The 121,896-nt window shown below is 37.0% G+C and overlaps 4 protein-coding genes and 1 long non-coding RNA gene across 10 annotated transcripts; 3 read left to right on the top strand and 2 right to left on the bottom strand.

The window, feature by feature from the left end:
• Nucleotides 1-1,431: 1,431 nt before the first annotated feature.
• On the top strand, nt 1,432-60,725 carry LOC126965041 (lipase 3-like). Of its 5 annotated transcripts, none has more exons than XM_050808473.1 (5): nt 1,432-1,578; nt 6,236-6,437; nt 6,815-7,185; nt 59,437-59,595; nt 60,278-60,725. In XM_050808473.1, the coding sequence occupies exons 1-5, from the start codon at nt 1,432-1,434 to the stop codon at nt 60,665-60,667; spliced, it is 1,269 nt and encodes a 422-aa protein (XP_050664430.1). In that variant the 3' UTR covers nt 60,668-60,725. The 5 variants fall into 5 exon arrangements, with proteins under 5 accessions (XP_050664430.1, XP_050664432.1, XP_050664433.1 ...); XM_050808475.1 differs by lacking the exon at nt 59,437-59,595 and adding an exon at nt 7,278-7,436; XM_050808476.1 differs by lacking the exons at nt 59,437-59,595; nt 60,278-60,725 and adding exons at nt 7,278-7,436; nt 40,630-41,077.
• On the bottom strand, nt 14,206-19,320 carry LOC126965163 (uncharacterized). Its single transcript, XR_007729485.1, has 3 exons — nt 19,232-19,320; nt 18,912-19,073; nt 14,206-14,481 (listed from the first exon to the last, which is right to left on the bottom strand). It is a non-coding gene; the product is annotated as an uncharacterized LOC126965163 (long non-coding RNA).
• On the bottom strand, nt 25,200-29,491 carry LOC126965043 (lipase 3-like). Its single transcript, XM_050808479.1, has 5 exons — nt 29,329-29,491; nt 27,331-27,532; nt 26,581-26,951; nt 26,330-26,488; nt 25,200-25,647 (listed from the first exon to the last, which is right to left on the bottom strand). The coding sequence occupies exons 1-5, from the start codon at nt 29,473-29,475 to the stop codon at nt 25,258-25,260; spliced, it is 1,269 nt and encodes a 422-aa protein (XP_050664436.1). The 5' UTR covers nt 29,476-29,491; the 3' UTR covers nt 25,200-25,257.
• On the top strand, nt 32,401-81,863 carry LOC126965042 (lipase 3-like). 2 transcript variants are annotated; one of them, XM_050808478.1, is made up of 5 exons: nt 32,401-32,499; nt 79,525-79,726; nt 80,112-80,482; nt 80,575-80,733; nt 81,416-81,863. In XM_050808478.1, exons 2-5 carry the CDS (start codon nt 79,600-79,602, stop codon nt 81,803-81,805), a joined length of 1,047 nt encoding a protein of 348 aa, XP_050664435.1. In that variant the 5' UTR covers nt 32,401-32,499; nt 79,525-79,599; the 3' UTR covers nt 81,806-81,863. The 2 variants fall into 2 exon arrangements, with proteins under 2 accessions (XP_050664435.1, XP_050664434.1); XM_050808477.1 differs by lacking the exon at nt 32,401-32,499 and adding an exon at nt 67,678-67,840.
• A 19,249-nt stretch (nt 81,864-101,112) lies between these two features.
• LOC126965044 (lipase 3-like) lies at nt 101,113-104,932 on the top strand. Its single transcript, XM_050808480.1, has 5 exons — nt 101,113-101,287; nt 102,145-102,346; nt 102,432-102,799; nt 102,883-103,041; nt 104,500-104,932. The coding sequence occupies exons 1-5, from the start codon at nt 101,141-101,143 to the stop codon at nt 104,884-104,886; spliced, it is 1,263 nt and encodes a 420-aa protein (XP_050664437.1). The 5' UTR covers nt 101,113-101,140; the 3' UTR covers nt 104,887-104,932.
• The last annotated feature ends 16,964 nt before the right edge of the window (nt 104,933-121,896 follow it).

Raw genomic sequence — 121,896 nt, 5'->3', positions numbered from 1 at the left:
CGGTCTGCCGCTGTTCCTCTTGTGGGCGGCGGTACATTCAACGCGTCACACCGCACCGAACACTAAGTCACTTCTAGCTTCTTCTTCTTCACCTGGAACACTTGGCACTTTTCACACTTCTTTTCTTCTTCTTCTTCCTTAACACTTTCGAGTCAGAACGAGAACTGCCGTAGGCCACGCTTAGTACGGCTTATATACCCCCGGATCTGTTCTATTTTCAAAATGATTCCCCCATTCCATCTTTAAATTTAAATTGTACTAGAAATTTCTTTTAACTATTGTTATCCTGCTTACACATTTTCCATCCTCTTTACTCTGTTCGATTTGATCTTGAACTTTCTAGAAATTTCCATTAACTTTACAAAACCCAAAAAATCCATACACTCGTAGGTGTATCGAACCCGGGTCTACAGCGTCTAAAGTAAACACTTTTCCGCTGAGCTACGAGTATTGCTGACGGAACTGTTGAAATTAACAATGTCTCGAAGTTTGACACTCTCGTCATTTTCATTGCTGCGCGATATTAAATTTGACATTCTCGTCATATACGTCGAAGCGTTGCTACGCAACAATATCAATTAACGGACTGAGTTAATTATACACTTTACTTATGCGAGCGATTGTGAAATTGGCGCCAAAGACTGTTCTAGTGCGTGGAGGCACGATCATTCACGATTCACGATTAAATAAATAAAGCTCGCTGTGTTCACTGAGTTTATTTGAGATTGCCTCAATATGAGGGCCCTATTGGAGTTTTCCACCTCATACTATTCCAAGGGACGAAGTAGAATCTAAAAGTTTTAAGGGTTGATTTTATGGTTTCTTTCGAGGCTGCAAATGGCGTATCATCAATGTAGATGAGGAATAAGAAAGGTCCTAGGAATAAACCCTGAGGCAATCCCATCCGCATTACAGCTCCTGATGAATGTTCATTAGTAATTACTACTTTCTGGGTTCTATTAGATGAGTGTGACGTAATAAGATCAAGTAATAATAATTTAGTTTTTAGTTTACGGACAATGGAACAATAGTCTACGCAATCAAATGTTATCGAAAGATCACAAAATATTCCTAAAGCGTTATCTGATTTCTCCCAAGTATTAAATATGTGTCGACCTTTCGGTAAACCAAATTGTTTGGGATGTTAGATATGTTTGCCAGAGAAATGGTTTAAAATTTGATTTAATATTATATTTCATTTTTTTTGTAGGTACAATAGAAACTGGTCTATAATTTGTTAGTATTATTAATCCTTATTATTATTATTAAGTCTTTCGGATAATATTCACATTTATATGAATTTTATCATTGAATAGCATAATTATGATTTATATCCGCTTTATCTGATATCAATTAATTTTATAAGACTTATCTGATGTTAATTAATTATATAAGACTGAATTATTTTCGAGAAATGCAACCATTTCTAAAATGCTGTCTGCTCTTTTGGTTCTATTTTGTGTAGCAGTTACGCATGCGGGTAGATCGCCGAACGCTGATTATGTTGAAGAGTTGATAAGAAACAACAAATTTGGACGAATTTCGGACAGCGTTGTAGAAGATGCGTTACTGGATGTTGTAAGTAGCATAGATCAAGTTTATCTATGTACTCCTTATAGATCTGTAGCCTCATCTGTAATTATTTTTTTATGTAATTTTTATTACCTTATCAAATCAAAAACGTCTTATGACAGACCGACCACAATTCTATGATTTTTTTTAATTTTGTGCATCTTTATAATAATATGTCCTTTTATAACACAAGAGCCGCGAAAAATCCGCAAGCCGTATAAGATTGCATGATCTTGGTGAAAATTATAAATCAGATGACTAATGAATATAATATTCTAGGCACGACTTCGTCATCCTATTAGATAGGTCATTGGTACATCTTCTTTTGAGGTAAGTTAGACAACTTTTGTTCCGTTATGCTACGATCCTGATTTTACTTGCCAGAATATCTCAAGTTTCCCATTGGGAAGATAAGTAATGCACATCTTACAATTCATATGCACATCCATAGTTACTACAAAAACAAATTCCTCAAGACGGCGGTAAAATCCAAGATAACAATTTATACCTACATGTCAGTGAGCGATTTTCGGTATTAAGTGTGCAAGCAAGGTCATACAAGGTAGGCACGGAAAGAGTCCATGAAAATCAAACCATAGCGGTTGTTGAGAATGAAGAGTAATCGAGAAACCAATCAAGACATCGGCAAGCACCATACAAAACACATACGAAATCATAATAAAGCTTAATTTTTTGCTCGGCCGACCGTAGCGCGTACAAATACGCGCTGCCCATGTTCAGAGGTGTTCGCAACGGCTATAAATATTTTATACGCTATAATATATTAGTACACTTCGTTATGACATATGATGCGTTTGATTATCGTTGCTATTCCTTACAGAATGTTGATGTATCGTGCGCTGTTCAGTATTATTCTATACATTATTGTTCTGTGAGCTTTTAAAAGTGCTTACTAATAATGTACCTACTTATTAAAAAAATTGAATTTCCTTCGTACTTTTTATACATGCTTAGGACTGTCTGACTGAAATTATGATTTATAATAAAATATAAATATCTATTATTTATTGATTTTATTTATGCAGTTTAAATTTAATCTTCTAGTTCGTTATTCTACTCAGTAAATACTAAATTGTCAGGCGTAGGTACTTAAAAGTGCATTGATTTTATGTACAATAGTTATTTGAAACTATTTATACAGAAAATACTCAACCTATTTCTATTTACACTATACTGATAAAAAACTAAATTTAGATACAATTTTTATAAAACTTTTTAAGCTATTCTATAAAATAAACTTTACAAACAATCAATTCAAAATCATTCACAAACGCACGATAGTCAATAATCAATGTTCAATACTAATTAAAATACCTACGTCATACGAAGTCAAGTGAGCCGCAAGCGCGTTATATCCGATCTGACTTAATATTTATTCAAACAAACAAAATAATCTAACGTTGGATAGCCGAACAAATTGTATTCGTTTGTCGACTTTTATTTGAATAAAGTTCTTATGCAGTCGTCTTAGAGCACAGATTTGATACTTATTCAACCAAAAAATAATCTAACGCGTTGCATAGCCAAACAAAATATATTCTTTTGCCTAATATATTTCCAATTACAACTGGACTTTTATTTGAATATAGTTCTTATGCAGTCTTCTTAGAGCATAATTTGGCAGGTAACAAAAATAGAGTATCGCTTCAATTATAAACGACTTTCATTTGAATTTAGTTCTTATGCAGTCTTCTTAGAGCATAATTTGGCTGGTGACAAAAATAGCGCATCGCATGATTTATAAATGACTTTATTTGAATTTAGTTCTTATGCAGTCCTCTTAGAGCATAATTTGGGATGTGACAATAATCGCGTATCACATTAACATTAAATAACGCTTGCCAGTTTTAATAAATAATAGGTAATATGATTATAAATATATATTAGATTATTTTATCAGCTATCTAATATAACGAACACCTCTACCCATGTTGCATTTAGTGCTCAGCTGACATCAAACTTGATTGGACGTGTACAATTGTGAAGAAAAATTAATTCATATTGTAACCTTGTTAATATGTGCGTACTACTTAAGTACAATTACGGAATAAATATATGAGAAGATATCATGTTTACCCAATTAATTATTAGAGTGCCTAATTGAAGGAGAAATTTATACAATATATTTTTTAATTACGATGTTATGCACGCGCGTGCGTTCGGTCGCTCGGCCAGCGTCGCACTGAACATATATTTTATTTATCGCCAATTCGCAATTGCAAGACAGCGGACCGACGTAGGCAAGACCGACGAGCTCGACTGACGATTCTCGTCAGCGCCACGTAGCTTTACGCGCGTAGCAATTGTTAGCTGATGCGGTAGACTGTACGCGTACATAATATTATGTTCTCATTATTATAGCTACGTTTGACTGACGTCAGCGCTGACCATCGGTCAAACTTTAAATCTAGCCAAACGAGCAATGAGCAAGCCACAGCAGGTAACAAGTAAATAGGTACTGATTCCATTGTGAACTGGTAATGTTAGTCAAGTTGGCGAATGCCGTGCAAGTGACATACACTGAAAAGATAAGACTGAGTTATCTTACGGTGGCAACATCACATTGCTATTCGTATTCGCTATTTGTTTTTTTTTCGTCCAAATACAACTATATGAAGTGGCTCTATTTGTCTATATTTGCCTATTCTCACGAATAAGACGAATACACGAACATCCGTATCAGCCCCCTTTTCGGTTTTTTGCAACATATCAAACGATTACGAATTTACCGATTCATGTTCGTTTGCCGTCTACCTTATTATCTATGCACGTTTAAATTAGTTTTTTATTAGGGTTCCGTAGCCAAATGGCAAAAACAGGTCCCATATAGATACGCTATACCTGTCCGTCCGTCTGTCACAGCCACTTTTTTCCGAAACTATAAAAACTATACTGCTTAAACTTGGTAAGTAGATGTATTCTGTGAACCACCCTTAGATTTTCACACAAAGACAGAAATAAAAGATATATACATTTCGGGGATTCCCCATTTTTTTTTCAACCAACCCATTCGATAGGTCTTCAAAAATGATACTGAGGTTTCTAGAATCATTTTTTTCTTAACTAAAATGTTTTTGCAACAGACACTTCCAAAGTGGTAAAATGTGTCCCTCCTGTACCTACCATAAGACAATGATAAAACAAAAATAATATACGCATTATACGCATACGACATGGGTATCTTCAAAAAAAGCTGGTACACCTTCCTTAAACACGCTCCTGTGATTCCTCTGGTGTTGCAAGATAATGTGGGCGGCGGTGATCACTTAACACCAGGTGACCCGTACGCTAGTTTGTTCTCCTATTCCATAAAAAAACTATGATATTTGCCACTAGATCCTTCCTATAATATAAATGCCGATTATCTGCTATATCTTATGCTATACACCATTTATATACTTGTATTGTGAAACGCAAATGATGTGTTTGTTCGATAGATAAGTAGCAAGTAGCCTATTCCTATCTTTACTTGAACGTTGTGATACAACCCCTTAGTCAAAAAATTCAGAATCCAGATAAGTAATCACCACAAATTAAATCTTCCCCGAAACACTCTGCATCTTATGGTAGTTTAGTACGTTCAGTAGTTTTTGCAGGAATAGAATATATAATATAATTTTTAGGAATAGTAACTATAAACTATTTTATCGACGAAAATACCCCATATAGAGGGTATTTTAGCGACGAAAATGTCCCATATAGAGGGTATTTTATCGACGAAAATACCCCATATAGAGGGTCAATTCCAAAACTCTACCAGCCTGCAGCTACTTTTATAATTATCGTAGCAAAATTCACCTTATTAAATATATTAAATTTCGAGAACGGGGATTACATTTTGTTTTGCAATTGACACACGCTGCTGAAAATCCTCATGCCATAAGACCTGCATCGCCCAGATGTACTCAAATACTGGAAAATATGAATTTTCTCCCTCCGGCAATCACAAAAAAAAAAACATTTATTTGCTAGCTTTTTTTATAGTATTCGTTACTCTACAAACTTGCCTTTAAAATAACACCAACATTGAGCCCTTGCATGACGTAGAACTAACACCGCCGTTATTTTACAAATTAAGGTGAATTTTGCTAAATTAAAAATTAAGTAGCTGCAGACTGGGGTTTTGGAATTGACCTTCTATATGGGGTATTTTCGTTGATAAAATAGTTTAAAGTTACTATTCCGTAAGTTTTATTACTATATGCCAGGACACTTTATACATAGATATAGTGCCTGCTTAAGTTAAGCTAACATTTTTTTATGAAAATAATGGACGAGATGAGCAGGACGTTCAGCTGATGGTAATTGATACGCCCCTACCCATTAAAATGCAGTGCCGCTCAGTATTCTTGAAAAACCCAAAAAATTCTGAGCACTACAATAATTGCGCTCGTTACCTTGAGACATAAGATATTAAGTCTCATTTGTCCAGTAATTTCACGGTGCCCTTCTGTCCGAAACACAATAATGTTTACACATTACTGCTTCACGGCAGAAAAAAGCGCCGTTGTGGTACCCATAATCTAGCCGGCTTCCTGTGCAAAGGAGCCTCCCACTGGTTTATTTTGTTTATAAAAAATGTAGACAAAGAGCAATTCAAAACAACAAGAGCATTCAAAATGAAACACAAATATATTTTCAGCCTGATCTCGCGGCGAAGTACAGATATCCACTAGAGGAACATACGGTCGTCACTCCCGATGGATACATTTTGCAGATGCATCGTATTCCTTATGGCCGAGACAACAACAATGAGCCTGGAGACAAACCCGTCGTATTTGTTATGCACGGGCTGTGGGGATCATCTGCCGACTTTATTCTAATGGGCCCGGGTTCAGGATTGGGTGCGTTAAGCAAAAACTTTTATTGTTAATTTTGTTTATTTTTAAAAAAATTATATTTTATTTTCTTTTATTAAAAAAAAACAAATAATTGCGAAACTGAAGTGGCAGTGGGCACATAGTTCGACGGACAGGTTGGCGGTGGGGCAGAAAAGTCCTCGAATGGCGACCACGTACCGAAAGACGCAGTGTTGGTAGGCCCCCCAAAAGATGGACCGACGATTTGGTCAAGATCACCGGAATACGTTGGATGAGGGCAGCGCAGTACAGATAGTCGTGAAGATCTTTGCGGGAGGCCTTTGTCCAGCACTGGACGTCTTCCGGCTGATGATGATAATGAATCAAATTTATAATAAAATTTTTGATATTTTTCATTTTAGCGTATCTCCTAGCTGAAGAGGGATATGATGTATGGATGGGTAATGCTCGTGGAAACTATTACTCCCGAAGACATGAATGGTTACGGCCTGATGCACTATTGAATACTGCCTTTTGGAATTTCTCTTGGGATGAAATTGGACACATTGATTTACCGTCGATGATAGACTATACACTGGAATATACTGGCAAGCAACAATTGCATTACATTGGTTTCTCTCAGGGCACCACTTCGTTCTATGTGATGGGATCTCTCCGGCCTGAATATAATGACAAGATCATTTCAATGCACGCCCTAGCACCTATAGCGTACATGGCCCACGTTCCAAATCTGTTACTCAGAGCACTGGCTCCATTTGCTACACAAATTGCGGTAAACATCATGTATTAAGTGCGCAAAAGTGCGCACATTTGCGCAAGAATTTCGGAATATTTGCTTTTTTCTATTCATTTTGCTTTTTGCAGGATGTAGCCAATCTGCTTGGTATTGGAGAATTTTTGTCACACAGTCCTTTTTACACATGGGCTGGCCAATCTTTATGTAGTGATGAGGCAGTATTCCAACCAGTCTGTAGCAATATTCTATTCCTAATCAGTGGATATAGTCCGGACCAACTAAACACGGTAACTTATTACAATTATTATAAATACGAAAATTGCCGAAGCAATTTAAAAATAAAACTTTGGAGTACGTAACCTACCGATCAGATCGCTGTGATTGTTTTCAAATTCGATATCAAAGTCAAACTTAAACTAAACGCTTTTGAATTGTCACTGGTAACAACAGTTGTCCAAATAACACACAACCTTTTCCTTAACCCCTTACACCTTTATCCTAGCAACCTTGCCGGTACAAGTTAAGAATAAATCGCGAGCCGAGACATCTATGGTCGTATGGCGTAACACACATTCCGCCAAGTAACCGCAGGCGAAGGTTGAGCTCCCGCATCATTTTAGTATAAATCCAGGAAATCCTCGTATTCCTGTCGATTTGCCGTCGTGAGATCATAGTGATTTCTTCGTTAAGTTTCCCGCGATATATATATTGTGGTTCGCCAGCACACTCAGGCGAATATAGAAGAACCCAGGATCTTGCAGAAGAGGTGAGTACCGGCTATTACCGGCCTTTACTTCAATTATTCCTGTTCTGTTCACCTGAGTCCCCTTTTTATTAATACAGTCCACTTTAAATTCCCTGGCGCAACCAGTCACTTTTTTTAAATTACTGAATCTACCATATGTTCGAAAAAAGAAGAGCTCGTGAGAAGAACATACAAGGAACTCAACCACTCTTTTGAATCAATAGAGGTTTTTTACAATGGCTGTAATATACAATACAAATTAGTTTGTAGGGAGCTGCATCATATATGAATGTATAAATTAAAATAAACAATAAAGTAAATTGTATAAATTTAATTATTATCCTCGGATCAATCAATCTTTAGAGCTTGTATTTATTGTTTGTGTAAGGATGCTTCATGAACATGATGGTCGTGATTACTGTCAAAATTAGTTATTGCATCCAACAAATGCAATGATTTATTAACTATAACGGATCGACCTGGTACCACAAGCAGCACCCGTTCACGAGTTTACGCATTGAGCGAAGGAGACGTCCCGGCACATGTCCCCGCTGCAAGCAACGCTACTCAATCTTACTATGCAAAAAAAATTACTAACTAACATAAGTAAAAGTATTTTGAAATAATATTTACATTTCAGACTATGCTGCCAGTGATACTTGGTCACTTTCCCGCAGGATCCTCAATCAGACAGGCTACTCATTACTTGCAAGGAATATCACAGAAGGGATTCCGGCGTTACAACTTTGGCTTGCTGAGAAATCAAAAAATTTATGGAAGTATCAGTCCACCAGATTATAACTTGGGCAATATTACTGCGCCGGTTTTCCTATACTATTCAGAAGGTGACGCGTTATCCCGCGTACTCGATGTCGAGAGATTGTACAATGAACTACCTTTTGCAGAGAAGTTTCTGAACGCGGACAGTAACTACGGTCATATAGATTATGCGTACGGAATTAATGCAACGTCTTTAGTGTACGACTACGTTATTAATACAATCACGTCACTAGAAAATCAAAATAAATAATTTGTATTCAAATGTTACTGTTACAATTTATGCAATAAAGATTTTCGTGTTGTTCATAGATATTTATTATCCTTACTTTTTGATAAGCTTATTAATTTTACACTTTAACGGATGTGCATTAGACTACGTCATGATGGATAGCGACCCCGTTTCCCATTAGCGATCTAGAAAAATTACGAGTTTTTTTGTATCAGATGGAATTACGATGCTGGCTAGATTATGGGTACGACAACGGCGCCCATTTCTGCCGTGAAGGAGTAATGTGTAAGCATTATTGTGTTTCGGTCTGAAGGGCGCCGTAGCTAGTGAAATTACTGGGCAAATGAGACTTAACATCGTATGTCTTAAGGTGACGAGGCACTGCATTGTAGTGGGCAGGGCTTATCAATTATTCAGATGAACGTCCTTATCGTCTCGTCCCTTATTGTGATAAAAAAGGGGGCAAACTGGCAAGAGGCTCACGACATGGAGAGTAGTGAGGCAACCGCCCATGGACATCCGCAAAACTAGGAATGGAAAGATGAAAATCAAGAGATACGTTACCAGCTATATTGCAGTGGGGCAACGCTGCCGATATTACAATATACAGTATGGAAATAGCTTATATGAAATAAATGTAGGTACATACTTGTTAGAATATTTGCTGACGATATACCAAAAATTAATGAAATCCATGCATTGGTTTTGTCAAAAAGTAGGCTTTTCATTTCGAGCCAATTTAAACGTCCTGTAAGATTTGGGTAACTGATTCAATGAACTTGAATATTTCAATATCAAAAAGCGGCAACGCCACCTTATGATGCCGTGCAAAAGTTGAATAGCAGCGCTGGAAAGTTGCCTTTGAATTGCGCCGCCCGCGGCTGTCAAAAAGATACTGCCGGCACGTGTATTTTATAGCCTAAACACATAGTCGGATTTGGCCCGGCTGAAACTGTACTGTACTGTCTGGTACCGGAACATTTTTTTTATTTATGGAAAAGGAGGACAAACGAGCGTACGGGTCACCTGGTGTTAAGTGATCACCGCCGCCCACATTCTCTTGCAACACCACTGGAATCACACGAGCGTTGTTGGCCTTTAAGGTGGGTCGTATCGTCCCGGAAATACCTCACAAGGAAGTTCATTCCACAACATTGTAGTACGTGGAAAAAAGCCCACGCCAGGACCGCCACACATTCAGATGGTGGGGATGATATCCTAACTTGTGGCGTGTCGTGCGAAGGTGGAATTCGGCGGTAGGAATCAGGTTAAACAGCTCTTCGGAACACTACCCGTGATAAATGCGGTAGAAGACACACAATGAAGCGACGTCTCTATGCAACGCCAAGTGATCCAGCCGTTCGCAGAGCACTGGGTCCCCGACAATTCTAGCTGCTTTGCGTTGCACGCGTTCAAATGGATCGAGCTGATACTGGGGTGCGCCAGATCTGAGATAACAGCAATATTTGAAAGAAAGAACGAAAGATTTTTATCTTGAAACGTATAAGTAAGTAGTATACAAAGACATAACATAAAAAATAAATATAAACTTAAGATTGATAAACAAGCAAAAAACAAAAAGACTGAAACATTTCTATTATTTATATACGATTCAAAAAATGGTCCCAACTCAGCATGTCCCAAAGCTGTCACTGTACTTCGACCCTTTCTGAATCCCGACTGTAGTTCAGGCAAAATATTATTCTCTTCAAGATATTTCGTAAATTGTGTACAAACAGCTTTCTTTAACACCTTTGATAAACATGGCAATACACTTATAGGCCTGAGATCGTTAATCTCACAAGGGTTTGAATTTTTTGGTAAAGGCTTCACAATTGCTGTTTTCCATATGTCAGGGCATGTGGATGTGCTAAAAGACATATTTATGTGGTTTTTTATAACCTCTAGTGTATATGGAAATGTCATAATAAGCATGTCTAGAGTAATATTATCGCAACCCACAGCATTTGACTTAAGACTCTTTAATTTCGAAAATTTTATCAAAATCAACCATCTTAATTTCAAACACAGCATCACTGTATTTATGATATTCATACTATGTTAGCTGCGAGATACTAACATTAGAGCGACCTGGTATGTCTAAAAAATGGTTATTTATCCTGTCCGGGTCACTGAAATACATGGGCAGTTCAATATTATTTTTAGGTAATAAAACATTTCTTAGGTTTTTCCAGAGCAGTTTTGGTTGATTTATTTTATTATTTATATTATGTTTAAAGTATGCAGATTTCTCAAAATAAAGAACAAAGGCATTCAATTTCATTTACGAAACTTTTATCCCGGGACAAAAACTTATCCCACGTGAACAAAGTCGCGGTGGACAGCTAGTATTTAATAATTAAATTGAAAACGTGCGTTTCAGACAGTCTATTTTAATGAAATAGCTCCTTCCTTTAAAAAATAATCCCCTAATTTCTTTTTTATATCTTTTGCATTGTCAGGAGACCGACGTGCACAGTTCCTTATTGGTTGTAATGTTTCATAATCCTTTCTTAAACTTTCGCAGTCTCTTATTCCAGAAGAGTAAGTATCTGAATGAGCTCGTAAATAGTTGTGCAAGTGAGCGGCCGTCAGTACTATAACTGCTGCTTTATCTGGTTCTACCATAAGAGGGTTCCTTAGAACTCTGAAGACTTGTGCCATTATACCAAAAACATTTTCCACAACACGACGTGCTCTGCTTAAACGATAGTTGAACACCCTTTAAAGAGTACCTGTCGCATGTGTTTTGCCGGGAAATGGTTTCATCATGTTTTCGGTCAATGCAAATGCAGAGTCACCTAGTAAATAATATGGTATAACTTTATTACGTCCTTCCAAAGGTGTCGGAGTGGGCAATTTCAATTCACCTTTTACCATCAAAGAGTATAGTTTAGTATTCTTGTATACTCCACCATCAGATATTCGGCCCTGACAACCGACATCGACAAACCTAATCTTGTAATGAGCATCGGCCAAAATAAATAACACAATACTGAAATTGCCCTTATAGTTGTAAAATTCGGTACCCCTGTTAACAGGCGCCTGTAAAGGTAGGTATTCAATTACAATATACAGTACCGTATAATCCACAAATGAATGCAGTCGCAGAACGAATGAAAATATAGATCATATAAAGATCAGCCTAATGAAGAGTGTGATGAAGATTATTCAAGGAGTGAAGAATTATATGAAGACAATGAGGAAGGTGAACAGCGTCAAGAAGTAAAACAAGAGGTTAAAGTTGAATAGGAAAATGAAGAAAAATGAAGAAAAAACAGGGAGAAGTAAAAGGAAAATAACTAAACCAAAATGGCATGAAAACTATGTTCTAGATTTTGATGATGATACAGAAGTTCTATATGCATTATTGGCTAGTAATCAAGATGCACCACAAAGTTTTGAAGAAATACAGAACAGGAAAGATAAAAGAGAATGGTTAAAAGCGATTAAAGAAGAAATAGATGTTTTAGAAGAAAGTCAGACATGGAAAGAAGTCCCTAAGAAAAATAATCAGAAACTTTTGGATAGTAAATGACTAGACATTTTTATAAACCAAACAGATTATATGAAAAGTGTATTAAACAAATGGGGTATGACTGGATTGTAAATGTTGTGACACACCAATGGATCAAAATTTTATTTTAGAAATTGATAACTCTGAGATTGAATTAAGTTTGGAACATAAATGTAGATCACTTATTGGTTCTTTAATGTATGCTATGATTGGTTGAAGGCCTGATATGCAACTTCAGTTTGTAACTTGAGTCCCTTTCAATCAAAACCTTGTGAAAACTTGTATAAATCTATTAAGAGAGTTTTAAGATACATTAAGCAGACTGTTAATTATTCATTATGTTTTAAGAAAGATAATGTTTCAAATGGTATATTGGTAGGATATGCAGATGCAGATTTTGGTAGAGACACTGTTGATAGGAAGTCCACATCTGGATATTTGTTTAAATTGTTTAATAATACTGTTATCTGGAAGTCGAGAAAACAAAGTACTGTTGCCTTAAGCACTACTGAGTCAGAATTAATATCACTTTGTGAAGCATCAATGGAAGCATGTTGGCTTATTAAGTTGTTAAAAGATTTGAATATTATGATAGAAAATGTTACTATTTTTGAGGATAATCAAAGCTGTATTAAAACTGTTAAGAATCCAGATCAAAAGAGGTTAAAACATATTGATGTAAAGTATAACTTTATTAAAGAGAAACTAGAGGCAGGTGTTATTATAGTAAGATATGTGTCAACTAAGGATCAACTTGCTGATATATTAACAAAACCTTTGCCTAAAATTCAACAAAACTATTTTGTAAAATGTATGGGTCTATCATAAAGTGCTTAGAATAAATAAATAAAAAAAAAATATGGTTATCTAAAGTTAGTATTGCAGTGTAAGTCAAATTTGTAAGTGAAAGTGTTAATGTGTAATAAGTAAGAGTTATAAGTTTATTGAACTTAGAGTATTTCAGTTTTAAGTGTTGTATGTAAAATGTAACGTTACGGGAGCGCGGAGCGCAAGAGGCTCGCGAACATAGTGGATGAACCCGGCTTTAAAGCCTCGCCTAGTATCGGAATACTGGGTCTCAAAATCTCGAGCGATTGCCAGAACGGTGGCCATCTGGAGGGCAAAGCCAAATTGGCGTCGAAGAAGTTCGGCGTCATTAATAGAACAAGGCAATACTTCAAGCCAGCCCACATTCTAGCGCTCTACAAAGCGCAGCTCCAGCCATCAAATTTATCTAATGGAGCACTTGTCACCAAGCAACCGAGAGCTGCATGCTCAGGCCCGCATCTTTAAAAAGGAAAACCAGAACAAATATGTTTGGGTTCGTAATGGTCGAGTAATGTTAAGAAAAGATGATTCTACTTCGGCAGTATGGGTAAAGAATGCTGAAATCTTAAGGAATATTGTAAATAAGTAGTTTTAAAAAAAAAACTTTGTATTAACATGATATGTATCTGTAGGTTAAGTTAAATGTATGAATTAAATATTTATTACCAAAATTCACGAAGCACCCGAGGCAAGTTGCAGAATCTTTACACAGCTAGCTTAAACTGTAGTTATGATTTAATTATTCTCACAGAAATGCACCTCAATAATAATATTTTCGATGCAGAGGTACCTAACCCAAATTACCAAATATATAGTAGAGATAGGTGTAACACAAATAGTGCTAAATCTGATGGCGGTGGAGACCTGATAGTAATCAGAAAGGAACTAGAATATTCAAGGCTTTTTTGTTATGAAAGTACAATAGAGGATTTGTGGATAAAAATAAAATCACAAATGCCTGATAAAAATATATTTAATAGTTTATGTAATTGTGATGTATACTTGCCGCCACCTTTAACAATGTTTTGTTTTGTTTTGCTTTGGCTTGAAAATCAATTATACTGTATCACTAGTGAGTGCTATTACTCTGATAGATAACAGTGATGCATTAGTAGCTGGTGATTTAAACACTGCCCAAATTTCATGGAACATTATTCCTAATCAGATTGATGCTTATACATCCACCACACCCAGCTGTACTTCTAAAAATGGTTACTTTATGTTGTGGAGTTTCTGAAACAACAAAGTTAACAATTTATCTTAAGGAAGTACACTTATACAAGGTGAGATAAATATTATTATATTGTACTGGGTGTTCTATGTTATACAAGGCATTTATTATATATGTAAGTATTTCTTTTTTTTATATATTTTATTTATTTAATTAAATTGCGTTACATGTGACTTAGTTACTAAACAAAATTGTAGTACTAAATAATTATCACATGCACCTCGTAATAACGCATAGCAATGAACGACAGAGGGGCAGACATTCAAATATATTTTTCCTCTAGGTATTCATTAATGGAATAGTAACATTTTTCCAACAGTAACTTTTTCAAAGAGGTTATCAATTTTTTAATATTGGTTTCGGCTTTTAAGTGTTCTGGTAACTTATTATAAATTTTAACTGACATTGGGTAGGGACCTGAACTATGTAATGTTAATTTAGAGTTAGTTTGCAAAGATTATTTTTATAGCGAGGTGTGTTGTGCCGGGGCACGTCTATGATTTTAGTGTATAGATTTGGGTGTTTTCTTACAAACTTACATATTTCGAATATATATGTGCAGGGTAATGTAAGAATATTTAGTTTTTGAAAATGAGGTTTGCAGCTTTCTCTTTGTTTAATATTTGCAAGCACACGAATACATTTTTTCTGTAAAATAAAGAGTTCGTGTGCATCTACACTGTTGCCCCACAGTATGACGCCGTAGTTTAGCCACGCTTGTGCGTAGGCGTGGTAGGCTGTCACTGTCGTTTTTAAATTAGTAGATTTCTTTAGTTCTCTTAAAGCGTATATAAATTGTGATAATTTTAATTTGTTTTTTTGTATATGTGATTTAAAATTCACATTATAATCTATATTTATACTCAGCAGAGAGAAATTTTGAACACATTCTAATTTTGTTTTATTATAATATGTATAATTTATGTCTAGTTCATTTTTTTGCCTCGGTCTAAATTGCATTAATTTTGTTTTACTGAAATTGATCTCTAAATTATGATCGCTTAGCCACTCCTTTACCTTATTTGTAATTGTTTCCATTTTTTCATTAAGTTTGTTACTATTTATACAAGGGAACACAACGGAAAAATCGTCTGCAAACATAACACAATGTACATCAATAACTTTCGGAAAGTCATTGATGTAAATAAGAAAGAGGACACATCCGAGTACGGACCCCTGAGGAATTGAGTCCACACCTGCTGGGCCCTCGACCTGACGCGCGATATAGTTTTAGAGCTTTCATCTAGATAATCTATTTCGACGTACTGTGAACGATTGCTGAGAAAGGAAGTAAACCACTTATGAGCTACACCGCGGATACCAATGTCATATAGTTTATTTAAAAGAATTTCGTATTTAATTGTCTCGTATGCTTTCTTCATGTCAAATAAAATCCCGATTGCGTATTTTTGATTATTTAATATGTTCAATACTTCATTTATATATTTATACGTTGCCAGAGTGGTCGAGCGGTTTTTCCTAAAGCCATGTCGGGCGTCATCAAAAATATTGTATGTTTGGCAAAAGGAATATAATCGTTTGAACATGGCTTTTTCAAATATTTTTGAAATTACAGGTAATAGAGCAATTGGTCGACAGTTATTGGGGTCAGTTTTTTTGTCTTTCTTGTTTGTTGGTTTTATAATAGCAATTTTTAGAAATTCAGGATATATTCCTTCAGAAAAAGACTGATTTATGATTAAAGTTAACGGCGGAACTAGTTCTTCGGCACATTTTTTTATAAGAGTTGACGGTAGTTCATCAGCACCGCAGCTACATTTTAGTTGAAGTTGTCATACTAGTGACATAATCTCTTGTTCATCCACTATATATAGATAATAATTCTTAGTAATCATTTAAAAACTGGTTTGCTGAATGCAGGCTCTCTCAGTACTAACCATGATAACTTTATAGCCACAGTGACTAGGCATGACATAGACATATTGGCCATAAATGAGACATGGCTCAGATCTGGTGAAGAGGGTCGAGCCCCTACATTGCAGGGTTACCAACTTAGACACATACCACGCCCTGTACAGGCGCGTTCGCGAGGAGGTGGTGTAGGGTTCTATACCAAAAAAAAATATAAATGTGCATATCCTCTGTCACCCAATAGATCCTTCTCATAGTTCAGTTGAACAAATGTAGCTCACCATGACCCTTAATGGAAAGGAGTTGGTGATTGGCACTGCATATCGGCCACCTTGGATGAACATGGATTTATTTTTTAATGCATTAACAGACACAATTAGCTCTTTTCCTATTTATGATAATTTAATTTTGCTTGGAGGTTTTAATATTAATATGCTTAGAACAAATCACACTGACACATGTAAATTAAATACCTTCATTACATGTTTTAACCTGACACAAGTTGTTACAGAACCAACTCATTTCACAACATCTAGTCAAACTCTTATTGATGTTGTATGTACCGATTTACACAATAAGAATATTATAGTAGAGCCTTTAGGCTCTTTATTTGGACATTGTCTTGTTGTCTGTGAATTTAGTGTTAAGCAAAATAAACCCACACCTAAGACAATAATATACAGGCCTATTGGCACAGGTTTTTGATAATGACTTGAGATCTGTTAAATGGGACATGATATCATCACTTCAAGATGTTAATGAAATGGTCAGGGCACTGAACCATGGCATTTTAACTATATTTAATGTTCATGCCCCTAATAAAAACATTGTTGTCAAAGAACCCAGGCACCCATGGATAACTGACACAATTAAAACCACGATGCAGCTGAGGATTACTCCTTATGGAGTTGAAGGATTTTCATAAGACAAAGCGACCTTCAAAAAAAGACTATTATAAAATATTAGAATCTTTTGTAAATAGAGCACTTTATTTTGAGAAATCTGCATACTTTAAACATAATATAAATAATAAAATAAATCAACCAAAACTGCTCTGGAAAAACCTAAGAAATGTTTTATTACCTAAAAACTGCCCATGTATTTCAGTGACCCGGACAGGATAAATAACTATTTTTTAGACATACCAGGTCCCTCTAATGTTAGTATCTCGCAGCTAACATACTATGAATATCATAAATACAGTGATGCTGTGTTTCAAATTAAGATGGTTGATTTTGATAAAATTTTCGAAATTATAAAGTCTTAAGTCAAATGCTGTGGGTTGCGATAACATTACTCTGGACATGCTTATTATGACATTTCCATATACACTAGAGGTTATAAAAAACTTCTTAAATATGTCTTTTAGCACATCCACATGCCCTGACACATGGAAAACAGCAATTGTGAAGCCTTTACCAAAAAATTCAAACCCTTGTGAGATTAACGATTTCAGGCCTATAAGTGTATTGCCATGTTTATCAAAGGTGTTAGAGAAAGCTGTTTGTAAACAATTTACAAAATATCTTGAAGAGAATAATATTTTGCCTGAACTACAGTCGGGATTCAGAAAGGGTCGAAGTACAGTGACAGCTTTGCTTGTTTTTACAGACAATATACTACATGCACAAGATAATGGGATGTGTAAATTACTAGTATTGCTAGATTTTTCTAGAGGATTTGACTCAATTAATGTTACTTTGCTGTTATCCAAACTCAGATATTATGGTGTTGATAACAATGCTTTAAAGTGGTTTAATAGTTACTTAAGCAATCACTCTCAATATGTGAAATTACAGAAAAATGATGGGACTACATTATTATCAAATAAGGTAAATATAAAAAGGGGAGTACCCCATGGTTCTATTTTGGGTCCCATTCTTTTCATTTTATATGCTGCTGATATTAAAAGCCATATACAGTACTGCAATTTTCACATTTATGCAGATGATATACAGGTATATATCTCTTGCTTGCCTGCTGACATTGATCAAACTATACAAAAGCTAAATGTAGACCTGGCTAGAATAGCCATGTGGTCTGAGAAAAATGAACTGTTACTCAACCCAGATAAAACCAAGTTCATGATATGTGGTTCTAAGCATCAAGTTAGTAAAATCAGTACAGTAAAGAAAGTGAGGCTTAAAGATCCATTGAGCAAATATATGAAGTACAGAATTTAGGGTTGATAATGGACAGTGAATTGCGATTTGAGAAGCATGTTGCACACTCAGTTAAGAACTGTGTCTATAAGCTGAAAATATTGTATCGTTTAAGACCCTACATTAATGACAGTTTACGTATTCAGTTAGCTGAGTCACAAATTCTCTCAAAACTCAACTACATGGACACAGCCTTTGGTCCTCGCTTGTTAAAAAAAATCCAGAATCTTATCCAGCGTGTTCAAAATGCATGTGCTCGTTTTAGCTTTAACATTCCATTAAGGGCCCATGTGACACCATTCCTAAATAAACATTGCATCCTAAAAATGAGACATAGACGTAAGCTTCACTTAGCCTGCATGCTTTTTGATGTTATAAAATACAAGGTTCTTACTTACTTATATAAAAAGCTTTCCTGGTTTTCAGATCGTAGGTCCTGTGATACTCGAAAAGCTGCTATGCAAATCACAATACCTCAACACAGTTCAGCAGCCTTTAGAGGAAGTTTTCGTTATGCTGCGTCCAAGTGTTGGAACAATATTCCACCACCAATGAGGAGCCTGCAATGCAAAAAACAAAGTTTTAAATTAAAAATCAAACAGTTTTTGTTAAATCATCAGAAACAAGAGGAACCACTGAGACATGACACCAGTACTTTATAAAAGTATTTTACCTAATATATTTTTACTTATAACAATGTACAAGAATAGGTACTCACCAAATATTGTTTTCTCCATTATCTTTTCAATTCAAAACATAAACAAAATTTTTTTTTGGGATTAATTATAATTGACAGTTAACGTAACAAGCAACGAACAGAAATTATCTATTTATTTACATGCGGCCACTGAGTATACAAGTAGAACATTCTAACTCATTCATTGCCCATTGTTAATTATAATCAGATAGAAACACTTAAGAAATTAATTTTAAATTAGGTAACCTTATGTAAGTCTATAAGATTTAGTTTTTATACCACGTTACTTTTAGTTTCCTACCAGTAAAAAGTTTTTGCTTTTAATTTATATATAAATATTTTTCGTGACGTTACAAAATGGCCCAACGGAAGACCAGCGTTGGTTTTCAAACCAGCAACATGCTGAGTTGGGACCATTTTTTGAATCGTATATAAATAATAGAAATGTTTCAGTCTTTTTGTTTTTTGCTTGTTTATCAATCTTAAGTTTATATTTATTTTTTATGTTATGTCTTTGTATACTACTTACTTATGCGTTTCAAAATAAAAATCTTTCTTTCTTTCAAATATTGCTGTTATCTCAGATCTAGCGCACCCCTGTATCAGCTCGATCCATTTGAACGCGTGCAACGCAGAGCAGCTCGAATTGTAGGGGACCCAGTGCTCTGCGAACGGCTGGATCACTTGGCGTTGCGTAGAGACGTCGCTTCATTGTGTGTCTTCTACCGCATTTATCACGGGGAGTGTTCCGAAGAGCTGTTTAACCTGATTCCTGCCGCCGAATTACACCTTCGCACGACACGCCACAAGTTAGGATATCATCCCCACCATCTGAATGTGTGGTGGTCCTGGCGTGGGCTTTTTTCCACGTACTACAATGTTGTGGAATGAACTTCCTTGTGCGGTGTTTCCGGGACGATACGACCCATCTTAAAGGCCGACAACGCTCGTGTGATTCCAGTGGTGTTGCAAGAGAATGTGGGCGGCGGTCACTTAACACCAGGTGACCCGTACGCTCGTTTGTCCTCCTTTTCCATAAATAAAAAAAATGTTCCGGTACCAGACAGTACAGTACAGTTTCAGCCGGGCCAAATCCGACCATGTGTTTAGGCTATAAAATACACTTGCTGGCGGTATCTCTTTGACAGCCGCGGGAGGCGCTATTCAAAGGCAACTTTCCAGCGCTGCTATTCAACTTTTGCACGGCATCATAAGGTGGCGTTGCCGCTTTTTGATATTGAAATATTCAAGTTCATTGAATCATTGACCCAGTTACCAAAATCTTACAGGACGTTTAAATTGGCTCCAAATGAAAAGCCTACTTTAGACAAAACCAATGCACGGATTTCATTAATTTTTGGTAAATCGTCAGCAAATATGCTAACAAGTATGTACCTACATTTATTTCATACAAGCTATTTCCATACTGTATATTGTAATATCGGCAGCGTTGCCCCACTGTTATATAGCTGGTAACGAATCTCTTGATTTTCATCTTTTCATTCCTGGTTTTGCGGATGTCCATGGGCGGTTGCCTTACTACTCTCCATGACGTGAGCCTCTTGCCAGTTTGCCCCCTTTTTATGACAATAAGGGACGAGACGATAAGGACATTCATCTGACTAATTGATAAGCCCTGCCCATTACAATGCAGTGCCGCTCAGGATTCTAGAAAAACCTGAGCGGTACTACAATACGGTTATACTCGCGCGTGAACGAAGGCGGACGTGTACGTTTGTGATGGTGAATAATAGTAATTTCTCATATAATTAATATAAATTGTTGTTATTCCATTGAAATGGAGACAAAATGTGATGGTTGTAGTGCCGGGATATTTGATATAGCTTATATGAAGTGTTCGCAAGAAACATGTAAAAAGTTATACCATGTGCAGTGTTTAGCAATGACATCGGAACCATTTACGGTGCTTACCGAGGAAGCTAAGAATCAATGGGTATGTCCTGAATGTATGTGTAGTAACCCGAAAAGTAATAACTCAGAAACTCCAGCCCGGGGTCAGAATTTAAATCAAACATTCGCTCCAAATAGTAATTTTGTAAATGTTAACGCAAAGCGTGGCAACCGAATGAAATCAAAAGATATATCTAACGATAATATTACGATCTTAAATTTTAACGATAGTCTATAGATAGATCTAGAAACATGCTTAAAAGAATTTAGGAATCTAGAACAAAAATCCAAATCGAGCATTAATAAACAATCGATGTCGTTTGCAAAGGTTGCAGCATAAAATCAAATGAAGGTGGATGCAAAACCAAGTGTGGCCACAAAAAATGCAGTATCAACAAATATTGGTTTACTTTCAAAGACCAGTAGTAAGAATAATTCACTGATGGAACTCGATAAAAATATTGTAGTTGAAGAGCGGGCAACTAACTACATTATCAGACAAGTCGCTGAGGAACCGCAAATAAGAACTAATGAAATAATAGAGGATAATGTATGGACAGATGTTCGTTCGAGAAAAAGTAGGTATCCAAATAAGGAGATAAAAAAAGGAGGAATGATAAATTCCAAGGACATTGAAGGAACAGAGAGGAAAAAGTATCTGCATGTGTGGCGTCTGAAAAAAGAAACTTCAATTGAAAACTTAGAATCATATATTATTAAAAAAGTATGTGGTGGAGAAAAATTAATTAAGGTTGAGAAAATAAGACATAAAACCGAAAGAGACTATGCTTCATTTATAATAGGAGTACCGGAAAGTTTGTATGCAAAATTATGTGAACCAGAAATTTGGCCTGTTAATGTCGAATTTTCTGAATGGGTGTGGTTTCGTCGGTCAGATAAAAGATCTAAAACAAAGAAAGCAGGTCAAATCGATTGAGATTTTTTATCAAAACGTACGAGGTCTCCGCACAAAATTAGAAGAATTTTATGCGGGGTTGGCTTCCGCAAATTCAGATTTATTTGCAATCACGGAAACGGGATGCAATAAATCTATTTACGATGCAGAAATAATTCTGCCTGGTTACAGTATTATAAGGTGTGACCGAGCAGATGGACGTAAGCAGGGCGGCGCGTTTCTCGTGGCCACACCGCACCTCGAACTGCGGCGAGTACACAGTGACGTCAACATTGACGCTCATTCCTTCGAACTAGTTTGTGCGAGTGTCTATAGGCGCGAGAAATTCTTATTTTTGTTATGTATAGTTTACATACCGCCTAGCACTAGTGATACGGAATATATGCTACTGTTTAGTATTATTGAGGAATACTGTACAAAATTTAGTGAAGTAGTAGTTGTAGGAGATTTTAATTTATATTCGTGTTCTACGTCTATTAATAATTATTTTGAATATTTTCAAACTTATTGTGAGTTCATTCAGAGCAACAAAGTAGGGAATTGTAATGGCAGATATCTGGACTTAGTTTTAAGTTCGCTTTCGACGGGGACGGTGACCGTGTGCGCGGCGGCGGCGCCGCCGGTGCCGGTGGATTTCCCATCATTGTATTCGTCTATTGCCGCGGTAGACTGGTCTATATTGTATGATTTAGATTTGGACGAAAGCTTGAACTGTTTTTATGATATTCTTACATCAATCACTGATGACTGCGTTGCAAAAAAAAAGCGAAGTCCGGTAACCTCGAGGTACATTTACCCCGAATGGTACACGGTTGAAATAATTCGCAACATAGAACTAAAAGCAAAGCTTCACCGACGGTATAAGGCGAGTAAGTCCAGGTATGATTACGAAGCGTTCGCTCAGTGTAGGGCGAGTGTTAAAACCATGATAGATTTCACCCACCGGCACTATGAGCATCGAGTTCAGAACCAGTTACTTAAGGATCCGATGTCGTTCTGGAACTATGTAAATAAAAAAAAAAGTAGTAGGGGTCCGCAAAAAATTTTGAAGAGTGGGGTGGTATTGACTGACGGGCAATGCGCTGTAGAGTTTGGCAAGTATTTCCATTCAGTCTACAGTTCACAACGAGCTGAACTGAATGTTAGCGCAGCAGTAGCGGCAGCGGGTGGAGTGAACGGAGCGGCGCGGGTGCACATAGGCCACTTGACCTTAGACGAGGTAAGACAGGCACTTAAAAAACTTAAGCCGAAAAAGTCTGCGGGGCCGGATGGTATACCACCTTATGTATTTAAAGACTGCGGGTCTGTCCTGGCCGAGCCGTTACTTCATATATACAATCTGTGCCTGAAGGCAGCTGTGTTTCCCGAGAAGTGGAAAGTGACCCGAGTCGTCCCAGTGCCGAAAGATGGGGGTGGAACACAGATTGAGGGGTACAGGCCAGTTGCAGTGATGCCAACTGCAAAGTATTAGAATCCGCCATTCATAGTATTTATACTCAAGTTAGTGCGCAACTATCAGAGTCTCAGCATGGATTTAGGCCTTCGAGAAGCACTACCAGCAATCTTCTCGGCTATATGTCTCATATAGTTCCAGCAGTGGACGGTGGGGGACAGGCTGATGTAGCATACTTTGATTTTCGAAAAGCCTTTGATTTAGTCGATAACGATGTATTGCTCAAAAAGTTAGCATCAGTCGGGTTCACTCCACATTTACTTAACTTTTTTGCGAGTTATATGAGAGATATTTCACAAGGTCAGGTGTCAGTCAGGGCAGCAACCTAGGGCCCTTGCAGTTTATTTTAATGATAAACGATCTACCGCAGGTGGTCCAGGATGCTAAATGCTAGTTATTTGCGGACGACCTTAAGCTCTCTTCGACTGTGAATGCCGAAAATGACTGTGTGAAGCTGCAAGAGGATATAGATAGAGTGGTGACATGGAGCCAGGACAACCTAATACAGTTTAATAGCTCAAAATGTTCAGTCATCACTTTCTCTAAATTACGGGCCCCTATTTATTATAATTATAATATGGAGGGGATACCAATCTCGAGAGTTTTAGAAGTCAGAGTCAGGTTTAACACTGAGCTTTCGTTTCGTGATCATATTATACATTGTTGTAAGAAAGCTTACAGAAATTTGGGTTTCTTGCTCCGTACCGTTAGTGGTTTCACTAACATAAGTGCTATTACAGCATTATACAACGCGTTGGTAAGAAGTCAACTAAAAAGTAACGCAGTCATTTGGGCTCCACATGAGGCTAAATACAGTCCTATGTTGGAGTGGGTGCAAAACAAATTTGTTAGATTCCTGTACATGAGGCTTTATGGGATTTACCCATTTTACCCATTAATGTACCCTACACTATTTGTTTTAGGTATGGTCGGATACAATGAGATAAGGTCTAGAAGGGAATTAGCGCTTGTTCTATATATTTTTAAAATTATAAGAGGCAAGTTATTTAATGCGGACGTATTAGGGCAGGTTTATCTTCGAGTGCCGGACCTGGTCGAGAAGGCGCCGCTGGCGCGCGCACTTAGTACTCTCAACATTGTGTCCGAGCGGATCGACCTGTTTTGTTGTACTCTCAGTGAATTCACAAGGATTGCAATGTGGGCTATATGTTATGATAGTTATGCATAATAATTATTAGATAAGGTTCTTTGGTATTAATTTTATAATATAAGATTAAGTGTATATAATTAGATAAGGTACCGTATGTTATTTTTTAGTTTATGCTCATTTAATTTTTGTAGTTTATAAGATGAATGTTACACTAGCGCATTAGGAATAATCCTGTAAAGCTAGATGTAAGTGTTGAAAACAAATAAATAAATAAAAAATTGCGCTCGTCACCCTAAGACATAAGATGTTAAGTCTCATTTGCGCAGTAATTTCTCTAGCTACGGCGCCCTTCAGACCGAAACACAATAATGCTTACACATTACTCCTTCACGGCAGAAATGGGCGCCGTTGTCGTACCCATAATCTAGCCGGCATCGTAATTCCATCTTATACAAAAAAACCCGTAATAATTTTTATAATAATTTTTTCTAGATCGCTAATGGGAAACGGGGTCGCTATCCATCATGACGTAGTCTAATGCACATCCGTTAAAGGGTAAAATTAATGAGCTTATCAAAAAGTAAGGATAATAAATATCTATGAACAACACGAAAATCTTTATTGCATAAATTGTAACAGTAACAGTTGAATACAAATTATTTATTTTGATTTTCTAGTGACGTGATTGTATTAATAACGTAGTCGTACACTAAAGACGTTGCATTAATTCCGTAAATATAATCGATATGACCGTAAGTACTGTCCGCGTTCAGAAACTTCTCTGCAAACGGTAGTTCATTGTACAATCTCTCGACATCGAGTACGCCGGATACCGCGTCATTTTCTGAATAGTATAGGAAAACGGGCGCAGTAACATTGCCTAAGTTATAATCTGGTGGACTGATACTTCCATAAATTATTTGATTTCTCAGCAAGCCAAAGTTGTAACGCCGGAATCCCTTCTGTGATATTCCTTGCAAGTAATGAGTAAACGCTCTGATGGAGGATCCTGCGGGAAAGTGACCAAATATCACTGGCAGCATAGTCTGAAATGTAAATATTATTTCAAGTTACTTTTACTTATGTAAGTTAGTAATTTTTTTTGCATAGTAAGATTGGATAGCGTTGCTTGCAGCGGGGACATGTGCCGGGACGTCTCCTTCGCTCAATGCGTAAACTCGTGAACAGGTGCTGCTTGTGGTACCAGGTTGACCCGTTATAGTTAATAAATCATTGCATTTGTTGGATGCAATAACTAATTTTGACAGTAATCACGACCATCATGTTCATGAAGGCATCCTTACACAAACAGTAAATATAAGCTCTAAAGATTGATTGATTGATCCGAGGATAGTAGCTAAATTTATACAATTTACTTTATTATTTATTTTAATTTATACATTCATATATTGGATGCAGCACCCTACAAATTAATTTGTTTTGTATATTAAAGCCATTGTAAAATACTCTATTGATTCAAAAGAGTGGTTGAGTTCCTTGTATGCTCTTCTCACGAGCTCTTCTTTTTTCGAACATAATATGGTAGATTCAGTAATTTAAAAAATATATTTATAGTGACAATTAAAAAGCGCTTAGTAAAAGTTTGACTTTGATTTCGAATTTGAAAACAATCACAGGGATCTGATCGGTAGGTTACATACTCCAAAGTTTTATTTTTAAATTGCCCTGGCAATTCTCGTATTTATAATTATTGTCAGAGAAAGTTACCGTGTTTAGTTGGTCCGGACTATATCCACTGAGTAGGAATAGAATATTGCTACAGACTGGTTGGAATACTGCCTCGTCGGTACATAAAGTTTGGCCAGCCCATGTGTAAAAAGCATTGTGTGAAAAAATTTCACCAATACGAAGCAGATTGGCTACATCCTGGAAAAAGAAAAATGAATAGAAAAAAGCAAATATTTCGAAAATCTTGCACAAATGTGCGTACTTTTGCGCACTTAATACATGATATTTACCGCAATTTGTGTAACAAATGGAGCCAGTGCTCTGAATAACAGACTTGGAGTGTGGGCCATGTACGCTACAGGCGCTAGGGCGTGCATTGAAATGATCTTGTCATTATATTCAGGCCGGAACGATCCCATCACAAAGAACGAAGTGGTGCCCTGAGAGAAACCAATGTAATGCAATCGTTGCTTGCCAGTATATTCCAGTGTATAGTCTATCATCGATGGTAAATCAATGTGTCCAATTTCATCAAAAGAGAAATTCCAAAAGGAAGTATTTAATAGTGCATCAGGCCGTAACCATTCATGTCTTCGGGAGTAATAGTTTCCACGAGCGTTACCCATCCACACATCATATCCCTCTTCAGCTAGGAGATACGCTAAAATGAAAAATACCAAAAATTGTATTATAAATTTGATTCATTATCATCATCAGCCGGAAGACGTCCACTGCTGGACAAAGGCCTCCAGCAAAGATCTTCACGACTATCTCTCCTGAGCTGCCTCATCCAACGTATTCCGGTGATCTTGAAAAAATCGTCGGTCCATCTTGTGGGAGGCCTACCAACACTGCGTCTTTCGGTACGTGGTCGCCATTCGAGGACTTTTCTGCCCCACCGGCAATCATTCCGTCGAACTATGTGCCCACTGCCGCTTCAGTTTCGCAATTATTGGTTTTTTTTTTAATTAAAGAAAATTATATTATATTCATTTTTTAAAAATAAACAACTTAACAATAAAAGCTTTTGCTTAACGCACCCAATCCTGAACCCGGGCCCATTAGAATAAAGTCGACAGATGATCCCCACAGCCCGTGCATAACAAATACGACGGGTTTGTCTCCAGGCTCATTGTTGTTGTCTCGGCCATAAGGAATACGATGCATCTGCAAAATGTATCCATCGGGAGTGACGACCGTATGTTCCTCTAGTGGATATCTGTACTTCGCCGCGAGACCAGGCTGAAAATATATTTGTGTTTCAACTTGGAATGCTATTGTTGTTCTACATTTTTATAAACAAAATAAACCAGTTGGAGGCTCCTTTTCACAGGAAGCCGACTAGATTATGGGTACCACAACGGCGCCTTTTTCTGCCGTGAAGCAGTAATGTGTAAACATTATTGTGTTTCGGACAGAAGGGCGCCGAGAAATTACTGGGCAAATGAGACTTAACATCTTATGTCTCAAGGTGACGAGCGCAATTGTAGTGCGGCTCAGAATTTTTGGGTTTTTCAAGAATTCTGAGCGGCACTGCATTTTAATGGGTAGGGCGTATCAATTACCATCAGCTGAACGTCCTGCTCGTCTTGTCCCTTATTTTATTTAAAAAAAAATTAGTTTAACTTTAGCAGGCACTATATCTATGTATAAAGTGTCCTGGCATATAGTAATAAAACTTTGGGAATAGTAACTTTAAACTATTTGATCGACGAAAATACCCCATATAGGAGGTCAATTCCAAAACCCCAGTCTGCAGCTACTTTATTTTTAATTTAGCAAAATTCACCTTAATTTGTAAAACAACGGTGGTTTTAGTTCTACGTCATGCAAAGGCTCGATGTTGGTGTTATTTTAAAGGCAAGGTTGTAGAGTAACTAATACTATAAAAAGCTGGCAAATAACTGTTTTTGTTGTGATTGCCGAAGGGAGAAAATTCATATTGAGAGAATTGTTAGTCCAGCTCGTCGGTCTTGCGTACGTAAAATCGCTGCCTTGTAATGGCGAATTGGCGATATATACAATATACGTTCAGTGTGAGGCTGAACGAACGACCGACCGTACGCGCGTGCTCAACATCGTAATTGAAAACTGTAGACAAAAATTAACGCTAACAATATATATTGTATAAATTTCTCCTTAAATTAGGCACTCTAATAATTGGGTAAACATGATATCTTCTCCTACTTTTATTCCGTAATTGTACTTAAGTAGTACGCACATATTAACAAGGTTACAAAATGAATTAATTTTTCTTCACAATTGTACACGTCCAATCAAGTTTGATGTCAGCTGAGCACTAAATGCAACATGGGCAGCGCGTTTGGGTACGCGCTACGGTCGGCCGAGCAAAAAATTAAGCTTAATTATGATTTCGTATGTGTTTTGTATGGTGCTTGCCGATGTGTTGATTGGTTTCTCGATTACTCTTCATTCTCAACAACCGCTATGTTTTGATTTTCATGGACTCTTTCCGTGCCTACCTTGTATGACCTTGCTTGCACACTGGATACCGAAAATGGCTCACTGACATGTAGTTATATTGTTATCTTGGATTTTACCGCCGTCTTGAGGATTGTTTATTGTAGTAACTATGGATGTGCATATGAATTGTAAGATGTGCATTACTTATCTTCCCACTGGGAAACTCGAGATATTCTGCCAAGTGAAATCAGGATCGTAGCATAACGGAACAAAAGGTGTCTAACTTACCTTGAAAGAAGATGTACCAATGACCTATCTAACAGGATGATGAAGTCGTGCCTAGAATATTATAGTCACTAGCCATCCGACCTATAAAATTTTCACTAAGATCATGCAATCTAATACGGCTTGCGGCCTTTAGCTGCTCTTGTGTTATAAAAGGACATATTATTTTAAAGATGCACAAAATTAAAAATAAATCGTAGAATTGTGGCCGGTCTATCATAAGACGTTTTTGATTGCATAAGGTACTAAAAATTACATAAAATAATAATTACAGATGAGGCTACAGATCTATAAGGAGTATATAGAAAAACTTGATCTATGCTACTTACAACATCCAGTAAAGCATCTTCTACAACGCTGTCCGAAATTCGTCCAAATTTGTTGTTTCTTATCAAGTCGTCAACATAATCAGCGTTCGGCGATCTACCCGCATGCGTAACTGCTACACAAAATAGAACCAAAAGAGCAGACAGCATTTTAGAAATGGTTGCATTTCTCGAAAATAATTCAGTTTTATATAATTAATTAACATCAGATAAGTCTTATAAAAGTAATTGATATCAGATAAGGCGGATGTAAATCATACTTATGCTATTCAATGATAAAAATCATATAAATGTAAATATGATCCGAAAGACGATAAGTAATAATACTAATAGATTATAGACCAATTTCTATTGTACCTACAAAAAAAATGAAATATAATATTAAATTAAATTTTAAACCATTTCTCTGGCAGGCATATCTAACATTCCAAACAATTTGGTTTAACGAAAGGTCGACACATATTTAATGCTTGGGAGAAATCAGATAGCGCTTCAGGAATATTTTGTGATCTTTCGATAGCATTTGATTGCGTAGCCTATTGTTCCATTGTCCGTAAACTAAAAACTAAATTATTATTACTTGATCTTATTACGTCACACTGGCGCCAAAGACTGTTCTAGTGCGTGCAGGCACGATCTTTCACGATTCTCGATTGAATAAATCAATCTAGCTGTGTTCACCGAGTTTATTTGAGACTGCCTCAATATGAGCGCCCCATTGAAGTTTTCCATCTAATACTATTCAAAGAAGCGAAGTAGAATATACAAGTTTTAAGGGTTTTAAGGGTTGATTTTATGGTTTCTTTCGAAGCTGCAAATGGCAAATCATCAATGTAGACGAGGAATAAGAAAGGTCTTAGGATTAAACCCTGAAGTAATCCCATGCGCATTACAGCTCCTGATGAATGTTCATTAGTAATTACTACTTTCTGGGTTCTATTAGATGAGTGTGACGTAATAAGATCAAGTAATAATAATTTAGTTTTTAGTTTACGGACAATGGAACAATAGTCTACGCAATCAAATGCTATCGAAAGATCACAAAATAATCCTAAAGCGTTATCTGATTTCTCCCAAGCATTAAATATGTGTCGACCTTTCGTTAAACCAAATTGTTTGGAATGTTAGATATGTTTGCCAGAGAAATGGTTTAAGATTTGATTTAATATTATATTTCATCTTTTTTTGTAGGTACAATAGAAACTGGTCTATAATTTGTTAGTATTATTAATTATCGTCTTTCGGATTGTAGCTGTACCTACAACCAACAGCCGAGACAATTGCAGATATCATATACAATTACTGGATCTCAAGATTTGGATGCCCAGCGACACTAACAAGCGATCAAGGTCGATAATTCGAAAGCTCTCTGTTTACCAACCTCATGAAAACTATGGGAGTTAAACGGATACGAAGTACAAGCTATAACCCAAAGAGTAACGGAAAGGTAGAACGCTTTCATCGTTGCTTGAAGACAGCCCTTCGTTCAAGGTTAACGAACACCTGTGCATGGGTCAATGAACTACCAACCATATTATTAGGCCTGCGCGCAGTTCTACGATCGGACACAGGCGTTAGCGCCGTCGAACTAACATACGGCTATAACCTTCGTCTACCAAGTGATTTCTTCGACATAAACACACAAACATCATCTACCTCATTGGATCATACCTACGTTGATAAATTACGTACCCATATCACAGCTAATAAACCACACTCACCTACTTCACATCGTAAGAACAAACACATATTTGTTCATCAAGACTTACATACATGCAGACATGTGTTTATTAGAATAGATTCAGTAAAACCACCATTACAAACACCATATGAAGGAACGTACCATGTTATCAAACGAAGCGGTAAAGTTTATACCATTCAGTTACCAGGTCGACAAACAAACATATCGATCGACCGTTTAAAGCCTGCATATTTATTAAATGAAACTGAAGAAAACAAAACATTATATTCATTACCTTTACCTGTACAAGTGACCAAAAACCTTACCGATACCATACCTGACAAACATACCACCAATACCCAAAATACCAAGTTACCAGACCCTACGAACAACTTGACGTCCCAGCCTATCAAAATGTCAAGGACAGGCTGACACATTAAGTTGCCGGTGCATTTCACTTGAAGGGGACTCCTGTAGCTGTACCTACAACCAATAATATCAATTAATACAAATGTCTAATATCTAACTTGTAACGTAGCATTATAGATCGTAGAAATAGTAATCGTGCATAATAACTGTAATAAGCGTATGCCGAAAGATTCATTCTGAAAAGAACATTTTATTTTATATAACGTAATATTAGCTCTGATAAGAACCATTTCATAATGCTGTACATCAACTCATAAAATCATACAGATCACCAGTAATAATCTCATCAATGTGATCAGTCATATGCTCCGCGTTACACAACCGCACAGCAAGGCCGAGCGTCCTCGAATGACGCGTCGGGACGGGGTCGATCGCTATTCATCCAATTTTAATCAATGAGCGACAGAGTAGGTGCTGAATGCTCATTAACATCGTATGATCGAGGTTTGACGCGAGTTTACACAAACCGCGTTCGCTGGCCGGCTTACTGCGATAGCATTAGTTTAAGAGCGAGATAGAACACATAATATTATTCTCAATTCTTATTGAATGAAACGTTTTACTATTGGTTAAAATGTAAGCTTTAGTATTGGTGTGTATTTTCTGAACTTGTAAATATTTTTTAAGTAACAATTGTAACTGGGTAATTAGTTTTAAGGATTTTGTATGTATATCATGTAACTTTCAAATAAATCATATCTTCCACATATTCCTCACAGTCAAGCAGTTGTTTTTTTAATCGCCAAACGCTCAGTCTCTAAGGGATCATATTCACATTTATATGATTTTTATCATTGAATAGCATAATTATGATTTATATCCGCTTTATCTGATATGAATTGCTTTTATAAGACTTATCTGATGTAAATTAATTATATAAGACTGAATTATTTTCGAGAAATGCAACCATTTCTAAAATGCTGTCTGCTCTTTTGTTTCTATTTTGTGTAGCAGTTACGCATGCGGGTAGATCGCCGAACGCTGATTATGTTGAAGACTTGATAAGAAACAACAAATTTGGACGAATTTCGGACAGCGTTGTAGAAGATGCTTTACTGGATGTTGTAAGTAGCATATATCAAGTTTTTCTATATACTCCTTATAGATCTGTAGCCTCATCTGTAATTATTTTTTTATGAAATTTTTATTACCTTATGAAATCAAAAACGTCTTATGATAGACCGACCACAATTCTACGATTTATTTTTATTTTTGTGCATCTTTATAATAATATGTCCTTTTATAACACAAGAGCAGCTAAAAGCCGCAAGCCGTATTAGATTGCATGATCTTGGTGAAAATTTTATAGATCGGATGGCTAGTGACTATAATATTCTAGGCACGACTTCATCATCCTATTAGATAGGTCATTGGTACATCTTCTTTTAAGGTAAGTTAGACACCTTTTGTTCCGTTATGCTACGATCGTGATTTCACTTGGCAGAATATCTCGAGTTTCCCAGTGGGAAGATAAGTAATGCACATCTTACAATTCATATGCACATCCATAGTTACTACAGTAAACAATCCTCAAGACGGCGTTAAAATCCAAGATAACAATATAACGACATGTCATTGAGCGATTTTCGATATCCAGTGTGCAAGCAAGGTCATACAAGGTAGGCACGGAAAGAGTTCATGAAAATCAAAACATAGCGGTTGTTGAGAATGAAGAGTATTCGAGAAACCAATCAAAACATCGGCAAGCACCATACAAAACACATACGAAATCATAATAAAGCTTAATTTTTTGCTCGGCCGACCGTAGCGCGTACCCATGTTGCATTTAGTGCTCAGCTGACATCAAACTTGATTGGACGTGTACAATTGTGAAGAAAAATTAATTCATTTTGTAACCTTATTAATATGCGCGTACTACTTAAGTAAAATTACGGAATAAAAGTAGGAGAAGATATCATGTTTACCCAATTATTAGAGTGCCTAATTGAAGGAGAAATTTATACAATATATATTGTTTACATTAATTTTTGTCTACAATTTTCAATTACGATGTTACGCACGCGCGTACGGTCGGTCGCTCGGTCAGCCTCGCACTGAACGTATATTTTATATATCGCCAATTCGCCATTACAAGGCAGCGATTTGACCTACGCAAGACCGACGAGCTGGACTAACAATTCTCGTCAGCGCGACGTAGCTGTACGCGCGTAGCAATTGCAAGCTGATGCGCTAGACTGTACTCGTACATAATATTATGTTCTCATTGTTATAGCTACGTTTGACCGACGTTAGCGCTGACCATCGGTCAAAGTCGTGTCGAGCGCTTTCAAAGAGTCGAAACATTGTCAATATATACGCGACTCATTAGTACTACTGTCTTCGCGTTTTACATACCAACTGATTAATAATATGAAGTGCTCCTTGTGTAGTGTTGATTTCAATGATGGAGTTGTATGCAGCCTCTGCAAAAAGCAAGTTGATTTCGGGTGTGCACAAATCTCGGAAATCTCATGGAGGAAGCTTGGATCCTTAAAGCGTAGTTCGTGGAAGTGTAACACTTGCAGGGTATCATCGCCAGCCCCATCAGTTCCTATCGTGGATTGTAATCCTGTAACCCTCGAGATGCTACTCAAAGAGATTCAGTGCATCAAAACCCAACTGTCTGGTTTACCTGGCCTAATTGTAGATGTCCACACTATTAAAGAAGAGACCGTAGACCTCAAGGCTGCTAACGAGTTCAGCAACAACCAAATTGTGGAACTGTCGGACAGGGTATCATACAAAATAGTTTATTATCCTATGTGTGTAAATTTACTAAGCTCATATCCTCCACACGCGACTACACTATTTTAATAGCTTCTTATTATATTTTACACTTATTTTTTCGAAACGCAAACTTCATAATGTTTACAAGCGCGCTATTATACACTGTTACTTTTCTTGTTCTATACTATAGCTTTAAAAATGGATAACACGGGCAAAATTAATGTCTACTATAAAAATACTCGGGATTACGAACGAAAACAACAACCTTTTATCGAAATCTCTGTCTCAATTCGTATGATATTATTATATTAACGGAAACGTGGTTGGTACATAGTATTCTTAGTTCAGAGTTATTTGACGACAGGTATATCGTATGGCGGCGAGATAGGGATTATGATTTAACCCAGGAAGCTATGGGGGGTGGTGTCCTTATAGCTGTACGTAGGGACATTATCACTATGACACAGTCCAAATTTCATTCTACGGCTGAAGACTTATGGGTCACAATAACACTAAAACAAAGCAATTCTAAAAATTGTATTAAAATCAATTTGTGTGCCATATATTTATGTAAACAGAAATGTGGCTATCATTTTCAGATCAGCTACAAAATTTCTTATCAAAACTTAATGAACTTAAATGATAAGTACTTGATAGTTGGCGATTTTAATCTCAGTTCAATTATGTGGTCCCGCTGTAATGTCTCTCAATACATGATGCCCTATAATGTAACTACCGACGAACACAAAGACTTCATTGATGACCTTACTCTTTTAGATTTGCAGCAATACAACTGGGTTGTTAATCATCAAGGAAGGATTCTTGATCTTGTTTTATGTAATGACGTTGTGCATGTGTTTGAATGTGACGACGCCCTTTCAAAAATTGATCCTTATCACAAGCCAATTGTAATAAAGGTGGAGTTTGTGGATACTCCGCTATTAATACCTCTAGTTCGATCAACTTATCTGTTCAATAAGGGAGATTATAATGCCATTAATTAGGAATTATTAGAAACTGACTGGCATAGCAAATTTTCCTTACATAGCGTAGATAAAGCTGTTACATTATTTTATAAAATCCTTGATAAATTATTTGAAAAGTACATAAAGACTAAACGTATAATGCGAAAAGCCTATCCTAAATGGTATACGCCTGCACTGCTTAAGTAGCTAAAAGAAAAACACAAATATCTAAAAAAATATGAAACGTACAACAATAAATCTGATCAATTGACTTACTTTTTGTTGCGCGACAGAACCAAATCACTCGAAAAACGTTGTTATGAGAACTATATAGCAAATGTAGAAAGTTCTATCGAAAAGGATCCTAAGCATTTTTGGTTCAAGGTTGGTTTCAAGGTTCAAGCTGACCTAGACCGACTGGACAACTATTGCCAAACCAATAAGCTTGATCTCAATCCCTCCAAATGCTCTGTAGTTACTTTTACACGTAACTATAACATTATACCATCGGATTATAAATTAAAAAGTCAAACACTAACAAAAAACACTGTTGTGCGTGATCTTGGAGATTTATATGACTCTAAACTGTTATTTGATGATCATATTGAACATATAGTCAAGAGCTTCAAGCGCCCTGTGATTTGTACAACGCACATGTGCTTCGTTCAAAAACATCAAAACATTTAAAATTCTTTACTGCACATTCGTACGCAGTATACTCGAATATGCTTCCAAATATTATGATACTTTATTATTTAATATGACTGTAATTGGATACAGCTTTATTATTTGTTTGATTAAATTATCAAGTGTGATTATTACAAAAATTATCTTTCTCAAAGTATTTTTTATAAATTATCTTTTTCTAAGTATCGCTATGAGATTGAGGATAGAGGTGATTTTCACATTCTGAGATAGAAAAATCTGATATTTTTTTTAGATGATATCTCAACTTATTCAAAGCCAAAGCCAAAGTTCTTTATTTGCCAGAAACATTCACAAGTAAAGTTGTTACAAAATTAATAGCACGCTTAAGTTTCGTCTTGACAGACATGCAAATATGTTAGTGGTTTCGCTTCCCAATATTATAACTTAACACAATCAATAATTACTGCTACATTTAATTTGACCAACGTAAAGTCATATCTAAAAGACCCTACAGTACACAATTACAATAATTAATGAAATCTTAAGAAAATGTTGTAAAAGTAATCACAAAAAAATATAATATTATTGGTAAAAATAATATTGGTGCCAGTTACCACTTCGTTTGACAATATTCGTTTATTGAGTAAAACAATATTTATTAGTAGTGTTAATAATTTGAATATAAATCTATTTAACACTGTCTTCTCTCTTATTATCTCGTTAGTTTAGTTATTACTTTATTAGTTACTTTTAATCTCGTCTATTATTTTATTATTTTTTTTTAATATTTTTACACACATAGCATGACAGTTATTTTGGTACAAAGTGGTTCTAATGTAGGGTACTCGAAGTATAGTAGGATCACGCAATGGAAACAAAAATCTGTCGCCGAGCCGAGTGAATAAATTTAAATTTTTCTTAACTAATAGTAGTAATATTTTGTTTATGATTGTGGAGTTACCCCATAGCCGTGATATTCAATGATTGCAGCTTCTTTTGATATAGTCTTTCTGGTTCGCCTAAGAGCAAAGACAAATCTATGTATCCTTTTAACCAGCGATTCTATGTGAGACTTCCAGTCTAATATTTACCAAGGAATTTTAGAGTAGGAACTTCTTCAATTAATTTACCTTCATAACTTAAACTCTTAAACATATTATGATTCGTGTTTTTGTTACTAAATTGAATTTATTTAATAATATATCATGGTCAACATGGTCAAATGCTTTGGTAATCTCAATTTTTTTTTAATATGATTACGTTTATCAATTTCTACCTCCTTTTGAAATCTTTCTTTTGGATGCGTTGGTCGGTTGGTAACTATAATAGTCATTCTTTTTCATCATTCCCTGTGGGTTTGGATCTGTGTGTTCCAGTGTTGTTGTGATATTTACCGATCTAGGTAATTTGAGTCTGTCATTCCATGTGTTGCCATTAGAATAGTGAGTCTTTTGAATAGGAGCTATAATAGTGTTCATTTAACATCTCCTTTCAATGACGCTCTGAAAAAGATTTTTTTTCCTATTTTCTACCTCTTCGTATCACCGCCACCACCATGCGAACCGGCTTTTTTCCGTTATCACGTGCGGTGACAGGTACGGTACCTTCACAATCCAATAGATACATTCCAAATTGACATTAACTTGACAGCAGCAGATAGCAGATAACTGGTCTGGCGCACCCCAGTATCAGCTCGATCCATTTGACCGCGTGCAACGCAGAGCAGCTACAATTGTCGGGGACCCAGAGCTCTGTGAACGGCGTTGCGTAGAGACGTCGCTTCACTGTGTGTTTTCTACCGTAATTATCACGGAGAGTGTTCCAAAGAGCTGTTTTACATGATTTCTGCCACCGAATTCCACCTTCGCACGACACGCCACAAGGTAGGATGTAATCACCACCATCTGGATGTGTGGCGGACCTCCACAGTGCGGTTTTCAAGGAGCTTTCTTCTATGTACTACAAAGCTGTGGAATGAGCTTCCTTGTGCGGTGTTTCCGGCACGATACGACATGGGTACCTTCAAAAAAAGCCGGTACACCTTCCTTAAAAATGCTCCTGTGATTCCTCTGGTGTTGCAAGATAATGTGGGTGGCGGTAATCACCTAAAACCAGGTGACCCGTACGCTTGTTTGTTCTCCTATTCCATAAAAAAACTATGATATTTGCTACTAGCTCCTTCCTATAATATAAATGCCGATTATCTGCTATATCTTATGCAATACACTATTTATATACTTATATTGTGAAACGCAAAAGATGTCTTTATTCGATAGATAAGTGGCAAGAAGCCTATTCGTAACTTTATTTGTACATTGTGAGACAGCCCCTTAGTCAAAAAGTACTTAAACCTCCCCCAAAATACATTGCATCTTATGGTAGTTTAGTACGTTCAGTAGTTTTCGCAGTATAACCGAAGGAAAGAAACAGCAATATCAATGATGTGTCCCGGCATTAGTAATAATAACTATAAACTATTTTATCGATGTACATACTACCCTCTATATGGTAGTTTATCGACGAAAATACCCCATATAGAGGGAAATTCCAAAACTCTACCAGCCTGCAGCTACTTTTATATTTATCATAGCAAAATTCAAAATGCAAAATAAGGGACAAGACGAGCAGGACGTTCAGCTGATGGTAATTGATACGCCCTACCCATTAAAATGCAGTGCCGCTCAGAATTCTTGAAAAACCCAAAAATTCTGAGCCGCACTACAATTGCGCTCGTCACCTTGAGACATAAGATGTTAAGTCTCATTTGCCCAGTAATTTCTCGGCGCCCTTCTGTCCGAAACACAATAATGTTTACACATTACTGCTTCACGGCAGAAAAAGGCGCCGTTGTGGTACCCATAATCTAGTCGGCTTCCTGTGAAAAGGAGCCTCCAACTGGTTTATTTTGTTTATAAAAAATGTAGAACAACAATAGCATTCCTAGTTGAAACACAAATATATTTTCAGCCTGGTCTCGCGGCGAAGTACAGATATCCACTAGAGGAACATACGGTCGTCACTCCCGATGGATACATTTTGCAGATGCATCGTATTCCTTATGGCCGAGACAACAACAATGAGCCTGGAGACAAACCCGTCGTATTTGTTATGCACGGGCTGTGGGGATCATCTGTCGACTTTATTCTAATGGGCCCGGGTTCAGGATTGGGTGCGTTAAGCAAAAGCTTTTATTGTTAAGTTGTTTATTTTTAAAAAACGAATATAATATAATTTTCTTTAATTAAAAAAAAAAAACAAATAATTGCGAAACTGAAGCGGCAGTGGGCACATAGTTCGACGGACAGATTGCCGGTGGGGCAGAAAAGTCCTCGAATGGCGACCACGTACCGAAAGACGCAGTGTTGGTAGGCCTCCCACAAGATGGACCGACGATTTTTTCAAGATCACCGGAATACGTTGGATGAGGCAGCTCAGGAGAGATAGTCGTGAAGATCTTTGCTGGAGGCCTTTGTCCAGCAGTGGACGTCTTCCGGCTGATGATGATAATGAATCAAATTTATAATACAATTTTTGGTATTTTTCATTTTAGCGTATCTCCTAGCTGAAGAGGGATATGATGTGTGGATGGGTAACGCTCGTGGAAACTATTACTCCCGAAGACATGAATGGTTACGGCCTGATGCACTATTAAATACTTCCTTTTGGAATTTCTCTTTTGATGAAATTGGACACATTGATTTACCATCGATGATAGACTATACACTGGAATATACTGGCAAGCAACGATTGCATTACATTGGTTTCTCTCAGGGCACCACTTCGTTCTTTGTGATGGGATCGCTCCGGCCTGAATATAATGACAAGATCATTTCAATGCACGCCCTAGCGCCTGTAGCGTACATGGCCCACACTCCAAGTCTGTTATTCAGAGCACTGGCTCCATTTGTTACACAAATTGCGGTAAATATCATGTATTAAGTGCGCAAAAGTACGCACATTTGCACAAGATTTTCGAAATATTTGCTTTTTTCTATTCATTTTTCTTTTTCCAGGATGTAGCCAATCTGCTTCGTATTGGTGAAATTTTTTCACACAATGCTTTTTACACATGGGCTGGCCAAACTTTATGTACCGACGAGGCAGTATTCCAACCAGTCTGTAGCAATATTCTATTCCTACTCAGTGGATATAGTCCGGACCAACTAAACACGGTAACTTTCTCTGACAATAATTATAAATACGAAAATTGCCAAGGCAATTTAAAAATAAAACTTTGGAGTATGTAATCTACCGATCAGATCCCTGTGATTGTTTTCAAATTCGAAATCAAAGTGAAACTTTAACTAAGCGCTTTTTAATTGTCACTATAAATATATTTTTTAAATTACTGAATCTACCATATTATGTTCGAAAAAAGAAGTGCTCGTGAGTAGAGCATACAAGGAACTCAACCACTCTTTTGAATCAATAGAGTATTTTACAATGGCTGTAATATACAAAACAAATTAATTTGTAGGGTGCTGCATCCAATATATGAATGTATAAATTAATATAAATAATAAAGTAAATTGTATAAATTTAGTTACTATCCTCGGATCAATCAATCAATCTTTAGAGCTTATATTTATTGTTTGTGTAAGGATGCCTTCATGAACATGATGGTCGTGATTACTGTCAAAATTAGTTATTGCATCCAACAAATGCAATGATTTATTAACTATAACGGGTCAACCTCGTACCACAAGCAGCACCTGTTCACGAGTTTACGCACTGAGCGAAGGAGACGTCCCGGCACATGTCCCCGCTGCAAGCAACGCTATCCAATCTTACTATGCAAAAAAAATTACTAACTTACATAAGTAAAAGTAACTTGAAATAATATTTACATTTCAGACTATGCTGCCAGTGATATTTGGTCACTTTCCCGCAGGATCCTCCATCAGAGCGTTTACTCATTACTTGCAAGGAATATCACAGAAGGGATTCCGGCGTTACAACTTTGGCTTGCTGAGAAATCAAATAATTTATGGAAGTATCAGTCCACCAGATTATAACTTAGGCAATGTTACTGCGCCCGTTTTCCTATACTATTCAGAAAATGACGCGGTATCCGGCGTACTCGATGTCGAGAGATTGTACAATGAACTACCGTTTGCAGAGAAGTTTCTGAACGCGGACAGTACTTACGGTCATATCGATTATATTTACGGAATTAATGCAACGTCTTTAGTGTACGACTACGTTATTAATACAATCACGTCACTAGAAAATCAAAATAAATAATTTGTATTCAACTGTTACTGTTACAATTTATGCAATAAAGATTTTCGTGTTGTTCATAGATATTTATTATCCTTACTTTTTGATAAGCTTATTAATTTTACCCTTTAACGGATGTGCATTAGACTAGGTCATGATGGATAGCGACCTCGTTTCCCATTAGCGATCTAGAAAAAATTACGAGTATAGTATGGTATGGTATGGTGTAGGGGCTCCTGTTTCCGCAATTAAACCACTAGCATGGGTCCATTTTGCGTGCAGTAATGGCCGGTTACTCCAACCAGCCCAGCTCCTTCGAGAAGTTCAGAACATTCTTGGGGTGTTCACAGACTTCTTGGAGCGACCTCGTATTGGTTAAGGTTTTTGCCCGTTGGTTGGCCACCCCCGCCCATTCCAGGATTACGTGAGCGACCGTTTCGTCTTCGGTCAGACAACCTCTGCACTTAGGACTGTCCGTTACGCCGATTGTGAAAAGGTGTTTGTTTAGTGATGTGTGACCCGTTAGGGTGCCCACCATTATACGGATATCATGTCTGTTGAGGCTCATAAGTCTACGTGTCAGTTTGGGCGATAGTGCAGGTATCGCCACCTTCGACTGTCTACAGCTTGAGACATTCATCCATCGGGTGTTGTGTAGGTCGTTGGTGAGAGAGCGTATCCATGAGCGCATTTGGCTGAAGGGCAGTGGCAGAAGTGGCAATGGACCAGACACTATATTTGCCGATGCCCGCCTTGCAAGCTCATCCGCTGCATCATTACCCAACGAACCACTATGTCCCTTGATCCATTGCAGAGTTACCTGGTTATAAGAGGCAACTTGCTCCAGGGTTTGGTGACATTCGTGTATTAGTGCTGAGTTGTGTGCTGTTAGTACCGCCATACTGTCAGAAAGAAATCTGATGTTGTGGCCATGTACCTTTCTTCTTAATATAGCGCTGGCGGCTTCCTTGATGGCTACGCACTCACATTGGAAGATGGAGCTGTGTGTGCCCAAGGGTATGGAAATGTGTATGTTTAGTTCCTGTGAGAATATGCCGGCACCAGTTCCAGTAGCCATTTTCGAGCCGTCTGTGTAATTTCTTAATTCGTTTACACCTGACTGGTCAGCATCTTTCTCATATAGCTGTATGTGATAGTTTTTATGGAAGGTATTTGTTTTAGGTATCTTATCACATGGTGCCTCACAGAGTGGATAATCCTTTGTTACCCTATTCCAGAGCTGAACGCGGACAGTACTTACGGTCATATCGATTATATTTACGGAATTAATGCAACGTCTTTAGTGTACGACTACGTTATTAATACAATCTCGTCACTAGAAAATCAAAATAAATAATTTGTATTCAACTGTTACTGTTACAATTTATGCAATAAAGATTTTCTTGTTGTTTATAGATATTTATTATCCTTACTTTTTGATAAGCTTATTAATTTTACCCTTTAACGGATGTGCATTAGACTACGTCATGATGGATAGCGACCCCGTTTCCCATTAGCGATCTAGAAAAAATTACGAGTTTTTTTGTATAAGATGGAATTACGATGCCGGCTAGATTATGGGTACGACAACGGCGCCCATTTCTGCCGTGAAGGAGTAATGTGTAAGCATTATAGTGTTTCGGTCTGAAGGGCGCCGTAGCTAGTGAAATTACTGGGCAAATGAGACTTTACATCTTATGTCTTAAGGTGACGAGCGCAATTGTAGTACCGCTCAGGTTTTTCTAGAATCCTGAGCGGCACTGCATTGTAATGGGCAGGGCTTATCAATTATTCAGATGAACGTCCTTATCGTCTCGTCCCTTATTGTCATAAAAAAGGGGGCAAACTGGCAAGAGGCTCGCGTCATGGAGAGTAGTGAGGAAACCGCCCATGGACATCCGCAAAACCAGGAATGGAAAGATGAAAATCAAGAGATTCGTTACCAGCTATATAACAGTGGGGCAACGCTGCCGATATTACAATATACAGTATGGAAATAGCTTGTATGAAATAAATGTAGGTATATACTTGTTAGCATATTTGCTGACGATATACCAAAAATTAATGAAATCCGTGCATTGGTTTTGTCAAAAAGTAGGCTTTTCATTTGGAGCCAATTTAAACGTCCTGTAAGATTTTGGTAACTGGGTCAATGATTCAATGAACTTGAATATTTCAATATCAAAAAGCGGCAACGCCACTTTATTATGCCGTGCAAAAGTTTAAAAGCAGCGCTGCAAAGTTGCCTTTGAATTGCGCCGCCCGCGGCTGTTAAAGAGATACCGCCAGCAAGTGTATTTTATAGCCTAAACACATGGTCGGATTTGGTCCGGCTGAACCATCGGCCGCGGTCTGGTACCAGAACTTTTTTTTTATTTATGGAAAAGGAGAACAAACGAGCGTACGGGTCACCTGGTGTTAAGTGATCACCGCCGCCCACATTCTCTTGCAACACCACTGGAATCACACGAGCGTTGTCGGCCTTTAAGGTGGGTCGTATCGTCCCGGAAAGACCGCACAAGGAAGTTCATTCCACAACCCACCGCCACACATTCAGATGGTGGGGATGATATCCTAACTTGTGGCGTGTCGTGCGAAGGTGGAATTCGGCGGCAGGAATCAGGTGAAACAGCTCTTCGGAACACTCCCCGTGTTAAATTCGGTAGAAGACACACAATGAAGCGACATCTCTACGCAACGCCAAGTGATCCAGCCGTTTGCAGAGCACTGGGTCCCCGACAATTCGAGCTGCTCTGCGTTGCAAGCGTTCCAATGGATCGAGCTGATACAGGGGTGCGCTAGATCTGAGATAACAGCAATATTTGATGGCTGGAGCTGCGCTTTCTAGAGCGCTAGAATGTGGGCTGGCTTGAAGTATTGCCTTGTTCTATTAATGACGCCGAACTTCTTCGACACCAATTTGGCTTTGCCCTCCGTTCTGGCAATCGCTCGAGATTTCGAGAACCCCTCGATTACCCTCCGGACCGTTCTGAATACGACGGCGAGCAATTGGTGCGAGGCGTCCACCCACGCCCACTGTACCGTCCTATGGTCCCGCCGTACCAAATTCGACCATGTGTTTAGCCTATAAAATACATGCCAGCGGTATCTCTTCTACGGCGGCGCTATTCAAAGGCAAGGTCGAAATTCGGACGGCGAAGGATAAAGACATCTTCTATCGATAATTAGCTTTCTTTAAAGTGAGTTGTAATCGATAAACAATACGCTGTTTAAGTTTATTTTGAAATTGATCTGTAATGAATATTGTAAAAATACTTATTAACTCATTAACTAAATTAGGGTGTACCTAAGTATTTCCAACTAAACAGCTTCAGAAATTTTATTTTTATAAATTATGAAGTAGTTCAGACGTAATAATTGTGAATAAGGAAGAACTAAACAATAACAATTTATTACGTGTTAGTAATTTGAAAGGCACCTATCAAAAATCGTACCAACTTACTTGTTGTACGTTGTACGACGTAAGTACTGAAGTTACGAAAACAAACTATTTTATTATAAAGCTTATCCATTCATTAATTTATTAAATATTAAAAATATTAAAACATTCGAGTAACACAAAAGTAGTTTTTACTGCCTTGTTTAGGTTATTGGTAAGTAATTGTAAATAAAGTATCGATAAACTGGAATTGTGGGGTATGCCCTTTTTACACCTTTATTTATTTTCGCCACTTTATTTAAGTATTTGTAATTTGTTATTCAGTTTAACGTGAGCTTTCGGAATGTGTGTCCGATGCCTGGAGTGTCCAAGCGAGAGCTTTACGCAGGCCGCTATTGTTTCAAGTTTTTGTTGAAAAGTTAAAGTTGTATTTATTAATTTAACTTTCCTAAAGTTCAAGTGAAATATTTCAATCAATTTTCATTTCTTCGGTAATAATTATGTTATTGTTAAGAGCTTGTTTACGAGAAGAGAAGTAACAGTCAATTCGCTGCCGTGAGCTACGTTGTCGCTCCTCGGGATCAAAGTACGTAGTCTAAACAGACTGTTTTCTTATTTCTAATACAATTTTGATAATTAGTTTCTTCGAAAATTTCTTTTGTATATTTTAGTGATTTTAATTTAATTATTAATTTTACTATACTTCTGTGTACCAGTATGACTTGTATTTTCATATGTTTGCAAACCATAATGTATATTGATACATAAATTTTTCAGTAGGTAGTAAAAATAATTACCTACTCAAAATCCGATTCACAAGGCGAGAGCGAGCAGAGTCAAAGAAAAGCAACGTTTCAAATCCCTGTATCAATAGCCAGGGTCAAAAACTAATTATGAGCGAGTACGGAGTAAGTTATTAAATGTAACGGGATTTGTGGCGTGCGCGCACCCTATCATACGCATTACTCACACAAAATATGGGCTATTCACGCACACGGAGATAGTTGGGTTTCGCGTACAGCGCGACAGCGATAGTTTCTTCAAATACCTATTTTTATTACGCTTGACACATTACATATACACTTTACTTTTGCGAGGGATTGTGCAATTGGCGCCGAAGACTGTTCTAGTGCGTGCAGGCACGATCTTTCACGATTCTCGATTGAATAAATCAATCTAGCTGTGTTCACCGAGTTTATTTGAGACTTCCTCAATATGAGCGCCCCATTGAAGTTTTCCATCTAATACTATTCCAAGAAACGAAGTAGAATCTACAAGTTTTAAGGGTTGATTTTATGGTTTATTTCGAGGCTGCAAATGGCAAATCATCAATGTAGATGAGGAATAAGAAAGGTCCTAGGAATAAACCCTGAGGCAATCCCATCCGCATTACAGCTCCTGATGAATGTTCATTAGTAATTACTTCTTTCTGGGTTCTATTAGATGAGTATGACGTAATAAGATCAAGTAATAATTGGAGCAATAGCCTACGCAATCAAATGCTATCGAAAGATCACAAAATAATCCTAAAGCGTTATCTGATTTCTCCCAAGCATTAAATATGTGTCGACCTTTCGTTAAACCAAATTGTTTGGAATGTTAGATATGTTTGCCAGAGAAATGGTTTAATATTTGATTTAATATTATATTTTTTTTTTTTGTAGGTACAATAGAAACTGGTCTATAATGTGTTAGTATTATTAATTATCGTCTTTCGGATCATATTCACATTTATATGATTTTTATCATTGAATACCATAATTATGATTTATATCCGCTTTATCTGATATTAATTAATTTTATAAGACTTATCTGATGTTAATTAATTATATAAGACTGAATTATTTTCGAGAAATGCAACCATTTCTAAAATGCTGCCTGCTCTTTTGGTTCTATTTTGTGTAGCAGTTACGCATGCGGGTAGATCGCCGAACGCTGATTATGTTGACGACTTGATAAGAAACAACAAATTTGGACGAATTTCGGACAGCGTTGTAGAAGATGCTTTACTGGATGTTGTAAGTAGCATAGATCAAGTTTTTCTATATTCTCCTTATAGATCTGTAGCCTCATCTGTAATTATTTTTTTATGTAATTTTTAGTACCTTATGAAATCAAAAACGCCTTATGATAGACCTGCCACAATTCTACGATTTATTTTTATTTTTGTGCATCTTTATAATAATATGTCCTTTTATAACATAAAAGCAGCTAAAGACCGCAAGCTGTATTAGATTGCATGATCTTAGTGAAAATTTTATAGATCGGATGGCTAGTGACTATAATATTCTAGGCACGACTTCATCATCCTGTTAGATAGGTCATTGGTACATCTTCTTTCAAGGTAAGTTAGACACCTTTTGTTCCGTTATGCTACGATCCTGATTTCACTTGGCAGAATATCTCGAGTTTCCCAGTGGGAAGATAAGTAATGCACATCTTACAATTCATATGCACATCCATAGTTACTACAATAAACAATCCTCAAGACGGCGTTAAAATCCAAGGTAACAATATATTTACATGTCAGTGAGCCATTTTCGGTATCCAGTGTGCAAGCAAGGTCATACAAGGTAGGCACGGAAAGAGTCCATGAAAATCAAAACATAGCGGTTGTTGAGAATGAAGAGTAATCGAGAAACCAATCAAAACATCGGCAAGCACCAAACAAAACACATACGAAATCATAATAAAGCTTAATTCTTTGCTCGGCCGACCGTAGCGCGTACCCATGTTGCATTTAGTGCTCAGCTGACATCAACCTTGATTGGACGTGTACAATTGTGAAGAAAAATTAATTCATTTTGTAACCTTGTTAATATGTGCGTACTACTTAAGTACAATTACGAAATAAAAGTAGGAGAAGATATCATGTTTACCCAATTATTAGAGTGCCTAATTGAGGGAGAAATTTATACAATATATACTGTTAACATTAATTTTTGTCTACAATTTTCAATTACGATGTTACGCACGCGCGTACGGTCGGTCGCTCGGTCAACCTCGCACTGAACGTATATTTTATATATCGTCAATTCGCCATTACAAGGCAGCGATTTGACGTACGCAAGACCGACGAGCTGGACTAACGATTCTCGTCAGCGTGACGTAGCTGTACGCGCGTAGCAATTGCAAGCTGATGTGCTAGACTGTACTCGTACATACTATTATGTTATCATTGTTATAGCTACGTTTGACCGACGTTAGCGCTGACCCTCGGTCAAACTTTAAATCTAGCCAAACGAGCAATGAGCAAGCCACAGCAAGTAAATAGGTACTGATTCAATTGTGAACTAGTAATGTTAGTCAAGTTACAGAATGCCGTACAATGACATACAAAGAAAAGATAAGACTGATTTGTTTTTTTCGTCCAAATACGACTATATGAAGTGGCTCTATTTGTCTATATTTGCCTATTCTCAAGAATAAGACGAATACACGAGCATCCGTATCAGCCCCCTTTTCGGTTTTTTGCAACATATCAAACGATTACGAATTTACCGATTCATGTTCGATTGCCGTCTACTTTATTGTCTATGCACGTTTAAATGTTTTTTATTAGGGTTCCGTAGCCAAATGGCAAAAACAGAACCCTTATAGATACGCTATGTCTGTCTGTCTGTCCGTCCATATGTCACAGCCACTTTTTTCCGAAACTATAAAAACTATACTGGTTAAACTTGGCAAGTAGATGTATTCTGTGAACCGCCCTAAGATTTTCACACAAAAATAGAAATAAAAGTATAAATTTCGGGGTTTCTTAATTTTTTTTTCAATCAACCCATACGATAGGTCTTCAAAAATGATATTGAGATTTCTAGAATCATATTTTTCACATTACCACGCATTCTTTCAATGATCAATTGGTTTGAACGAAATGTAGTAAGTAGCTTTTTTTAATACGCCATAAATCTTATTATAGTAGTATATAACTTAATTGAAAAAAAAAAACACTATTATTAAAACATCGATCAAAGTTACAACGAACTACAAGAACTTTTATATTCTGTTACTTGCTGCTACGGATCCCACTTGGCCGCTTTTTTAGGTAGATAATACGCCCCTCGGTAGTTTCATGGACCGAGTTTCGCACCAACGTCTCCATTCTTAAAGTACTTGGCATAAAACAATGCCTTTCGGTGTTAGTACAGAGTCGAATTCCTAAGTTCTGCGGACACGTCTCCCGGCGCGAGAGTGAGTCTATTCAGCGCCTTGTCATACAGGGCAAAGTGCACCACAGGAAGAGGAAGGTCGCCCATGCGATGGACCGACCAAATTAAGTCTGCTGTGGGCGGTCCATTGAAAGAGTGCACCAGACTGTCTTCCAGCAGGAAAAAGTGGCGAATGCTCGTGGGGCGAATCACATCTGCACCAAAAGAGGTCATTTCATGATGACCACGACCGCTCTGTCAAGAGTGTAACGAAGAAGATGAATACGCTGCTACTGTAGTCAACACGGCCATCTTTTCGTTCGATGCTGTTCGAAAATATTCGAAAATGCTCAACATATTCACTGTTCATGAGCGATGTATAGGCGGTGTATTCCTGTTATCTAATCGGACTTCGTTGTGAAGTGCCACCATTATAATCAATAATCAATAAAAAAAATTCAGTAATAATTATTATCTGATACTTTCTTATTTAATATGACTGTAATTAGATACAGCTTTATTATTTGATTGATTAAATTATCAAGTGTGATTATTACAAAAATTATCTTTCTCAAAGTATTTTTTATAAATTATCTTTTTCTAAGTATCGCTATCAGAGTGAGGATAGAGGTGATTTTCACATTCTGAGATAGAAAAATCTGATATTTTTTTTAGATGATATCTCAACTTATTCAAAGCCAAAGCCAAAGTTCTTTATTTGCCAGAAACATTCACAAGTAAAGTTGTTACAAAATTAATAGCACGCTTAAGTTTCGTCTTGACAGACATGCAAATATGTTAGTGGTTTCGCTTCCCAATATTATAACTTAACACAATCAATAATTACTGCTACATTTAATTTGACCAACGTAAAGTCATATCTAAAAGACCCTACAGTACACAATTACAATAATTAATGAAATCCAAAAGAAAATGTTGTAAAAGTAATCACAAAAAAATATAATATTATTGGTAAAAATAATATTGGTGCCAGTTACCACTTCGTTTGATAATATTCGTTTATTGAGTAAAACAATATTTATTAGTAGTGTTAATAATTTGAATATAAATCTATTTAACACTGTCTTCTCTCTTATTATCTCGTTAGTTTAGTTATTACTTTATTAGTTACTTTTAATCTCGTCTATTATTTTATTATTTTTTTTTAATATTTTTACACACATAGCATGACAGTTATTTTGGTACAAAGTGGTTCTAATGTAGGGTACTCGAAGTATAGTAGGATCACGCGATGGAAACAAAAATCTGTCGCCGAGCCGAGTGAATAAATTTAAATTTTTCTTAACTAATAGTAGTAATATTTTGTTTATGATTGTGGAGTTACCCCATAGCCGTGATATTCAATGATTGCAGCTTCTTTTGATATAGTCTTTCTGGTTCGCCTAAGAGCAAAGTCAAATCTATTTATCCTTTAAACCAGTGATTCTATGTGAGACTTCCAGTCTAATATTTACCAAGGAATTTTAGAGTAGGGACTTCTTCAATTAATTTACCTTGATAACTTAAACTCTTAAACATATTATGATTTGTGTTTTTGTTACTAAATTGAATTTATTTAATAATATATCAAGGTCAACATGGTCAAATGCTATGGTAATCTCAATTTTTTTTACTACGATTACGTTTATCAATTTCTACCTCCTTTTGAAATCTTTCTTTTGGATGCGTTGTTAGCTATAATAGTCATTGTTTTTTATCATTCCCTGTGGGTTTGGATCTGTATGTTCCAGTGTTGTTTTGATATTTATCGATCTAGGTAATTTGAGTATGTCATTCCATGTGTTGCCATTAGAATAGTCAGTCTTTTGAATAGGAGCTATAAGAGTGTTCATTTAACATCTCCTTTCAATGACGATCTGAAAAAGATTTTTTTTCCTATTTTCTACCTCTTCGTATGACCGCCACCACCATGCAAACCGGCTTTTTTCCGTTATCACGTACCTTCACAATCCAATAGATACATTCCAAATTGACATTAACTTGATAGCAGCAGATAGCAAATAACTGGTTTGGCGCACCCCAGTATCAGCTCGATCCATTTGACCGCGTGCAATGCAGAGCAGCTACAATTGTCTGGGACACAGAGCTGTGTACGGCGTTGCGTATAGACGTCGCTTCACTGTGTGTTTTCTACCACAATTATCACGGAGAGTTTTCTGAAGAGATGTTTTACCTGATTTCTGCCGCCGAATTCCACGTTCGCACGACACGCCACAAGTTTGGATAAAATCGCCACCATCTGGATGTGTGGCGGTCCTCCACAGTGCGGTTTTCATAGAGCTTTCTTCCACGTACTACAAAGCTGTGGAATGAGCTTCCTTGTGCGGTGTTTCCGGCACGATACGACATGGGTACCTTCAAAAAAAGCTGGTACACCTTCCTTTAAAACGCTCCTGTGATTCCTCTGGTGTTGCAAGATAATGTGGGTAGCGGTGATCACTTAACACCAGGTGACCCGTACGCTCGTTTTTTCTCCTATTCCATAAAAAAACTATGATATTTGCTACTAGATCCTTCCTATAATATAAATGCCGATTATCTGCTATATCTTATTCAATACACTATTTATATACTTATATTGTGAAACGCAAAAGATGTATGTATTCGATAGATAAGTGGCAAGTAGCCTATTCGTAACTTTACTTGTACATTGTGAGACAGCCCCTTAGTCAAAAAATGTAGGTTCCAGATAAGTAATCACCATAAATTAAATACTTTAACCTCCCCCAAAATATTCTGCATCTTATGGTAGTTTAGTACGTTCAGTAGTTTTCGCAGTATAACCGAAGGAAAGAAACGGCAATATCAATGATGTGTCCCGGCATTAGTTAGTAATAGTAACTATAAACTATTTTATCGATGAAAATACCCCATATAGAGGGTCAATTCCAAAACTCTACCAGCCTGCAGCTACTTTTATATTTATCGTAGCAAAATTCACCTTATTAAATTTATTAAATTTCAAGAACGGGGATTACATTTTGTTTTGCAATGACACACGCTGCTGAAAATTCTCATGCAACAAGACCTGCATCGCCCAGATTTACTCAAGTACTGAAAAAAATGAACTTTCTCCATTCGGCAATCACAAAAAAAAAGTTATTTGCCAGCTTTTATTGTATTAGTTACTCTATAGTCTATACCTTTAAAATAACACCTATATTGAGTCATCTCCTCAAGGGCCATGATTAAATCAAAACAGTAATTAAACACACTTTCATTATTTATTAATAAACACTCGTCTAATGCGCAACGGGGCCCGGAGACAACTGACTCGCGACTCGTCATTTGCACACGTCGACAGCTGTCCCCACCCCCTTCTAAAAAAACTTTTACATGATAAACGTTACTTAATATTTTTTTTTACACGTTACACATATAACATAATAAACATTTTTTTAAATATTTTCTGTTTACACATTACACATATTACATAATAAATATTTCACTTAAAAATACAATTACAATAATTATACAACAGAGGGTTGTTGTTGCACGTGTATCGGTTGCGTCAACCAATCTTGCATTTTCGCTCTACAGTATCTTTTCATTCCATACAGAACCACGATGACAAGTAGCACCGTGATAACTATTAATACAATTCCTAATGTATTCAGTTTGTTTTCTACACTCTCTTGCACCGTAGTTACTTGGGCCTGGGCCAAAGCTACATTTAATGTTAACTTCTTTAGACTTATAATTGCCCATTTTATAAAAAGGTAATATTAATTAATAATGCAAAACAAAAACCAAACAGTTGTTAACTGAACGTTGAAATGAAATATAATATTATGTTTTCTACGCAATAACTCCTATTTATTAGCGCGAAACACACAACACATCAAAAAAAAAAATTGTAATGTTATTCAATTGCTTAAACATTAGCTTAAAAATATTTGGTGCAAGGGGCACTTAAAATTAAAATCAGCAAAACGAGGTATAGGTCTCCGAGTAACACGACCTGAGCGTGTCGTCATAGTACGTTAGTCGGTGTCATGTTCATCGTCATGTTAACTGTCGCACTTGAATTCGTTAAGAAATATGCTCGTTTCAATCGGTCAATAGATATTTGAACATTTCTGTTAGGAAACTCAACTTTATACACCTTAGATTTACGACTCAACACACGGTACGGACCGTCATATGTTGGCTTTAATGGACAGTACCTCGTTACGAACGAAAACATATTCACAGTCTTTCAGATCAGAATGAACAAAAAATGACGAATGAGTCTTGGAATGAGGTCTTAAACCGTTCAGAATGCCACGCAACTTTTGAACGTAGGTGAAATCACCACCTGTTGTGATTATCTCCTTATTAAAAGTATCGGACGGCAGGCGAAGTGTTTGACCATACGTCATTTCGGCTGCACTAAGCTTACTGTCCGTTCGAATAGCTGCTTTAAGACCTTACTATATAAATAATATAACGATAATTCGTCAACCCAGGATGATGATTTTTGAATTAAACGCGCTGTTAATACTGGCAGCTATTTCGGTCAACGGATCAGCCTTGCTGTCCAACGCGGTAATGCTGCTAAGAATAAATAAGATTTGTTTTGATTAAATATAAAGCTGCGCTGTTAATTAAACTTTTAAACATCTATGCCACCTTTCTATGGCGCCATTGCTTTGTGGGTGATATGGGGTTGTTCGGATTTTATTGATACCTAGCAACACCATAAGCTTAGCAAATAAGTCACTCTCAAACTGGCGTCCCTGATCGCTGTTTATCCTTAAAGGACAACCGAAACGTGATATCCAACCATCATACACATACTTGGCTACAGTTTCCGCAGTAATATCCTTAAGAGGAAATGCTTCCGGCCAGTGTGTGCGTCTGTGTATCATAGTCAGGCAATACCTGAATCCTTCTGACGTCATTGCAAGAGGTCCAACGAGATCTATGTGCACGTGTTCAAATCTACCACAAGATGGAAAAGCTTGCACGGCTGAATTAGAGTGTCTAACTACTTTTGTGCGTGGACATGCTTAACAGTTCTTAGACCAAATCCCAATGTCACGATTCATACATGGCCAAAAAAATTTACTAGACACCATTTTTCTAGATGAGCGTATGCCTGGATGTCCTAAATTATGTATTGTGTCAAAAGCTAATCTACGAAAATGCTTAGGTAAGTACGGCCTAATGTTGTTCGTCGATATTTCACTGAAAATAGGTTTGCTACACATGGGCATAACTATTTTCTTGAATTGAGTTCGCTTATTAACGTCATTGATGATGTGTGAGAGCTCCTCATCCGCACCTTGAGCGTCTGACAACTCCTCATAATTAATAGAGGTAGGACAGTGTATCGTCTCTATGCGTGATAACGAGTCTGCTACCACGATTTCGGAACCTGTAATATGTCTAATGTCGGTAGTATACTCGCTAATGAATGCTAATTTCTTCTTCTTTTTCGCTAATTTCTTTTTCGCATATAGTCTTTTTAAGAGCGTAAATTAAGGGCTTATGATCTGTGTAAATATGTAACTTACGGCCTTCTATTAAATCTTTAAAATGACGAATCGCTAAGTAAATTGCTAGTAATTCGCGATCATAAGTGGAATACTTGGTTTGAGCATCTGAAATTTTTGGCGAAAAATAACCTAACGGTTTCCACTTATTATATACATATTGTTGTAAGACTGCTCCAACGCAAGAATTTGAAGCGTCAGTCATTAATGAAATTGGAACCTCGCAATGCGGGGCAGATAACGTGACCGCTTCTTGTAAAAACGCCTTGCACCGATCTGAAAGCTTCGTCAGCACAGGATGTCCATACAATTGGTGTTTTGTGTCTTTTCTTCGCACCACGTAAATAATTATTTAAAACTATTTGATACTTAACTGCGTTGGGAATATGAGAACGATAAAAGTTTACCATTCCTAAGAAGCGACGTAACTCATCAATCGTTTTAGGCTTAGGATAATTTTTAATAATTTCGATTTTGCTAACTAAAGGTCGAATGCCATTCTTACATATTGTATGCCCTAAAAATTCAATTTCTGATTTTAATAGATAAACCGAATTTACTAAAACGTTCAAAAACTTTGTGTAAATGTTCTTTATGTCGTCATCAATAAATGTAAATCAAAAATCAAAACCTTGAAGTACCCAATGGTCTATAAACCGTTGAAAAGTTTGACTTGCATTACGTAAACCGAAAGTCATCATTGGGAATTCAAAATGTCCAAAGGGTGTCGTGATCGCGGTCTTTTCAATGTCATCCGGGAAAATAGGTATGCAATGGTAGGCTCTAATAACGTCAATTCGAGTTAATTAAAATTCAAATTCAAATATTTTTATTCAAAATAGGATTTAAAATCTCTTATTGAACGTCAAAAACGGCCCATTCAAAAGAGACTGCCTCAGACCTGAGAAGAATGGGCGCAAGAAACTCAGCGGATTTTTTTTAAATAAAATATGGATTACAACATGATATCGTACAATAAACATATATAATTAAAGAGCCTGAGGGTGTTCGCTTTATTCCCAGTCCGTGGTGTCATTAAGAAAATCGTTTATGGTAGAATAACCTTTCCCACACAAATGTTTTTTAACAATTCTTTTAAATTTCGTAACACATTTGTTTTGTACATTTTCTGGGATCATATTGTAGAAGTATATACATCGCCCAACAAAAGACTTACAAACTCGACCCAATCGAGTAGTAAGCATAAAAAGTTTATGTTTGTTCCTCGTGTTAACATTATGAATGTCACAGTTTCTAGAAAATTCCTCAATGTGCTTATGAACTTACAGAACATTATCAAAAATGTATTGAGAAGCAACAGTCAAAATGTTTATTTCTTTAAATTTTTCTCTTAATGATTCTCTAGGACCTAGGTTATAAATCGCGCGAATAGCCCTCTTTTGCAGCACAAAGACGGTATTAATATCGGCCGCACTGCCCCATAACAATATATGACATAATTCTATGAAAAAACTAAAGTATACTAATCTCACCGTATCTATGACAGTTAACCGTCTAATTTTCTTAACCGCATATGCTGCAGAACTAAGCCTATTCGCCAATCCTTCAATATGGGGGCCCCACTGCAATTTGGTATCAAGAATAATGCCAAGAAATACAGCAGATTCCACTGGTTTTACCACCTCTCCATTTAATAAAATATTCGCATCTAATTTTTTGACACTTGGCGCGGTGAATTTAATATATTTGGTTTTATGACTATTTAACAGTAAGTTATTGGCGCTAAACCAGTACACTATGTCAGATAGAGCATTGTCTACTTCATCATATAAAACTTGGCTTCGTTTCACTTCGAATATAAGTGAAGTGTCATCCGCAAAAAATACCACCTTGTGTTTTTTTTCTACAAGGTTAGGTAGATCATTTATATAAATAAGGAAGAGGTAGGGTCCAAGAATAGACCCTTGTGGTACCCCCATACCGAGAGGAGTCCCAGGAGATCTCCTGCCATTCACCTCGACCCTCTGAATCCTATTATTTAAATATGAGAACAGAAGATCGAGTGCAGATCCTCTTATACCATAGTGACATAGCTTCCTGACCAGCGTTGAATGTTGAACACAATCAAACGCCTTAGATAAATCACAGATGATACCAAGTGCATTCTGTGATTCCTCCGAGGCCTCAAAATATTTCTGATGAGTTCAACACCTGCATCCGTAGTCGAGCGTCCCCTAGTAAAGCTAAATTGTTCTATATGAAGTAACTTATAAGTGTTAAAGTGAGTAAGCATTTGGCTTAAAATAATTTTTTCAAAAATTTTACTCAGGGTCGGCAACACTGAAACAGGGCGATAGTTATTTGTGTCAGAAGTGAGTCCCGATTTAAATATTGGTGTAATTTTACTATACTTCAGAAGGTCAGGAAACACGCCATGTTCAATACAGCTATTAAAAACTAGTGCTAGATATGGTCCAATGACGTCAATAACAGAACTTATTATTTTTACAGATATGCCCCATATATCAGCAGTTTTTTGTCATTTCTAAGGATCTGAAAATTTTAATTATTTCTGCTGGGCTTACAACACTGAATTTGAAATTTAAAATAGTCTTACCATCCAACAGATAAGCAAAATTGTGTAAACGCGGTACGGGAAAACGATCCGGCTTTGTTATCGCGTTTAATCGCCTATAGTCTCCGCATGGCCTAATCTCGCCGTTTTTCTTAGATACTACGTGCAACGGACTAGAGCATGGGCTTTTCGATGGGTGACATATCCCCATCTCCTGCATTACCTTGAATTCCTCCCTTACACATTTGTACTTATCTGGCGGAAGTTGTCGAGCACGAGCATGAACTGTAGAAGCTGTAGTTTCTATGTAGTGATACACATGCTTTGGACTATTCTTATAATTAACAGGTTTACTAATATCTGGGTATTTACAAATTACATCCCAGTATGGATGACTTTTGTCAATAGTGGTCACAGAAGCTACGTTACAGTTCACAATCGGTTGAGGTGAGGATAACTCAGAAATCTGTGGCTGCTGCGAAGTCTCCATGATTTTGTTGGCCACAGTGGCCAGATTATCTATATCCTTAGTTTCCGTTACGGCTAGCACGGCTCGCACAGCAGTGGGAAGATGGCCCTGCCACAGTATCCTTAACATATTGTCAGGTACTTTCTCCCGTCCTAGATTGCGCATACGGCGAAGAAGTTGCGACGGTTTTTGGTCGCCTAGCTCCATTTCGCCAATCAGTTTTTGTATTTGGCGATTCTCCGATTCCTCATAAATAGTCAGAAACCTACTCTTAAGAGCTTCATATTTTTTCATCAGCAATCTTTTGAGGACCTAGAACCGCTTCCGCTCTGATGAACCATACTCTTGGCTGGTCAGTCCAAAATTCGGGAATACGGTTAGTGACAGAAATTACCGACACGTCACTAAGCTCCGGTTTGATTTGCAGTGGCCCCTGCTGGGCAGCAGTCTAAGATAACTGTCCTGGTACCGGATTCATCATCAAAACTGGCACTTAATTTGTCCACTGAATAGTTCACGAAAGTCACTTGCACCACCGAAAAATTTTTTTTAGTGTCGGTGTTCGTCGGGGTCACCAATATTGAGTCATCTCCTCAAGGGCCATGATTAAAGCAAACGAGTAATTACACTTCCATTATTTATTAATAAACATTCGTCTAATGCGCAACGGGGCCCGGAGACAACTGACTCGCGACTCGTCATTTGCACACGTCGACAGCTGTCCCCACACCTACATTGAGTAAGTAGTAGGCGGTTTTAGTTCTACGGCCGTTGTTTTACAAATTAAGGTGAATTTTGCTAAATTAAAAATTAAAGGCAGACTGGTAGGGTTTTGGAATTGACGTCCTATATGCGGTATTTTCGTCAATGAAATAGTTTATAATTTATTCCTAAAGTTTTATTACTATATGCCAGGACACTTTATATATAGATATAGTGTCTGCTTAAGTTAAGCTAAGATTTTTTTTAATGGAAATAAGGGACGAGACGAGCAGGACGTTCAGCTGATGGTAATTGATACGCCCTACTCAATAAAATGCAGTGCCGGTCAGGATTCTTGAAAAACCCAAAAATTCTGAGCGGCACTACAATTATTGCGCTCGTCACCTTGAGACATAAGATGTTAAGTCTCAATTGCCCAATAATTACACGGCGCCCTTCTGTCCGAAACACAATAATGTTTACACATTACTGCTTCACGGCAGAAAAAGGCGCCGTTGTGGTACCCATAATCTAGCCGGCTTCCTGTGCAAAGGAGCCTCCCAATAGTTTATTTTGTTTATAAAAAATGAAGAACAACAATAGCATTCCAAGTTGAAACACAAATATATTTTCAGCCTGATCTCGCGGTGAAGTACAGATATCCACTAGAGGAACACACGGTCGTCACTCCCGATGGATACATTTTGCAGATGCATCGTATTCCTTATGGCCGAGACAACAACAATGAGCCTGGAGACAAACCCGTCGTATTTGTTATGCACGGGCTGTGGGGATCATCTGCCGACTTTATTCTAATGGGCCCGGGTTCAGGATTGGGTGCGTTAAGCAAAAGCTTTTAGTGTAAAATTGTTTATTTTTAAATAACGAATATAATAGATATAATTTTCTTTTATTTAAAAAAATGCCCAATGATTGCGAAACTGAAGTGGCAGTGGGCACATAGTTCGACGGACAGATTGCCGGTGGGGCAGAAAAGTCCTCGAATGGCGACCACGTACCGAAAGACGCAGTGTTGGTAGGCCCCCCACAAGATGGACCGACGATTTGGTCAAGATCACCGGAATACGTTGAATGAGGGCAGCGCAGGAGAGATAGTCGTGAAGATCTTTGCGGGAGGCCTTTGTCTAGCAGTGGACGTCTTCCGGCTGATGATGATAATGAATCAAATTTATAATACAATTTTTGGTAATTTTTATTTTAGCGTATCTACTAGCTGAAGAGGGATATGATGTATGGATGGGTAACGCTCGTGGAAACTATTACTCCCGAAGACATGAATGGTTACGGCCTGATGCACTATTGAATACTGCCTTTTGGAATTTCTCTTGGGATGAAATTGGACACATTGATTTACCATCGATGATAGACTATACACTGGAATATACTGGCAAGCAACAATTGCATTACATTGGTTTCTCTCAGGGCACTACGTCGTTCTTTGTGATGGGATCGCTCCGGCCTGAATATAATGACAAAATCATTTCAATGCACGCCCTAGCGCCTGTAGCGTACATGGCCAACATTCCAAGTCTGTTATTCAGAGCACTGGCTCCATTTGCTACACAAATTGCGGTAAATATCATGTAATAAGTGCGCAAAAGTACGCACATTTGCGCAAGATTTTCGAAATATTTACTTTTTTCTATTCATTTTTCTTTTTCCAGGATGTAACCAATCTGCTTGGTATTGGTGAACTTTTGTCACACAGTGCTTTTTACACATGGGCTGGCCAAACTTTATGTACCGACGAGGCAGTATTCCAACCAGTCTGTAGCAATATTCTATTCCTACTCAGTGGATATAGTCCGGACCAACTAAACACGGTAACTTATTCTGACAATAATTATAAATACGAAAATTGCCAAGGCAATTTAAAAATAAAACTTTGGAGTATGTAACCTACCGATCAGATCCCTGTGATTGTTTTCAAATTCGAAATCAAAGTCAAACTTTAACTAAGCGCTTTTGAATTGTCACTATAAATATATTTTTTAAATTACTGAATCTACCATATCATGTTCGAAAAAAGTAGAGCTCGTGGGAAGAACATACAAGGAACTCAACCACTCTTTTGAATCAAAAGAGTATTTTACAATGGCTGTATTATACAAAACAAATTAATTTGTAGGGTGCTGCATCCAATATATGAATGTATAAATTAAAATAAATAATAAAGTAAATTGTATAAATTTAATTATTATCCTCGGATCAATCAATCAATCTTTAGAGCTTGTATTTATTATTTGTGTAAGGATGCCTTCATGAACATGATGGTCGTGATTACTGTCAAAATTAGTAATTGCATCCAACAAATGCAATGATTTATTAACTATAACGGGTCAACCTGGTACCACAAGCAGCACCTGTTCACGAGTTTACGCATTGAGCGAAGGAGACGTCCCGGCACATGTCCCCACTGCAAGCAACGCAACTCAATCTTACTATGCAAAAAAAAATACTAGCTTACATAAGTAAAAATAACTTGAAATAATATTTACATTTCAGACTATGCTGCCAGTGATATTTGGTCACTTTCCCGCAGGATCCTCCATCAGACAGTTTACTCATTACTTGCAAGGAATATCACAGAAGGGATTCCGGCGTTACAACTTTGGCTTGCTGAGAAATCAAAATATTTATGGAAGTATCAGTCCACCAGATTATAACTTGGGCAAAATTACTGCGCCCGTTTTTCTATACTATTCAGAAAATGACGCGTTATCCGGCGTACTCGATGTTGAGAGATTGTACAATGAACTACCGTTTGCAGAGAAGTTTCTGAACGCGGACAGTAACTACGGTCATATCGATTATCTGTACGGAATAAATGCAACGTCTTTAGTGTACGACTATGTTATTAATAAAATCACGTCACTGGAAAATCAAAATAAATAATTTGGATTCAACTGTTACTGTTACAATTTATGCAATAAAGATTTTCTTGTTGTTTATAGATATTTATTATCCTTACTTTTTGATAAGCTTATTAATTTTACCCTTTAACGGATATGCATTAGACTACGTCATGATGGATAGCGACCCCGTTTCCCATTAGCGATCTAGAAAAAATTACGAGTTTTTTTGTATAAGATGGAATTACGATGCCGGCTAGATTATGGGTACGACAACGGCGCCCATTTCTGCCGTGAAGGAGTAATGTGTAAGCATTATAGTGTTTCGGTCTGAAGGGCGCCGTAGCTAGTGAAATTACTGGGCAAATGAGACTTTACATCTTATGTCTTAAGGTGACGAGCGCAATTGTAGTACCGCTCAGGTTTTTCTAGAATCCTGAGCGGCACTGCATTGTAATGGGCAGGGCTTATCAATTATTCAGATGAACGTCCTTATCGTCTCGTCCCTTATTGTCATAAAAAAGGGGGCAAACTGGCAAGAGGCTCACGTCATGGAGAGTAGTGAGGCAACCGCCCATGGACATCTGCAAATCCAGGAATGGAAAGATGAAAATCAAGAGATTCGTTACCAGCTATATTGCAGTGGGGCAACGCTGCCGATATACAGTATGGAAATAGCTTATATGAAATATAGTACATACTTTTTTTTTTTTTTTGAATAGGAGGACAAACGAGCGTACGGGTCACCTGGTGTTAAGTGATCACCACCGCCCACATTTTCTTGCAACACTAGAGGAATCACAAGAGCGTTGCCGGCCTTAAAGGAAGGTGTACGCGCTTTTTTTGAAGGTACCCATGTCGTATTGTCCCGGAAACACCGCACAAGGAAGCTCATTCCATAGCTTTGTAGTACGAGGGAGAAAGCTCCTTGAAAACCGCACTGTGGAGGACCGCCACACATCCAGATGGTGGGGATGAAATCCTAACTTGTGGCGTGTCGTGCGAAGGTGGAATTCGGCGGCAGGAATCAGGTTAAACAGCCCTTCGGAACACTCCCCGTGATAAATGCGGTAGAAGACACACAATGATGCGACGTCTCTACGCAACGCCCAGAGATTCAGCCGTTCACAGAGCACTGAGTCCCCGACAATCCGAGCTGCTCTACGTTGCACGCGGTCAAATGGATCGAGCAGATACTGGGGTGCGCCAGACCAGAGATGACAGCAGTAGTCCATGTGTGGCCGGACCTGCGCTTTGTAGAGCGCTAGAATGTGGGCCGGTTTGAAGTATTGCCGTGACGCCCAGCTTCTTCGAAGCCAATTTGGTTTTGCCCTCCAGATGGCCACGGAATTGGCAATCGCTCGAGATTTCGAGACCCAGTATTCCGATACTAGGCGCGGCTTTAAGAGAAGTGTTCTCGAAGAGCGGTGATACGACAAATGGGGTTTTTTTAGTGGTAAACGCGCAAACTTGAGTCTTCTGGGGGTTAAATTGGACAAGATTCAATTTACCCCATTCCGCGACCTTCTCGAGAGAGGATTCGATAGAAGACACAAGTTTCTCCCGGCACTGGTCGACGATTTCCCGAGAGAGACCTGCATGGCCCGTGTATACGGCATCACCAGTGCTGTCGTCCTCATAGCAATGTATGTTTGAGGTGTCCAACATATCATTGATATGCAGAAGAAACAGCGTAGGAGATAGCACACAGCCTTGGGGCACTCCAGCATTCACGGGCTTCGGGTTCGAGCAATAAGAGAGCCCAGTGAGGACGCTGGAGGTCCACTTGCACAAGCTCTCGGGAAGCCCAAATGCTGGAAGTTTGGAGAGGAGCGCCTTGTGCCATACACGATCAAAGGCCTTCGCTATATCCAGGCTAAGTGCCAGGCCTTCCCCCTTGCTGTCAATAGCTGCTGCCCATCTATGTGTTAGGTATACCAGAAGATCACCTGCCCACCGTCCATGACGAAAGCCGTACTGTCGGTCGTTGATCAACTGGTGACCCTCTAGGTATACTAAAAACTGGCGGCTAATTATGCTCTCCATGATTTTAGAGAGCAGGGAGGTGATAGCAATAGGCCTGTAGTTCGCCGGATCTGAACTGTCTCCTTTTTTTGGATCGGATGCACAAGGGCTGACTTCCATGAGTCAGGGACTACGCCTTTGGAATAAGAGTGCCGGAATAAACGCGTTAGCACCGGCGTCAACTCAGGGGCACACGTTCTAAGCACGATTGGAGAAATGCCATCCGGCCCGCTCGACTTCCTGACATCCAACGAAAACAGAGCTCGCCTAACAGTTTTCTGTCTGAACTGTACTACAGGCATAGAGCTCGATAGATCCTTTGTGCCCAGCGCTGCAACCCAAGTTCGATACGCCTGTTTTTTGCAGTCAGATGCTGCTTTAACTGACGCATCGAACCAGGGTTGTGATCTGCCACCGATCGGTACTACAGAGCTTGGTATAAAAATATCCATGCCCTGCAGCACCACATCGGCTACTGCAACGGCGCAGGCACTAGGATCATCCGAAGGGAAACAAACCTTGCCGCAAGGGTAGGATGCAAAAAAGGAACGCATCCTATCCCAATCTGCTGACTTGTAGTGCCAAACGCGGCGGGTCGCTGGTGGTCTGCGACGTTAGCGTCGGATAGGCACTACACTCCTGACCAGGCAATGGTCGGACGTTCCGAGAGGGGCGTCGACAAAGACCTGGTAACCATCGGGATGTGTAGTCAGCAGAAGATCTAATAAGGACGGCATGTGGCTATCCACATCCGGGAGCCGCGTTGGCGACTCAACCAATTGGGACAGACCATACGCCAATGCAAAATTATGCACAGATCGCCCTGCGTAGTCTGTGGTACGTGATCCAAGCCATTCGGCATTGTGCCCGTTGAAATCACCCAAGCCTACGATTTCAGCGGAGGGGATCTGTGCAAGCACGTCGGCAATTGCCGCTTGAACGCGGCCCATGAGATTATCGGTTTCTGCGTTACCACTATGGGACCTGTAGACACACGCATAGATACGGACGCGGTCCTCTAAATCTAAGCGGTGCCAGAGAGTAGACAGGTCCCTACCCTCAAAATTGCCGAGACGGCGACAGCAGATATCCTCCCTAACGTACACACATACCCCGGCATGAGGCAAAAAATTGTGCTCAATTTTGTACCCGGGGTACGTTAAATATGATGTATCGCTAGGTCGAGATATCTGCGTCTCCGTAAGGAAACACAAGGCCGGCTGCGCCGTCTCAAGGTGGTGGTGGACGGCGTTTAAATTGGAGTGAATTCCCCTGATATTGCAAAAGTCCACGTTGAACGTGGAGCGGGGTGCCGTGGTGTTTCTGCCTCGTATGTCCTCGGTCATGCACGGTTCTGTGACCTATTAGCATATTTGCTGTGACCTATTAGCATATTTATTGTGTTCTATTAGGATATTTGCTGACGATATACCAAAAATTAATGAACTCCGTGCATTGGTTTTGTCAAAAGTAGGCTTTTTATTTCGAGCCAATTTAAACGTCCTGTAAGATTTGGGTTACTGGGTCAATGATTCAATGAACTTGAATATTTAAATATCAAAAAACGCCACTTTATGATGCCGTGCAAAAGTTTAATAGCAGCGCTGGAAAGCTGCCTTTGAATTGCGCCGCCCGCGGCTGTTAAAGAGATACCGCCAGCAAGTGTATTTTATAGCCTAAACACATGGTCGGATTTGGCCCAGCTGAAACAGCGGCCGCGGTCTGGTACCGGAACATTTTTTTTATTTATGGAAAAGGAGGACAAACGAGCGTACGGGTCACCTGGTGTTAAGTGATCACCGCCACCCACATTCTCTTGCAACACCACTGACTTCACACGAGCGTTGTCGGCCTTTAAGGTGGGTCGTATCGTCCCGGAAAGACCGCACAAGGAAGTTCATTCCACAACGTTGTAGTACGTGGAAAAAAGCCCATGCCAGGACCGCCACACATTCAGATGGTGGGGATGATATCCTAACTTGTGGCGTGTCGTGCGAAGGTGGAATTCGGCGGCAGGAATCGGGTTAAACAGCTCTTCGGAACACTCCCTGTCTTAAATGCGGTAGAAGACACACAATGAAGCGACATCTCTACGCAACGCCAAGTGATCCAGCCGTTCGCAGAGCACTGAGTCCCCGACAATTCTGGCTGCTCTGCGTTGCACGCGTTCAAATGGATCGAGCTGATACAGGGGTGCGCTAGATCTGAGATAACAGCAATATTTGATGGCTGGAGCTGCGCTTTCTAGAGCGCTAGAATGTGGGCTGGCTTGAAGTATTGCCTTGTTCTATTAATGACGCCGAACTTCTTCGACACCAATTTGGCTTTGCCCTCCAGATGGCCACCGTTCTGGCAATCGCTCGAGATTTCGAGAACCAGTATTCCGATACTAGGCGAGGCTTTAAGGGCAGTGTTGTTGAAGAGCGGTGATACGACAATGGGGTTTCTTAATGGTAAATGCGCAAACTTGAGACTTCTTGGGATTTAATTGGACAAGGTTCAATTTACCCCATTCCACGACCTTATCAAGAGAGAATTCGATAGAAGACACAAGTTTCTCCCAGGACTGATCGACGATTTCACGAGAGACCTGCACGGCCAACATAACATTGATATGCAGTATAAACAGCGTGGGAGATAGCAAACAGCCTTAGGGCACTCTAGCGTTCACGGGCTTCGGGTTCGACCATATTCGATGGTATGTCGCATTGTCGATCGCACAAAATTACTATTATTACCCTCCGGACCGTTCTGAATACGACGGCGAGCAATTGGTGCGAGGCGTCCACCCACGCCCACTGTACCGTCCTATGGTCCCGCCGTACCAAATTCGACCATGTGTTTAGCCTATAAAATACATGCCAGCGGTATCTCTTCTACGGCGGCGCTATTCAAAGGCAAGGTCGAAATTCGGACGGCGAAGGATAAAGACATCTTCTATCGATAATTAGCTTTCTTTAAAGTGAGTTGTAACCGATAAACAATACGCTGTTTAAGTTTATTTTGAAATTGATCTGTAATGAATATTGTAAAAATAATTATTAACTCATTAACTAAATTAGGGTGTACCTAAGTATTTCCAACTAAACAGCTTCAGAAATTTTATTTTTATAAATTATGAAGTAGTTCAGACGTAATAATTGTGAATAAGGAAGAACTAAACAATAACAATTTATTAAGTGTTAGTAATTTGAAAGGCACCTATCAAAAATCGTACCAACTTACTTGTTGTACGTTGTACGACGTAAGTACTGAAGTTACGAAAACAAACTATTTTATTACAAAGCTTATCCATTCATTAATTTATTAAATATTAAAAATATTAAAACATTCGAATAACACAAAAGTAGTTTTTACTGCCTTGTTTAGGTTATTGGTAAGTAATTGTAAATAAAGTATCGATAAACTGGAATTGTGGGGTATGCCATTTTTACACCTTTATTTATTTTCGCCACTTTATTTAAGTATTTGTAATTTGTTATTCAGTTTAACGTGAGCTTTCGGAATGTGTGTCCGATGCCTGGAGTGTCCAAGCGAGAGCTTTACGCAGGCCGCTATTGTTTCAAGTTTTTGTTGAAAAAGTTAAAGTTGTATTTATTAATTTAACTTTCCTAAAGTTCAAGTGAAATATTTCAATCAATTTTCATTTCTTCGGTAATAATTATGTTATTGTAAAGAGCTTGTTTACGAGAAGAGAAGTAACAGTCAATTCGCTGCCGTGAGCTACGTTGTCGCTCCTCGGGATCAAAGTACGTAGTCTAAACAGACTGTTTTCTTTTTTCTAATACAATTTTGATAATTAGTTTCTTCGAAAATTTCTTTTTTATATTTTAGTGATTTTAATTTAATCATTAATTTTACTATACTTCTGTGTACCAGTATGACTTGTATTTTCATTTATTTCATATATTTGCATACCATAATGTATATTGATACATAAATTTTTCAGTAGGTAGTAAAAATAATTACCTACTCAAAATCCGATTCACAAGGCGAGAGCGAGCAGAGTCAAAGAAAAGCAACGTTTCAAATCCCTGTATCAATAGCCAGGGTCAAAAACTAATTATGAGCGAGTACGGAGTAAGTTATTAAATGTAACGGGATTTGTGGCGTGCGCGCACCCTATCATACGCATTACTCACACAAAATATGGGCTATTCACACACACAGAGACAGTTGGGTTTCGCGTACAGCGCGACAGCGATAGTTTCTTCAAATACCTATTTTTATTACGCTTGACACATTACATATACACTTTACTTTTGCGAGGGATTGTGCAATTGGCGCCGAAGACTGTTCTAGTGCGTGCAGGCACGATCTTTCACGATTCTCGATTGAATAAATCAATCTAGCTGTGTTCATCGAGTTTATTTGAGACTTCCTCAATATGAGCGCCCCATTGAAGTTTTCCATCTAATACTATTCCAAGAAACGAAGTAGAATCTACAAGTTTTAAGGGTTGATTTTATGGTTTATTTCGAGGCTGCAAATGGCAAATCATCAATGTAGACGAGGAATAAGAAAGGTCTTAGGATTAAACCCTGAAGTAATCCCATCCGCATTACAGCTCCTGATGAATGTTCATTAGTAATTACTTCTTTCTGGGTTCTATTAGATGAGTATGACGTAATAAGATCAAGTAATAATTGGAGCAATAGCCTACGCAATCAAATGCTATCGAAAGATCACAAAATAATCCTAAAGCGTTATCTGATTTCTCCCAAGCATTAAATATGTGTCGACCTTTCGTTAAACCAAATTGTTTGGAATGTTAGATATGTTTGCCAGAGAAATGGTTTAATATTTGATTTAATATTATATTTATTTTTTTTTGTAGGTACAATAGAAACTGGTCTATAATGTGTTAGTATTATTAATTATCGTCTTTCGGATCATATTCACATTTATATGATTTTTATCATTGAATACCATAATTATGATTTGTATCCGCTTTATCTGATATTAATTAATTTTATAAGACTTATCTGATGTTAATTAATTATATAAGACTGAATTATTTTCGAGAAATGCAACCATTTCTAAAATGCTGCCTGCTCTTTTGGTTCTATTTTGTGTAGCAGTTACGCATGCGGGTAGATCGCCGAACGCTGATTATGTTGACGACTTGATAAGAAACAACAAATTTGGACGAATTTCGGACAGCGTTGTAGAAGATGCTTTACTGGATGTTGTAAGTAGCATAGATCAAGTTTTTCTATATTCTCCTTATAGATCTGTAGCCTCATCTGTAATTATTTTTTTATGTAATTTTTAGTACCTTATGAAATCAAAAACGCCTGATGATAGACCTGCCACAATTCTACGATTTATTTTTATTTTTGTGCATCTTTATAATAATATGTCCTTTTATAACATAAAAGCAGCTAAAGACCGCAAGCTGTATTAGATTGCATGATCTTAGTGAAAATTTTATAGATCGGATGGCTAGTGACTATAATATTCTAGGCACGACTTCATCATCCTGTTAGATAGGTCATTGGTACATCTTCTTTCAAGGTAAGTTAGACACCTTTTGTTCCGTTATGCTACGATCCTGATTTCACTTGGCAGAATATCTCGAGTTTCCCAGTGGGAAGATAAGTAATGCACATCTTACAATTCATATGCACATCCATAGTTACTACAATAAACAATCCTCAAGACGGCGTTAAAATCCAAGGTTACAATATATTTACATGTCAGTGAGCCATTTTCGGTATCCAGTGTGCAAGCAAGGTCATACAAGGTAGGCACGGAAAGAGTCCATGAAAATCAAAACATAGCGGTTGTTGAGAATGAAGAGTAATCGAGAAACCAATCAAAACATCGGCAAGCACCAAACAAAACACATACGAAATCATAATAAAGCTTAATTCTTTGCTCGGCCGACCGTAGCGCGTACCCATGTTGCATTTAGTGCTCAGCTGACATCAACCTTGATTGGACGTGTACAATTGTGAAGAAAAATTAATTCATTTTGTAACCTTGTTAATATGTGCGTACTACTTAAGTACAATTACGAAATAAAAGTAGGAGAAGATATCATGTTTACCCAATTATTAGAGTGCCTAATTGAGGGAGAAATTTATACAATATATATTGTTAACATTAATTTTTGTCTACAATTTTCAATTACGATGTTACGCACGCGCGTACGGTCGGTCGCTCGGTCAACCTCGCACTGAACGTATATTTTATATATCGTCAATTCGCCATTACAAGGCAGCGATTTGACGTACGCAAGACCGACGAGCTGGACTAACGATTCTCGTCAGCGTGACGTAGCTGTACGCGCGTAGCAATTGCAAGCTGATGTGCTAGACTGTACTCGTACATACTATTATGTTATCATTGTTATAGCTACGTTTGACCGACGTTAGCGCTGACCGTCGGTCAAACTTTAAATCTAGCCAAACGAGCAATGAGCAAGCCACAGCAAGTAAATAGGTACTGATTCAATTGTGAACTAGTAATGTTAGTCAAGTTACAGAATGCCGTACAATGACATACAAAGAAAAGATAAGACTGATTTGTTTTTTTCGTCCAAATACAACTATATGAAGTGGCTCTATTTTTCTATATTTGCCTATTCTCAAGAATAAGACGAATACACGAGCATCCGTATCAGCCCCCTTTTCGGTTTTTTGCAACATATCAAACGATTACGAATTTACCGATTCATGTTCGATTGCCGTCTACCTTATTGTCTATGCACGTTTAAATGTTTTTTATTAGGGTTCCGTAGCCAAATGGCAAAAACAGAACCCTTATAGATACGCTATGTCTGTCTGTCTGTCCGTCCATATGTCACAGCCACTTTTTTCCGAAACTATAAAAACTATACTGGTTAAACTTGGCAAGTAGATGTATTCTGTGAACCGCCCTAAGATTTTCACACAAAAATAGAAATAAAAGTATAAATTTCGGGGTTTCTTAATTTTTTTTTCAATCAACCCATACGATAGGTCTTCAAAAATGATATTGAGATTTCTAGAATCATATTTTTCACATTACCACGCATTCTTTCAATGATCAATTGGTTTGAACGAAATGTAGTAAGTAGCTTTTTTTAATACGCCATAAATCTTATTATAGTAGTATATAACTTAATTGAAAAAAAAAACACTATTATTAAAACATCGATCAAAGTTACAACGAACTACAAGAACTTTTATATTCTGTTACTTGCTGCTACGGATCCCACTTGGCCGCTTTTTTAGGTAGATAATACGCCCCTCGGTAGTTTCATGGACCGAGTTTCGCACCAACGTCTCCATTCTTAAAGTACTTGGCATAAAACAATGCCTTTCGGTGTTAGTACAGAGTCGAATTCCTAAGTTCTGCGGACACGTCTCCCGGCGCGAGAGTGAGACTATTCAGCGCCTTGTCATACAGGGCAAAGTGCACCACAGGAAGAGGAAGGTCGCCCATGCGATGGACCGACCAAATTAAGTCTGCTGTGGGCGGTCCATTGAAAGAGTGCACCAGACTGTCTTCCAGCAGGGAAAAGTGGCGAATGCTCGTGGGGCGAATCACATCTGCACCAAAAGAGGTCATTTCATGATGACCACGACCGCTCTGTCAAGAGTGTAACGAAGAAGATGAATACGCTGCTACTGTAGTCAACACGGCCATCTTTTCGTTCGATGCTGTTCGAAAATATTCGAAAATGCTCAACATATTCACTGTTCATGAGCGATGTATAGGCGGTGTATTCCTGTTATCTAATCGGACTTCGTTGTGAAGTGCCACCATTATAATCAATAATCAATAAAAAAAATTCAGTAATAATTATTATCTGATACTTTCTTATTTAATATGACTGTAATTAGATACAGCTTTATTATTTGATTGATTAAATTATCAAGTGTGATTATTACAAAAATTATCTTTCTCAAAGTATTTTTTATAAATTATCTTTTTCTAAGTATCGCTATCAGAGTGAGGATAGAGGTGATTTTCACATTCTGAGATAGAAAAATCTGATATTTTTTTTAGATGATATCTCAACTTATTCAAAGCCAAAGCCAAAGTTCTTTATTTGCCAGAAACATTCACAAGTAAAGTTGTTACAAAATTAATAGCACGCTTAAGTTTCGTCTTGACAGACATGCAAATATGTTAGTGGTTTCGCTTCCCAATATTATAACTTAACACAATCAATAATTACTGCTACATTTAATTTGACCAACGTAAAGTCATATTTAAAAGACCCTACAGTACACAATTACAATAATTAATGAAATCCTAAAGAAAATGTTGTAAAAGTAATCACAAAAAAATATAATATTATTGGTAAAAATAATATTGGTGCCAGTTACCACTTCGTTCGATAATATTCGTTTATTGAGTAAAACAATATTTATTAGTAGTGTTAATAATTTGAATATAAATCTATTTAACACTGTCTTCTCTCTTATTATCTCGTTAGTTTAGTTATTACTTTATTAGTTACTTTTAATCTCGTCTATTATTTTATTATTTTTTTTTAATATTTTTACACACATAGCATGACAGTTATTTTGGTACAAAGTGGTTCTAATGTAGGGTACTCGAAGTATAGTAGGATCACGCGATGGAAACAAAAATCTGTCGCCGAGCCGAGTGAATAAATTTAAATTTTTCTTAACTAATAGTAGTAATATTTTGTTTATGATTGTGGAGTTACCCCATAGCCGTGATATTCAATGATTGCAGCTTCTTTTGATATAGTCTTTCTGGTTCGCCTAAGAGCAAAGTCAAATCTATTTATCCTTTAAACCAGTGATTCTATGTGAGACTTCCAGTCTAATATTTACCAAGGAATTTTAGAGTAGGGACTTCTTCAATTAATTTACCTTGATAACTTAAACTCTTAAACATATTATGATTTGTGTTTTTGTTACTAAATTGAATTTATTTAATAATATATCAAGGTCAACATGGTCAAATGCTATGGTAATCTCAATTTTTTTTACTACGATTACGATATCAATTTCTACCTCCTTTTGAAATCTTTCTTTTGGATGCGTTGTTAGCTATAATAGTCATTGTTTTTCATCATTCCCTGTGGGTTTGGATCTGTATGTTCCAGTGTTGTTTTGATATTTATCGATCTAGGTAATTTGAGTATGTCATTCCATGTGTTGCCATTAGAATAGTCAGTCTTTTGAATAGGAGCTATAAGAGTGTTCATTTAACATCTCCTTTCAATGACGCTCTGAAAAAGATTTTTTTTCCTATTTTCTACCTCTTCGTATGACCGCCACCACCATGCAAACCGGCTTTTTTCCGTTATCACGTACCTTCACAATCCAATAGATACATTCCAAATTGACATTAACTTGATAGCAGCAGATAGCAAATAACTGGTTTGGCGCACCCCAGTATCAGCTCGATCCATTTGACCGCGTGCAATGCAGAGCAGCTACAATTGTCTGGGACACAGAGCTGTGTACGGCGTTGCGTATAGACGTCGCTTCACTGTGTGTTTTCTACCACAATTATCACGGAGAGTGTTCTGAAGAGATGTTTTACCTGATTTCTGCCGCCGAATTCCACGTTCGCACGACACGCCACAAGTTTGGATAAAATCGCCACCATCTGGATGTGTGGCGGTCCTCCACAGTGCGGTTTTCATAGAGCTTTCTTCCACGTACTACAAAGCTGTGGAATGAGCTTCCTTGTGCGGTGTTTCCGGCACGATACGACATGGGTACCTTCAAAAAAAGCTGGTACACCTTCCTTTAAAACGCTCCTGTGATTCCTCTGGTGTTGCAAGATAATGTGGGTAGCGGTGATCACTTAACACCAGGTGACCCGTACGCTCGTTTTTTCTCCTATTCCATAAAAAAACTATGATATTTGCTACTAGATCCTTCCTATAATATAAATGCCGATTATCTGCTATATCTTATTCAATACACTATTTATATACTTATATTGTGAAACGCAAAAGATGTATGTATTCGATAGATAAGTGGCAAGTAGCCTATTCGTAACTTTACTTGTACATTGTGAGACAGCCCCTTAGTCAAAAAATGTAGGTTCCAGATAAGTAATCACCATAAATTAAATACTTTAACCTCCCCCAAAATATTCTGCATCTTATGGTAGTTTAGTACGTTCAGTAGTTTTCGCAGTATAACCGAAGGAAAGAAACGGCAATATCAATGATGTGTCCCGGCATTAGTTAGTAATAGTAACTATAAACTATTTTATCGATGAAAATACCCCATATAGAGGGTCAATTCCAAAACTCTACCAGCCTGCAGCTACTTTTATATTTATCGTAGCAAAATTCACCTTATTAAATTTATTAAATTTCAAGAACGGGGATTACATTTTGTTTTGCAATTACACACGCTGCTGAAAATTCTCATGCAACAAGACCTGCATTGCCCAGATTTACTCAAGTACTGAAAAAAATGAACTTTCTCCATTCGGCAATCACAAAAAAAAAGTTATTTGCTTTTTTAATATTATTTTCTGTTTACACATTACACATATTACATAATAAACATTTCACTTAAAAATATAATTACAATAATTATACAACAGAGGGTTGTTGTTGCACGTGTATCGGTTGCGTCAACCAATCTTGCATTTTCGCTCTACAGTATCTTTTCATTCCATACAGAACCACGATGACAAGTAGCACCGTGATAACTATTAATACAATTCCTAATGTATTCAGTTTGTTTTCTACACTCTCTTGCACCGTAGTTACTTGGGCCTGGGCCAAAGCTACATTACTGTTAACTTCTTTAGACTTATAATTGCCCATTTTATAAAAAGGTAATATTAATTAATAATGCAAAACAAAAACCAAACAGTTGTTAACTGAACGTTGAAATGAAATATAATATTATGTTTTCTGCGCAATAACTCCTATTTATTAGCGCGAAACACACAACACATCAAAAAAAAAAATTGTAATGTTATTCAATTGCTTAAACATTAGCTTAAAATATTTGGTGCAAGGGGCACTTAAAATTAAAATCAGCAAAACGAGGTATAGGTCTCCGAGTAACACGACCTGAGCGTGTCGTCATAGTACGTTAGTCGGAGTCATGTTCATCGTCATGTTAACTGTCGCACTTGAATTCGTTAAGAAATATGCTCGTTTCAATCGGTCAATAGATATTTGAACATTTCTGTTAGGAAACTCAACTTTATACACCTTAGATTTACGACTCAACACACGGTACGGACCGTCATATGTTGGCTTTAATGGACAGTACCTCGTTACGAACGAAAACATATTCACAGTCTTTCAGATCAGAATGAACAAAAAATGACGAATGAGTCTTGGAATGAGGTCTTAAACCGTTCAGAATGCCACGCAACTTTTGAACGTAGGTGAAATCACCACCTGTTGTGATTATCTCCTTATTAAAAGTATCGGACGGCAGGCGAAGTGTTTGACCATACGTCATTTCGGCTGCACTAAGCTTACTGTCCGTTCGAATAGCTGCTTTAAGACCTTACTATATAAATAATATAACGATAATTCGTCAACCCAGGATGATGATTTTTGAATTAAACGCGCTGTTAATACTGGCAGCTATTTCGGTCAACGGATCAGCCTTGCTGTCCAACGCGGTAATGCTGCTAAGAATAAATAAGATTTGTTTTGATTAAATATAAAGCTGCGCTGTTAATTAAACTTTTAAACATCTATGCCACCTTTCTATGGCGCCATTGCTTTGTGGGTGATATGGGGTTGTTCGGATTTTATTGATACCTAGCAACACCATAAGCTTAGCAAATAAGTCACTCTCAAACTGGCGTCCCTGATCGCTGTTTATCCTTAAAGGACAACCGAAACGTGATATCCAACCATCATACACATACTTGGCTACAGTTGCCGCAGTAATATCCTTAAGAGGAAATGCTTCCGGCCAGTGTGTGCGTCTGTGTATCATAGTCAGGCAATACCTGAATCCTTCTGACGTCATTGCAAGAGGTCCAACGAGATCTATGTGCACGTGTTCAAATCTACCACAAGATGGAAAAGCTTGCACGGCTGAATTAGAGTGTCTAACTACTTTTGTGCGTGGACATGCTTAACAGTTCTTAGACCAAATCCCAATGTCACGATTCATACATGGCCAAAAAAATTTACTAGACACCATTTTTCTAGATGAGCGTATGCCTGGATGTCCTAAATTATGTATTGTGTCAAAAGCTAATCTACGAAAATGCTTAGGTAAGTACGGCCTAATGTTGTTCGTCGATATTTCACTGAAAATAGGTTTGCTACACATGGGCATAACTATTTTCTTGAATTGAGTTCGCTTATTAACGTCATTGATGATGTGTGAGAGCTCCTCATCCGCACCTTGAGCGTCTGACAACTCCTCATAATTAATAGAGGTAGGACAGTGTATCGTCTCTATGCGTGATAAGGAGTCTGCTACCACGTTTTCGGAACCTGTAATATGTCTAATGTCGGTAGTATACTCGCTAATGAATGCTAATTTCTTCTTCTTTTTCGCTAATTTCTTTTTCGCATATAGTCTTTTTAAGAGCGTAAATTAAGGGCTTATGATCTGTGTAAATATGTAACTTACGGCCTTCTATTAAATCTTTAAAATGACGAATCGCTAAGTAAATTGCTAGTAATTCGCGATCATAAGTGGAATACTTGGTTTGAGCATCTGAAATTTTTGGCGAAAAATAACCTAACGGTTTCCACTTATTATATACATATTGTTGTAAGACTGCTCCAACGCAAGAATTTGAAGCGTCAGTCATTAATGAAATTGGAACCTCGCAATGCGGGGCAGATAACGTGACCGCTTCTTGTAAAAACGCCTTGCACCGATCTGAAAGCTTCGTCAGCACAGGATGTCCATACAATTGGTGTTTTGTGTCTTTTCTTCGCACCACGTAAATAATTATTTAAAACTATTTGATACTTAACTGCGTTGGGAATATGAGAACGATAAAAGTTTACCATTCCTAAGAAGCGACGTAACTCATCAATCGTTTTAGGCTTAGGATAATTTTTAATAATTTCGATTTTGCTAACTAAAGGTCGAATGCCATTCTTACATATTGTATGCCCTAAAAATTCAATTTCTGATTTTAATAGATAAACCGAATTTACTAAAACGTTCAAAAACTTTGTGTAAATGTTCTTTATGTCGTCATCAATAAATGTAAATCAAAAATCAAAACCTTGAAGTACCCAATGGTCTATAAACCGTTGAAAAGTTTGACTTGCATTACGTAAACCGAAAGTCATCATTGGGAATTCAAAATGTCCAAAGGGTGTCGTGATCGCGGTCTTTTCAATGTCATCCGGGAAAATAGGTATGCAATGGTAGGCTCTAATAACGTCAATTCGAGTTAATTAAAATTCAAATTCAAATATTTTTATTCAAAATAGGATTTAAAATCTCTTATTGAACGTCAAAAACGGCCCATTCAAAAGAGACTGCCTCAGACCTGAGAAGAATGGGCGCAAGAAACTCAGCGGATTTTTTTTAAATAAAATATGGATTACAACATGATATCGTACAATAAACATATATAATTAAAGAGCCTGAGGGTGTTCGCTTTATTCCCAGTCCGTGGTGTCATTAAGAAAATCGTTTATGGTAGAATAACCTTTCCCACACAAATGTTTTTTAACAATTCTTTTAAATTTCGTAACACATTTGTTTTGTACATTTTCTGGGATCATATTGTAGAAGTATATACATCGCCCAACAAAAGACTTACAAACTCGACCCAATCGAGTAGTAAGCATAAAAAGTTTATGTTTGTTCCTCGTGTTAACATTATGAATGTCACAGTTTCTAGAAAATTCCTCAATGTGCTTATGAACTTACAGAACATTATCAAAAATGTATTGAGAAGCAACAGTCAAAATGTTTATTTCTTTAAATTTTTCTCTTAATGATTCTCTAGGACCTAGGTTATAAATCGCGCGAATAGCCCTCTTTTGCAGCACAAAGACGGTATTAATATCGGCCGCACTGCCCCATAACAATATATGACATAATTCTATGAAAAAACTAAAGTATACTAATCTCACCGTATCTATGACAGTTAACCGTCTAATTTTCTTAACCGCATATGCTGCAGAACTAAGCCTATTCGCCAATCCTTCAATATGGGGGCCCCACTGCAATTTGGTATCAAGAATAATGCCAAGAAATACAGCAGATTCCACTGGTTTTACCACCTCTCCATTTAATAAAATATTCGCATCTAATTTTTTGACACTTGGCGCGGTGAATTTAATATATTTGGTTTTATGACTATTTAACAGTAAGTTATTGGCGCTAAACCAGTACACTATGTCAGATAGAGCATTGTCTACTTCATCATATAAAACTTGGCTTCGTTTCACTTCGAATATAAGTGAAGTGTCATCCGCAAAAAATACCACCTTGTGTTTTTTTTCTACAAGGTTAGGTAGATCATTTATATAAATAAGGAAGAGGTAGGGTCCAAGAATAGACCCTTGTGGTACCCCCATACCGAGAGGAGTCCCAGGAGATCTCCTGCCATTCACCTCGACCCTCTGAATCCTATTATTTAAATATGAGAACAGAAGATCGAGTGCAGATCCTCTTATACCATAGTGACATAGCTTCCTGACCAGCGTTGAATGTTGAACACAATCAAACGCCTTAGATAAATCACAGATGATACCAAGTGCATTCTGTGATTCCTCCGAGGCCTCAAAATATTTCTGATGAGTTCAACACCTGCATCCGTAGTCGAGCGTCCCCTAGTAAAGCTAAATTGTTCTATATGAAGTAACTTATAAGTGTTAAAGTGAGTAAGCATTTGGCTTAAAATAATTTTTTCAAAAATTTTACTCAGGGTCGGCAACACTGAAACAGGGCGATAGTTATTTGTGTCAGAAGTGAGTCCCGATTTAAATATTGGTGTAATTTTACTATACTTCAGAAGGTCAGGAAACACGCCATGTTCAATACAGCTATTAAAAACTAGTGCTAGATATGGTCCAATGACGTCAATAACAGAACTTATTATTTTTACAGATATGCCCCATATATCAGCAGTTTTTTGTCATTTCTAAGGATCTGAAAATTTTAATTATTTCTGCTGGGCTTACAACACTGAATTTGAAATTTAAAATAGTCTTACCATCCAACAGATAAGCAAAATTGTGTAAACGCGGTACGGGAAAACGATCCGGCTTTGTTATCGCGTTTAATCGCCTATAGTCTCCGCATGGCCTAATCTCGCCGTTTTTCTTAGATACTACGTGCAACGGACTAGAGCATGGGCTTTTCGATGGGTGACATATCCCCATCTCCTGCATTACCTTGAATTCCTCCCTTACACATTTGTACTTATCTGGCGGAAGTTGTCGAGCACGAGCATGAACTGTAGAAGCTGTAGTTTCTATGTAGTGATACACATGCTTTGGACTATTCTTATAATTAACAGGTTTACTAATATCTGGGTATTTACAAATTACATCCCAGTATGGATGACTTTTGTCAATAGTGGTCACAGAAGCTACGTTACAGTTCACAATCGGTTGAGGTGAGGATAACTCAGAAATCTGTGGCTGCTGCGAAGTCTCCATGATTTTGTTGGCCACAGTGGCCAGATTATCCATATCCTTAGTTTCCGTTACGGCTAGCACGGCTCGCACAGCAGTGGGAAGATGGCCCTGCCACAGTATCCTTAACATATTGTCAGGTACTTTCTCCCGTCCTAGATTGCGCATACGGCGAAGAAGTTGCGACGGTTTTTGGTCGCCTAGCTCCATTTCGCCAATCAGTTTTTGTATCTGGCGATTCTCCGATTCCTCATAAATAGTCAGAAACCTACTCTTAAGAGCTTCATATTTTTTCATCAGCAATCTTTTGAGGACCTAGAACCGCTTCCGCTCTGATGAACCATACTCTTGGCTGGTCAGTCCAAAATTCGGGAATACGGTTAGTGACAGAAATTACCGACACGTCACTAAGCTCCGGTTTGATTTGCAGTGGCCCCTGCTGGGCAGCAGTCTAAGATAACTGTCCTGGTACCGGATTCATCATCAAAACTGGCACTTAATTTGTCCACTGAATAGTTCACGAAAGTCACTTGCACCACCGAAAAATTTTTTTTAGTGTCGGTGTTCGTCGGAGTCACCAATATTGAGTCATCTCCTCAAGGGCCATGATTAAAGCAAACGAGTAATTACACTTCCATTATTTATTAATAAACATTCGTCTAATGCGCAACGGGGCCCGGAGACAACTGACTCGCGACTCGTCATTTGCACACGTCGACAGCTGTCCCCACACCTACATTGAGTAAGTAGTAGGCGGTTTTAGTTCTACGGCCGTTGTTTTACAAATTAAGGTGAATTTTGCTAAATTAAAAATTAAAGGCAGACTGGTAGGGTTTTGGAATTGACGTCCTATATGCGGTATTTTCGTCAATGAAATAGTTTATAATTTATTCCTAAAGTTTTATTACTATATGCCAGGACACTTTATATATAGATATAGTGTCTGCTTAAGTTAAGCTAAGATTTTTTTTAATGGAAATAAGGGACGAGACGAGCAGGACGTTCAGCTGATGGTAATTGATACGCCCTACTCAATAAAATGCAGTGCCGGTCAGGATTCTTGAAAAACCCAAAAATTCTGAGCGGCACTACAATTATTGCGCTCGTCACCTTGAGACATAAGATGTTAAGTCTCAATTGCCCAATAATTACACGGCGCCCTTCTGTCCGAAACACAATAATGTTTACACATTACTGCTTCACGGCAGAAAAAGGCGCCGTTGTGGTACCCATAATCTAGCCGGCTTCCTGTGCAAAGGAGCCTCCCAATAGTTTATTTTGTTTATAAAAAATGAAGAACAACAATAGCATTCCAAGTTGAAACACAAATATATTTTCAGCCTGATCTCGCGGTGAAGTACAGATATCCACTAGAGGAACACACGGTCGTCACTCCCGATGGATACATTTTGCAGATGCATCGTATTCCTTATGGCCGAGACAACAACAATGAGCCTGGAGACAAACCCGTCGTATTTGTTATGCACGGGCTGTGGGGATCATCTGCCGACTTTATTCTAATGGGCCCGGGTTCAGGATTGGGTGCGTTAAGCAAAAGCTTTTAGTGTAAAATTGTTTATTTTTAAATAACGAATATAATAGATATAATTTTCTTTTATTTAAAAAAATGCCCAATGATTGCGAAACTGAAGCGGCAGTGGGCACATAGTTCGACGGACAGATTGCCGGTGGGGCAGAAAAGTCCTCGAATGGCGACCACGTACCGAAAGACGCAGTGTTGGTAGGCCCCCCACAAGATGGACCGACGATTTGGTCAAGATCACCGGAATACGTTGAATGAGGGCAGCGCAGGAGAGATAGTCGTGAAGATCTTTGCGGGAGGCCTTTGTCTAGCAGTGGACGTCTTCCGGCTGATGATGATAATGAATCAAATTTATAATACAATTTTTGGTAATTTTTATTTTAGCGTATCTACTAGCTGAAGAGGGATATGATGTATGGATGGGTAACGCTCGTGGAAACTATTACTCCCGAAGACATGAATGGTTACGGCCTGATGCACTATTGAATACTGCCTTTTGGAATTTCTCTTGGGATGAAATTGGACACATTGATTTACCATCGATGATAGACTATACACTGGAATATACTGGCAAGCAACAATTGCATTACATTGGTTTCTCTCAGGGCACTACGTCGTTCTTTGTGATGGGATCGCTCCGGCCTGAATATAATGACAAAATCATTTCAATGCACGCCCTAGCGCCTGTAGCGTACATGGCCAACATTCCAAGTCTGTTATTCAGAGCACTGGCTCCATTTGCTACACAAATTGCGGTAAATATCATGTAATAAGTGCGCAAAAGTACGCACATTTGCGCAAGATTTTCGAAATATTTACTTTTTTCTATTCATTTTTCTTTTTCCAGGATGTAACCAATCTGCTTGGTATTGGTGAACTTTTGTCACACAGTGCTTTTTACACATGGGCTGGCCAAACTTTATGTACCGACGAGGCAGTATTCCAACCAGTCTGTAGCAATATTCTATTCCTACTCAGTGGATATAGTCCGGACCAACTAAACACGGTAACTTATTCTGACAATAATTATAAATACGAAAATTGCCAAGGCAATTTAAAAATAAAACTTTGGAGTATGTAACCTACCGATCAGATCCCTGTGATTGTTTTCAAATTCGAAATCAAAGTCAAACTTTAACTAAGCGCTTTTGAATTGTCACTATAAATATATTTTTTAAATTACTGAATCTACCATATCATGTTCGAAAAAAGTAGAGCTCGTGGGAAGAACATACAAGGAACTCAACCACTCTTTTGAATCAAAAGAGTATTTTACAATGGCTGTATTATACAAAACAAATTAATTTGTAGGGTGCTGCATCCAATATATGAATGTATAAATTAAAATAAATAATAAAGTAAATTGTATAAATTTAATTATTATCCTCGGATCAATCAATCAATCTTTAGAGCTTGTATTTATTATTTGTGTAAGGATGCCTTCATGAACATGATGGTCGTGATTACTGTCAAAATTAGTAATTGCATCCAACAAATGCAATGATTTATTAACTATAACGGGTCAACCTGGTACCACAAGCAGCACCTGTTCACGAGTTTACGCATTGAGCGAAGGAGACGTCCCGGCACATGTCCCCACTGCAAGCAACGCAACTCAATCTTACTATGCAAAAAAAAATACTAGCTTACATAAGTAAAAATAACTTGAAATAATATTTACATTTCAGACTATGCTGCCAGTGATATTTGGTCACTTTCCCGCAGGATCCTCCATCAGACAGTTTACTCATTACTTGCAAGGAATATCACAGAAGGGATTCCGGCGTTACAACTTTGGCTTGCTGAGAAATCAAAATATTTATGGAAGTATCAGTCCACCAGATTATAACTTGGGCAAAATTACTGCGCCCGTTTTTCTATACTATTCAGAGAATGACGCGTTATCCGGCGTACTCGATGTTGAGAGATTGTACAATGAACTACCGTTTGCAGAGAAGTTTCTGAACGCGGACAGTAACTACGGTCATATCGATTATCTGTACGGAATAAATGCAACGTCTTTAGTGTACGACTATGTTATTAATAAAATCACGTCACTGGAAAATCAAAATAAATAATTTGGATTCAACTGTTACTGTTACAATTTATGCAATAAAGATTTTCTTGTTGTTTATAGATATTTATTATCCTTACTTTTTGATAAGCTTATTAATTTTACCCTTTAACGGATGTGCATTAGACTACGTCATGATGGATAGCGACCCCGTTTCCCATTAGCGATCTAGAAAAAATTACGAGTTTTTTTGTATAAGATGGAATTACGATGCCGGCTAGATTATGGGTACGACAACGGCGCCCATTTCTGCCGTGAAGGAGTAATGTGTAAGCATTATTGTGTTTCGGTCTGAAAGGCGCCGTAGCTAGTGAAATTACTGGGCAAATGAGACTTAACATCTTATGCCTTAAGGTGACGAGCGCAATTGTAGTACCACTCAGAGTTTTTGGGTTTTTTCAGCATTGCAATTGGCAGGCGTATCAATTATTCAGCTGAACGTCCTTCTCGTCTCATCCCTTAATGTCATAAAAAGGGGGCAAACTGGCAAGAGGCTCACGCCGTGGAGAGTAGTGAGGCAACCGCCCATGGACATCCGCAAAACCAGGAATGAAAAGATAAAAATCAAGAGCTGCGTTGCCAGCCCTTATATTGGGCAACGGTGTCGATATTACAATATACAGTATGTATTTTACATTTATGAATTAAATGTAACCACATACTTGTTATACCATTTGCTGACGATATACAAAACATGAACGAAGTCGGTGCACTAAATAGGTCAAAATGTAGATTTTTAATTTTGAGCGAATATTAACATGCTTTACATTGTAAAATCGGGTCACGGGGTTACTGGGTCAACACTCAATGATTCAATGAACTTTAATCTTTGCACATCAAAATGCGATGTTGCCATTCCGTGCTCTTCAAGTTCAAAGACACTAGTCGTTTCACGTTTGTCAGATAGAACACAAGCGGTGTTGCCTGTTCGCTCCTCGCGGTGACTTCAAACGCGTCGGACCGTCCTACAGCGATAGAACGCGAACGGGCTTAGGGTTGGGCACAATTTATCGACAATCTTCTTTTTAAGGAAATAATACCCGATTCAAAAAGCTATTAAAATTTAAATACTCAGCGCACAATGTTTACAGAAATATCATAAAAAACCTTAAAACACTACGCTTACTAAAATACTAAGTGTTTCTAATGAAATGAAATGAAAATGAATTTATTAAAATTATTTTTATTTGCTTAAGTACAAAACAGATAATAATTGTAAACAAAGGAGTTATAGTAAATAACAATAACGTTTTTAAGAAGTCGTTCGGAAAACTCCCAGCAACGCCAAATTATCTAGCCGTTCACAGAGCACTGGATCCCCGACAATTCGAGCAGCTATGCGTTGCACGCGGGCAATATGATACTAGGGTGCGACCAGAGATGACAACAATATCAGGTGTTCCTGCGCTTTTGAAGAGCGCTAGAATCTAGGTCAGCTTGAAGTCTTACCGTGATCTATTAATGACCCCCAGCTTCTTTAAAGCCAATTTGGCTTCCTTTACACCTTCCAGATGACCTGTAGACATGACCGGACGTGGTCTTCAAAATCTACTCGCAGCTAGAGAGTACATCCTACCCTTGAAATTGCCGAGACGTTGACAGCAGATATTCTCCTCAACGAACACACATACCCATATTATTATTCACGCCGTTTTTCTTGTGCGAGTGAGGAACTTAATCCGAACGAGTCTGGTCCGATCGTACTGTCATCGTAGGACGACAGCATGACTCTGCCAAAACCCTTTTAGTCACTCACAACTAACAAAACAGTAGTTTCGTTAGTTTAATCGTAAGAAAATACTTGCTAGAAGTTCATTAAATTTATAATTTAAATTATAATAACATTCGAATAACACAAAAATAGTTGTATCCCATCGTTGGGTAGGTATTTGGTAATGGTTGCTAAATAATGTTAAAAAAGTATCGATAAACTATAATTGGGAGGTATTCCCTATTAGAGACTTATTTTTTTTTCGTTATTTGAATGTGTCACTACTTCAGTCAACACTCATCAGTGACCAGTGTACCGCAAGTCTTCAGGGCGAATAGATTGTGTGTGCCTTTCGAATGAATCAAGCTGAAATAGACACTTTCTACTACTGTATGTGTGTACATGTGTTAATTGTGTTTTTAAGTTTGTTAATTGTTATTGCTTTTACGGTGAATTTGATTTAATTATTTTTATTTATTTTTTTCAATGACGTTTGCGAATACGGGTGAGTTTTTTTGAATATAAAACAAGATGCACAATATTGAATTTAAAGTTCAGTTAATTTATACCGAAATAAAAGTGTTCGTAAGAATGAACATTTTATTAATAAGAATTTTTATTTCGTCGTCGCAATTATTCAAACAAATCAAAGGTGAAGCCGACGATCCAGAGGTCAATGTACGTCTTCTAAACAAAAAAAAATATACAAATAGATAGCAGTACCGCTATCTATTTGTATATTTATTTAAATATTATAATAAAATTATATTACAGTCGTTATCGGTGCGCCGCTAGGTTTGCACGTGCGCGTATTAAATCGTTTACGTGTTTATTTAGTGAAGTATCTTTCCGAGTGAACTGCGCCCGCGCTCGCGCGAGGCCATTAAGTGTAGTTGACAATAGATCCTTCCGTCGTTTCTGACTACAGGGACGATGGAATCTCAACCTAGTTACTCGTCTGTTACCCAAACTGTCGCGTTCCCCAGCAAAGAACAAGCCGTTATCATAGATACAGTTGACGACTCCCCTATTAAAGAATACGCGTATGCGTTTGCAAAAATAATCGATTCCACCCAAATAAGATTCCTAAGTCGAATGTCGAATAATAGAATCTGCGTTTATGTATCTTCTAAAGATATCGCTGATGAGCTAGTAAATAAACACCAGTGCATTTTAATAAATAACAAAAAATGACCTATTCGACCCCTAATTACCAAAAATAAACGTATAATATTCTCCAACGTTTGTCCAATTATTCCACATGCCATACTGGAGAACAAATTGACAGAATTCGATATAAAATTAGTATCTCCAGTGACTTTTATTAAGGCTGGCTTGAATGATCCTGGTTTTAGCCACATTTTAAGTTTTCGGCGTCAAACATACATTTCTCCAGAGGACCTACCAAAAATGCCTGACCGTATTCAAATAGACTTCGATGGCAGCACATACTGGATCTACACCTCTTCTGACTCCATGACATGCTTCATTTGTAAAAAAGTGGGACATGTCGCCAGCAAATGTCCTGAAAATGTAAACACGGCAAATAAAATTATACCTACTGAAATAAAGGATACAACAAGTATCGTTACTTCAGATTTTCTACCATTAGACTCGTTCAAAAGGCCACACCCACCCACAACTGAGTCGTCCCACACTATTGATAGTCCGCAACCCCAATTTACTGAAACTTTAAATTCGGAACAAATTTCAATGAGCGATACAGATTCAGAGAATATGTCTGAGGACACAACTTACTTAAGTGACACACTGTCATCAAAAGATTTGGCCAAGAATTCACGCAAAAAGAAGAGAACCTCCTCATCAACTAGTGACTTTGTGGTAGCTGATTGGGAGAAGATAAGTACAATCATCACTACGTCGCCTCAAAACTACCCGATGGATCAACTACAGTTTAAGAATTTTCTAGAAAACACTCATGGAGTTCAAGATATAAGTATTATTTGTGATCAGTATTCTAAGGACCCTTCCACTATATTAAGAATGTTAACGGACCTATATCCTCATTTTAATAATAGAAGTATTAAAAGTCGCATAACTCGCTTACAACGAAAACTTAAATTATTATATAAAAACAAAAATGTCTAGGTTAGATATACTTCAATGGAATGTCAACGGCTTTTATCGGCGTAAGCAAAGACTAAAAATTTTATTACATGAATTGAACCCTAGTTGTATTTGTCTACAAGAATCTAACTTTAAAAATAATTATTGTCATCAAATCTCAGGATATAATGCTATATTTAAAAATAGGAATAATATTTCCCATGCAAGTGGGGGAGTAGTGTCTTATATTAGGTCCAATATTTTTATATCAGAAGTCAATCTTAATACGAATTTAGAAGCCGTTGCATGTATTATAAATTTTCCTACCAAAATGACTGTATGTAATATTTATTTACCAAATAGTGTTGCTTTAATCGAGCAAGATTTGATAGATTTAATCAATCAACTACCGAAGCCATTTCTTTTAATCGGTGATTTTAATAGCCATAGTTTATCATGGGGGAGTTATAAAACGGACTCTCGTGGTAAAATTATCCTTAATATTCTAGATTCATACAATGACATAACTGTATTAAATGAAAATCGTCCCACTCATTTAAATGTCGCCAATGCTACAACTAGCGCGATTGATTTAGCGTTATCATCGTGCGCTATTGCTCCATTGTTTCAGTGGAATGTGTTAGATAACCCCCATGATAGTGACCACTATCCTATTATATTAAGTCATTCATCTTCTTCGGAAGAAAATAGTTCTCACGTTCCTAAATGGATTTTTCTAAAAGCAAATTAGGATATATATAAATCGCTTATAGATAAAGGGATTGGAGAATTATGTGACATTCATTTAGTTAATGAAACTACGATTGATTTATGTTTATCTAAATTTAATAATTTAATAATTGATTCCGCAAACCAAGCCATTTCAAAGTCGCGTGGTAATAAAAATAATCGAAAAAAATTGCCTTGGATTACAAATGATTGTATTACTGCTATAAAAGATTACAAAAGGGCACATAGAAAATATCTAAAATTTAAGTCAATCGAATATTTGATTAATTATAAAAAAACAAGATCTTTTGCTAGAAGACTCTTGAAAGAAACTGAGCTTAAATCCTGGCATGATTACACTTCTTCAATAACTCCTCAAACTCCGTCTTCAGAAATCTGGAATAAAATAAACAGGTTAAGAAATCGTAATATAAATACACTTTCCCCTTTCTTACTTGATGATGATTCAAATAAAATTACAAACAATATTGATAAATGTAATGCTTTAGCAAAAAACTTTGCAAAAAATTCGTCAAATTCTAAATATAGTAATGAATTTATCTCATATACCTCAAATATCCACGTTGATTTAGCTAGCAATATAGATAATAGCACTATTTTAGAAGAGGAAAACACAATAAACAGCTTACTTACCATTGAGGAGCTTCATTTTGTTTTAAGGAACTGTAAAAATTCTTCTCCTGGCCCTGATGGTATTCCTAATTGCCTAATTAAGAATCTGCCAAAAACTGGTATATCATATCTCTTAAAGTTATACAATAAAATTTGGCAAAATAATTTATTTCCTGAGATATGGCGTACATCGATCATTATCCCTATTCCAAAACCAGGCAAGGATCATACCCATCCTCAAAATTACAGGCACATTGCTTTGACTTGTAATCTTTGCAAAATATTGGAAAAAGTTATTGCAAATCGCATTCGTTGGAAATTAGAACACGAAAAACTTATATCACCATTTCAAAGTGGCTTTCGTAAATTTCGTTCGACTAATGACCATTTAGTGTTACTAGATTCAGCTATTTGTGACGCTTTAGCTATAAAAGGCCCTATTAGCAGTATCAAGAAGAATAATTCTATTAGCAGTATCAATGGACATTGAGAAGGCTTACGAAATGGTTTCAAAAAAGGTAGTACTTCGTACCTTAAGACGTCTTAAATTTACAAGAAATGTAACAATGTTTATAAATAATTTTCTATCCAATAGAAAAATTAAAGTTAAAATTAACAACAAATATTCTGATCCTGTTGAAATCGATAATGGACTTCCTCAAGGTTCTGTAGTCAGTGTAATTATATTTATTTTAACTATTAATGATGTCCTTACTGTCATAAAGTCTCCAGTCAAAGGTTTGCTTTTCGCTGATGATTTAACTTTGTATTGCATTGGTAAAAATATTTATACATCTATACAGATGGTTCAAAATGCTCTCAGTTCAATACAGAAATGGTCTCACGAAAATGACTTCAAGTTTTCTAAATCTAAGACAGAGTTCATAATATTTTCTAGACAAAATAATCCCTTCGATAATGTAACACTACATCTTGATGGCCATCCGCTTACTAGAACTTATTGTATTAAGATACTCGGTATGCTATTTGATAGTAAACATACGTGGAAAGCCCACATTAAAAAGTTAAAAGCCGACTGTTTAAAACATTTAAATATTATTAAAGTTTTGTCGTCTATCACGTGGGGTTCTAATAAAAATTGTTTGATAAATGTTTATCGTGCTGTAATAAGATCTAAGCTTGATTATGGATCAATAATTTATGATTCATCCAATAAAAATTCACTAAATAGTTTAAATTCAATTCAAAATACGGCCTTAAGGTTATGTTTAGGGGCATTCAGAACTAGTCCCTCTCACAGCCTAATTGTAGAATCAGGTGAACTTCCTCTGTGGCTTAGGAGAATCAAGCTTTGTCTTTCTTATGCGTATAATGTTACTTCAACTCCGTTAAATCCTGTTAACCATATTATTTCGGTCGAACATCTACGTAACCTACTGCAGACAGAAGTAAGACTGCCAGTTCCACTAAGATTACGCTTAAAAAAATACTTGGATACTCTAAATATTTCCCTACCTAAATTATTTGCTCGACATATTCATCCTATTCCCCCATGGACAAAAAACAATGTTAGAGTGGATTTATCCCTCAGCAATTTTAGTAAAGAATCCACTGATGCTTTAGTTTATCGTAAAAAATATTTTGATCTACTTGAAAATTACCGTAACTTGATACACTTGTGCCGATGTTTTGATAACTTTTTCACAAAAGTATGGCTCAGTCACTCCTTTTCAGCAAATACCCCACCAAACCATCACTGAAGTGCCCACGTTGCACTCTATCGACTAATTGGGAAACTTCCTTAGAGTTTTGAGCATAAATACGATCATTCTGTTTGTTAAAATGATGCTCAATTGTAAAAAAAATCTGATCCGTAAACAGAATTTTTCTGTGACCTCCCTTTGCGTGCCGCTGCAGTAGCCGTTTCAATTTTACCACCCTATTCTTTTTTAAATTATCAGTTAAACAATGACTAGTAGGTCTCTTATAGGCTGCAAGTACTAAGCCCTATTTTAAATACATGGTTCTAGGTGCAATCTTCATCTCCCGAGATAAAATCTTTTGCTTTCGGACCGGATTTCTTGGAATTCTTTCCCTTACTGCTTTGACCACCTTTTTCGTACGAGCACTACGTGGACGACCAGATCTTTTTCTGTCACAAACTGAGGAGGTCTTATTTGTACCTATAAATAGCCCGGTATACAAGCATTAATACCAAGCTTATGGAGAGTTTTGAAAATTGCATTTGGCTCCATACCTACTTTGTGTAATGCAGTCAAAGTTATTCGGTTCTCTTTAGAGCCCCACTCCATTTTAATATCGCAAAATATTGTTCGACAACCTATATAGCCGAGTGGTTAGCGATTCTACCTACTAAGCTAGAGGTCCCGGGTTCGAATCCCGGTAGGTGTAAGCATTTATATGATGAATATAGATGTTTGTTTCCGAGTCATGGATGTTTAAATGTATTTATGTATGTTTATATGAATATATGTTTGTTTGAGTAAGTTTATTGTATTAAATATATAATTTTCTTGTAATCCATAACACAGGCTGTATATGCTTAACTGGGGGCAAGATAATTTGTGTGAAAAGTGTGTCAATATTATTATTATCAATATTAATATTATTGTGCAACGTATTGCCGCCAAAATGTAAAATCTCAAAGAACAATCATATAAAACTAACAGATTCCAAATTCAAATGTTATATTTCGTTTATTTTTAATTGTAACAGTATTTATGGCCAGACTAAGTATCTATATAAAATAGAAAGATACAATAACCTCTCTGAACAGTTTTGATTTCAAAATATTAATGGCAACTAAACTAACATCAAACCTGTTTACCGTTTTAAATCTTGATACCTAAAATTAAATTTTTATTCATTCAAAAATATTAAACGGAATACGTTAACGTGTTTGACATTTTTTTAAATTGATGTCAAACATCGTAACACTGTTGTCAAAATTCATTTGTATTATTTTTTACTATTTTGTGTGACCCTTGATAAACTTACTACCTTTGCAATAAGCGGTACCCTATTACTTTTTATCAGTTATTTTCAATTTAGTTTACTTTTAATTTTTATATTTTAGATAAATTTGTCCTCATTTCGGAAATAAAAGGCTTTTTATTTATATTTATTACGTAGTAAACAACAGTAAGTAGTAAATAGACATGGGCAAAAAAGTACATTTCATGTACAAACATAGTAAATGCATTCTATATATTATATACTTATAAAAATAGAAAGATACATTAATACGTAAAATTTTAACCTCTTTGAACAGTTTTGATTTCAAAATATTAATAGCAATTATACTAACATCAAACCAGTGAGAGGCGCGAAGAACGCGAAGTCGAAGCACATTGGCAGAATTGGCGAGAGACTTGCACGCCTTCCCTCGGGAACTCGTGCGTTCTGGTCGCTCGCCAAGGCTGTCCAAGGAAACTTCTGCCAGCCAGCCATTCCATCACTGCACAGGGATGATGACTCGCTGGCCCATGACGCGAAAGAGAAAGCTGATCTCCCTCTTCGCGTCCAACTCGACTCTGGATGACCAAGGTGCACCACCACCGCATATTCCGCGGTGCGAGTCATACATGCCGGAGGTAAAAATCCGGCATGGCACCATGCTTAAGGCGCTTCTCACCTTGGACATTCACAAATCGAGCGGGCCCGATGGCATTCCCCCGATAGTGCTGCGGACATGTGCTCCGGAACTGGCACCGGTCCTAACCCGTCTTTTCCAGCTCTCCTACTCATCAGGCGTAGTCCCGAAATTATGGAAGGCGGCTTTAGTGCACCCTAAGAAAGGTGTACGCTCAGATCCGTCCAACTACCGCCCCATTGCCATTACCTCCATTTTCTCCAAAGTAATGGAGTCGATCATTAACCGCCAGCTCATGGGATACCTAGAGGGGCACCAGCTGATCAGCGACTGTCAGTACGATTTCCGTCAGGGTCGCTCAGCTGGTGATCTTCTTGCATACCTCACCCATAAATCGGGTGTGGCATAAAGCGCTTATAGCGAAACTGCCATCCTATGGGCTTCCCGAGAAGTTGTGCAAATGGGTCACTAGCTTTTTGGTTGATCGGAGCATCAAGGTTGTTATCAACGGTGCATGCTTCGACTTAAAACCCATAAACGCTGGTGTCCCGCAAGGCAGCATGCTATCCCCTACGCTGTTTCTTCTGCATATCAATGATATGCTGCAAATCAGCAATATTCATTGCTATGCGGACTACAGCACAGGGTATGCTTCGTACACCGGCCGTGCCAACATGTTCCGGGATAGCGTCGACGAGAACCGGAACAAACTTGTGTCTGAAATCGAGACTATGCTTTGCAAAGTCTCGGAATGGGGCCGACAAAATTTAGTCCAATTCAACCCCAAGAAGACACAAGTTTGTGCGTTCACAACTAAAAAGTCTCCCTTTGTCCTATGCCCTCGATTCGAGAACACTCCTCTAACTGCCACAGCCTGTATTGGCATACTTGGCGTCGATATATCGAGTGACGTTCAGTTCCGTGGTCACTTGGAAGTGAAGGCCAAACTGGCCTCAAAAAAGCTTGGTGTACTTAGTAAGGTGAGACAGTACTTCACTAAAAGCCACCGCCTGCAACTTTATAAGGCGCAAATTCGGCCTCACATGGAGTACTGTTCTCACCTCTGGGCGGGTGCTCCCCAGTACCAGCTTATCATTTGACCGCAAACAACGAAGAGCGGCTCGAATCATCGACGATCAAGTCATCTCCGATCGGCTTGATTCTCTAGCATTGCGTAGAGATGTGGGTTCTCTCTGCATCTTCTACCGCGTTTATCACGGGGAGTGCTCAGAGGAGATGTTCGGGTTGATTCCAGCGGCCGAATTCCACCACCGGACATTACGTGCATAGTACCATCCGCATCACGTAGACGTCTGGAATTCCACAACCGCGCGTTTTGTCCGAAATTTCTTGCCTCGCACAACCACTTTGTGGAATCAACTACCGGCAGCGGTCTTCCCGAACAGATACGACTTAGGAACCTTCAAGAAAAAAGCATATTCCCACCTTAAATAAAATAGAAAAAAAAGGCTCCTGTGCACAGGATGCCGGCTAGATTATAGGTACCACAATGGCACCTATTTCTGCCGTGAAGCAGTGAAACGTGTAAGCATTACTGTGTTTCGGTCTGAAGGGCGCCGTATCTAGTGAAATTACTGGGCCATTCAGAATTTTTGGGGTTTTTTAAGAATCCTTAGCGGCACTGCATTGCAATGGGCAGGGCGTATCAATTACCATTAGCTGAACGTCCTGCTCGTCTTGTCCCTAATTTTCATAAAAAAAAAACCTATTTATCGTTTTAAATCTTGGTGCTTAAAATTAAATTTTTATTCAATAAAAATATATTAAACGGAATGCGTTAACGTGTTTGACATTTTTTTCAATATCAATGTTAAATTGATGTCAATCATTGTAACACTGTTGTCAAAAATCATTTACTTATATTTTTTTTAACTGTTTTGTTTTATTTTGTGTGACCCTTGATAAACTACCTTAGCAATAAGAGGTGTACAACCGATGAGGAGATAGATATTACCTGAATTGGACGTAGTTAAGAAAGGACTCAAACCACACAAAGGCAGAGTTTTGAGTTATAGGCATTTGAAGTTTCAGCCCTGAATAATCTTCCATATAAATATCCTATATAAAAAAAAAAAAAAAAAAAAAAAAAACAGTTTCCGTGTACATTTTAAAAATAGGGTTTTCACTATATGACCGATTCAACCTTCTGGGGTACGATGGCATACTTAACTCTATTTTGACCAAAGTGTGGTTTGAGTCCTTTATGCTTAACTACGTCCAATTAAATGACATTATTATAAAATCATATCAGATAACTGCAATAATTCACGACAGTTCTAAATTGAAAGCGCGCAATATTAAAGCGCCTGTAGGTTTTCATGTGCAAGTATGAAAACCTACAGGCGAATTCGACACTTCCACGAAATATAACAAATTTTTTTGACAAATTGAGTGACAATGCTATTGCTATGTAAAAAACAAATTAACTTAGATTATAAGTTAACGAGTAGGCGTAACTCTGCGCCTACTTGCTTTGAAATTTTGCAAGTGACACGAAATAAATAAAATTGTTAAACAAAATCATAGTAAGAACAGTTATAATAATAATAAAGCTTTATTTATTCCGAATCACTTCTTACATTTTGTTTTTGTATACTTAAATAAGATTTTAAACTTAAATTAAAACAGTTAATTCTAAAGTAAACTAAGTTAGTTAAATCATTTAAAATTAAAATTAATGCTATTTATTGGTTTAATTCGGACCCCTTTCGGGTAAAAGCCTCCTCCATATTTTTCCATTGTTCTCTATCCTGTCCTGTTTTCATCCATTCCTTTCCCGCTATCTCTTTTATGTCGACGACCCACTGTCTGTTGGGTCTTCCGACTTGTCTTTTTCCTATCGGCCCTTGCCATTTTGCTATCTTCAGTGTCCATCTTTTGTCTTTTACTCTACAGATATGTCCAGCCCACTGCTATTTTTGCTTTAAAGCATATTCAAGAGCATCTGAAAGCTAGGTTTTCTTTCTTATAATTTTTGTATTTTCCTTAGCTTTAGGTTGCTTCGTTCCATTGCTCTTTGTGTTGTTGTAATTATGTTTTTTATTTAATTTGAGTAAACCCATGTTTGACTTCCGTATGTTAGGCTTGGCAGTATCCATCACATTTTTTTTTTGTGCCAAGCTGTAATCCTCTTTGAGAATTTCTTTTTACTTTCTTTAATTCTTTTACATTTTACCTCCTTTAAATCTTCTTTTTTCTAGAACTTCTTTTTTTTTGTGCCCAAAATTATTTCCAAGTTATGTTCACTCATTGGTCTACCTCTTCTTCATTGCTATTTCTGCTACTACCGAGATACGCATATTCGTTAACGTAGTCTATTTGTTTTCCATCTACATAATATATTGGTATCCTGTGTATATTAGTCATAACTCATTTAAGAACAGTTACAAGTCGATAAATAATCCAGTAAGGTTGGTCCAATTTCCCGAAAGAGGCTACTCATCGTATCCAACTCGGATGAGCAGCGTTCTTCTCTTCTCAAACACTATAGAGTCTGAAGACGAAGGTTTTCAATCATTGTGTGTTACCAGTGGTGACTAGCGGTACGCAGACGTGGTCGCTAACCATAGCCCATAGGCCTGATGAGAAAGCTCATGTCATACGTTGATGGTGGATTAATATTTTATTAAAAACAATAAGGATTTTACGGCAGCGTTGACCTTGGCCATCTAGTTCACCCAGTCGAAAGTTCTGAGGTAAAAAATATTAAAAAAAAATACCGACAATTTGAGAACCTCCTACTTTTTTGAAGTCAGTTAAAAACAGTACAATATTTGGTGTTAAATTGGAGCACTATCATTGAAATGTTTTCTTACCTAAATCACAGATTACATCAAAAAGAATTTAACGTAGTTTAGTTTAAATTTCATATTGCGTATTCAATTTTTATTTATACCTGTTGAGTATAACTATTACTCTTACAGTTTGATGACAGATGAGTGCACTACCAGTCAGATGTTAGGGTAAAACTTTTGATTTATATACTTAGTTACCGATTCGCTCCTACTAGATATCACAGGCGTAGTCGCAAAGTGCGGCAACTGATACAAGTGGGTGTCCTCGTCGTCGAGCCAGTCACGAACAAAGTGCGACGTTGACGTGCCACTTGTTCTGCTAATCTTTTTTTAATAATTAAATGTAAAATGCCAGGTTGCGCATTAAAACTTTGTAAAAATAATACTACAAGAAATAAGAAAGACACTGGGATCACATATCATGAGCAAGTATTGTGACGGGTACTCACTATATATATTTTATTGATTTGGTGCCAATATTTCGATCCAATTGCATGCATGATCCAAATGCACGATTCATGAATCGTGGTCGTGGCGGAACTGCGGGGGCTGCGAGTGTCAAGTGTTTATCGCCGTTCCGGGATGATAAAAGTTTAAAAACATAAATATATCATAATATATAATAATAATTGAGGCTATTTCTCTCCCTTGAACAGAATTACCAGGGAATATAATAGTCATCACGATGAAGTCGACATATTTGATCATAACTTACATAAATTTAAAAAATATATTAAAACGGTTCTTTCAAGGGAGGGATGACCTCAATCGTTATTTTTCTTTTTTGTGTAAATTTATATTAATATTGTATTCATAGATATATAATAATTTATAGTTCTAATTTTATTTTGTGGCTTAAATTAATTGAATAGCATGTCATTTTCGCCTATAATTGAGGCATCACTTACCATGTGAATGTTATTGTTTTTGTATTATACTGTGTTTATATTAGTGTTTACCTTGTTGGCGGAATTTAATAAATAAATAAACATAAACATAAACAATATGTTATGTTTTTAAAGTGATAACCCTCACTTCTAGGATTAATACACAAATAAAGCTCAGTTGGTTAGAGCACCGGCACGGAACGCTGGAGGTTGTGGGTTGGAATCCCGCATCGTTCATAAAATGTTGTTTTTCAAATTTTATTTGTGCATAAATATAAACATAAACAGTTACCCCCTTATTCATAATGGTCCGCTAACTTTAAACAGCCGCTTAGGAGTGTTTTTTCTCATTCTGACTCAGGCCAATAGAAGAAGACAGAGTGAGAATTAGCAATGCTTTAAGTTAGCAGACTATAATGAATAAGGGGCAAAGTATTTTGTATTTTATTAATTTCAATATAAAATAACACGAAGTTACAAAATTTGAAAGATGCGATTGAGTGTCAAGATGCCACGCACACCAGCATGTATTGTTGCCGTAATAAAAAAGCTTAGTTAAAAGTTATTAGGTAGTGCGGTATATAGTTGGAGTGCAGCGTAGACCAATCCTAAATCTAAGTTTTAAAGTCAAAATATATAAAAGTACTTATTGACACCGCAAGCCATTATACATAGTTCAAAAAAATATGTCAAATAACGAGTCAAAAGTTATGTCAACAAAATTTATGAAATAATATGGGAAATCTGAAATAAATACAATTTAAAATGTATATACAAAGCAATGGATAAACCTGATGAACCACATGTTATAATAAGTGGGATTCCGTATACGAAGCAAGTAATATTGGTTGATGTTAACGTCCCTTATAAATTTTCAGTAGATAGACATGAGAATAACCTTTTCTTTTGCATCAATGCGGACGAGTTTTCCAATCAAAGCTTCCAATCAGTAGCATTGGATTTGAACACAGGAATACCAATAGTAGTACCAGGTTTACGTAATGGCTTTGCTAGTGCTGTTGATCATGACACCGGTACCATTTACCTAGCAGGAAGTGATGGTATATTTAAATACAATCATATCTTAAGAGATGTAGAAAGGCCTGCAATATTCTCAGGAGTTGATATTTTTGACATGCATTATCATAATCAGCTTTATTTTATTGACACATCCGACCTAGATTTATATGTTTTGGATAAAGGTAAAAAACGTCCTGTAGCTTCGATTGAGGAGGATGGTATACAACATTTCACAATTGCTGGTAATGGAGACATAATTTTGTGTAATTCAAATGGATTGTTCTACATCGAGCACGGAAAAGCGACTCCTGTTTGGTTTACTTTAAGTGTTGGCCATGTTAGAGGATTAGTTACAGATGTATACGGTGTACCACACATGGTATGTAATAATGGTATATATTTCATTGATCAACAGAACTGGGAACTAGAGAAGCTATTGTCCCTACAAGATGGTTACGGATTAGCCTTTGATAGAGATAATAACTTTATATACAGTGAGGGACGATCTGTAATCAAATTAACTCGTATTTAAATCAAATTATACAAAATATTTTTATCATATTTAATTTAAAATAAAACTAAAACTAGAAATGAGTTGTTTTGTTCTTAACTATTTTTTTAATCTGTAATGAAAGAAACAATATTTAATGGGTCTCTGGGACTGTGCTATCCAATATCTCAATAGTTTAAATTAAAATGTCATGGTGAGAAAAGATGGCCATTTATTTTTATTAATATCAATTATGGTGCAGACAGAACCAGATTAGGTGAAATTAAAGGTGGAATCCCCCAAGGGCTGTGGGCCCTTTCCTGTACCTCCTTTTCCTTATACACCTTTGATCTTCTACAGAGGATATCCTTGTGGGAACTGAATATACAGCTCGCATAGCTACATATGAAAATCCAGCAGCTGCTTCTGATATGCTACGTAATTTTTCTACGTCATTTGGTGCGGTTCCGTGACAATCTGAGCATATTTGCGGCACTTGAACCACTAATAAATTTATGTCCAGTTTGAATCTGCTTGATTGTTGAGACACAAACTTTAGTGATTTTAACTTAAGATGAAGATGAAGACTTCCTGCTCTAATACTCCATGTTTGTTGTCGCTTAAAACTTTAAGGCTCCACCTAAAACCCATAGATTATGTCGCTTAAACCGTTAAGCCTGCACCTGAAATTCATACTTGATTTCCTTCTAACACATAAAAAACAAGAAAACTTAGTAGGTGAAGATTATCTGAGAAAGACGAAAATATATAAAAGAATATTTAATAAAGAAGTCAAACAACGCGGGAAAGAATACAAGAATTAAGATAGTTCAACAATTAGAGCAAACGAAATCAGTGCAAAATCTTTGTGCGGAAAAAAATGCGCAAAAAGATAAAAAGGAGTGGCATGTTCTGTCATCACTGGAGCTTATCTGCCAAAAAGAGAACAACAATCCTGTAAAGCTTGATGTAAGTGTTGAAAACAAATAAATAAACAGGAGATCAAACAAAATATTACCAGTCCTTTGAGAGAATCGAAGAGACATACCAACATTTACGAACGATACGTCACTTGAACGGTTGGCTCAGTGAAAGAGCACTCGAATGGAACCCGAGAGGTCGTGGGTTCGAGTCTCACATCGTTCATGAAAATTCATGGTAACAAATTTAATTTAATTAATCCCAGAAGTGAGAGTGAAGAGGAGCGACATCTCAAGTCAATTTTCTAATATGTTATTATTGGGGTTGAGAAGGTTATCAACTGTACAGTAGATCATGTAGATGGAGCCACAAATTTATTGTGTAAGTATTGTAAGTAGTGTAATAAATATTCAGGTTAAATTATTTTTTAAATAAGAGACAACCCTAACGTCGTCAGACAAGGTAATAGTCACGCGATAGAATGAGAGGCAAATTCTAGGTGAATACAAATGTTGGTTATAAGCGCTGTGCGATCTGAATTGCACCTAATTATATCGCTGCAAGAGCCCCAATTTCTTTAATCTATTTTTTGGATTGAGCCTCCTGTACTTGTACTAAGAATCTTATAAAATTCTCGTGTCCCGGTGTTTGTTACCAAACGCCTCCAAAATGTCTGAGCCGATTTTTGTGTGCATGTCGGTTAGATCTGAGAATCGCCCAACATCTATTTTTCATACCCCTAAATGACCCATGTTTTTGACAAAAAAATTTACTCTATTATGATTCAGCACTAAAAAATACATACAACTTCAAATTTTTACCCTTCTATGATCAACGCCTATTTTTGTATCGCGATTTTTATAATAATATTATTCTGCTACATCCACAGATCCGCAATAGGGTTGCAAGATTGCAATCGAATATAATAATTATTGAAGTACTATAAATTTTTATGTACGATATATTTGGTAGGCCTGAGAATCGTTCGTTATCTATTTTTTATACCCCAAAATTTAAATTTTTGAATATTTTTTATTACTTTATATGGCAATACAAGGTTTGCTGGGTCAGCTAGTTATATTATATTCTTTACGATCAGTTTTATCATTAGGTGAGGCGATTGTCCGTTTGCCCCCTCTAATGTAAATTAAAAGAAAGTTTGTTTAAATTATACTTATTCAATGAAATCTAATATATAGTGCGTCATATTTGGATGATTTTAATTCCTAATTAGAAAAGGCGTTTTGCTATTTTATTTATGTATTTCGTTGTTATATTGAAGCTCAATGCTTGGATGAACGAGTTCAAATCGATGTGAAAATTCGGGAAAATTCGTTTTCCCAGAGATGATGATATATATGATACTACAAAGCTGTGGAATGAGCGTCCTTGTGCGGTGTTTCCGTGACGACACGACATGGGTACCTTCAAAATAAGCGCGTAACCTGTAATTGCTCTGGTGTTGCAAGAGATTGTGGGAGGCGGTGATCACTTAACACCAGGTGACCTCGTTTGTCGTCCTATTCCATAAAAAAAGATGACTTTTGATATCATTGTATGGCATTAGTCGCTACTCTAGTGTAAGGCTTCTCACTTTAGTTCAGCACGTATCTACCATACAGCCTTATTCTATAGAAAATGAGTGCACTATCAATAACTTTTAAAAATGAAATGTATTTAATGTTAATCACTTATTATATATTTAAATTAAAATATATTCATCTATAATATTCCATTTACAGAAATAGACATGTTTATCTCAAAATTTTCACGTTAATACCATTCCTTAACTTATAGTTAAGTATTCATTAGGCCTATAAAGGAATCCAATCGACTATAGGAGTATACTAAGTAGCTATTTAAATTCAAATTCGAATATTTCTGTTCAAAATAGGATATGACATGACTTATTGAAAGTCAAAAACTACCATCCATTCCAAAACGAATGCCTTAGACCTGAGAAGAAAGGGCGCAACAAACTCAGCGGGCTTTATTTTCATCCAGAAATATGGTTACAATGTAATATTGTACATTTTAACTTATTATTTATTAGCCTGACAGCGGTCGCTCCATTCCCAATCTGTGGAATTATTAAGAAAGCCATTTATGTTATAGTAACATTTACCACACAAACGTTTTTTAACAATTATTTTGAATAACGTTATACTTCTGTTATGAACATTTTGTGGGACTAAGCCAAGTAGTAGGCATTATAAGTTTATGTCTTTTCCTGGTGTTAACATTATGGTTATGATAGTTTCTAGCAAATTCACTTATGTGCCTATGAACGACTATGAGTACTACGGTAAGTAATTTGATTACTATATTTTAGAGACAGTTAACAAAGCTTCAATTAAATTGCGTAATCTTTTAGGTAATTGTCACAGCCAACATGAAGCAGTGCAATTTTTATTGAATACTTTGTTCTTTATTAAGTCTGACAACAAGTCAAATGCCCTGTTGATATAGCAGAATATTATGTTAAATGATTTTTCTATTATTTTCATAAATTTTTCTGACAGCATAGTCCTAAGTGATCTGAAATATAATCATAAAAGTATAATAAGAAACCGACCTCAGAGGAGTTGATTAGCTTATTATCAGCGGCAAAATTCCACTACCGCACTTCATTAGGTACCACCACGGACGAGTAAAAAAAGAAGGACTCCGTATCACCTTACATAACAGTGAAGCACCAAAACAAGGCGATTAACGTGTAAATACATAGCCCCACGTACACACTAATACAAGCCGATCGGCGGCCTTTATGAGAATTGTCATCGTCTCAATAAAATATTTTAAAAATGTCGTTGTGCGTTGTGAAAAAGTGTAAAAAGGATACTGTATAAGTATTTGTGGCCATATATGATTATTTAAGGGAGAAAAAATTGTGTAAATAGTAAGCCCCGTAACCGCACACACACTACCATAAAGGTGCTTCACTTGTTAATATCACGGCGCGGAGTCCTTCTTATTTTACTCGTCCGTGGGTACCACTAATGACCTGCTGCAATGCTCCCGATCTAGGATTGAGCATCAAGACTAGAGTATGCTCACATCTAGAAGGCTGCAGAATATCAATTTAGATCAGTTAAGACACTTGCCCATTTGCCCTTTATATAAAAAAAAAAAGAACAGATTACTTGGCTAATTTTCTTCCAAAGTGATTGTTGTTCCTAACGATAAAACATGGTTATAACTAGCTGAAACTGGTATTTACACTCTGATTTCTTTGTTTTGTATGTGTATCTATATATTATTACCACGTTTTATATCGATAATGATATAATTCATTCATCAAGTACCGTTATAGTCACATTAGGTATGTGATCGTCACGATAATGTTTGGCTAATAATGTTATTGATAAACTTTGATAGATATTCTTTGGTATCCGATTGATTGCTAGATATAAACATTATTAATCTCAATGCATTCATATATAAATCAGTAATTGTTTGAAAAATACGCATAAGCTTAGTACCGAAAATACGATGATGTTTTTGTTATTGCTGTCAGTGTGCATTACTTTGGCAGCCGCAGGCAGGTCTCCGCAAGCAGATAGTATCGAGAAATTGATAAAAAACAACTTTTTTGGGAGGGTATCTGATAATATAGCTCAAGATGCTATCCTCGATGTGGTAAGTCATCCATTTATGTTTAACATCCGTGATCCTCATGGTGCAATGTTCTTGTGACTTTCGGCATATTCGTCATCATCAGCCGGAAGCTGACGTCCACTGGTGGACAAAGGCCTCCCCCAAAGATCTCGACGACGATCAGTCCTGCACTGCCCTCATCCAACGTATTACAGCGATCTTGACCAGATCGTCGGTCCATCTTGTTGGGGGCCTACCCACACTGCGTCGTTTCTTGTACGTGGTCGCCATTCGAGGACTTTTCTTCCCAACGGCCATCGACATATTATTTGTATTGTTGTATTATCTTGATTAAAATCGTTCTTTTGCAAGAGCACCCTTGTTCTTCCCAATTTCTGACTCCCTTAGTCTTAAGGGGAAGGTGTACACGCTTATTGAAGATACCGTGTCTTATCGTCCTGGAAACACCGTGCTAAGCAGCTCATTCCACAGTTTGGTCGTACGTGGCAGAAAATAGCATCACGAAGGAACGCCACATATCGAAATATTGAGAATGATATCAGAAGATATCGTGCAAAGGGTTAATTCGGCAGCAGGAATCAGGTCAAACAGCTCTTCAAAACATTATCCGTGATAAATGCGGTAGAACATATACAATGCAGGAATGTCCTTAGAGCCGTTCACAGGGCGCTGGATCGAAAACATATCGCGCAGCTTTAAAGAGAGATTTAGAATGTTGGCTGGCTTGAAGTATTACTTTGTTACATACCTCCAGTCTCTTCGTAACCCAAACTAGAGTCTATTATGCAATATAATAATTGCTTTTATTTTCTGATGCGTTTATAAACACGCAAATATTTGTATAGTATATATAGTCTGATGTGCTTTATCATTTTTAGCCTGACTTAATCAGAAAATACAATTATCCAGTAGAAGAACATTCGGTTATAACTCGAGATGGCTACATTATTGGGCTTCATCGTATTCCGCATGGTCGCGATAGTAATACAACCCCTGGAAACAAGCCTGCGGTGCTTGTTATGCATGGGTTACTAGGATCCTCTGCCGATTGGGTTCTAATGGGTCCCGAAACCGCATTAGGTAAGCATCTCTACGATACATTTTAATTGTCAACTACATCTTTTTAATACCTTTAATATATTGAATTACAATATCTGTATTCCAGCCTACATCTTAGCTGAAGAAGGATTTGACGTATGGCTAGGAAATGCTCGTGGCAATTTTTACTCTCGCCGACATTTGCTATTGAATCCCGATGAAGATAACAATTCATTCTGGCAATTCTCATTGGATGAGATAGGAAACATTGATTTGCCTGCTGTGGTAGATTATATTTTGAGGAGAACTGGCAGATCAGGTCTTCATTACATTGGAATGTCACAAGGCACAACAGTATTCTTCATCATGGGGTCCTTAAGGCCAGAGTACAGCGAAAAAATTCTATCAATGCACGCCTTAGCACCTGTCGCTTACACAACACAAGGAAGAAATGCTTTGGTGGATGCATTGGCTCCGGTAGCGGCAAACATTGTGGTAAGGATATAGGTTTCGTGAGGGTCTTTTATTAGTTTTATCTTATATGTTTTAAAATTAATAGGATCATATCTTTGTTTTAGTCGTTTATAACTACGCTCGGATATGGTGAAATGTTTCCCAGGAGTGATTTATTGGCAGCGGCAGGCCTAGCATTGTGCAGAGATCAGGCAATTACTCAACAGCTCTGCAGTACCATCGTATTTATGATTGGTGGCTGGAATGAAGATCAACATAATGCGGTAGGTGTTGATATCAGTAAAGTATTTATTCATAACACATAAAATATTAGATACATAATAAAATAAACCAAAAAAAATATGATGACACGAAAAGGACACCCACCGAGCTTTTCTAGAATTGAGATTAAGATAACCCCAATTCCAATACTGAATTTCAGTGGGTACCAAGTCGACCTGTTGACAGCTCAAGTATCACTAGTAAAATACAAAAAAGAATCTGTCTACAGATAGAAACAAAATGTTAAGGTAGATAAGAGAAGGTATAGGTATAAGATGTGAGGCACGCGTTAAATTTTTATCAAACAAGAAATCTGATAAATGTCGGTAATAAACAATATCTGTTCATCAAGATCGTTTATGGGTTAAGACTTACGTCACGTTAAGATATCAATATGTACAAGCTAGTAAGCAGTGCCAGATTAAGCAAACGCGGGGCCCGTAGCAAATTCTTTCAGAGAGCCCTTGGTCTATATTGGAAATAGTCTGTTACCGAGTGCCTGACAAAGATTGTCTTAGTAATTGTTAATGTTTCACGTTTTTGTGACTTCAAGTAAATTCAATAAACCACATCTTAATAAGTTCCATTCGAAAATTACGCTCAAACAGAGATGAGTTAGAGAGAGATGGTTTTAATATGCGGGGCCCCCTTTCGCGCGGGGCCCGTAGCAATTGCTAATTTTACTACGTGGTTAATCCGGCACTGCTAGTAAGCATATCTTTATTTGGAACAAACACTCCAATACAGGTAAACATTTACAAAATATAATAAGAAATAATAAGAAAAAAAAATGAAAAACTTATCTAAATAATTACGAATAGGTATAATATACATGCCTAATCTAATTAAAAACTATTTACATCAAGAACCAAAGAAAAAACTAAAGTAACTCTTATTCTAGATCGTCATAAAAAACTGGTTTTTTCAGTGTTTTGTCCCAAAATGGTTTGCTAATCAGCATTTTAGTTGCTACATCCTGTGTTTATAGGAACTTTGTTAAGGCTGCAATCCCAAGAAATGGCCAAAATAGCGCATAGTTGAAACCATTTCTCGACGGTTTATATAAAGCTTATATTTTTACGTAAAATATTTATATATCTACAGAATATGTGAAGAGAATTATTTTTTTCATTACATTTCTATTTGTTATACAGAAGGCGAAACCAAAATAACCTTAACTTTTACAGTTGGAGCCATACTAATTATTCAATTTAGATAAAAATTGTATGAAAATTAATTCATTGTTCGCCAATACTATTTAACATTACATAGTTTTGTTAGTTCTGTAAATAAAAGTGTATTATGTTGGTAATGAATTGAAAATGCTTCTAATTCCGAATTAAAACTATGGCGATCTTGTACGGGAGAGCTAACCTAGCTCCACTCGATTCCTCAAGGCCATTGGCTCGGTCCCCTGCCTTAATAAATCAGTGAAATTGCAATGATTGTTTCGTTTTCAGACGATGTTGCCTGTTAAATTTGGACATACACCCGCCGGTGCAGCTTTGAGACAGTTTGCCCATTTCTCTCAAAACGTAGCAAGCAAGAGATTTCGCCGCTACGACTATGGCCTGGTCCTCAACGTATTAAAATATGGCTCCGCGATTCCACCAAACTACAACTTGAGTAATATAAAGAATCCAGTATTCCTACATTTTTCGGAAGGTGACACCAGAGTAGCTGCAGTAGACGTCGACCGCCTTTACGACGAGTTAGGTGGACCTAAGGAAAAAATATTAGTTTCACAAAAGACATTCAGTCATGTTGATTTTATGTGGGGAACAAATGCTAGGTATTACGTATTTGACAGAGTTATACGTGACATAAGGAAAATTGAAAACGCATGAAGAATCAAATGAGGCTATTAATAAGAATATAATTTATTATTTTTAATGCACCGTTTATTATTTCTTCTGACCCAAGCTTTTAGCCCTTCAAAGATAAATTTAAACAATACTTAAATGAGAGGATTTGAAAAAATAAAACTCACTAAATATTTTCTTTATTGTATTGGCCACGGCAAATGAAGAAAATATTTTCATACATTATAATTTACAATCTAATAACATAATATATAATTGTTCACAACATTCATTTAATAGGTAGACATTTATTATCAAAAGCCATCATAATTGAGACAATATTTAATACATTTATATATTTTAGCTACTACGAGTAGAACAAAGTTATTAAAGAACAGTTTTGGGAGATCTCTATATTTGAAGTTGAGACTTTTTGTTCTAATTTGTCGACAATTTTGGTCCGATGTATCATCGCACTAGTAGAAGCTTCTTGCAAATAAAGGGATACTGTTAAAAGCGACAAAATGATGTAATTTCTTTTTTCGCATGTTGCCAAATAAGATATGGATACATCGAAGACAAGAATCATTTCACTAGTTGTTAATAACATTAAATTTATAAATAGCGTTTAATATTTAAGTATAACATGATCACAGCTTGTCAAAAAAAAATGATACTAGCAAATATATACAGTAGAACCCGCTCCATTGATGACAATGTGGCACCATACGAAATTAAATCAATTGAAGATTTTATTGAGAGTGTTAATAACACACAAAAAGGAGCCTTAAGGCGTGGACTGACTAGGATTGTAAACGCTACAACCAACCCTACAATATTTGTGTTGATCATGTGGCTAAAATGGGCATTAATTTTACTGATTTTGACTGATTCAAAATTTACGTATTAAATTGAAAAATTATTCGGTTTAAGTTGTAGAAAAGTATCAATTCTGTTAAATTCTTAAAAAAAAGAATGTTGTTATAATTAAATTCGGAGATTTTCGACGCCAAAGTATATTTTTGGGAAGCAACTTCCAACTTTTTATTGGATATTTCAAATTATATATAAATATTCTATTCGATTCAAAATTTTCTTTGGGCAATGTATTTTTGCGTCGGAATATTTTCTTTATGTAATCGAGTCTCTAAGAAACCAATTTTTGTGGATATTGAGGAAAGATCGCGCCTTAAGTGAGAATGATAAAAGACGAACAGGAGTCAACTCCGATTTTGCCAATCGCCCAGGCATTAACAGCTATTAGTGATTTAAGATGCCTTGCAGCCTCTTTAAGTCAAAGCGAAAACGCACTGCAAAAGTTAAATTATGTTGAAAATCTTGTAGTTGCTAATGCATCAAAATGTTTCTGTCAAATCAATAAAAGTGATTACTTTAAAATGTATTATTTAATACCTACATATACGATATTAGAACACAATATAATTTAGTACTTACTACGTTTTATATCCTTATAACGCTTTCTCGCGACGCGTTTTTGGTTGGGTTTTTTAGCCGTTTTAAGCGGGTTTTACTGTAATGATATAGCGGCTTCTAATATAAAATGATAAAATATGGTGTTAATAGTACACAATAATAAAAATACAGTAGATCGTACCATCTTAAGTTTAACTATATTAGGTATTCCATTGCAAAACTCATGACAAATATGTATTTGGGAAACGAAAAATACATATTTTAAATTAACATTAATTCAAAGTGTAATATTATATTGCACTTATATTTTAATTGACCTCAAATATACTTTTAAATATAAAAGGGTAAGTATAAAAAACTTAATTATCAAATTATTGATATAATAATAATATTATTTCAATTTTTTTCTCATTAATAAGCTCTGCGATATGGACATTTTTGGTAGGATATGATTCTGGACTCTGGATTTGACAAAATACTTTCAAAAATATGTAAAAATACAACGTTTTACTTATATTTGCGTTGTTTTTATCGTGGGTAGGTACTTTGTATAAGTAATATTATTTGTATGGTTGGTAAATGTATAATAATAATCAATTGTATAATATAAATGTTTGCAAACACTGTCTAGATATTACCACTGTGAACTTATTAAATATAAATTACAATGGGGCCCCCATATTGAAGGATTGGCGAACAGACTTAGTTCTGCAGCATACGCGGTTAAAAAAATTAGACAATTAACTGACATATATACGGCGCGACTAGTATACTTTAGTTATTTCCATAGTATTATGTCCCATGGTATATTGCTATGGGGCAACGCTGCCGATATTAATACAATATTTGTGCTGCAGAGATTTATAACCTAGGTCCTAGAGAATCATTGGGAGCACAATTCAAAGAAATTTACATCTTGACTGTTGCTTCTCAATATATTCTTGATAATGTAATGTATGTTCATAGGCACATAAGTGAATTTGCCAGAAACTGTCATAACCATAATGTTAACACCTTATGACAGACCTTATGAACAGACATAAACTTATGATGCCTACCACTCGGCTAAGTCATGTTAGTAAGTCTTTTGTGGGGCGATGTATATGCTTTTACAACAAGATCCCAGAAAATGTTCAAAACAAAAGTATAGCGTTATTCAAAAGAATTGTTAAAAAACGTTTGTGTGGTAAAGGTTACTATAACATAAATGATTTTCTTAATGATACCACAGATTGGGAATGGAGTGACCGCCCTCAGGCTATTAAAGAATAAGTTTAATTGTACAATATTACTTTGTAAACATATTTATTCGATGAAAAAAAAAGCCCGCTGAGTTTGTTGCGCCCATTCTTCTCAGGTCTGAGGCATTCATTTTGGAATGGGTGGTAGTTTTTTTTGACTTTCAATAAGTGATGTCACATCCTATTTTGAATAAAAATGTTTGAATTTGAATATAATAATACTAGTTGACTTAGCAAACGTTGTATTGCTATATAAAGTAATAAAAAAATTCAATAATTAAAATTTTTGGGGTATAAAAAATAGATGATGACAGATTCTCAGACCTACCAAATATATCGTACATAAAATTTATCGTACTACAATAATTATTATATTCGATTGCCATCTAGCAAATCTATTGCAAACACACTCACAGATGCTGTGGATGGAATAGAATAATATTAAAATCACGATACAAAAATAGGTGTTGAATGTTGATGGGTAAGAATTCCAAGTTGTATGTAATTTTTAATGCTGAATCATAATAAATAAAAAAAAAAAGATTGACAAAAAAAAAAGTATAAAAATTGACAAACGGACAAACTAAACTATCTTATTTTAACAATTCTGCATCATAAAAACTTTTCAAAAATATTTTTGGAAACATTACGTTATAATCAGTGGGTGGATCCTTTGCACAGGATGCCGGCTAGTTTATGGGTACCACAAAGGCGCCTATTTCTGCCTTGAAGCAGTAATGTATGTATATACTACACAAACAAGTATTTAAATATTTTATTTCATATTTATATACGCGTATACCACACGTAGTATGCCACTAAATAATCTGAAATTATGCGGGTAGGCAAAAATATTTTTGGTCTGAATATCTTAACTAAATACTTGAATGTCATTAGATTTTTATCATTGAAAGTATAAGCTCACGCATCTCATAATTGTAATCTATATAATATATAAAAATGAATTGCTGTTCGTTAGTCTCGCTAAAACTCGAGAACGGCCTGACCGATTTGGCTAAGTTTGCTCTTGATATATTTGTGGAAGTCCAGAGAAGGTTTAAAAGGTGAATAAATAGGAAAATGCTGCTAAATTAAATAAAAACAACAAATTTGTTGATCCTTTGATGTGTCCATACATAATTTCTATGTGAGAATTTATTGACGCACGGTTTGACAGTTCTGCTGTGAAACAATTTCATTACGACAGCAGGGTGCATATTTTACGAAGTAATTTTTGATGTTATGATATATTATTGACAAAATCATATAAAAACATTATATTATTTATTATATACAGAACAACGTCTGTCGGGTCAGCTAGTTTCTTTTAAATAATCTTGTTAATTAATTTCTAAAGTATTGTATTTAGTTATTGAGTGATTTATGTAGTAAATATTATTAGCGTTTGTTTAAGTGCTTCATATTTTATATTGGCCTTCTATGTGTGGCGTATTGAGTATATGAAAGTAAAAAAGTGTGAGCGTATGAAAAAGTGTTGGTGTTTTTCTGACTAAGGTACTGTACCCAAGTTACATTCATATTCTCACACGCGAATGTCTCTTATCATTTATTATCATAGATATAATGTTCACAGTGATAATATTTCGCTCATGAAACCCAACGAAGCTTGCGATTATCAAAAATCTACATTAATTAACATTCATTAATAAAATACACATTTAATCTACCATCTATTTAAACTACTTATAAACATCTATACATTTCCTTTAATAAATACATATATTATTTGTAAACACATATCGAATAAGTAGGTACATTTATAAAAATCCATAATCATAATTTGATTAATATTTACACTAATGATGAAAATCAGTCAACAGGATATGAACCATGAGATATTTAATAATTTGATAGATTCACACATTAAGTTCTCCTAGAACGAGTTTGACTACAAATATGTATTTGAGTTCATGTAGGCAATAGTTTTTTTAGCCAACTCTCAAAATATTGATGTTAATCTTGATACTATAAAACTTTTTCATTACAATTTCCCTTAAAACTTTAATTCTCAAATTGTGATGGTCGCAGTAAGATGTGATCAGAATTTCTTGTCGATTTATTATAGGGTAGGGAGGGGGAATGGCGTTCACTTAAGGAAAACATGGTGTATTTTTCAAATAAATTATTATAAATCAAAATTAAACAAAGTAACAAAATCTTTAATTATCGAGTTATCACCAATTTAACAACAAAAGCATATATCTTTAACCTACTAGTAATAGAAAAACATTAAAAAAAACTATTTTTGAGCGGCATTGCCTTTGACTGTGGGTAATGTCGCTCAGGGTAAGGGGTAATGACGCTCAACCATGTTTTATCGAATTTGAAAAGAAAGATTTTAATTTAAGAAAAATTTATGAGATCAACCTTTTACAATAAAAAAAAGTCTGCTATCACGAAAGTCTTCGATAACAAATCAACTTCAATTATTTAAATATAAAATGATAATAATTATTAGAGGTAGTTCAAATTAGAAATATTTTATTTTTGGACACATCAATCACAGAGATATCCCTCTGGCGAATCCCACTCTGAACATATGGCATGACCCTACATACCACCGCTGTACCACCATTTACGGGTGTAAATGGTAGTACAGCGATAGGTTTTTTTTTCCAAATTCTTAGCTCAAAGAAAGTTCCCTCGCGCTTCACGGGACGTGGCATGTTGCTCCGTTGCATTTTAAGGCAAAGAGTAAGCAGAAAACACGCAAACATGGTGTTTTTAGACAAGTTTTGTGGTGAAAGTATAGCATTTCGAGCTATAAACACTACTTAATCCTGTTACACGTATCCTTAAGTCTTATTTGTACGTTGCTAATGCTTGCTGTTGGTTATAGTTAACACTGCCGAGCCTTTTTGAACTATCATTTTTCTTTGAAGTTAAACAAGTTTTTTGGCATGGCGTGACGCATTTTTTTGGTACTTCTCTCAGAAAAGTTATTTTTATAGCTTGTACTGTTTCGTGTAGGTTCATTTATTCAGATTAGTAGTGAATAACGAGGATTGTAAGCATATAGTAACTTTTCCACCCAAGAATTTTGAAAATATTGGCTTTGTTACATAGATGGCGAGCCGGCAGCCGTGAACTCATATCGCTCAAGGTCGCTGGCATTTAGTATCGCCTTAACAGAGTTACAGAGGTGAGCGCCATTACCCAGTGAGCGCTATTCCCCCCTCCCTACCCTACATATTTTCTATCAATTAATACATTTGTGCACTCGCTCTAGGTGTAACTCATAGCTTATAGACAAAGTAATTGAATTACATCCAAATAATATTACAATAATAGATATTATTTTCTATAATGTCAATATAATTAAACAGATGATGGACCTGGTTTTCGTGAAACGCCGATAACATTCGGATCCTTGACAACATGAAGCATTTATCGGCAACATGGAATGAACAAGAACTCTGTTCAGGTCTCCGGAACTCGCCTTAACACTCGTGATCTGACTTCCATACGCAAGTACATATATTAATAATTAGAGATCAATATAATACAGAATATATCCCATTAGAATTCTGCCTTTTAAGACTAGTGTATAACCGTTGAGCATTTCATGTTGAAAAATAATATAATATAATGTAATATCTAGAAGACGGTCTTGAATGGTGCCACAGAGTGTTTGCATGAAAAATTTAATTTGCGGGTGTTGGTTTTAGAATAACGGGACCCAATTTAACTAAATCATCTTTAACGCTGGTGCTATATTTATCTAGGTGGGCACTGCCTAACTGCCTATATAGTATGCACGCCCCTGTCTATGAGGGAAGCGCAAATTGGCGATAAAAAACTTGGTGTGCTTAATAGGGTGAAATAGTACTTCTTAGATCATAGGGGGTTTTCTGGCGGCCCCGACAAAATTTCGACATCTTTGGCAACGCTGTCATGAAGTACCAATCGACCAGCAGATTAAACGCCGCAAATGGAGCTGGATGGAATGGCCACACACTCCTGAGGGATTCCAACTATATACCGAGGCATGCTCTTGACTGGAACCCTCAAGGAAAACGCAAACGTGGCCATCCAAAGCAAACCTGGCGGCGGACTGTCATTGATGAAGCGAAAGACATCGGAAAGACCTGGATTGAAATTAAGAGAGATGCACAGGGCCAATCGCGATGGAGATGCACTGTGGATACCCTCTGCCCCAGCTAGGGGTTACAGGAACTTAAGTGATCCCAGTGGGTTTTCGGGAATTGTTGAAGTAGCTGAATTCTACTACATTCAAATCAAATTTCAGACGCACTACCTTGAAGTATAGCGTCCATGAACCGCTCGTTCCACAAGAACCGCATTGCCGCGCCCAGCGGGTTTGTGGTATCATTTGCCAGCTGAGTATTTCCAAATCAATACTGGATCTTCTAGCTACGAGCACACTGTCACTTCAGAGGATCCCTTCACATCTGGAATTGTGGATGTCCATGGGGTGATGGTTTTTACTTTCGACCGTATTTCGTGAGTTAAATATGTATATAAATATTCGATAGGCGCATTACTAAGGATGTGATGGGTGGAAATACCATCAAGAAACCCCGTTGAGAGCTCACATAAAAAATACATGTTTAATGCAATGATATCGTATCAAGTTAAGTGCGTGACCACTTTTTTTCGCAAACAAGAAACATCCCGAAGTTTTTCTAAGTATGTAATTTAAGTTGAATACAATTTATTTTTCATTATTTTACTTCGGAGCTGACGCTTATAATTAATATTTATTCAAGTAGGAGAAGCATAAACATTTTGAAATCACTGAAAGGTATTGATTGAAATTTTAATCATCAGGCCAAGCTGATTGGCTAACGGCCGATCCCAATATTCAGCCTATCTCCGGTTGTGGCCTACTTGAGATAAAAATCGTAGCTATCGTTGACTTTTCTGTCCCAATAAACTTATCGACGGTAACTCCTCTTATACGTACACGCTGTCTGTCAATGGGGGACGTATAGCTTACCAGCGATAGAAGTTTGTATGGAAATTGCAATTCACGCGTCCCAATATATTGGGACGCGTGAATTGCAAAGTGAATTGCAGTGAATTGCGCCTTATAAGGCGATAAGAATGACTTATCTGGTATATTGGGACAGCTTCAGATTATTGACAACTGATTACTGGCAGTAGAAGGTAGTAATTTATCTTTATCTGTAGATTGTGTATTGGGAACGGCCGATAAACATTTGACACAAATTGCTAAATATGCCCGGGTAACGGAAGCAAAATGTGACGACAAGTCTTTTTGAAACTCCTGTGAGTTCAAGCCAACATTATATTGGCGTTTCAAGAAATACCAGAAGACCATCATGCTCGCTAAAACATCGAGTGTGACTGATTAATACGTATTGTTTGTGCTAAGGATACGTTCATATGTTTATATGTTAGTATGTAGAAGAATATGTACTAGAAATGGATACAAGAGCTTGTATCTTATCATATATAGGTATATATTTAGTTCAGGCGTCATTCAAAAGTTCGACCGCACAGAGGTATACGATGATAATTAATTACAACAATTGTATATCAGTTAGCATAAAGTTATCATACTAGAACAGCCAAGGTGGTGACGTAAGCATAAGGCCTGTTTCACATTCACTCGGCCGTCTTTTAACCAACAACAGACAAAAGAAAACGATAGAAATACACAAGAGGTGTTGTAAGTAACCCGTGCTAGATGTGTATTCTTTCTTTTTCGGTGGAGGCTGTCTTTCTACTTCGACAAAAGCACGACCATTGCGTATCGTTCACATATATTTGTCGGTAAGTGTTACACTAAACATTTTTTTTTTAAATTGATAATAACCCTCACTTCTGTAAAGTAGATCCTGTAGACGAAGCCACAACCTGAGAGTTGAACAAGACATACAATATTTATCAACGATACGTCACTCGAACGGTTGGCTGAGTGGTAAGAGTGCTCGCACGTAAGCGAGAGGTCGCTTTGTTTTCAAATTTAATTTGTGTAAGTGTGCGGACACTTTTGGTGCCGATAATTGGGTGCAATGTAAAACAGGCCTGGGAGCATAGGTTTGTGGGTAGTATTAAAATTATGTACATTTAATAAATAATAAATTCAAATTAGGAACATCAAAACACGATAATTAGTATATAATGGGCGGGTGATCAAAATGGGATGAAGCCTTTTGGAGCAGACACAGGGGTGGTAGTTTACCTAATATTGTAATAGTGTTATAAATAAATAAATATATTGTGACCTCCACAGCGTCGGCACAGCAATCACGAGAGACTGTTAGCGGCTGTGGAGTTTTAATTTTTTGGTTACGTTTCATGCAAATGCTGATTTGTATCGCAAGAACTATCCGTTAAAGGGTTCCGCATCCGAAGGGGTGACCAAAGGGTTAAAACATGTAAAACATAATAAACGCGGTGTCCAATCATCTGTCTGTCAGAGAGCTGTATCACATAAACCGCAATCTATCATAAACAGAAGTGTTTAATTAAAAAGTTAATAGTATTTTATATTGCATGATGGTACAGAATGAAAATTAATTGGTCTTCCCGTTTGAGGACTATCCCATTTGGTTTGAAAGCGAATTATATAAGTTATATAGGTCATATCTTTAATATCGTATTACATAACTATTGAAAGTACTTGTATTTTGTGAATATACTAGCTGCTAATATTTTATCATAAATGAATGAAATAAACATGGAAATGGAAATTGTAATAAAAAACTGCCCATTCTTTAAGTTTTTATCATACCGCAGTATTTATTACTCAGCTGCCGAGCGATATTACCGATATCGCGCTCTCTTTCGCACGTAGGCGAGACTCAATGCGTACTGGCGGTAATGTTATAATAATTCTGCTATTTGGTAGCTTTCATAGTTATGAATTTTGCAATATATCGCCGTTGTTTCAAATATTATGACCAAGAGGAGACTCTGTGGTAGAAGCGTTAGCAGCTAATATATTACAAAATATTTTAACAAATTAAGTTATATATAGATAGATTTATCTCAAGGGTCCGTATGACGTATCCAGGCGGCGTCTCAACACTTGCTCCGTGGTCTCGTGTGCTATGTCTCTTTCTTACACAGTAATAAAGACGGCGAGAGAGACAATACGATACCACAGAGCACGAATTACGGACATATTAAAACAACCACAGACATGGATCCAAATAGATGCCGCTAGTGTATGTACTTCGCATGTCAAAAAGATGACAAAAAGAGGAGCAATGCTCTTCCTTTGACGCTTTTAATTTATTTTTTATTATGCCGATACATTGCCGATTTTATTAATAAGCATTACCGACTATTGATGTAATGAAAACGTCAACTAATGATGAGGTGAGAGGCTAAACGTTAGGCTCGATACACTAGCATTAATTACGACGTCACAGTTGGTACAAAAAAGGGCACGTTTGGTTTTCATACAGACGGAGGGATTTGCGTTATCCACTTGGATCTATGTCTGTGAAAACAACCTTTTCCAAAGCGTGTGCTGCCATTTTTAAAAGCGATACAAGAGAATGCAAGAGCTCCGATCTAACATCAATAGAAATATATAAACAGGTGTATAAAAATAATAGTTAACAACAAGTCTTAGAGTACATACTTGGTCAGGAGTTTCTAGTAGAATCTAACAACTAGGGACATAAGCTCTCAAGAGTGCTGGCTACACACAATTTACAACGACGATATTTAAGAAGTCCACATTAAAGATAATTATTAAATTACATAGATTAAGGATTAGTGTCCTTTGCTCCAACTTAGTCGCAAAGTGAGGCAACTTATACTACGTCTCGAACTGTTAAACTTCTGTTAAACTTTGCTAATAATTGAAACTAAAATGCCGCGTTGCGTAGTAAAACTTTGTAAAAATAATACAACAAGAAACAAGAAAGACACTGTGATCACATATTAGTCCGGTCAATTTAGACCAAAAAATGAGAGTGAAGTTACGTTAAGTTAAAAATCGTAGTTGTATCATAGGTGGCGTGGAAACGTGTGCATATTATGACGATAACAACTCTTATAACTTTTTGAATCGTTATATCTCAGAAACGGTGGCTCGTAAGAAAAAAAGTATTGATACATTTTTTATAGATAATTTTATGATTTACAATTTTGGCCCAGGTACTTTTATGATAAAACTTACCGTTTTGCTGAAAATCGCGAAAATCTCATTTTTTTGACCTTTGACCTTGAATAAAAAATTCCATACACGGGAATGATGGGGAACTTTTAAACATTGTTTATAATTATGTTTTCAACAGTATCACAACAGGATCAGCTTGTTGGGACTTTATGTAACTTCGAATGTCTAAATTGACCGGACTATATCATCAGTAAGTATTTTGTATTTTATTTATTTCAATGTAAAATAAAACGAAGCGTATGTTGCAAAATTTGAAAGATGCCATTGAGTGTCAAGTTGCCACGCACACAAGCATCTTTACAAATAGCCAATACACATTATAATATAAATTTGCCGTGATAAAAAAGCTTTGTACTTAGATAGTACGTTATATATCTTCAGCGGAGACCAATCCTTAATCTAAGATAAATTATTATATTTTAATATCTCTCTCGTAAAAGAATGACAACAGTCTTTGTTACAATATTTATTTAGATAATAATACTGATAAAATGCTAAAATATAATATAAAATCCGTATGAATTAATTTTTTTGCTGATTTAATATAATTTAGCAATAAGTAAGTAAAAAATATAATTTGAATATTGTCGAAATGTTTAAATGGACGTTGTGCATAGACAGAAACAACGGGACAAATATAATAATATAAAAAATACAAGTTTAAACAAATAATAGTCAAACGTTTAATTATGTACACTTACAGGATACCATATTGGGCTTCGGGATACTTGGGGGTAACAGTGCCATAACACCAGGAGCACATAAAAAGCGTACATCAAGAAAGATATCCTGTATGTGACTGTTGAAGTGTGATCCGTGATAGTTTCAAGCATCGTGTGTAATGAAGAAATTCATTCAGCGAATCGAAGTTTTTGTTTTTTAACGAAGTCTATGGCGAGTTTGTCAGTTGTGCGTGATTCCAGTATTTGCAAAATGGGATGATCTGAAATAAATTTATCAAATTATTAACATTAAAAACCGACTGACTGGTGTAACTATCTATAATTAGGTATGGTATCTTGCTATGGGGTATCTAGCTATGCTACTCCACAAACATAAACAAAATATTATCATCAGCCGGAAAACGTCCACGGCTGGACAAAGGCCTCCCCCAAAAATTTCCACGACGATCGGTCCTGCGCTACCCTCATCCAACGTATTCCGGCGATCTTGACCAGATCGTCGGTCCATCTTGTGGAGGGCCTGCCAACACTGCGTCTTCCGGTACTGACAAAACAAAATATAACTGGATAATAAGAGATGCATAATAGCTGTGGCTGGTATAGGGCCCTTCGATAGCTGTAGACCACTATTTTTTAATTTAAACATACTGACTGTAACCGAAATTAATGTATTAAAGGCTAGTTTATTTGCTAAGAAATATTCATATTTATTGACTAGGCTGGGCGACTGTTCTTTGTTTACATCGAGTGATCCTACTAGACTTCGAGTACCACACATTACAACCACTTTGTACCAAAAATGTTGTCATGCTATATGTGTAAAAATATTTAATAAATCACCAAAAGAAATAAGAGAGGAGACAGTGGTAAATAGATTTACATTTACGAATATTATCAAACGAAGTGGTAACTGGCACCAATACTATTTTTACTTTTAAATTATTGTAATTGTGTATTGTAGGGTCTGTTAGTAGGCTTTACGTTGGTCAAATTAAATGTAGCAGTAATTATTGATTGTCTTAAGTTTATAATATTGTGAAGCGAAACCACAAAAAAAATATTGGCATGTCTGTCACGACGAAACATGTGGCTGCTCTTAAATTTGTAACAACTTTTCTTGTGAATGTTTCTGGCAAATAAAGCACTTTGACTTTGACTTTAGCTTCAGTAAATGTGCGAGTTGAATGCAGAGTCCAGGAATGTAATAGAACTACTGTCCGAATACGTATAAGGGTCAGGTAAGGTGGGATGGCAAGATAGTAACAGTTTACGTAAGTAACGAAAGTTATGTTAGTTGGGACCGACTCTGGTTTGTCTTTGAATAAAAAAAAACTATGACAGCTACCAGAAAACTATTCATTACCGCCATTACCCGCCTTCGGCTCCAAAGAGGATGTAAATACTACGTAATAAGAGGTGGGAGAAATTTGAAATAGTAATTACTATATTATGGCGACGAATTATAATAATAAACTGTAGTGGATTTCGGCTATCTCCGTCTTTTCCAAGATTATAGCCGTCATCTGTCAATCTATCAACGACTGCACGTTTCGTACAATCGCTTTATTCTTAGAGAGTTTCGCTGGGCTGTTCGGCTCGTTTCACAGACCCACACGCGTTTTAAATTCCCTTCATTGTGTACAGTCACATAAACTAGTATAATATAACGTCAAACTAGAAAAGTATCGTTAATTTTATTTATTTATTAAATTCAGAGAGATCTCCATATATATTAGTAAATGTATTAGTAACAATATTTCTTATGAGCAACATTAGTATTATTAGTGAAATATATTTATAAACCTAGAGCTAACTGTATCCAGTGTTTCTGGAAGGAACAGTCAGCTCTGGCAGCAATCATCTTTAGGATGCTGTTACTGCTTACAGGTAGACGCTGCAACATGGAGACCGCTTTTTTGCGCATTATGGCATGGAAACCATCCACATATGCATCAGCAAACATTCTAGAAGCACTACAGCGCCACGGTAGCCCCAAAAGCCTCCTAAACGCATTATTATATGTGACACGTAGAACGCTATAAGCCCCGCGCGAATATGACACCCACAAGCCGCTCGAGTAAAAAGACTGACAGAATAATGGAAATGGAAATAATGGAAAGTTCGTTGATAAAAGAATAAAAGATATTGACATAAGAAACAAAATATGATCATTCAATAATTGAAGGTATGTTTTGTTTTGGTTTAGAAACTTTACTTTTTAGATTAAGGATTGGTCTCCGCTGCGCAACCAACAAGATACCGCAGGCGTAGTCGCAAAGTGCGGCAACTAATACTACGCCCAAGTGGGCGTACTCGAGCCAGTCTCGAACAAAGTGTGACGTTGGCATGCCACATGTTCTGTCAAACTCTGCTAATTGAAATGCCGGGTTGCGTGGTAAAAATATTGTGATAATAAAACTACAAGAAATAAGAAAGACACTAGGATCACATCATATCATCAGTAACTATTTCGTATTTTATTAATTACAATGTAAAATAACACGAAGCGTACAATGTTTGAAAGATACCATTGCGTGTCAAGATGCTACCACACGCATATAGTTGTCGTAATAAAAAAGGCATTTATTTCCTCAAAATTGATTCCATCAGAATTATTTTTGATGTCATTTTTAATATACAAGATACCACTACCGCTTCGGAAAAAAATGACGCTCTGAGAGAGAAGAAGCGGCGCAAGAAACTCTCCCAGCATTCTTTTTTTGCGATCTTTTTAATAAAAATATACAATATTGTACTTTCATTGCTATTGCTATAAAATAATCATAGTCTAGTCCCAGGCTGTCTGATCACTTAGATAATCAGCTGTGGAGTAATAGGATTTACGACAGAGCCATTTTTTTATAAAACATTTAAATTTATTTATAGGTAATGCCTGAACAGTCGCTGGGACTTTATTATAAAAGTAAAAAGCTATTGTTCTTAGGAAGTGCGGTATCTAGTTGGATATCAGCGGAGACCAATCCCTGTTCTGGGCTTCACTTATATTTTTCAGTTTCAAAACAACATCAACAAAGCAGTACATAATTAACCCAGGTCCCAAAGAATCATTGGGAGCAAAATTCAAAGAAATTAACATCTTGACTGTTGCTTCTCAATATATTCTTGATAATGTAATGTATGTTCATAGGCACATAAGTGAATTTGCTAGAAACTGTTATAACCATAATGTTAAACCAGGACGGGACGGTACCAGGACTACATAGCCTGGTACCGTCCCGTCCGGCTACCTTTTGTATCTGGAGGGGCCTCCGGATACCCCACATACCGGACGAAACACAGCGGCGCTATTTCACGCCAGTTTCTAGTGGGAGAGCGGTATTTCACCGGTCATGCCGGCCTTGTGTCTAATTGGGCCCAACATGGCACTACACTCATAATAAAGTTTATGTACTTTCTATAAATACATGTAATATACTTGAAAATGTGATATACCTATGAAATTATTGATGACATTGTGATAAATAGATATTATCGATATTAATTAAAAATAAATCAGTGCATTATAATCGACACCGGACACGTGACTATATTATGATAAGACGTGGTACTGATATATGTGTATCGACGATAATATGGGAAATCGACTTTCTTTCAAATTCAAATTCAATATTTTTTTTTGAAAATAGAATGTGACATCACTTATTGAAAGTCAAAAACTACCACCCATTCCAAAATGAATGCCTCAGACCTGAGAAGAACGGGCACAACAAACTCAGCGGGCTTTTTTTTCATCGAAAAATATGTTAACAAAGTAATATTGTACAATTAAACATATTTTTAATGGCGTGAGGGCGGTCACTCCATTCCCAATCTGTGGTATCATTAAGAAAGTCATTTATTTTATAGTAACCTTTACCACACAAACGTTTTTTAACAAAACTTTTGAATAATGTAATATTTTTGTTTTGAACATTTTCTGGGATCTTGTTGTAAAAGCATATACATCGCCCCACAAAAGACTTACTAACTCGATTTAGCCAAGTAGTAGGCATTATAAGTTTATGTCTGTTCCTGGTGATAACATTATGGTTATAACAGTTTCTAGCAAATTCACTTATGTGCCTATGAACTCCGTCCTTGGGCATCCACAATTAGGACTTATAGTGGATGCCTGACTGCCCCGCGTATTCTGGAGAGGGCAAACCTGTGCTGACTCGGGGCAAACATAGCAGGAAGCTCAAACCACCCATTCGCTGTGGATTTTTGCAACATCAGGGGGCTTCGCTCAAATTTAAATAACGCCCACTTCCACCTGGAAACGGCGCAGCCAGCCCTGCTCTTTTTAACCGAGAAACAGATATCCTCTTTGGCTGATACATCTTACCTCTCATACCCGGGGTATAATCTGGAACACTCCTTTATACCGCGGGCTGGCGTGTGCGTTTACGTCAGGGAGGATGTCTATTCTGGACGCCTGAGTTTTTTTGAAGGAAAGGAGTTATCCATCATCTGGCTGCGTGTAGACTGTGACAACCATCCACGAATCTACACATGCCTGTTTAGATCCCATAGCGGTAACGCAGAAACTGACGGCTTCTCGAGCACATCCAAATGGCTACAGATTCCCTTGGAGCAGATCCCCACTGCAGAGATCATGTTTCTTGGCGATTTTAATGGCTACCACGCCGAATGGCTAGGCTCGCGTACAACTGATCATGCAGGGAGATCTGTTCATGACTTCGCCTTAGCATATACCTGAGTTCTGATGCAACTAGTTACTGCGCCAACGCGAATCCCAGATGTGGAAGATCATACACCTTCACTGTTGGACCTTCTGTTGACCTCACATCCGGACGGCTACCTAGTTTCCGTTGACTCTCCTCTGGGATCACAAGACCACTGCACCGGAGCAGCGTGCCGATCACGCGCCTATCACGGCCTCGCTTCTTACGCTGTCACCGCGTGTAGCACTATAGGTCAGCAGATTTCATTCCACCCTCCTCTATGCCTATCGGTGGCAGGTCCCAACCATGATTTGACTGCTCCTGCAAAATGGCCTCTCACGAATTCCAGCGAAGTTAAAAAACACTACAATCATGCCTCCAACTCTCTCAAAAGAGTTATTTGCGAATTGCGAATTGGCGAGAGACTTTCACGCCTTCCGTCGGGAACTCGTGCGTTCTGGTCGCTCGCCAAAGCTGTCCAAAGAAACTTTTGCAAACCAGCCATACCGCCACTGTACAGGGACGATGACACGCTGGCCCATGACGCGAAAGAGAAAGCTGATCTCTTGGGCTCCCTCTTCGCGTCCAATTTGACTCTGGATGACCAAGGTGCACCACCACTGCATATTCCGCAGTGCGAGTCATACATGCCAGAGGTAAAAATCCGGCATTCATTAATCGAGCGGGCCCGATGGCATTTCGACAGTTGTTCTGTGGACTCCGGAACTGGCGCCGGACCTTACCCGTCTTTTCCGGCTCTCCTACTCATCAGGCGTAGTCCCGAAATTATTAATAGTTACTGCCCAATTGCCATTATCTCCATTTTCTCCAAAGTAATGGAGTCGATCATCAACAGCCACTCTTAG

The sequence above is a fragment of the Leptidea sinapis genome, chromosome 6, assembly GCF_905404315.1.
Source record: "Leptidea sinapis chromosome 6, ilLepSina1.1, whole genome shotgun sequence".
Taxonomy (NCBI): Eukaryota; Metazoa; Arthropoda; class Insecta; order Lepidoptera; family Pieridae; genus Leptidea; species Leptidea sinapis.
This window is presented reverse-complemented; position numbering and strand designations above follow the sequence as displayed.

Bases quoted from the DNA above. Each gene is read 5' to 3' on its own strand.
- LOC126965041 (XM_050808473.1), top strand. From the start codon at position 1,432: ATGCTGTCTGCTCTTTTGGTTCTATTTTGTGTAGCAGTTACGCATGCG. The intron at 1,579-6,235 runs GTAAGTAGCATA...ATATATTTTCAG, and splicing joins AAGATGCGTTACTGGATGTT to CCTGATCTCGCGGCGAAGTA. The intron at 6,438-6,814 runs GTGCGTTAAGCA...TTTTCATTTTAG, and splicing joins GGGCCCGGGTTCAGGATTGG to CGTATCTCCTAGCTGAAGAG.
- LOC126965043 (XM_050808479.1), bottom strand. From the start codon at position 29,475: ATGCTGTCTGCTCTTTTGGTTCTATTTTGTGTAGCAGTTACGCATGCG. The intron at 26,952-27,330 runs GTGCGTTAAGCA...TTTTCATTTTAG, and splicing joins GGGCCCGGGTTCAGGATTGG to CGTATCTCCTAGCTGAAGAG. The intron at 25,648-26,329 runs GTAACTTTCTCT...TTTACATTTCAG, and splicing joins GTCCGGACCAACTAAACACG to ACTATGCTGCCAGTGATATT.
- LOC126965042 (XM_050808477.1), top strand. From the start codon at position 67,694: ATGCTGCCTGCTCTTTTGGTTCTATTTTGTGTAGCAGTTACGCATGCG. The intron at 80,483-80,574 runs GTAAATATCATG...TTCTTTTTCCAG, and splicing joins CATTTGCTACACAAATTGCG to GATGTAACCAATCTGCTTGG. The intron at 80,734-81,415 runs GTAACTTATTCT...TTTACATTTCAG, and splicing joins GTCCGGACCAACTAAACACG to ACTATGCTGCCAGTGATATT.
- LOC126965044 (XM_050808480.1), top strand. From the start codon at position 101,141: ATGATGTTTTTGTTATTGCTGTCAGTGTGCATTACTTTGGCAGCCGCA. The intron at 102,347-102,431 runs GTAAGCATCTCT...TCTGTATTCCAG, and splicing joins GGGTCCCGAAACCGCATTAG to CCTACATCTTAGCTGAAGAA. The intron at 103,042-104,499 runs GTAGGTGTTGAT...TTTCGTTTTCAG, and splicing joins ATGAAGATCAACATAATGCG to ACGATGTTGCCTGTTAAATT.